At 29.4% G+C, this 121,714-nt stretch overlaps 2 protein-coding genes and 2 long non-coding RNA genes across 4 annotated transcripts; 1 reads left to right on the top strand and 3 right to left on the bottom strand.

Moving 5' to 3' along the window:
* The first annotated feature begins 6,129 nt into the window (after window positions 1-6,129).
* On the top strand, window positions 6,130-11,441 carry LOC147805258 (uncharacterized). The gene is made up of 2 exons (XR_015428616.1): window positions 6,130-6,393; window positions 11,159-11,441. It is a non-coding gene; the product is annotated as an uncharacterized LOC147805258 (long non-coding RNA).
* On the bottom strand, window positions 7,920-11,171 carry LOC147805259 (uncharacterized). Its single transcript, XR_015428615.1, has 2 exons — window positions 10,911-11,171; window positions 7,920-8,501 (listed from the first exon to the last, which is right to left on the bottom strand). It is a non-coding gene; the product is annotated as an uncharacterized LOC147805259 (long non-coding RNA).
* Window positions 11,442-30,449: 19,008 nt separating the features above from the next.
* LOC107457316 (saccharopine dehydrogenase-like oxidoreductase) lies at window positions 30,450-96,681 on the bottom strand. Its single transcript, XM_087149774.1, has 12 exons — window positions 96,446-96,681; window positions 74,800-74,906; window positions 70,765-70,845; window positions 67,386-67,515; window positions 65,989-66,035; window positions 65,760-65,902; window positions 62,381-62,498; window positions 53,816-53,935; window positions 52,177-52,233; window positions 48,939-49,053; window positions 46,835-46,916; window positions 30,450-30,614 (listed from the first exon to the last, which is right to left on the bottom strand). Exons 1-12 carry the CDS (start codon window positions 96,606-96,608, stop codon window positions 30,524-30,526), a joined length of 1,254 nt encoding a protein of 417 aa, XP_087005900.1. The 5' UTR covers window positions 96,609-96,681; the 3' UTR covers window positions 30,450-30,523.
* Window positions 83,568-85,192, bottom strand: LOC147805257 (uncharacterized). Its single transcript, XM_087149360.1, has one exon. The coding sequence runs from the start codon at window positions 85,146-85,148 to the stop codon at window positions 83,568-83,570; it is 1,581 nt and encodes a 526-aa protein (XP_087005486.1). The 5' UTR covers window positions 85,149-85,192.
* Window positions 96,682-121,714: the final 25,033 nt, after the last annotated feature.

The raw sequence follows: 121,714 nt of genomic DNA, 5'->3' as shown, positions 1-121,714 counted from the left end.
CAACGATTTTCGTATTTATACGTGCTTTAAAAATTAGACATTGTAATTTGTATTTGCACAATTGAAAATTATGCATCGTGATTCGTATTTACGTTATCTAAAAATTACTAATTGTATTTTTCCGTTAAATAAAAATTTTATTTTATTTTTTAAAATGCAATATAGAGTTTCATTATCGGGATTTATATTCTATCAATTTAAAATCATGCATGTGATTCATATTCATGCAATTTTAAAATTAATCATCGGGATTTATAATCACATGGTTTACAAGTTTAAAAATCACACTTTTTTTTGTCAAATTTTTGTATATATATATATTTATTCTTTGATTTCCTCTTTTTTACTTTTTGTCTACTCTCATTCCTGCAGGTAAAACCTACTTCTTAAAGGATGCAGAAGAAACTAAAAATGATCTGTATAATTAATAATTCAAACTTAAATTTGCAGGCTTCATAGTAGACAACAAAAAAAATTCTTTAAGAATAATGAATGAATAAAGGGCTAACAACAAAAAAATAGTATGATTCACTATACTTTAAATAAAGGCAAATTTTATCAAAAAAATAATAAAATTTACATAATTTCTTAGATTTGTTTGTTTCCAGTGTACTTTTATCATGGGGCATGACACAACTCGTGTTAGTTTAAGACCGAAATATATTCAATTTTTATGATATTGTTATATTAAAAATCTAACCAATATAAAGTTTGGAGAATAAGTGCCTACTTGTATTACCTTTTTGTATGTTTTGAAGCCAATTTTTTAATCAAATTTATCCTTCAGTTTCTTGGGATTATTTACTTAAACATCTAATATATATAATTCTGTTACGTGGCTCCCAAATTTTGGCTGTATTTCTTTTCCGCCGGTGGCAACGTTTGTTTTGTTTACGTTACTATTTCTTACACGGCGAATCGACCCATGATTGCCGCTAAAAATGTAACATGCCAAATCTAGCTGAGGTGGCTCAACATATAGCGCTTTTAAAAACGGAAACTAAAATAACCAGAGAGCATCAGCTGCGGCAATCTCATACTATTAAGCTAGGCAGAAGTGAGTAGTCTTTGTCGATAGATCTCTATTTTAGTATTTTGTCGAAAAAGAGCTTTTTTTTCTCACGAATTTATATGCTATTAAAAATTTATTTGACGATTTTTGATTTATATCACGAATTATACTATAGCACATTTCTAATAGGTTTAATGTATTACATGTCATTTATTTGAATTCAAATTTATTTTAATGACTTAGTATTTACTAAAAAAAAAGTTTTTATATGGATTTGAATGATTGTTTTGAATTCTTAGAATTTTGTGCATTTGCAATGTACCTAAGTTTGTAGCGAGCGAAGAGAGCTTGGTTTGCGAAGCAAACCATTTAAGATTGCGTAGCAATTTTAGGGGGTTGGCGAGCAGGGGGCGCAGCCCACTAGTGTTTACTATTTTAAAGTTAGTAAATAAGCTTATGCATACTATTTTAAACTTATTAAATATATTTATGTCTACCAATTTAAAAATCACAATTCTCAAAGCAACAAAAGGATCAAAACAGTAGATAAAAATTTAATAGTATAAATACATCAATATAGATAAAAATACAGACCAATGTACATTCATATATTTTTTATAATTTCACAAGGTACATAAAATAAACTATAAGTGTCAATTCTTGTTAAAAGATTACTGTAAATTATCATTATATCATATACTTGTATAGTATGATTTTATAAAATATGTCTAAATAAAAATTCATACATAATCATTAGCACAATAAAATTCAAATGTATTTTTGCATAGAAAAATACACTGGTTATCATAAATTAAGGAAAATTCACAAAAATCGCGATAACTCAAGAAATTACACATGGAATTTTATGAAACTTACCCACAATATACAACACATAGTAAGGTATTAAACAACATAAAAAGAAATTATCAGACATTAATAGTAGTATAGAAATTAGCACATGTATAAAATAAACAAATTGGAAGTATCGGTTTGCAATAGAAAAAGTACCTTTAATATGGAATATGATTGCCTCTAGAAGCAATACAGCACAAACAGCGATGTGTGATGCTTTCAATTATGCGGTCTATCAGTTCAATAGGAAGTGAGAGCCATTGCTCTTGTAAAGCAGTTGCAAGCGTGGCAAGGGTCTGAGGGGGCGGATTGATGGCAGATACACGCCTCCCTAGAGCATCCCAAACGTGCTCGATAGGATTCAAGTCCGGGAATCGAGCTGGCCACTCCATGCGAGTAATTGTTTCCTGTTGAAGATAATCATCAACAATGCGAGCTCTGTGTGGTCTTGCATTATCGTCCTGTAACAGGAAGCAATCACCAATTGCCCCGGCATATGGGCGCACATAAGCATCAAGGATGTTGTCTCGATAAACCTGAGCATTCACGGTTCCCCTTGGAAAGACATGGAGGTATGTGCGCCCTCCTAAGGATATGCCTCCCCAAACACAGACACTGCCTCTTCCGTATGCATCTCTTTCACGGATGTTTGATGGATGATAACGGGTCCCAGGTTCTCTCCATATCAAATAACGTCTACTGTCACTTTCTAGACTAAACCTGGACTCATCCGTAAAGAGAACAGGCCTCCATTGATCTGACGTCCAGTGGACATGTTGTCGGGCCCACTGCAAACGGTCTCTCCTATGGCGTGATGTGAGCGGCACGCAAATGGCTGGTCGTCTCGCATACAGACCACCTTCGTGGAGCCTTCTGCGCACAGTTGACGTTGACACCAACCTTCCGGTGGCTGCAGCAAGAGAGGATCTAAGATGTGTCGGAGTAGCGGTTCTATTCCTGCGTGCACTTAATGTCAAATATCGGTCATCGGCACTGGTCGTAACAGTTGGCCGTCCTTGACTGAACCTCCTAGATGCCGAATCTGTGGTTTGAAATTGCCTCCAAAGTCTATGAACCACAGATGGACTCACATTTAGCCATCTGGCCACTTCTGATTGACTCTGCCCTGCCTCTAGTCTCCCGATGGCTCTCCATCGTAGTTCTTCAGGCAAATGATGCCTAGAGGTCATTATTACGAATTGGCTATCTCAGATTTTCAATGTCGCAATCACAGTAAAATTTGTGTGCTTTCTCTCAAACTTGGACTTTTATGCTCCAGGCAGATGACGTAAGCCGAGTGCAGCGCCACTAATTTGCATATTGCAATTTTACTCAGCTACTCTTAGTGGACAACATATGCAAATTTTGCACGGTTTGGCTTACTTTTGAAAGAGTTATCGCTATTTTTGTGATTTTTCCTTAATTTATGATAACCAGTGTACATAGATTTCATAACACACATGAAACGTTCAACTAGTTACAGAAATTTTTTTTTCAAGTATAAAGATACCTGAGCAAAGATACTTCGAATTGACAGCACATTAATTACAGGTAAAATATAATAATGAAACTAAGTCTCAGAAAAAGACATCATAGTTAAAACGAAATAATAGAAACTCACAATTCATCATGGATACTCAAAACCAGTAAAACCTGCTTAAAATTGTACAAAATGGCAGCTTCGTTATTAATCCAGTTCAATCTATCAAATTATTTATTATTCGTATTTTGTTCATCTAATTTTTTTAATATTGTGGTTTGAATAAGTTAACATATTTATTTATAAACGCGATATGTTGTGGTAATTTCTTTACTATTCTCTTTTCTGAAATAAAAAGATTAATTTACATATTAAAACTTGATATAGATTATATTTTATGCCATTGTCAAGTAAAATTTTAACCTATATAAATAATGGATACTAGAAACTACATTTGGCTGATACCTACACAATAAACTACAGCGCAAAGCAAGTTCATTCAAATTTTAAAGGTTAATTAACTTTTACCTCTTTAAGAAAAGTGTTTCAATTTGCAAAACTAAAATTCAATAGTTTCACACTCTTTTATATAAAATTCTAAAAAAGTATGAACTATTTTTTTAATCAGCTGTATTACTATATCAATTAACTACCAAACAAAACAAAAATGATGGTATTATATTTCGAGCAAGCCAACTAACAAATCTAAAGTGGCTCTGTAACGGGATGCGTAGCCAAATTTTTCAACAAAAAATAAGCAATTTTCAAGCACTCAAAAAATATTTTTAAGCACTTTGAAAAATATAATCAGACAGGGTTGGCAAGTTTTTGACAATTGATGGTTTTATTTACAGTGACGATGGCGTGTCACAAACGATGAAATTAACAAGAAAAATTAAATTTTCTATCGCTAATAGAGAAAGAATAGTTGGTCTCAGTTAACAGCAAAAATTCCGAGAAATTTTTTGATTCTGTTACAGAGGGCGGAAAATGAAGTCTGAAATTGAAAATCTCTTGCAAAATGCAGCAAGGTTGCACATGAGAGTCAAAAATCCTTACCACTGAATCAAGCTCAGTATACGCCAGTGATGACCCGCAAGTATTTCATCAAACATGTAAAACAAATGGTGTTTTCATACGCTAAAAACGACGGTAAGCCGTAATAGATTGGGTTTGAATTAATTGTGAAAACGTTGAATAGGACCATGTCTATTTGCATAATTTGTGGTGAAAATCCATATTGTAAAGAAAAATATCACATTTTGGAAAAGGAAAAATTAAGCACTTTTTAGAAAAACCCATGGAAAAAAACACCTTTAAGGGCTTTCAAAAAACGAAAATCAAAAATAAGCACTTTTTAAAAACGCAACAAACCCGTGTAAAAAAAAAATTAAAAAATAAAACTATTTTGGAGGGAAAAAACTGCAAATGTTACTGTAATTGTGGTGCAAATTAATTTAAAACTAATGTAATTTTTTTAACACATAGTTGCTACTAGAAGAGAGGAAAAAATAAATAGTTGAAATCTAACAATCAAAACAAACATGGAAATATTTAATAAAATAATTGATACTCATAACTATGACAACCCCACTTTATTGGTGGCTTTTATCATCTTATTAGCAATCAGAAAGAAATTATGAATTGTATTAATAAAAATTGCAGGTTGGCCTTTGTTGATGAAAATACTAAATATTTTATTTGTAAAAAAAACATTACTTAAAATAAAGTTATTGCACAAAAATATGATATTTAAAAAAAAAAAAATTTATTTGATTAAAAAAAAGAATTCATTTAACTATTTGAGGCTTTCGAAAACGTTTTCAAAATATTTTAACCACTCTCTTAGCCTCTAAGCTCTGTTCATTATAAACAATAAATTTATAATTCTTTAATTTTAAATTTTGTAAATAGTTCAATACATTTATGCATATATGAAGAAAATATTTACTTTAGGATATTTCAGAAATATATTCCTACTGATGATAAAACAACAAAAAACATAGCGAGAGATATTCATCACTTTTATAATAATGAAATGACATGAGAGTATTGAATTTTATAAACACACACTGGGTAATAAATAAAAAGATTAGAGCATGTTCATCTAAAATATATGAAGATAATAACGCATCATTCAATGAGGGAATTGCTGTTTGTAGTGTTATCCTATAAGAAATTATAACATACATTTAAAATAAATAATAATTTATAACAAAATTTTATAAATAAAGTGTATAAAGGTTTCTTTATTATTTAGCAAACTGATCAAATGATTGTTCTCTACTTTGAATGTCGGGATGCATTCGTAATAAGGTTTTGCTGTGAAAGAAAGCCTAACTGATAACATTTTCTATGAAAATATATTTTTAGCAAAGGAAATCTTTGGAGAATTTTTTATAAAAATGATTATAAGTTAATGAAATTGGCAATTAAACATAAGAGTTTTTATACACAAGCAAAGTGTGAATAAATATGTATTAAAGAGTCGTTTTGCAACGAAGACTTCTGATAATTTTCAAAGTGTTTATAAAAAATGCACAGTGGGAATAGTAAAAGAGCAAGGGCCCATATATGGTAGGCACTACAAAGGGGTACTGAGGGAGTTAATTTAAGCATTTGCTTCTCCCTCAATTAGAAATGGTTTTGTTTTTATGGCTACCGGGGCCGGTACCCCCTGAAGACGTCGGCTTCGGTGGTCATATTTTCTTTTTCTTTATTGCTACTTTTTTCTGAAATTTCTGCTGCTTTTTAGAGAATTTTTTTCAAAGAAGTTTTTTCTATTTTGAATTAGAAATATTTGTGTTTTCTTTTAGTACTGGTTTTTTGTCTCTTTTTCCCTCTCTCCACTACTGTGGTTTTTCTAGTTCTGTTTTCTCACCTTCACTTTTCAATTTTTTGTTGGCAACTTTATGTTTTTATTTTAAACTACTTTTGTTACTTTGCATTCAGGTCTGGCAAGTCTTGGAAATTAGTACCTATTTTTGAAGCGCTTGAGACATGTTGTTTCCAGTTGGCCTATCTTTTAAGCGAATGAAGTATTAATCAGGTAATGCAAATTCATTATCAGGGGTCTGTCCAGACATTTCGTGAAAGGTCCTGTTTTTGTAAGATTGCGAAAAAATTACTCGTAATTTGTGAATATAAAATAAACATTAAGTCACATCTTTCAACCAGGGTCCTGCTTTTGTGCAAGTAGGATCCTGTTATTGCAAAAAACTTTTTCAAGGAGTTTTTAAATTTTAAATAGATACAAGATTATGCTCAACACTGTAAAATTATAATTAAAAAAAATTATTTTAAAAAATAAACAGCAATTGCTGCTACTAAATTAGAGATGCAACATACAAATATTTGGTATTTAGCCTATATTGCTGAAAGCAGAATATTAATTGTGGACGAATAAAAGAAGCGTCTGCTGAAAACGAAGCTTAGTCCGTTTACATCAGTCTTTCTCCCCCCCTCCCTTGGGAAGGGTTTATTCGATTAACAAAATAATAAAGATAAACAAATTTGTGAAGGGTCTGATTAAAAGATATATTATTCTGTGAAGGGTCCGCTAACGGACCCAAATTTCTTCTGAACAGACCCCCGATTATTTTCAGTCGAAAATACACAAGAAACATACAATTTCATTTAAATTAGGACAGCACAATCTGCAGCTCATAGGATTAAATCAGATGATTTAAATAATGTCATCTCTGATTAGAAATAATAAATTGTCAGAACTATAAACTTGACTGAAAGGAAAAATAAGACTAAGATAATTTGCTAGGCAATATTTAAAGAAAAAAAGAAAAGAATTTATTAATAAGAAGTTGTTGGGAAAAAATAATAAAAATACATAAATAATCTGTGTAATAACTGAAGTTAAATCAATGTAGGAACATTTTTTAAAATCAAAAATAATCTGTGTATAATTGAAATTAAATCAATGTATTTTTTAAAACAAAAATGCAATAAATAATCAAAACGCAATATATTAGCATAGATTAAAATTTAATTATAGGAATTGTTCAGACAATTGCATTTAAGTAGGGCTAAAAAAGACCTTTAAAATAAGTCATTGGGTCTAAAGTAAAAAATTTGATTTCCAACACAATGTTAATTGCACATAAGTATGAAGTTTCTATATACAGTCAGACCTCGATATAAGGTCACCCTAAGGGACATTGCAAAAGTGACCTTTTAACCGATTCATTAGCAGTTCGTAACTAAGCACGTAAATAGTACACATGAGGATTTTTTAAAAATGGTAATACAAACGAAACGAAAACAATCAGCCATAAATTAAATATTTAAGTCAATAAATTTTAACAGAATTAGTAAAGAATTAAAGAAAGCTAGATTTTTAAAAAAATTTTATTTAAAATATAGCTGTTTACAAATTTTCTCAAAGTGTGCATACATACATTACATCTTGCCATATTTAAAATAAATAATTTATGCAGGTCTGCCTCGTTTTCATTTTTCGTACAATTTTTTCTAGATTTTGTAACTTCTCAAAATGTTCCTCAGCTTCCTCATGGTTTGTAAAAAAAATTCGTATGACATTTATTCTATTGAAGACTTCTGCTTGGGTTACAGCTACAGTCTCAGGATCACTGTGAAACAATTTCAGAAATTGTAGCTTGTCCGTTGGTTGCAACATTTTCATAGAACTCGAGAGGGGTAATTGCCTTGTATAAAAGTTAAACAGGCTTTTGTTAGAAAAAAGCTCCCCTTGCCTCAGATAAAAATGACCTTATAAGTGATAACAATTTTTAAAACTTGACCATATATCCGATAATCTGTAACAAAGAATTCCCATTCAGTGAGCCCAAACTTTATATGCGGGGTGACCCTATATGCGGATGACCTTATATCGAGGTCTGACTGTATTTTTTATATTTTTTTATACCCTATAAGTTAAAATAAATTTGAAAGAGGAATTTTAAACTCTGAGACAGTCATCATATGTTTGTATAAAAATAAGATGAAGATTACTTACTAAATTTGTATGATAAACTTGGACTATAAAACACTTAATTTTTAACCTCATCATTTGCATTTTTAATAATGAATGCTTGTACAGTCTTTCCTTCATCCGATTCTTTAACAACTCTGTTCTTTTCCAAACAGGTTCTTTGCCTCGATCACCAAAAAGTTTCTCAGGCCCTGTAAACAAACAATATTTTATACAACATATTTCATTTCTAAGCCCATAAAAACTTATTACACTACTTACACTACAATTAATTAAGCATCATTGTCATCAATAATAGTTTGGTGCACCCCTTAAACATATTAGTACCAAATAAAATATAATTTATAATATAAATAAAATAATTGAAATAAATATAATTTATGATTAATTAAACCACATAGAATCTGTAGTGACCACATTTCTTAAGTTTAATAAACATTCATTCTTGGCGGATTTTAGAAAATAGACACTATTACATAATTTCACAGTAAATACGGCAGAATCTAAATAAATATACTTAGCAAAAAATTTTAATAAATAAAGAAAACTATTCTTATCGTAGTGTGGAAGTCATTGCCAGGAGGATGGGTCATTGGGTATATGTTTCAGACAAATAAAAACATTTTTCCTGAATTATAAGATTTAAATTCCTTAAAGATCCAAGATAGAGATTAAAATAAATCTTTCTGAAGGTATTCAGCATATATACATTTTTCATTTTTATACATTACAATACTACTACATACTAATACATTACATACTAATAATTACATTATTGAAATACATTTTTTCTCTTTAGAGAACAATTGTGATTTATTTAACTTCATCTCCCTGAAATACTGGGCCACAGTGATATTCATTATTTTTATTAACCTCAGCATCCTAACCAGAATGGCAGGTTCATCTTCTATAACTTAGATGGTGGTTAGATTCTCCATTAAAAAAACATCGATAAAATGATTTCTGAAGAAATATGACAGCCTAGAGAAAGCACTTATAAAAATGTAACTTAGAACTTTCATTCAGATAATGTATAGATATTTAATTAATGTTTCACTAAATTTCGGTAATAAACAAAAAGAATTATATTTTTTCCGTAACAAGCCTTAAACAAGTGTAATATACAAAATTTAATTTTATACAATTAATGTTCAAAAGAAAAATAATTATGAAAAAACAATGCTTTTATTAATAAAAACCAGCCCGTGCTTATCACTCACCACCTCGCCAAATGCGATAAAATCTTAAATTTGGTAAATAAAGTTGTGTTTTAGTGAAAGTGCTAGAGAATTATTTTTTTCCACTGGAAAGAAAATGTAAAATAATTTGTTTCTAAGATTTGCATTTGGCGAAGACTTTCAAAAATTAGCGATGACTTTACATAGTTGGCTAATAATTAGAAATCCTTAGTGCAGGCAACCCTTATAATAAGGTAAATTATGCATAAAATTACAGCTGCATTTATTATAAAAGTAATTTTAAACATACATTACCACGTGCGTTCTTAAGTTTAATGGCTATTAATAAAATACGTTAATTTAGTCTGAGTTTTTTGTTTGAAATGCAAACAAAAAGGGAAAGGAATTTTACTGCTTTCTCTAAAATTGGCTTCAAAAATCAGTTCAAAGTCATTTCCCCCATAAAATGCGTTAAAAATGTTTTCGGAAATAGGGAAAGTGGATTTCAAAGAAAAGTTAATTAAATAGAAAATTCACTTCGCTGTTTGGAAGTTATTTAACGAAGAAATTTCAAAAATGTTCTTTGTTCCTTGGAAAAATTTGTAAAATAGAGAAATTCGCAAAATAGAAGTTCGTTAAATAGAAGTTCCGACTGTATATAAATTCAATATCTAGGTATATAATGGCCTATGGAGCAAGAATGATAATTCATATTATTAAAAACAATGCTAAGACTAAAATACTTTGAACTAAATTCATTTCATATTATTAAATACTTATTAGAAACTAGTCGTGAAATAAAGGAAAGTTATTTCTATTGAACCCCTTGAGATTTGTAAGATAGATACCAAATAAAGAGAAATTCATTTAAAGTAGAAAAATAATTAAAAATAGTTCTTGGCAGCACAAATATTTTATCACTATTTTTTTAAAAAAATGGACAAGGTATTTAATAGATTTTAAAAGCATATACCTAAATAGACATAAAACTAAATGTGCATGATTGAAATATTTATTTATTTATTGACAATAAAATAGCAAATTATTTTACCTACAAATGCTAATTTATGATTTCAAAAATTACACTCCATTATTAACGGCACTCTGTTTTTTTCCCCCTTTTCCTTTCTATTTGTTCAACAGTATGAAATAAAACTTAAAAAAACATTGCAATTTTAAGAATATAAATATTGGATAAAAATATTTTCAATTCAAATAAACAATTTCATTAAAAATATTTATTTATATTAAAATATTAAAAAAAAGTAAAATCAAGTGGTTTAAATGAGGGCATGCCTGGTTAAATATTAAAAAATGAGGCTTATTTTTCGAAGAAATTAAACTTCCTAACAATTACAGGCCCCATAGAAACCTTGGCATTAGAAGGTCAAAAATTTATATGACTGCAAACAGTATTCTTACTTTCATCACCTAGAGGAGGCAAATAGTAGTCAACATACATTTCCCCAGCCTCTAACGTAAAATCCAAAGCTAATTCACAGACTTCTCCATATGGTGATGCACGAAATTCAGCAAGTTTCTCTGAACTTTCATGTAGCAACTATAAACATAAAAAAGACAATAAAATTTTTTTCAGAAGAACATAGCTTTGAAATGAGAAAATAAATTAATTTTGCAGAGTCTTAATATCATTTAACTCTTATTGGCAGGGATGCAGCAGAGAAATTCCAGCACTTTTTTTTAGTGAGGTGAAAAGTGGTTCTGAAACTTTAATGAACATACTATTGTGGAGAAAATGGAACTAGCAACGCCCCCTAGCGAGGAACTAGAAAAAAACTCAGAGACAGTGAGAGAGTGTGAACGAAAGGTAGAAAGCCTGCCATGTAGAGCTCCTTATTTTCTTCTTCTTCATATGTGTTTTATATGTTATGTTTGTGAATGTGCTGAGCACTAACTATAGTCATGTTGTTTACAATAAAATAGAAAGTTAGCAAGCCGGTTGTTTTAATTCCTCCCCCCCCCCTATGCACGACACTTCACACTACTAATTTTCATTAAATAGTCTTAGCATTTTAAATTAAAAAAAGTTTTAGTATAATTTACACACAATGCTAACAAAGTGAAAGCTAACTTTTCTAATTCGCTAAGTTTGAAAACATTTATATTGGAATATGATAATGATCAGATGATTTGATAATTTACATCAAAAGTTATCTTTAATAATTATAAATACTTTTTCTCAACAGTAAGGTGACTCCAGTTCTGATAAATAAAAAAAATTTCACACTACAACGCATAATATACTAAGAAACTTTATAACTCCTCATAATACAGATGGTTGAAAATTGCTGGAAATAAAAAATTTTCTTTTAAAAAAATTTTTAATGCATCTCTTAAAAGTGTGTAATCTTCTGTGAACTGATAGAATCAAATTCTCAAATCCACTGATATTACTTGTGATAATTGCATAATTTGTTTTTTTTTTTTGTTAGATTACAGCTGATTTTGACGTGATTTAAAATCCCATAACATTTAATAAATATTACGACTAACGAACTTCGAATCATGCATTAAATTTTTGATGTACTTGTTTATGCCAATTTCATCATAAATGCAGAGTTATTATTCATGAATTATTACAACACATTTCTACAAAAGTGATAACTCAAGTTAGATTAAGATTTGAGTTATCACTTTTCGGCTAGCTCTGCTTTTACCGAATTAATCATAAAATATAAGTGATGCTTGTATCTTTTTTTGGTAGACTACTGCTGATTTTCACAGGATTTTTAGAATCCCAAAACATTTAATAAAGATATTACAACTAACGAGCCTCGAATCGTGCATTCAATCGTCAATCGTACTTTATTTATGTCTATTTCATCAGAAATTCCAAGTCATTTTTAGTGAATTATTACAAAACATTTCTACATGGTTTTAAAAGTCCTTATATTTTTAAATCCATATTATTACTACACTCAAAGTTGAATCACATATTTAAATAACACAGGAAAACAATTTTTTTCTATTGCGGGAGATTTTAAAATAGATTTTAAATACTTTCACATTGCTGATTTCAAATCAGGGTTGGGTTTTTGACATGACAAGGGTATAATACAGGTTTAAACCGTCAAAAACTGAAGTTTGCCAAGAAAATATATAAACTTTAAAACTACCAACAGTTGCCATGCTTTATATTGAAATTTAATTATACTATAGGTCAGGGGTGGCGAACCTTTATGCACCAACGTGCCATTCTTTCTAAAAAATTGTTTAATGAAGTCACAGACGTGCCGTCAAATAATTTTGACTTCATGATTATTGGGAAAATAATAATACTAAATACTATTATCTTAAAACTCTTTATTTACACTGAAAAAAATATATATTTTGCAATGTCTCAGTTATACGCGCAATTCAACTTAATAAGTTCACGCCGGTAAAAGTAAAAATACTGTTACGGGAAAAGACAAAATACTGGTAGAAGAACTATTTCAATATTAGATAATATTCGGGAGGAGTTAATCCATTCTCAACAATAACAATTCGCTGTAAGGAAATTTATCACGGCAAAGAAGCAACTCAATATAAAAATTGCATCCGTTAAAAACAATTGGTAGTTATGGATTTTTATTATTCCCGGAAAAAAACTAAAAAATGAAATTTATTGTTACCAGTTTCTACTCCGGTGATCTGCCAAGATGAGAAAATCTAGCGTGACCCACCGGTGGGTCACCCCGGCGTGAACGTGCTAAAGTAGCATCAGTGGGACTTCTGTTGTTGCAGATTAGATGACAAATAACTTATATTAGGTTGTAAGATATTAGTTTAAGCAGGACTGTTGATTTTCTTTTTGCTAGTTATTTATTGTTAGCTTGTTTTTTTATGGTTATTAATTGTTTTTTTAGCATTAATTGCTTTTATTATTAATTATTGTTTATTATTTTGTTTGTTTTTGTGAATTTTAATTTAATTGTTACATATGCTTCATAATGTAATAACATTTGTGTAATAACAATTCATAGTGCAATAACAATTGTGATCGGTGACGTGCCCAAGATATTGTGCAGTGTGCCATAAATGGCGCGCGTGCCATTGGTTCGCCATCCCTGCTATACGTAATCAGCAGGTTTTAAAATATTTTTTAATTAAAATTAAGGTAAAATAACAGATTTAAAATCTGAGAAATTTATATTCAAATGCATGTGCAGAAAAATTTGACACAAAAATTGTTTAAATATTTATATTTTGAAAAAAAAAATTTTTTTTTTTGATATTTAAGAAAATTAAAAGTTTATTACTATGCACTTTTGACATATAAGGAACATATAACTAATATTTATAAGGAACTTACAAGTTATGTTGTATAAATACAAACTTGATACAAGAGTATAAAGATTTTTTTTCAATGTTATACCGAATATCTTTATTATTCAGTATGTTAATTTGAATTTAAAAGTAGTTATATTTATGAATACTAATGATAAATATAATTCATATTGTTTATTATATTTATTTATAATTATTACACTTATCATTTTAAAACAATTTTTATCTCTTAATTTTTTTTCCACTTGTATTAAGAATACAAATAATGTATATCTTGAAAGCAAGAAGTAATTATTCAACAGCTGAATATTTAGATATTCAACAAAACTATATAGTATTCAGCAAAATGAAATTCACAAGTATTTGGATAAACTAAATTTTCAGCATAATAAATGAATGGGCTGAATATACTGTAAATCGACACTAACTACTCTGTGTATTTAACAACCTGTTTAAAAGATTTTTCTTTAAAAGATGTCTAATGTACAAAACTGCTAATGTTTAGTTTGGGACCAAAATATATTAAATTCGTATTGTATTGTTATATTAAAAATCTAACAGATATTAAGTTTTAAGAATAAGTACCTGTTTTTGAGCGTTTCAAAAAGGTCTACTTTTATTAACATTTTGTATACATACCTCTAATAAGATTTAAAGACTGAACTTATTTTTTGACTAATTAACACAGTCTTGTGTTGTTTACCAGAAATTCAGACAGAGCTATCTGACCCTAAAATGCACTTTCCTATGATAATGGCTTGCATATTAAATAATTTTTTTTTCCTAAAAAAACTAAATATGTTTATCTATTTTATGAATTTATTTCTTACAACAAACAAAACAAAAATAGCAGCACTAATCATCTTATACTAATCACTGATATAAATCAGTAACTTCTTCCTAATGTCATCCATTTCTCTATTTTTCATTTCAACATTATTTTCTGTCCCAGCCCTACAAATTAAAAAAAAATAATAATCGTAATTTAACTTAAGATAGCAATTGAAAACATGGGGGGAAGAGACCAGATCATTAAATTTAATTTTTATTTTTAACTAAAATATTTGTCGCATTTTTAAGGAAATAAAAAAAAAATAATTAAAAAAACTATTGGGAACGAGATTAATTGATGGAATTTAGTTCACTGATTTTTTTCTCAAGACTGAAGAGTGGCACCCATGTGCATGTTATGAAGCCAATGGCGTTTGTAGGGTCCAACCTACCTTAATAATAAAGTTTCCATAGGTGTCAACTGATAATGAAAGCAAATAACTCAATAACAAGCTTTTATTGTAAACAAAAATAACAGTAACGAAATCAGTAAATTAAACTATTCCGAATAAATCATTATGTTCCAAAATATGGTTACAATTAACCATAAGCAATAGTTTTCAAAATATGGTTACAACTAACCATAAATTGACTGAAAAAGTAGAAAAACTCGAAACAAGGGTAACTGGAAATATGGGAAATAATGAGAGAGGGGCAGTAGCGTTTAGAGATAATCGAAATAATGAGAGAAGGATTGGTCCCTGTTACAATTGTGGTAGAGTTGGGCACAAGGGCGCCGGCAGAATAATATAAAAGGGGGTGCAACCCTCTAACAAACTAACCCCCCCCCAAAAAAAAATTAAAATATTCTGTTATTACATTTTGTTTTGTTATTACATGTACTTACATCTGTTAAATTTTTTCAAGATACATTTCTTCATTTTTAAAAAGATATTTAAAAAAAAAGTACTAATTTATGTGGTATGAAATATGGAGGAATAGAGAAAATTCTTATGAATCCCTCGAATACATCGATTTAGTTATGGAGGCCACACCGTTTTATCCAACTGTAGCGGAGACAATCAAAATTGGCCTAACTCTTCCAGCTACTACGTGCACTATTGAATGCACTTTTAGTACAATGCGACGTACTAAAACATGGAATCTGTCTACAATGTCTCACGAGAGATTAAGTTATCAAGACGATTGTAATTCTTGTTTGATTTCAAAAAAATTTAATTGTTATGTATCAATAATTACTTAATTATTTGTTTTTGAATAAAAATATTTTTAATAAAAATTTTTAGGCGCTTTAATAGATTAAAAAAAAGCCAGGGGGGTGCAAGTGCACCCCCTTGCACCCCGCTGCCGGCGCCCTTGGTTGGGCATATTGCTAGATACTGCCGTACCAGACAGAGAATGGGTAGAAATGTCCAAAGTCAACCTGTAGATAATACAGTTGAAGACATTTGACAGGAAAACTAAGTTTGGGTCAGCCCAAGTTCGTGCAAATTTATACTAATGAGGGTAAGTGTGACTTTTGAGAATTTTAAAGTTTTATCTCTTATTGATTCAGGAGCAGCTCTTAATTTAATCAGGGCTCGAAAAAACTCAGAAATTTTACCCGTCCCCGGGGACGGCTTGTCCAACAATGTACCCGTCCTCATTTGAAACTAACCCGTCGCTTCTAAATAATAATAAAAAAAAATTTTCTTCTTATTTATTACAAACATTTATATAAATTACACAATGAATTAGTAGCTACTAGGATTACATTATACAGTAATAAAAGAAATACTAGGTAACTAATAGTAAAACCTAATATTTCTTTTATGAAATAATTTAAATGACATAGGTCAAGTTATCTGGAATGTCAATTTATCCGAGGGTACTACGTTTTTTAAATGAATCAAATATGACGTTTGCCAGTACCACAATAAAGCCTATGATTTACAGAGGTTTCTGCACATAAATCTGAAAGGGGTTTTCCATTTAGGTGGATGTTCATAATTGCGTTTAACGCTTACGTAATGTGTTTTTTTTGTAAGTTCATTGCTGAAAAGTCCCTTTCAACTGCTGCAGTACTATCACGAACACTAACGGGAAAACGGCCGTCCGAGCGGGCGTCTGATTCGAGAAATTCGTTGTTCACGGGAAATTTTTGACCGCCGAGGACGGGGGGTTTTTCGAGCCCTGAATTTAATTGAAGAATCCTTCTTACCTTCTAACATTACGCGTCAAAACTGCAATGTGTGTGTTTCATCTGTGGCAGACAGTAAGATTGCTTTACAGCATAAAGTTCAAATTAATATTGAAGTTGGCTCGTACAAATGCAAATGTTATTTTTATGTTTTACCCTCTAGGTTATCAAGAAATTTTACCACGCTTTTGGGAAATAATTTCCTGCATAAGCACAGATGCATCATTGATTATCAAGCTAATAAAATTCAAATAGGTGAAGAAAAGATATCTTGGTAATGTTTTGAAGAGGGAAAATTTTAAATGTAATTGGAGAGGAAATGTTTGGAAAGGAGATATTTATGGTTATTTAGACAAGAAGTATACCCTTACACCTCTTTCAGAATCGATAGTCAATGTAAATCCAAGTGCCACCTATTATTAGCTAACATCAGAAAATCGGTAAAATCTAACGTTATCTTGCACAACTTCTAATATTAGAATGATACAAGAGGTCGCTGTTTGCTCTGCATTATATAATATTAGATTCTATGCAAACTAATATTTAGTTTTATAATGTCATTCAATGCATAATTTACATAACAATGCAAGAAATACTAAATAAATTTTTTTTAGCGAACTCTGCTACCATCCATTTTCCTCCCTCTTACTCCGAAGTATATCTTATGTTCTGCTGATTTTTTTGAATATTTCAAATTTATTTAAGACTAGGGGGCTGAGCCCCCTGTTCGCTGCCGCTCACCAACCCCGATCACTGCTTCGCAATAATTGTCTTTCCTTGGCAGAAAACAATTTTTCTATTAAAGTTAAAATTATTCACTTAACATATATGTACTAAAAAGGAATTCTGTTTACTTACTCTTGTGCCTCTACTTCCCACGTCTAAATATTATTCTCAAACATTACTTTACCCAAATATTAGATCTCTTGGTGAACGGAAGTGATTTTAGAAGTAATCATTTTTTAAAATAACATTTATATTCTTATAGCATTGCATTGTTCAAGCAAATTTGAGTTCACAACCATAATTTAATACTCTCGCAAATAGCAGCAGCACTGGAAAATAAATTTAAATTAGGGATACAAAAATATTCAAAGGAAAACAATACCTTTTCGACTATTGTTAATTTTATGCTGATGACAACCTAAACAATATGGAAATTAATGAGGGAAAACTGGATCCTACCACGTGATTTTCCAGCCAATAAAAATGCGCCGACAACAATGGAAAACTGCGACACCATCATTGAATTTTTATATATAGTAAGAAATAATACCATATCACAACTTTTATTGATATTTTTTTCTTTTCTTCATACAATGGGCTTTCAGACAAATTTTATACAATTAATAATTTTCAAGTCTTTAATTTTAAAATTTACTCTTAATTTTTTAAAAAAAGGAGCTTATTTTATCAAAATCTCAATTGAATTTGTTAGTTTGTAATGTATATATATATATATATATATATATATATATATATATATATATATATATATATATATATATATATATATATATATATATATATATATATATATATATATATATATATATATATATATATATATATATATATATATATATATATATATATATATATATATATATATATATATATATATACCCAGGTAGCAAAAAGATATGATCTAATATTAGAAAGATGCAATTATAATACTACCGTGCTAGAAAACGCAAGACTCTTGAATCCTATCTTCTAATATTACAACTAATATCATATAAAATTAAATAGTCTTCGATCTAACATTCGAACTTTCAAAATTATTATCTATTTCATTATTTTTGGTCCAGCGCCACATTTTTGCGAAATCCCATATTATTAATAAATAAACATTTATTTATGAAAGAAAACGATAAATTAAATATTACTTAAATATCATTTTTAGCCAATGCAAAGAAAACGAAAAATAATATTAGTGGTAGTTTGCGAACGATTGAACTCGAAAAAATTTTTCAACTGTTGATGTTGAGTTGTAACTCCTTCAATGCCTTTTTACAAGACGACCTTGCCATCTTGATTTCGCTAAGCAGCTTTCATTTCAATAATTTGAAACACGATGTGTTTGAGATGTTGTAGAACAATTCAGTGTTTAAGAAACTTGACAGCTAAATTAGAGCATTTAAGAATTAATTTATTGATCATGTATCCAATAAAGTCAGTAAATATATTTTTTGTTGTGATTATTATTGTTCACTCGTAGTTGTTGACTTCTTTGTTGAAACGTATTGTCTAGCTGTAAGTAATAAGCACTGTTTTTCTGCAAAAATGAAAAAGACAAAAGTAATGGTCTGTAAACAAATTAGCCGTGTTAAATAAAACATATATATATATGTATAATCTGCTACTTTTAGCTTAGTTAAAACCATTATATTGTAGAATGTTTAAAGTTTAATACAAACAATATTGCTAGCATATTAAAATTTCATGTTTAAAATATTGTACAACAATGAATTAAAAATTTTTATTTGAATATAGGCTAATTTGTATGTTTTTGATGCATCATTATTTATATTAATTTGTAAATGATTAAAAAATAAACAATAATATGGTCTATTTAAAATGGTGATTATGATGAATGTAGAGCTTTGATTAAATTATATTTTTTGAATAAATTCCTATTAGAAATAATCTAATGCTGTAAAAATTTAGTTAAGCTATAAGAAAAAGAAATATTTAACAAATGTTGGGTATGCATACTGACTTTTAAAGAATGCTATGTCAAAATATTTGGGAGAAAGGGTGAACTATATTTAATATATATTTACAACTTTGAAATATGTGAATTGTTAGAGAATTCTCCTTCTATATGATTTTTTCAACCATGAATTGATGATTTTGAATTCTCATAGTATCTTTTTACATTGATGTTTTTTTAAATTTACATTAATCAAATTTTAAAATAAGCAATGGAGGAAAATAAGCAATTGTTTATTTAACACTTTTCGCCACTTTTTTGTTGGCTTGTCACAAAGAGTTTTGCAGTTTGAATTTTTTTTCATTGGAATGATAAGGAAAAAAATAAATTTTTAGTAAACAAGTTTGCCATGTTAAAATAATTATTAATTAATCAATTACTTTTTAGTTAAAACCATTGCATTTTAGAATGTTTGAAATTTTATTCACAAGTCGAACACTGTTGTTACATTATTTGAATTTCCTGTTTTATATATTGTAAAACGATGAGTTAAATATCTTTATTTTCATTTCATGAATATAGACAGATGTTTTTATATATGATTAATTATCTTAATTTATAAATTATAGCAAATAGTTAAAAAATAAGCAACAATATGGTCTATTCAAAGTGTGTTTACGTTAAATGAAGAACAGTGATTAAAAGGTGTTAAAATTTTTATTTATGAAGTTTTTAAAAAAAATGTGAACATTTCCTATTATCTCTATGAGCTTATACAATGTACGAAAATATTTTAATAGTTAAGTGCCATTGTACTTAATCTTTAAAAAATATTAAAAATTATAGAATTAGATATATTTTTATATCTGTATATATACTTGAATATTCACTTCAGTTGAAAAGGGCTTGAGCGTTTTGAACTATAATTTCTTTTTTTAAAAATAATAAAAATTAAGAAAGAATAAAATTATTATTTGAAAGCGGTTATAAGTGAAATATTCTTGTTCGGTGATACTGAGATTTTATGGTGCAGATATTGTTACGGAAATCTACCCATTAAATTGTAAACATTTTCAAATAAAATGATTTAAGTTTTAAAGAAATATTCAATGCTTAATAGTTTTAATTTTACTTTAACTAATTTAATGTTTTCAATATAAAGTAATGAAGAGGTTTAAATTTAGTGTTTTCAATGTAAAGTTAATTTTTTCCCTTATAATTTTAGCTTCGTCTGCTGGATAAACAAACAAGCTTATCTACCAGGAAGGAGCCATTCAATTTTGAGATTGGGTGCTGCACAATGTAAATGGAAATTAACATTCTGGTAGAAAACTGGGAGCCATATGTTCGATCCTGACAGAAAACAAAACGACTGGAGGTATCGTGATCTGTCCCGCCAACTGCAATCGCCAAATAGATTTTAAACTTGCAATTTTTTAAACAAAAAAATATGTATATGTTTGCCCGGAGTTATACCTTTCGAGTTTGTCCTATTCTGTAATGTTTAGTTTAGTTTAATAAATATTTATTAAATAATTATTACAATAATAATTAGTCTAATAAATAATTATTGTTTAATAAAGTTTTTAAATAAATTTCTATTAGATATAATCTGAGATTAAAAATTTAACTAAACAATAAAAAATAAATATTATGCATATTGACTTTTAAAGAACGTTATGTAAACATATTTCGGGGGAGGGGCAAAATATAATTAATATATATATTACAACTTTGAAATATGTGAATTGTTAAAGAATTCTCTTTCTACATGGTTTTTTCAACCATAAATTAATGATTTTGAATTCTTATAGTATCTTTTTTATATTGATGTACTTATACGATTCTTAAAATAAGCATTTGTTTATTTAATATTTTTCGGCACTCTTTTTGTTGACTTGCCCCATAGCGAGTAATGATTTGCTGGTCTAATAAAAGAAGTTGAAAGGTTTTGCAATTTGATTTTTTTTAAAAAATATATGATAGTTTGTTTGGAAAGGCTTATGAGCTAAATTCTTTTAGTTGATCTCCTTCCCACTGTGTTATTTTTTGTGTGACACTAACGAAATTTTTTTACGCTGGTAACGATGCCGGAATTTAACCATTTAATTTCGTTGTAAAGGATATTACAATTTCTGAAAAACATTTTCAAATTAAATAATTAAAGTTTCGAATAAATATTCAATGTTTAATAGTTTTAAATTTGTTTTTTTTTTTTTTTTCATTGCAAAATCTAATTTCTTTTCTTTTTAAATTTCAGTAGGGGAGTGTCCGGTACCCCCACCCACTGTCAATTTCATATGTATAGAGTATTTTTTATATGGTAATATGATAAACAATAGTTTTGAAAATATGTTGAATACATAGTCATGAAATTAAGAAAAATTGGTTGAATGCTTTGATTAAACTCCATATTAATACTTAAAAAAATAATTTTTTCTATACATACAGCATTAAAGTATGTAGTCTTAAGTTTAATTTGCACAAAGAAAGAAGTTTGTATGTAAGAAATTTTTCGAGTAATTACAAATTTACAAAAAAAATTGGATTTCGTGTAGCCCCGCTCACATGAATGTCGGGTATCACCGCCCAATTTTATTTCGTCGATAAATGTACGGTTGCAAAGATTATTATTTTAATGCTTCAAATTTGAATGTTATTTGCATTTTTAACAACAAATATATGTTTTAATATGATATGAAACATGAATTCATATATTTAAAAATGCAAATTAAATTTTTTTAAATGTAATTGATGTATCCAAATTAAATTTAATATCAAGAAATCATTAATATTATGATAAGCTATTCGCATACTTATTTATTTTCACTTATTTGCGAATGAATTAGTCTACAGAAGCATTTGAATGCAATCAAAGTAAAAAAGTATGACATTTGTTGTTATTAAATGATAGAATTCACTAAAAGTATATAAATGTGTAATAAATAAAATAATTTTGTGATAAAAATGATAAATGAGGTTTATCTATTGTCAATACATTGATCATTTTCATTTACACCTGAAAAAACAGCCAAAAAACAGAATTTTTGTAACTGGGCGGGACTACCCGACACATTTTGAAACGGGCTGAAAAACATGTTTTTTTTAAATTTCTATTTTTTTAAGTTAAACTATTCTTTTTTTGGTTTATTATTTTTGCATTATTTAATGCGATGATAAAACAATGAAACATGCAAAAATATTGATTATTACTCAATATTATACAGAAATATAAGCAATACTCCATAAGTGGGCATGACTACCCGACTCTCCCCTATAGCTTTTCATCTTCAAGGAAATCTACTATTTTTAAAATAAGCAATTGTCGAAAGTAAGCAATTGTTTATTTCACACTTTTTTTGTTGACTTGCCACGTAGTGAGTATTTATTTTCAGGTCTAATAAAAAGGGTTAAAGAGTTTTGCAGTTTGAATTTTTTTTTTTAAACATATGATAGTTTGCTTGAGAGTGTTTATGAGCTAAACCTCTTTTGTTAATCTCCTTCTCACTATGTTACTTTTTTCTTTTCGTGTGGCTCTACCAAGATTTTTTGATGCAAGTATCGATACCACAATTTACTCATTGAATTTCATTGTAAAAGATGTTACAATGTTTTAAAAACATTTTCAAATTAAATAGTTTAAGTTTGAAATAAATATACATTGTTTGATAATTTTAAGTTTGGTTTTTCTATTGTAAATATAATTTCTTTTACAATTTCTGATATAGCTCTTCATCTTCAAGAAAATCTACTATGAAGAAATTAATTTCAAGAGAAACGTCTTCTCTGAGCCAATTCAATATTTGAGAAGAGCAGTTGGATACTACACACACTATGGAATTGCACACTATGATGGACAGCTGGTAGTTCTAAGTTCGATCCTTGCAGTGAATGTATACAGTGTGGATATTCAGCAAGGACCAATATAAATCTGCCATAGCGAAAAGTTCTCATGTGATTTTTCGTACTCACATTATTATATTTATTTCGTATAAGCATGTTGCTGAACATTTCATAAAAGCTTTGAATTACTGCTTGGAAATACAATTTCAAGTAAAAAAAAACTTACAATTGGATGAATAAACTCAAACTGCATCAGATATTTCTAAAGTCATGAAAAAAAAGTTATTTTATTTAATAACAATTATGTACTTTTAATTTGTGTTTTATCAAAAGGTTATCGACGTTAATTTTAAACAATGAAGGTAATGTATTGCATTTACAATTGGATGAAGTTTATTTGATAGTGTGTTTTGTTTTTCAATGAAATTATTAGGCTGTGAAATAGTTATGTTTATCTTACATTTTTTTTTCTTCATTGCTGTAGTGTGTAATTTTTTCTACGACTTAGTTATAAATCTTCAACATTTTAAAATTTTGATTTGTCAGGTATGATATTTGTATTGATAAAATGCAACGTTAACAAATCTTTATGAGTGCTTAAGTGTCATGAAAAAAGTTGAATATATTTAAATTTTGGTTATTTTAATCAGACGGCATGATATCGGAAACAATTTTATTTTAACGCTGATTTTAAAGTTTATCTCAAAATTGTAAGTACTTTTATTATTTTAATTTCAGAAATTTTCTCATGATTATTCATTTGAAAGGTTAGATAAAATGTTTGCTTTTTTATTTTCATCATGTTTAGAATAATATAATTGTCAAATAATTCTAATCGTAAACATTTCTTTGACTTTAAGCTGAATAACAGAAAATTTTTACATGATTATTCATTTGAAATTTGAGACAAAAGGCTTGCTTTTTTTATTTATATCATGTTTAAAATAATTGTCAAATGATTCTAATCGTAAAAATGTCTTCGACTTTAAGCTGAATAACATTTAAATGTAGAAAATTTTCACATGATTATTCATTTAAGATATGAGACAAAAAGTTTGTTTTTTATTTTTATCACGTTTAAAATAATATAATTGTAAAAAATTTCTTTGACTTTAGGCTGAATAACATTTACATTTTAATGATAATTCCCAATCAATGCAGAAAAGAATAATGCTTAAACTTTCATCTGAAAGGTTTGTATATTCTTTGCAAATATTAATTTTTAAAATTTAGCTGAACATTTATTTACATTATTGTAAAAACAGAAAATTTAAATCAACGTAGAGAAGAACCTTGTTTAAATTTTTATATATAAGGTTCTTTGCTGAAGCAACTTTTTTAAATGCATAATATATGTTTTTTTACAGCTAATTCTTCCACACCAGGAACTTGGACTCCAGCATCTGCTTAATTTTTTTAATTTTATTTTCTGAAAAGCTCTGTTTAAAATGTTTTCATGTTACACCTGTTTTTTTTTAAACCTATTTATGTCACAATGCATACTATATAATCAGAGAAAAATGTGGAATGGAATTGTCTTAATCAAAAATCTATTTTGTAATAGTAACTGACTCAAAAGAGTAATTGATTGTAGTCAAATTTTGATCATTAATATTAAAGGCAACTTTTGAAAGATAATGTTAAAAAATTTATTATTTTTTCGTCTCATTCCTGTATGCAATTATATGTTTGTGCAAATTTAATTTAGATAAAACATAATATTTACTGATAGTTTTGAAATTAAAATGTTATTAAATTTTTTGCAAAGATTGTTAGTTTAATAGAACATAACACCTTTAAATAATTATTGAATTGTTGAAAGTTTCTGATGTGCCCATTAAAGTTATTATAAAACAAATATTAGCAAATTTCATGATATTAGTTGCTTTCCTGGTTTCATTCCCTGGAAAAATTTCTACCTTGCGTTTGAGTTTTGTTTTTAGGTGTTTTGCTAAATAAAATTTCAAATACTAAAAGAATAAAGTTAAGTAAGTATTTCTCCGTTTAATTTCAGTGGAAGAAAAAATTTGTAAATCTATTGAAACAAGTAATTTGAATATATTTAAATTATGTTCTCTATTGTGTCAATTATTGCAAAAAATGACAACTTAAAAATGGAACAATGTTATTTTAGAATTATAAGGTGATATAGATATAATAATAATATAGAATGTTAAGTTAAAATTTCCGCTTAGTTCAAATGTAAATATATAACTTTATATTTATATAGTGTGGTTTTTATTATATAATTTCAGAATATAAATAATGAATGATAATTGTGAAATTACAAATGGCTTAAGTTGCACATTTAATATTACGAACTAACAAATTAAATTGAGATTTTGATAAAATAAGCCCAGTTTTTTAAAAGAAAAATTAAGAGTACATTTTAAAATTAAAGACTTAAAAATTATTAATGATATATAATTTGTCAGAAAACCCACTGTATGAATAAAAGAAAAAAATATCAATAAAAGTTGCAATAAAATATTATTTCCTAATTAAGTTTGAAGTATTCAAAAAAATCAGCTGAACATAAGATATACTTTGGAGTAAGGAGGAGAAAAATGGAAGGTAGCAGAATTCGCTAATATAATTTTATTTAGTATTTCTGTATTGCTAAGTAAATAATGCATGGAATGACATAAAACTATTGTTCTATGTTTTACTGCTTCACAACAATACAGAAAATTAAGTAAAATTGTATCGCCGAATTATTATACTACCATACATATCTTCCTCTTGCTTACTCCAAAAAAATAAAAAGCAAAGCAAAATAATATCAGAAAATACAAAATCTATTATTATATAGCATCAAAACTAATGCAAAATAATATTATGGCGAACGCTAGATAATATTAGTTTGCTTAGAAACTAAAATTACATAATGCAGAGCAAACAGCGACCTCTTGTATCTCTATATTATATAGCATGAAAACTAATGCAAAAGAATATTATGGCGAACGCTAGATAATATTAGTTTGCATAGAATCTAAAATTTCATAATGCAGAGCAAACAGCGACCTCTTGTATCTCTCTAATATTAGAAGTTGTGCAAGATAACGTTAGATTTTGCCGATTTTCTGATGTTATCTAATATTTGGTGCTACTTGGGGTTATCCTTAATATAACCTCTTATCTATAATAAAATATATAGTCCAGTTTCAGCCTTTACCCAGATATGTTGATGTATTTCTTGTGACCGCCAAGCTTAAATTATTGGGTAAGTCTTTAAATTACATCAAATGGAGGTTGTTTGGAAAGATATTAAATTGTTATTAATTAATATAATTTTCATGAGTTACTGTCCAGTAGTTTAATAGCTGACTCACCTTGCTCTAATTTAATGAGCTAATAAAGCTGACTGAACTCAATTGAATTTGCTTCAACCTTGTTTTAAATTATCATTCCAATCATTCTCCTGAACAAATAATATATTCTGATAACACTTCAAGTAACACATTTTGATTATTCCGATTGATTCGTTTTTATGTAAATTGAAATTCTTGTATCTCTCCTCATATTCAATTGGTATAAAAACTGCACATAGTGATTTATTAATCAATCCCACCGTGCTATATCATTTTTAAATAGGGCAAATCTTGATATAAGATTCAGCACCACATCAAATGTATTATGAAATAGGAATGATATGGCAACAAGTTACTGCTCTTAATTTAAAACAACTTATTGTGTTTGATTATAATAAATTTATTCATCTATAATTTTTTTGTGAATAGAAAAATATAATTTAAATGTGTAAACAAGTGTTATTTAATCAGAACTTTTTTTTTTATCTGTAATTCATTCCCCCATGCTTTTTAGCAAAATATTTGTAGCCTAACCTAAATTGTTGTAAAGTTTTCATAATTTTTTTTTTTTAATTTTAGGCAATAAAACATTTTAAATAATCAAAACAATATGAATAAAGCTCAAATAAAAGTACAGAAATGGACCTACTATAGTTTCAGTTTTAGAAACAAAATTTTTTTCTCAGTGTCTAAACATCAAATGGCAGTAGTCCTATCCTACTATCATTTGGTGTCTTTTTTTCAATGCGGAAGGGTATTGTTTATAGAATTGCAACTATAGTAGACCGTTTTCTATACTTGTATTTGTGCTTTATTTATGTTGCTTTGCTTTATTCATGCATAGTACAGAATATCAATTGAAAGGAACATTTGTTTATAAAAGTGGCTTAAATTACTACTCTTGATATTTGTGAATCCTGTTCATTCTCTCTGTATTTCAAATGTCAGTGACTCTTCATTTTTAAAATATTGCATACTAAAGTGTTTTATTATTATTTAAGTATATTGGCTGCTTGGATCCAGCACATCGATGAAAAGTTAGGATTTTGATTTCGGATCTCAAATTGCTAAGCATGTTGTTTTCTATAGATTGTATTAAAATCTTGCATTAAAATGTTGAAATATCTCACAATTTAATTACGTTACTAATTATACCAATAAAGATACTTTTCCAAGTTCGAGTGCACTGATATCCTAGAAACTCTGTCAGATTAATTTTTAGAATATTTTGTTAAAAAAAATCCACTTGTATGAACAAAAAAAAGAAAACTGTCACCCACAGGAAAAAGTCCTGAAATTCCAGTTTTTTTTATTTGCTGTCACATCAATAATAACAATAGAAAATGATTATGATAAACCTTCAAATGATTGTACAAATTTTTTTTTAAATTCAATTAATTCGGCTCATGAACAAGGAACCCTTGCTAACTCAATCCCCGCTCCAGTTTCTTGATAGTCATTTTTGTTTTTTGATGATAAACAGATTGTAGCTTCAAAACTAAAATGTATTCAAAAAATACCCCAAAATATTTCACTGCATTAACACAAATTTGCTTCCATAGATTTAACTACCAATTTTCTTTTTGATAAAATTTAAAACTAATATAATTGCTTGCTTAATATTGCTTTAGAATTTAAATAGTTATTTTGTATTCATTATTTTAAAATGCATATGTTTACTGAATACAGTTTTACATTAAATTTGTCATGAAAATTAATATAACTTAATAAAAGGTAACCTATTTATTAACATCACAGTAAATAATTGTATAATGGTAGCTAAATGTCTTGATTATGAAATGTTACATAATAAGGTAAATATCCTGCAGTTACTTTATAATTGATTAAAAAAGAACTTTAATTTCAAACCTTCGATTTTAAAAATAATCAAAATAAAAAAAAATTTATTATTATTTTCCCTTTCTTCTAGTAGCAACTATTTGTTAAATAAATTTCATTAGTTCAAATTAAGTTGTCCCACAATTATTGTCACATAGAATTATTTTCCACAGAAATTTATTTATACAATTATAAATTTCCCTCAAAAATATTGCAAATTCTTTTCACTGTGATGTCTTTTTTTATGAGACTTTTTTTTAATTATTATATTTTATCTGTAATTAATGTGCTGTCAGTTTTATCTTTGCTCGGGTATCTTTAAAATACTTGGAAAAAAATTTCTTTTTTTCTGTGACTAATTGAATGTTTCATATGTGTTATGAAATCTATGTATTTTTCTGTGCAAAAATACATTTGAATTTTATCGCGCTAATGACTGTGTACGAATTTTTATTTACACTTATTTTATTAAAATTACATTATACAAATATAAGCTCCCCGAACAAAAAATTAGTCACCCTTGTGCACAAGCACCGATGAATCGTTAGGTTTCGTCAGATGGTGCAAAGTGGTCAAGTGACGTGCTCAGCATGCACGCTGCTTCAATGTGATTACAGGTAAGTAGCAATCGGTGAGATATTTTTGTTTGAAGCTGGAATTGTGTGTAAATATGGATAAGTGTAAGGGTATGATTGAGTGGTAAAACGGAGCAATTGAGTTAGGCCGTGCCCATGGTCAAACAGTAAATGAAAATACTGGATTTGTTGGTGTTTCGATGCGGACTGTTCAACGCGTCTACAAACAGTGGTGTAATACACGTGGTCACGAAAGACGACGTCAGACGTAAGAGGCCATTGTTCACACAGGCACGTAAAGCTGCGCGACTTCAGTGAGCTAGAAATCAGCGAACGTGGAATGTTGCTGACTGCCGAAATATTATATGGTCTGACGCAAGTCTGTCCTTTTTTAAGGGCGTTTTGCTTATTATAGATTGAGACCCCTCACTGAGGTGGTCACTAACATGTTTATTTGAACATTATGGGTGATTATATGTAGCCTATCAGTTAACATCTTCATGAAAAGTGTGTTGTAGATACCACTATTTTTCAGGATGCCAACAGCAAAGTTCATCGGGCTGGAAGAATATGAGACTGGTCTTATGAACACTCAGACACTCAATTACATCGCGACTGGCCTGCAAAATCACCTGACTTCAACCCAATTGAAAATTTGTGGAACATGTTGGATCAACAGGTAAAACGCCAAAATCATCATTCTCGCAATTTGGTTTATTTACGCGATCAAATCCTCAGCGAGTAGCTTTAACGGGATTCGACGTACCAGTAAAACCTTGTGGACTCACTTTCTAACTGAATCCAGGCGGTTATCGAATCCAGAGGCGGTGTTACACGCTGTTGAATGATGTTTTTCATGATTTCTCTAGGGGTGACTAATTTTTTGTTCGGTGTGCTTATCATATAATGATAATTTACAGTAATTTTTAAGAATTGACACTAATATTTTATTTTATGTACATTGTAAAATCATAAAAAATATATGTATATTATAAATCCGTATTTTTATCTATACTGATATATTTAAACTATTAAATTTTTATCAATTGTTTTACTCCCTTTGTTACTTTGAGAATTGTGATTTATGTGTGTCATATAGCTTTAAAATAATGCGAATATCAGTTTTATTTTTAAACTGGTAATCATAAACATTAAATTAATAAATTTAAAATAAGATTCTGTTGTTGTTCATTTACGTCGCACTAGAGCTAGAGCTGCACAAAATAAGATTAAGCATATTTAATTAATAACTTTAAAATAGTACACATAAACTTATTTATTTACTAACTATAAAATAGTACACATAAACAGATTTCAGTAAATAATCCCGTCAGTAAATAATCCCTCAATCGTGCTAAAGTTTAAAAAAATTTTTTAAAAAAGCAGGGAAAAGTGCCTTAAAAGTATGTACATGTCTTTTCATAAAAAATTTACAAAGTAACTACATACACACAAAATTATGAAACAAAAATAATAAGTTTCTATTTATTGAAAAATCTTTATTCATCAAACGTGAGTACAAAAATAAATTTGTTCTGGGAATATTTGTTTCACACACCAATGAATGTGATGCCTCTTTTCTCAATTCTATTCAAGAGACTTGTATCCAAAAAAGCAGCCCCGGGTGTCAATACACCCCCACTAATAGAGAAGAAAAAAAAATAATCAAGATTAACACCAACACAAAAATAATCTTGCTTTCTGTAGATAAGACTTCGTATAAAACTGGTATGTGTGGCAAACATACAAAACAGTGATGAAATTTTTCTTAGCAATTCTTTTCTATGTATTCTTTACAAAGTAAATGTATTCTTTAGGCAATAAATTTGATTTTTAACCAAGATTTCTTTTTCGAAGAGATGGATAATATTTAATTTATTTGATTTAAAGTTTTTTTTAAAGAAACTCTGATAACTTTAATTTACAATTAGTTACATTTTATAAATATTATTAAATATAAATCATAATAATGATTTCCAACTATATCACAGCATTAAAATATTTTTTTATTATAATGCATGATTCTAATTTTATTGAAAATGAAGTAAAAATTTGCTATTATTAACTGTTGAGAAACAATCCAAAACAAACAAATGGTAAAAGTTATTTCACATACCTTCTTCCTTTTTAAAAAATCCTTCTGAAATGGCTAAATTACTGTGTTGCCTTATACCTTACCTTAAACAGCAGATTAAGAAATACTTCTATATTAAATAACTTATCCATCTATTAAAAATATCACTATAAGTATAACAGCAACCCCTGAATTTATCTGATAACTGCTTTCCTTAATACCATATTAGGATAAAAATCCTGAAGAGAACCTTCATGTTTTCCCACTTAAAAAAGTTCTACTTTATTTTATAATTCTTTATGTTTATATATATATATATATATATATATATATATATATATATATATATATATATATATATATATATATATATATATATATATATATATATATATATATATATATATATATATATATATATATATATATATATATATATATATATATATATATATATATATATATATATGAAAGGGTAGTGATGTTAGGCCACGCAGATAGCAGTTGGAAGGCAAAAAATATTTTATTAACTTCACATAGTATATTTAAGACATTTTCTAGCAAAGGCGGAGCTCAATTCGCACTCAAAAACTGTGTGCTCAAGTTTTTATCTTAGGGAAAGTAGCAAAGGAATTTCCCTCTATTTTGTTATATTTGAGGGGAAAAGGGAAGTCCCAAGGATTAGTATTGGTTTATGAAAGAGATCGCGCGTTTCCCACACAAAGCAAGGGAAATATGTCCTGCTCTTAATTAAATGCATAGTTGAGCCAAAAATAGATTTAAGAACAGGATGTGGCTTTTAAAAGTGTGAGAAAGTATTTCAAATAGAATAATTAATTAGGAATAAAGTAGGAGTTGTTTTATAGCAAAGAAACTAACATAAAAAGATTAATAGAAGCTTTTTATGTTACATCCCCCCTCGCCGAAAACTTTTATCTAACATCAATAAATTTTAAAAATTATCCCTTTGCAAAACTTTCCTTATGATGACACAATTAAAAAAATTAATACTAATATTTGTAATATCAACAAGATATAAAGTAACATGAATTATAAAAAAAAAAACACATTTGCACACTATGTAAAAAAAAATTTCATACAGTGTTAGAGGAAGAAAAAAAATTTGAAGTAGCGCTACTATCGAAATGAAGTGTTAGATCTCCATTTTCAATATTTTTTGTGATTAAGTTTTTTCAGTCCTTCTTGATAATCACAGTAAATAAAGTTATTCCTCATACTAACACAATTGAAATAAACTTTTCACTTAAGACAAGAAAATCGATAAAAATTTCCTAAAAGATGTAAATATTCATATTCAATAACAAGAAAGATACAAAAATATGAAAATGCAAGTGATATGAGATATAAAAATACAAATTGACACTTTTTATCAAAAAAAATTTTCAATATAAAATGTAAAAAAATTTTTGACACGATGGTCTTTAATCTGAAGTTTAAGACTTCAGTGTTATTAGGGAAAATTGTTTTGTTGGATTAGGGGCTGTATTCCCCAAAAGGAGGAAAACAGTCCCTATTCTCAACAATAATGTGCTGGAAGATCCTAGATTCAACAAGGTGCATAAATATTTATTTTTTTGGTTTTCACCAGAGACAAAACTACCATCGCCCCATATCCTACTAGATTTGGGTAAACGTTGAACTTGAAGAAAATTTGAAAAGTCGGATCTTCCAGAAAAAAGGGGACCACATGTTCCATTGAACCATGTGTATTAATGTCATATTTGGTATTTATAATTTTATTTTAACAAAGAAAAATCATTGAATTTAATATAAAATATAGTCAATTCCATTTAAATAATTACATGTTTTTTACTCGTGACATAATTTCAGTTTGTGAGGTGGGTGGTACCTTCGCAATTTTGATATATGAACTATTTCTGTATTTTCTTTATTATGACTATTCTTCTTATTTATTTTATAATTAACATCAGAAATTTTTTCAAGAATTATATATGGACCGGAAAAAGTTGGGGTAAGTTTCCTAGTATTGGGGTATTTAAAATCTTCACTCATTACGGTATCATTTGGGGAAAATTCAATATGAGTGAATCTTGCATCATAATAAATTTTATTTTTTTCCTGATATTGTTTAGTTCTTTCAACTGCAATTTTCCTTGCTTCTTCTATTGGTGGAAAAATTTCTTCAGATAAAGGATGATTAAATGGGAGAGCGCCAAACATTAAAAAAGCTGGTGGGAATTTAGTTACTGAATGTGGAGTTAAATTATATTCTTCGGTTACTTCTTTTAATAATTTAGGCCAAGGAATTTCTTTTAGAAGAATCATTAATTTCACATTTTAAACGTGTTACAATGGTTTGTCCTAAACGTTCAACTTTTCCATTAGTTTCGGGTCTATGGGCTGTAGTTAACAATTGTTTGATTTTGCTATGTTTAAGAAATTTTTTAAAGTGGGAAGAAGTAAACGCGGCATTTCTATCACTCAAAATACTTTTGGGGGTTTGAATTTGAAAAATTTGGTGCAAAAAATTTACATAGGTTTCCGCAGTTATTGATTTAGATGCATAAGACCACATATATCGAGTGTGATGATCAATTACTAAAGTTAAATATTTTTTGGTAGAGTTGTAATAATTAAAACCACCTACACTATCGATTGCAATTATTTCAAAAGGTTTGTCAACTGGGGGCATTTCCTGAAGTAACCCAAATCTTTTCTGTCTAGGTTTTTTATTAATTTGACAAGTATGACAATGTTTGTTAAAATTTGTAATGTCCAAAGTAATATTTTCCCAATAGTAAACAGGAGTAAGTAAATTAACAGTTTTTTGAATTCCCGGATGGCCAAATTTTTTATGAGTAATTTCAAGTAATTTATGCCTTAAAGAAAATGGAACAACAATTTTGGTAAAACCCTTTTTACGTATACACAAAACATTATCTATTTTACTAAAATTTCCAGTTAAATTATCATTTTGTTGGGCTTCGCGAATTTCATCTAATTGCAAAAGATGAGAAAAATGGCTTACATTATTTAAATCAACATTTGTTTTCAAAATACTATTGTTTTCAACATTGTCAGGAATATCTCGGGATAGCATGTCAGCTTCAAAGTTTAAGGTGCCTTTTGTGTATTTTATATCATAATCATACATACTCAATAGTAAAGACCAGCGGAACAATCTACCTTTCAGATTTTTAACATTTTTTAACCAAACTAAAGCCGCATGATCTGTATGTATGGTAAATTTATTTCCAAATAAATAGTGATAAAATTTGTTTAATGCATCAACAATAGCAAGACATTCCAGTGCTGTGATTGCATAATTTTTCTCATAGTCTCTAAGAGAACGAGAATGGAATGCTATTGGATGTAAGACACCTGAAACATCTGGCTGTTTCAAAATTGCTCCAACACCACTTTGACTTGCATCAACAAAAATATGACATTGTAACTTAGGGTTAAATATTTTCAAAATTGGTTTGCAAACTAAAGCATTCTTTAAAATTTCGAATGCCTCTTGACATTTGGGAGTCCAACACCAGGTTGTATTTTTCTTTAAGAGATTATTTAAAGGTGCTCTAATTTTAGCATAATTATTTATAAATTTATTATACACATTTATTGAACCTAAAAATCGTTGAAGAGATTTAACATTAGTTGGAGTTTTCAAGTTTTTAATTGCTTCAATGTTGTTGTTATCAGGAGTTACTACACCATTAGATATTTCATAACCTAAAAATTGAATTTTAGTTTGCAAAAAAGAACATTTAAAAGCTTTTAATTTTAAGTTTTCAAATCTTCATATTTCAAAAATTTCCTTTAGATGATTTAAATGTTCTTCAAAATTATTAGAATAAATTATGATATCATCAAAATAATTAGCTGCAAATGAAACTTTATATTTAGTGAGTATTCTACGTATTGTTCTTTGAAAAATACTAGGGGCGTTCTTCCACCCAAATGGCAATCTTAACCATTCATATAACCCACTATTGGTGACGAAAGCAAGTTTTTCAGTGTCTTCAGGGTTGATTGGAATTTGCCAATAACCACTTACCATATCGAGTCTACTAAAATAAACACTTTTCCCTAATTTATCTATAAGAGTTTCTATAAGAGGTAATGATTCTGCATCCGATTTAGTGATTTGATTTAATTTTCTAAAGCCTATACACAATCTACTTTTTTTATTTTCATCTTTTTTATAAACTAAAGTTACTGGAGCAGAATAGGGAGAAGAGCTTTCTTTAATTATATTATGCTTTAACAATTCCTCAATTTGTTTATCTATTTCCTCTTGTTGTTTTGGGGAAGTTTTGCATGCTCGTAAGGATACTGGTAAGTCTGATGTTAATCTTACCCTTTGAGGTTCAATTCTTATTGTCCCTACATCATATTTATCTTTAGCAAAAATATCTGAAAAATCTTCTAAAATTTCCTGAAGTTGGGAATTTTTTTCATCATCTTGAATTTGCACAATTCCGTCAACATGATTATGACAATGTTGTACACCATTACCACATTCAGTCTCGTGAACACTTGAAAATTCAAGATTATTTTCAGTTTTGCTTTTTAAATTTTTATTTTTAAGTCTACTTTTTGTTTTATTTTTCTTAGAATTCTCTTTGTTTACATTTTTATTTTTGTTTATTTTCACGTCCAAAATTTTATTTTCTTTCACTATTTCATTTTGTTTATTATTATTTGATTTAACATTTTTTCTTTTATTTCTACTTTCCTTTTTATCTTTATTCTCATTATTGGTATTTTTATTGCAATCATTAACCTGGTTTTCAGGAGAAATGTGTAAAGACAAGTTGCTTTCATAATCCGAAAAAGTGATCAGTTTTCTCTGATTTTGCATTACAACTCGTTTATCACAATCAATCACAAATTTAAACCCATTACATTCCTTTAAACCCAATATGGCATAAGGTAGATCAGTATTTAAAATATAAAATTCCACTGACCTAGCTATATTTCCAATTTTTAAATTTAAAGTACAAGTGTGGTTAAGTTGCAAAATACCTTTTGTTTGCAACACAACAAACATTAACAAAGTTTTTTCTTTCTTTTTGGACATTAAGTTTTTCAAAAAGCGTAGCCGGGATGATATTTAAAGTACTACCTGTATCAATGTTTAACAGGATAGTTTTATTTGTCAAAATCGTGTATTTGTCACTTTCATAGTTTTCATTTTTATTTTGTATGTATCCGGATACTATTAATTGTCAATTTTGTGGTTGTTCACTTTCTTGTTTAGGCTGGGTTTGATTCTCAGCCATAAAAGAATTAGGTTTGATTATACAATTTTGGCCCCAATGATAAGCATTGGTTATACCAAGCTTATCACAGTATTTACATGGCTTAGGAGGCAACTCCTGGGAAGCCTGGGCGAAATGACTAGTTTGTTGTTTATTTTTATGAAACTTTTCATTTTGAATTTTAGGTCTAAATTGGGATTGTTGGTTATAACTTTGACTTGGCCGGGAAAAATTTTGATTTTGTCGAGGATTATAATTTGGATTACCCGAGTTGTTAAAGAATGGCCGCCTTGGTATCCAGCCTTGGTATTGTGGCCTATACCCATTAAATTTGGATTCTGGTAATTTTTTAGTTTCAGTTTGGGGTAAGACCGTGGGTACATCATGTATTATTTTTGAAACAATTGTGAGCCATTCAATTGGGGTTTTGGGTTCTTTTAAAACCAAAAGTGTTTTAATTTGGGGAGGCAAACCTATAGATAGAACCTCAATTATATGATCATTACTTAAATTTATTTTTCGACCTAACTCTACCTTTTCAGTAAAATATGAATTTAGGTCTTTAGCTTGCCCAGAAAATTTTAAATTTTGAAAATCGTTGAAGCCAAAGGGAGGTGAAAAATAATGTTCTTGAAAAATTTCAACTAATTCTTGATATGTCTTACAATTAAGGCAGTTATTAATATACAATTTCAAAGCTGAACCTTTAATGAATTTTTGAAAATTTTTAAATTTCCAATCGTCATTTAATTTAGCATGGATAGTTAGTTTTTCGAAATGTTTGAGCCAGGCTGTGAATTGAACACCAATGTCAGGCTCAAAGATTAGTATGTCTGGTTTATCCTGTACATTTTGATCTATACTTAATTTTTGTAAATTATCATTTACTTCATTTACAGAATTTTCTGCATTGATTTTAGCGTTTCCATCCATGTTAAAATTGTAGTTTTTGCCACTCCGTAAGGGCATTCAAATAACCAAAATAAATTTCATTAACTAAATATAACATTTAGAAGGAAAAAAAGTTAAATTTATGAATAGCACATATTTTGCTTTTTTAAACACCATAATAAAAAAAAAATTTAACTTTTACTTCTACAATCAATATAATATACACTGCGATATATAATGCAATATAAAAAGTGATTCCTTAAATAATAATTAAAACTATAATCATACTGAATCATAAGTGGGAAAAAAAATATGTGATAGCACTAAATTTTAATATCATTATTTAATTTAAACAAATAATATTATAAACCATTGAATAATAGCATCAATAAATGGAACTATTATCAAAATATAAATATCAATAGATAAATATAATATTACCGGAATAAATATTTGGAACAATAAACATAAAATTATATGTTCCTATTTCAATATATGAGCGTAAATGATTCAAAAGTATTCACGTTTAAAAACTTAAAGTTTTGAGAGTAAATACCAATCACATCTGTAATTAATCACCAATAAATCACTTCTAATATTTGATGAATCACGCGCACACGCGAGCGGAATCATAGCTACCACTTGAGATCACATTTTTGGTCATCTTCCGTTCAAGGAAACACAGAAGAACACTCGAGAAAATCGCCGGAAAACGAAATCAAATCGATCATATGCTAAACCTTTATCAACCCTCAATGAGACCGACAAGCAGCAAGCAAGTAGGGCAACACAGCAAGCACCTGCTGTAAATGATGGTAACACACGGTAGACGAAAATGAAACAAAACAGCGACAAAATCAAATCACTAACGGCAATTCCGGTACAACGGTAGAGGCAATGTCTGGACCCATTATGAAGGAAAGTCCCGAAATTCTCTTCTTTTAATTTTATGGCATCATATTCTTTTAGTCAGGATATCTGTTTCACGAGCAACGCCGGCATCTCCTAAAACTTCATTCCATTATTTTCTTCTTTCCTTTTATATTTATATATTTTTTACTTATTTGAAAAAAGCATTTTTTTTAATGGAGCCAGTGAAAAAAAAAGTGCCAAACCAACTGCAAAATTTACCCTGCAAGGCTTGAAAGGGTAGCAGTCATGGTGAGTGATGTTAGGCCACGCAGATAGCAGTTGGAAGGCAAAAAATATTTTATTAACTTCACATAGTATATTTAAGACATTTTCTAGCAAAGGCGGAGCTCAAATCGCACTCAAAAACTGTGTGCTCAAGTTTTTATCTTAGGGAAAGTAGCAAAGGAATTTCCCTCTATTTAGTTATATTTGAGGGGAAAAGGGAAGTCCCAAGGATTAGTATTGGTTTATGAAAGAGATCGCGCGTTTCCCACACAAAGCAAGGGAAATATGTCCTGCTCTTAATTAAATGCATAGTTGAGCCAAAAATAGATTTAAGAACAGGATGTGGCTTTTAAAAGTGTGAGAAAGTATTTCAAATAGAATAATTAATTAGGAATAAAGTAGGAGTTGTTTTATAGCAAAGAAACTAACATAAAAAGATTGATAGAAGCTTTTTATGTTACATATATATATATATATATATATATATATATATATATATATATATATATATATATATATATATATATATATATATATATATATATATATATATATATATATATATATATATATATATATATATATATATATATATATATATATATATATATATATATATATATATATATATATAAACATAAAGAAACAAAATGTAGAATAAAACAAAGAAAAGTTATAGACATATGAAGAAAAAAAAAGGGGGGAATAACAAACAACATTTTTTAAAAAAAGAAAAAAAAAGGAAGAAATTTTATTTAAAAAACCGGAAAAAAAGATATAATCTTTTCATCAGCCCCCACGATTATATCCGCAAAACAGAGTGCTTTCTGATATTGTATCAATAAAGCCAAAGCAAAATGTATTAATACAATAGTGTGAGGAGCACTCAAAAAAAATTTTTATAAAAATTACAACAAATAAAGTAGAACACAAAAAGTAAAAATAACATGTAAAAACAGAAAATAAATTAAAAGAAAAAGAAAAAACAGTATAACAATGGACTATAAAGCGAGTAACGAAATCAGATCAACTTACATGGACGGGAATTTTTCAAGAATGATTTTAAAATGTTTTCGCAGAAAACTGCCAGATTACAAAATATGAGAACGAAAGCGCAAATTCAGTGTAACAAGAGGGTTTTAAAGTGTCGTTCTTACTGCACTGCTGAAGTGATTTGTTATTCTGTGCATTGATTTGTTAGTTGCCAAGGATGGGCCCGAAATGGATGTGCGCAAGGTAATATTATACTGGATAATTTAAAAAATTGACCATAAAAAGTTTCAGAAAATAGATGTTTATTTAAGAAAAAATATAAAATAGAAAAGAGAAACATAAATTGCCTGTTTTGCAAATAATTTTAGCCACGGATTTGCACGGATTAGCACATGGAAAAATTATATAAATTATCAAAGAAAAAAATTTTAATAGATAATTTTAACACGGAATTGCCCGAAATGGATTTGCACATGGAAAAATTGTACAGATTAACAAAGGAAATTATTTAGTAAAGGAATTTTTAGTAAATAATTTTAACCACGGATTTGCCCAAAATGGATTTGCACATGGAAAAACTATAAAATTAACAAAAAAAATGTTTAGTAAATATATCCACAAAAATATACGATTTATTCAATGATTTTATATAAAATTTTATTACTTTAGTTGGGTATCCATTGTTATTTATCAAATTTTGAAAGAGTTGTTTCGATTTGTTTTTTAAATAAATAAATATTACTACATATTCTTTTAATTCTGCTCATCTCATTAAAAGTGATATTTAAATAGATGCTCCTAGAAACATTAGAATTCCAAGTAATTAGTTTATTAATATTAAAATCATTTCTTTTATCGTATAAATCAACAAAGCAGATATTTTCTACTTTTATAATACCCAAATCCAAAAAATTGAAATTAATATTATCATCATGATTACGAAGTAAGATTAATTCCTCAGGGTATATATCACTCAATAAAAGAGTAAAATCTTGGAAATTAAAGATAATTAAGTCATCAATATATCTAAAAACAAATTTAATACTAAGAGTATAATTTTTTTCATAATAATGCAAAAATAAGTTAGCTAAGAGAGATGAATAATTAGATCCTTGTGGCATTCCATTAATTTGAAGAAAAATATCCTTTCCATTGTAAAGATAATTACTAAAAAGGCAAAAATTAATCAGAATTTCCCAATAATCAAAATCGCAACAAAGGATATTTTTAAAATCATAGTAATAATTTAAAAGGACATCTTTTAGTTTAGAAAGGGGAATGCTATTGAAAAGTTCCTGGAAATCAAAAGTCGCAATAGAATTAATTTTATTATGTTTAATGAAATCTAAAATCGGTTGATTATTAGTGATAATGCAAGAGAAACCTTCTTTAGTAATTTTGTTAACAATCTTATTTAAGTGGTTATATAAAATGGTGCCAGGTTTAGTTAAATAAGTATTAGACCCACATGTGATAGTTCTAAATTTTACTGGAATTTTATGAAATTTAGGACTGATAATTAAGTAAGGAAATTGTATATTGCTAATTTTAGTTTTTAATCTCTTGTAAAGAGCTAAAAAATTTTTAATGACAATATTACTATTGAAATTACTAAGTTCAAAATTTTTACTATTTTTTTAATTCCATATTTAAAAGTTCAGCATAGAATTTTTTTACAGAATATAGCATAATTATTGTTAGCTTTGTCTATGGGAGTAATTAAAAAAAATTTTTGAAGTTGCTCAATTGATTGTACAATATTAGAAAAATTTGTTGAATTGTTATTCTTATTTAAATTATTCTTATTACTGAAAATAAAGTTTTTAAAGTAATAATAAACTCCCTATTTCCATTCTGTTAGTATACCTAAAGGTAAAGAGAATCTATTTGATATCTTTAAACAAAAACTATTGAGATCATTAAGAAAGTATTTTAGAATTTTATTGATTGATATATGGTAAATGGGTCTAAATTTTGTGCCTTTAACCATTAAATTCCTAAGTTCCAAGTTTTCTATAATATTTAAATTACCAGTAATAATATGTTTATCAACAAAATCAAAATATTTATCCTCCTCACTGTGACATTCATAATCGGATATATTAATACTCCCTAAATGTTTGCTTATATCATTATAGTTAAATATGGTTCTAAAAAGAGATTTGTTATATTTAAAACTTTTAATTATGTTAAAATCTTTTAATGGAAATAAAGCTTTAAAATTTTCAAAAATGTTGTGAAATTTGATCTTATCGAAAATAGGATTTTGAAAGTTAATAACGAAATATAAATTATCTAAACTTTTCTTTTTATTAGGCGAAATTTTGCTCATTTTGGCTTTTATAAGATCGAAACAAAGAATTTTGAAATGTAAATTGCTGAAAGAAAAGTTAATAATAAGATCGTAGAACTTATGTACTTCATAATTCTTAAGGGAGAAGACAAAATCTTTAATTGGTTTAATGCTATATTGTTTATTAAAGTCTTTTTTCGTATTAGAACGAAAATTTATATTTAATTTGTCACTATTAAGAGAGTTTCTATTACTTCTTGAACCCCGTTTACCTCGATTTGTACGCTTATCTTTAATATGAAAAAGTGAATAAGTTGATGAGTTATTGAAGTTAAATCTGCGTATGTTGGAAGGTATCGTTTAGCCCATACGGCAAAATTGTTTTGTATAAAAGCATGTAGTAATTTTCTTTCTGTAGTCTAAAATCTAAGTCCTCTATAATATCTAAAATATTAATTTTGACACTGTTAAATTTATGTACTCTAAAATGTATTTATTCTTGTATTTATTTATTTATTTTATATATATATATATATATATATATATATATATATATATATATATATATATATATATATATATATATATATATATATATATATATATATATATATATATATATATATATATATATATAAATAAATACAAGAAAACACTAAGAAAGTTAAGAAAAACAATAAGTAACATTTATTGCGCTTAAGCTGCAAGTAAACAGCACTCATTAGATAAGTTCAAAATGAAGAATAAAACAAAGAAAAATTATAGACATATGAAAAAAAGGGGGTGGGAAATAATAAGTAAAAAAAAAAAAAATGTGCGCAAAAAATGTGCAAAAAAAGATGTGCACATCCATTTCGGGCCCATCCTTGGTAACTAACAAATCAAAACTCAGAATAACAAATCACTTCAGCAGTGCAGTAAGAACGACACTTTAGAACCCTTTTGTTACACTCAATTTGCGCTTTTGTTTTCATCTTTTGTTTTCATATTTTGTAATCTGGCAATCTTTTTGCGAAAACATTTTTAAATCATTCTTGAAAAATAACTGTCCATGTAAGTTGTTATGATTTTGCTACTCGCTTTATAGTCCCCCTTTTTAATGTTTTTTCTTTTTATTTTATTTTTTCTTTTTATTTTATTTTATTATCTGTTTTTACATGTTATATTTACTTTTTATGATCTATTTTTATGTAGTTATTTTATAAAAAAAAATTTTTTGAGTGCTCCTCACACTATTATATTAATATATTTTGCTTTGGCTTTATTGGTACAATATCAGAAAGCACTCTGTTTTGCGGATATAATCGTGTGGGCTGAAGAAAAGATTATATCTTTTTTTTTTGTCCGGCTTTTTTTCCGGTTTTTTAATTAACAATTCAATTTTTTTTTTTTTTTTTTTTTAACTTATTATTTCCCACCCCCTTTTTTTCATATGTCTATAATTTTTCTTTGTTTTATTCTTCATTTTGAACTTATATATATATATATATATATATATATATATATATATATATATATATATATATATATATATATATATATATATATATATATATATATATATATATATATATATATATATATATTAGTAGGAGCATCTATTTAAATACCACTTTTAATGAGACGAACAGAATTAAAAGAATATGCAGTAATATTTATTTATCCAAAAAAAAAACAAATCGATAAACTCTTTCAAAATTTGATAAAAAACAATGAATACCCAACTAAAGTTATAAAATTTTATGTAAAATCATTGAATTAATCGTATATTTTTGTGGATATATTTACTAAACATTTTTTTTGTTAATTTATATAATTTTCCCATGTGCAAATCCATTTCGGGTAAATCCGTTGCCAAAATTATTTATTAAATTTCTTTGTTAATTTGTATAATTTTTCCATGTGCAAATCCATTTTGGGCAAATCCGTGGTCAAAATTATTTACTAAAAAATTCCTTTACTAAAAAATTTCCTTTGTTAATCTATATAATTTTTCCATGTGCAAATCCATTTCGGGCCAATCCGTGGCTAAAATTATCTACTAAAAAATTTTTTCTTTGATAATTTATATAATTTTTCCATGTGCAAATCCATTTCGGGCAAATATAGGGATAAAATTACTTGCAAAATAGGCAATTTATGTTTCTCTTTTCTATTTTAATTTTTTCTAAAATAAATATTTATGGTCAACTTTTTTAAATTATCCAGTATAATATTTCCTAGCGCACATCCATTTCGGGCCCATCCTTTGTAACTAACAAATCAATGCACAGCATAACAAATCACTTCAGCAATGCAGTAAGAAGGGCACTTCAAAACAAAACCCCTCTAGTTACACTCAATTTGCGCTTTTGTTTTCATACTTTGTAATCTGACAATCCTGTTACGAAAATATTTTTAAATCATTCTTGAAAAATTTCCCGCTCATGTAAGTACATCTGATTTCGCTACTCGCTTTGGAGTTTTTGTTTTATACTGCTTTTTCTTTATATTTTATTTTCTGTTTTTGCGTGTTATTTTTACTTATTGTGTTCTATTTTATTTGTTATAATTTTTGCAAAAAAAATTGTGCTCCTCACACTATTGTATTAATATATTTTGCTTTGGCTATATTGATACAATATCAGAAAGCACTCTTTTTTGCGGACATAATCGTGTGGTCTGACGAAAAGGTTATCTTTTTTTTTCCGGTTTTTTTAAAAAAAAAAAAAAATTTCATCCTTTTTTTTTTCTTTTAATCAGTCGTTTGTTATTTTTTTAATTATTATTCTCCCCCTCCTTTTTCATATGTCTATAATTTTCCTTTGTTTTATCTTCATTTTGAACTTATCTAATGCGTTCTGCAGTTCTGTTTACTTGCAGCTTATGCGCGCGCAATAAATGAAACTTATTGTTTTCCTTAACTTTCTTCATGTTTTCTTGTATTTATTTATTTTGTTAATAAGTTGATGAGTTATTGAAGTTAAATCTGTGTATGTTGGAAGGTATCGTTTAGCCCCTACGGCAAAATTGTTTTGTATAAAAGCATGTAGTAATTCTCTTTCTGTAGTCTAAAATCAAAGTCCTCTATAATATCTAAAATATTAATTTTGACACTGTTAAATTTATGTACTCTAAAATGTATTTATTCTTGTATTTATTTATTTATTATATATATTATATATATATATATATATATATATATATATATATATATATATATATATATATATATATATATATATATATATATATATATATATATATATATATATATATATATATATATATATATATATATATATATATATATATATATATATATATATATACTTACTTTACGACTCAGAATTATATTTTCAATATTAAAATAAAAGATGGTTTAACAAGATTGCGCTTTGCAATTAGGAATTGGTAGGATTTAGAACCATTGTGTTTTTTGCTAAAAAGTTCTTAATCAATAACTACTTTTTACTGATTTATAAATATATGCAGATAAAACTGCACAAAATGTTTACTTAATTTTTAGCAATCGAAAAAATAAAAGTCATTGAAAATGTCAATCATAGACACTAAGTACTATGTAATTTCACTAATTAAAACTTATATAAACACAGCTATACATTTAGTACTATAGAGATCAATATTAACTGTTTTGTAAATTTTTTAAGTCAATCAACCCTGTTTTCAAAATATAAATAATTTTCATGGATCAAGTCTCCTACATATTAGTCAGGCGTTATTCCTAAAGTTTGGAACATACTTATTTTGACAAAAGAAAGAAAAAAAGTACTCATACAAAGAAAATAGCCAAGTCTTTATTGAATGGAGAACCATATAAAGCTGAGTGGTACTAACTGTTAAAACTCATAATACTTACAGGTTACTATTTCAAATTTATTTTTATGCCTTAGCTTGAAAAAACATGCTACCCTAGAATATTATTGCACTTGTACTGTTTATAATATAACTTGAAACTAATTTGACTTTACTGACTATATATGTTATAGTTTTAATATATTTAGAAGCAGTCATTCGTATATCTTACAAAGTGGCACTTTAAAAATAAAGTCATTTAATGCAAAGAGGGCCATGCCTGCAACAGTCAGGTGTCTGCTTGATGGCTGCTGATTTGACCTTTGAGTGGGTTTTTATATCTTTCTGGACAATATATTTAAATAACAGAAGTTAGAAATGTGGGGCAGATGCCATTAATGACCACATCATATTTTCTGAGTTAATAAATCATTGTTATTACTTTCTTTGAGAGAAATGTTTTAACTAATAGAGTATTAAAAATAAGCTCTATTTATGTATAGATTTAATATATAATTCTATTATTCTTATTTTAATACTTAACTTTTTTGATTATTATTATAATTTGGATATATTCTGGGCATTATACTGGGTTTAAAACTTTTAAGTTGGATGGCGTGATTGGGGAAGTTTTCATCAATTGGCTATCTCATTGGTTAGACCCTTTTTCAGAGGAGCAGAAGGCTATGTAATACTGAAAGAATTATAATTTAAATCTCATAATTAAAGAGAGCTTATATCTAGTATGCAATCAGTTAAAACCTTTCCCACAAAAGAAGTAATGATATCGATTTAATCATTTCAGAAAATGTGATGATGTGGTAATTAGTGGAATAGGAACTCATCTGAAACCACATAACTAACATCTATTAATATTTAAATATATTGTCCGGGACGATACAAAAACCCTCTTCAAGGTCAAATCATGCTTCTTCTAAACCTAGCAGAAATCATGTAGACACCATTGTTGAGGGCCTGGTCCCTGTTTTACATTCAATAAAATAGTAACATTATATCTCAGTTTTTGTATTTTTAAAGCACCACTTTGGATTTATGACTACCTTTTAAATTCAAAATATGTTGAAACCTTAACATATAAAGTGAAGAGGACACGCAAGCTCTTACACTTTACCTATGTTGAGATATTAATTTCCTAAAATCAATATACAGTTCACTTTGTTTCAGAATTCGACAAACACAGAAAATTCTAACAATCAAGTTTATACACCTGTCTCACAAATGCAACATAAGCAGAAAGGGTTCTGAATTCTACCCAGGTTTTATTGTTTACACTTAGTTCTCTATCCACAATACTTGAAACAATTAAACAAAAATTTATTTTTGCCCACTTTTTTCAAATAAAATATGAATTAAAAGTGTAAAAAAGTCTCCCCTACATTTTAATGAGATAAACAACTAAAATTATTACTTTGGAGGCAATTTATCCTTTTCTTGAAGCACCACTAAAGCTGAGTTTACAACCAAAATAGCTGTGGTTAAGCAACCAGGATCTGTATAAAAGAAAAGTTCAAATAACTAAGTAACCTTTTATAACGCCATTTTTTAGTACTGTTACAATATTTTTGGGATTGAGACAGATTTATAAAAAGAAAACAATTTAGCAAAGACAAGCCAATAAAATTCTAATATTTTTAATATAATATTACAGCATGGAAATTGAAGCTGATTTGAGTAATCACATCTTAGAGTGCTCAACGATTTTTTTTTTTTTGGTAGATATTCTTACAAATTTTTCAATGTTTTTTTTCTTTTTTAAATCCCAATAATTTTCATTCAACATTGCAATGCAACTTAAAATTTGAATTTGACATTTGACACAACATGCAATCGTCAGATTCTTCTTGATGTGGAGATATCGCGGCTTTTAGAACAATATTTTCGATATTAACGCTGAGTTATTTTATACAATGTTATTACAACATGAAAAATTATAATTGCGCATTGGATTAATCACTTTCACAGATATGCTAGTTTATTCAAGATTTATGTAAAATAAAAGGAATTTTTTCCTTTTATAATGCAAAAATTATTATCAAAACTTTTAATAATATACAAACTTCACTCTCTAAAAATATTTGGATGAAGTAATTTTAACTTTAAATAAAGGGGAAAAAGTTATAATTTTAGAAGAAATTTCAGACCAATAAAATTGCAAAATATTAATTATATTAAGCATCCTCTGTTTTCGCAGGCTGATCTTTAAGTTATCACCCACCCGCTCATTGAGGATTGATTTCCGTGATCTACAGAGAACAGTGTCTTACGATCAATCTACAGTGGGACTGGTAAAATTTTAGATTGCAAATTTTTGAGTCTTTTGACCTAGTTTAGGTACTAATCCGTTTTGGGCCCTGTAAAAAAACTATTATCAAAGAATATTAAGGTACTATTACTACAATACTTATTACCATAATGTTAGTAGTATTTAATACTACAATCGATTTAGCATTACTGGTGCTAATATTAGTAATTTTTAATAGCCCCCAGAAGAAATGGAATCGTATACGAATTTAAGTAGAATGAGGTTGTGTATCTGAATAATAAAATGCTTGTAATGAAACATGGGGCCTGCACTAAGGATTTCAAATTATTAGCCAGTAAACTGGCCAAATATCAAAAGTATCGCCAATTTTTTAAAGTCTTTGCCAAAAGCATATCTTTATTTCTTAAGATTAACTTTTTCCCATATTAAACTATTTTACAGTAGTTTGTTTCAAGCTTATATTATTTGGACCCAATTGAAATTGGTTATGCAGCGCATCTTTCCACAATTACTGTAATAGAATAAAAAATACTGATTTGTTTAGAAAAATTCATTTTTACATAATTTTGAAGTTCAAGTAAAGTAATTTTTTCCCTCTTTCCAGAGTGAATTGTGTTTGCCAAAACACAATTTTATTCACCAAATTTACGATTTTATCGCATTCAGCAAGGTAGCCAATGCTTACTGCGCACTCTGAAATATTGTTTTTTGCGAGCACCAATATAACGTTATGAGATTTTGAGTTACTATATTCATGTAAATATTTCCTAGAAAATAATGTGCTTAGTTCAAATTTAGTTCAGTTAGCTCATTCTTCATTTGTGCCAATAAAAATGGACATGTCAGGGGTGGCAACTGTTTTGGCACTGGAGTCACTTTGTGGAAGACTGCATATTTTAAAATGATTGCATTCAACAGTAAACGTTGCATTATAGAAAAGATATAAATTGTAATATACAGCCTGTTCTAATTTTACTTTCGTTTATCTCCAATGAAGAGAAACAATAGTACTGCACTATAAAGTTCTATGTACTATATAAAAGTTCTGATTCTACTTACTGCTTCTGTAAACTAACTCTGCTTCTATAAGCGAATAACTTCCAGATGCCAAACTCTAGTTTTGTTTAACTACTAAACAAAAATAAGCTAACCAGAAGAATGGGTAAAGAAAGTTGAGATATTTGTTAACATTCTACTGCTTCATGGCTTGTAATTGACTTTCTTCAAAGAATAGAAAATAAGTAATCACCTGGTCCATTAAAAACCGCAGTAACTGTCTTGTTTGGGGGTGAAGTATGTTTGCCAGTTAGCTTTTCCTTCCATCCTTCGGCTTTGATCATCACACTGAATCTTCCACCCATATTCTATGAAGAATTTTAAAGAACAATTTTTTTTATAAGACTAGATAAGTACAAATGAATAACCGGATTGGAAACAAATATTTTTGAACATGTATTACAATAAGTGATAAACAAAATTTAAGTAAAATACAGCAAGAAATTTCTCTCCTTCCTTTAACATCAGTGAAACAGTTCATCCCCAAATCAGCAAAGAATGATTTTTTTTTTTTTTTTTTTAAAAAAAGGTCGAAACAATCTTTTTTTTACAAAATAAACTTTTTACTTAGTGCTATGTAGACTAAAGCAAAAAACAACATGAAAAAAAGCACTAGTAAAAGTACATAGAATTGACATACAATAGTTTCAATTCTATAAACAAGAACCTTCCTCAGTGTCAAATGAAGGTCGAGAAGTTAAAAGACGAACACGTTTAGTGACAAAAAATTTATTTGACCAATGGGGACAAAGGAGCAAGAACAAGTAACGATGGGGAGATGAGAAACAGGTTTGAGTGGATTTTACGGGAGCCCAGGATGCAACAGTTTAAATTAAAATTGACTTCCAAATTTAGGAAAAAGGGGGGGGGGATATTTGAAAGATGACTAACTAAATTCTTAGAATTTTCCAAAATATAATATCTTTCAAAAATCAAGTTTAGAAGGTGAAGTGCAGTGTTGAAGGATTTTATAATATCGTAATCGATGCATTTCTTGAATATTGTAACATCGTAATCGTATGTTTTTCTTAACTAATTCCAATCTTGCAAAATCTGGCAACTATATGAACGTAGCTCGTAAATAAAGCATCTAATATTTTATGCTCATATGTTGATATTTCTAATTTCTACTTAAATGTTAATTTGTGCTTTCTAGGTACTTTAGTCATGTACGATTAATATATTACAGATTTTAGTAGCAAAACAAAACAAAAACCTGCGATTTGATTTCCAACTGTGTAGAGTGAAAGAAGATCGGTTAATGCCCTTATTTTGGATGTATCTGTTCTTTAAGTCAAAGTTTAAGGGTACATTTAGTTTGTAAAAAATAGAAAAGATCACCAGGGGAAAAAATTGATAAATACTCCAGCTATTAACAGCAGCAATAGGGTTTTTAAGGGGAAAAAATTATTTTAAACTAAAATTTATTCAATATCTTAACAATTCGGGAACTGGTTTTCCGATAATAAGGTAAAACAATCAAACTGTAAAAGTTTGATTTGGAGAGTGTGATGGATTGCGAGATTGAATTTCTGTTGGTGGAATCAATAATATTAGAGGGAAAATCACAGTATACAGTGATAGCTTTAATGTAAAGCAGCTCATCATTGAGGAAATAACTAGCTGAACAAATTTTAGAAGCATCAGAAGGGGTAATTAGATGTGCGAGTATGAAGGAAAAGTGAAACCCCTAGTGGATTGCAATTAACAGTAGCATGAAATTTATCAGAATTACGAGAAGAAAGGTAAACACTGTTAATAAGTAAATTGTATGCAAAGATCTATAGAATTCATAATATTGAGAACATTATCAATGTTCTCTATCAATGTGAGTTATCGACAATGTCAACCTTCATCTATCAAAAAGTACCTCAACATTGATCTAATTAGCATACCACAACGCTCTCCCACCTGAATTTTATCATGGATAGAATTCGATGAACGGATACCAATAGTTGCCACATTTGTGAAAGACCGGGAAAGCTGTATTGAGTTCACTGGATTTTGATCTCTTGGTAGTGAAGGCTGTATTAAGTTCACGGCTGTGTGTATGGTTTCTCTTGTGTTGCTACGGTGTCAACCTTCATGTATCAAAAGGTACCTCAAGATTAAATCGAGTTAGTCTGCCTTATATACTTGTGAATTAATGTTTAATAGTTGTAGTGGTAGTGATATTACAGTGGACATATCGTCTATAAAAAAGAAGCTTTAATAAATCAAAGAGTTTCAGTGCATAAACAGGTCATTTAAGAAGAAGCTGAGAGAATTACCTATAGCTAAGCCATCAATCATTCCATAAAATTTACCATTAATTATGAAGGGGAGCTGTTCTAAGCACATGCGAGTAAGATTTACTAATTTGTCAATTTCAACTCGGCTTAAGTGGAATTCTTATTATCTTATTTTAAGGTAATTAAAGGCACTATTCGCTGGAAAGTTAGTGAGTAAAGATTTTACATCAAAGAGACCACTTTGTTATCAGGTTTGAATGTTTAGAGCTCATACGATTTTCTGAAAATAAATGAATTCATAGAAAAAATGGGGACAAAAATGAAAAAGATGCTTAGCTAATTTATAATAGGCAGTGCCAATATTAACAACAATTGATCTAAAAAGAGTGCCATTCTATGAAAGTTAGGAGAAGCATTAAACCTAGAAAAGTGTAAATTAGTAGGTGTATAAGAGAATATTTTAGATGACTAGGAATAATTACTGAAGTTTTAACGGCAAATTTTATTTTATTCAGCTCAATAACACTTGATTCTAGTAAGTAGCAGTAACTTATTAGGACCATCATTTAAATTTTGAGATTCCTTTAGATATTTAACTTTGTCTAGAACTACAATTTGACTCCCTCTATCGGCCTTAGTAATAACAATGTCAGAGTTAGACCTCAAAGCTTTCAATTCGGAAAGAGCAATTTCACTAAGATTTTTAGTGCACTGTCTAGAATTAAATTCAACAGTGTTGACAATCAAATGCCAAACTGAATCTTTTTGAGGAGAGCAGAGAGCACTAAATCCCTCGAACACTACCCACCGTTTCCCAATTTTTGGAAGTCCATTTTAATCTAATCTGTTACAACCTGGGATTTCCGCCAAATCCCCTCACACCAGTTTCTTATCTCCCCAATGTTTTTCCTTGTTCAAACTTACTTTCTCCCTATTGGTAGAACGACTTTACATGAATTTGTCTCTTTACTTTTCTATCTTCATTTGACATTAAAACACCGAGGAAGATTCTTGTCTATAGAACTGAAACAATAGTATGGCAATTTTTTGTACTTTCAAATAGTTTTTATAATTTGATTTTTTTTCTTATCTTAATTGTTTTATTTATTTTTTTAATTAGACATGATTCAACAAAACTTTTCCTACCAGCATGATTAGAACTCTAAGAAGTAATATAGTCAGAAAGCAAACAATACAAACCTGGCTTTGACTTGGAGGATTTCTGCTAAACATGCCATAAGAAAAAAATTCTGGAAACTAAAAATAATTCCAATTATTTTTACATGGAAATGATTCAATGATAACTAAAACATTTAAAATCAATCTTTAACTAAAAGATATGTACAAGGTGGTTCAAATTAATGTGCTAAAAGTGTTAAGATGGGACCAAAATAAGCAAATTCTATAAGAGAATGCGAATGAAGTGTGTTCAAAAAGTCATTAGAGGGTGCTCTTGCTTTCTACAGAGATGATAAAGCAAGACAGAAAATATCTTAGCAGAAATAGCATTTTATTTGAGGTAAAATAATTGATTTCTCTCAGTAAAAATATGGTGTTTTCTGAAAGGACTGGTTGTAGGTACAATTGACCCAGTTACACAGTTTTATATTTGGTAGATAAATTTAACTACCTGATATTAAATATTAGCGATTCATTAATTTTCAGTTATATATATAAAAAAGAATGTACATTTTGAAAGTTCAAAATCAATAAGTTTTGAATCAAAGATTAGGATATCACTAAGATAAAAAAAAATGTTAGAAAAGTATGTGCTTATTTACTAATTAAATAAGTAAATAAAATTTTAGCAGGTATTTATTGATTTTATCAAAAAATATTTTTAAAAATTGAAGAATAAAAATAATTATCAATATTTACAGTGATAATTGTAGCTTTAAAAAAGTTATCTGAAATTTCAGCAGGAAATAAGTATATGTAGGAGACGTATATCTGGTTGGGGAAAAAGAGATCTATTATTTTTTCAGTAGATGGCTGTAATGATCTCGTAAAGTATCGATCAAAAAAATTCAGATGTATGCTCCTTAGATAGATGACATTTTGCACTAAAATTCTTTTGCTGTTTTTTGTTTCGTTCATACAATTCTGAGTTACAGAGTGTTAAAAAGGGAAATCAACAAAGAGAAAAATTCATTACATTTGAATGTTTTTCTTTGATAAGGACAAAAATGCAAGCCAAAAAGCTGAAATTGTGAATGATGTATATGATCCCGATACTGTAACAAACAATTACGAGTGATTTTGGTTTGGTTACCATAATCAATTAAAATACGAAGATGTCATCTGTAAAATCCAAATCTTTCAATTCTTTAAATTTTAAAATTCACATTTATTTTGGACATTTATGTATCACATTTATATTTACATTTAATTGGAAATGGGATGTTCTGAAAGCACAAAATTCAGGAATATCAGAACAACTACAAACCCTAAAACATTGAATGAAAGAGGAAAACATGGAGAAGCAGAAGTAAATTATAAATGGGGGTTTAACTGATAGGGTAAATAAAACAAATTTGAAAAAGATAATCAACTAAAAAAGTTAGAGAAGGATAGGGGTGTGTTTGGGGATAAGGTAAAAATCCAAAATATTGCAAAAAAATAATAATAATACTAATTTTCAAAATATAAGAGAAAAAATGGAAAGCAAAAAAAGCCATTATTAAAATTTTTCTAAATATTAAATGATCCCATTTTTAATCTTTTCTCCCTTCTTTAGGGTTGATTAACTTGTTTCTCTCTCTTATGGATCAAAACTGCTTATCTACGCATTTCTGGGTTTTCCTGTGAATGTGATAATAAAAATAAAGGAATACTCAACCCTTTCCAGCAAGTAACATCCCATAGAGAATTTAGTCATGAACATAAAAATTGCACCCATTAATATTGTGATGAATGCATAGAATAAGGAATTACACTTCATGTAGCACTGAACTTGAACCTAATTGAAGAATAAAATAATAATTATTATTATTTTTGAAAGATGTCAATATAGTTTGTTCATTAATATATTAAGTCTTTTTTCTTCTTTATTTAATCATCTCTCAAATGAATAATACAAATGAAATAATACTCGTTGTCGTGAATAACATTCGTTGGTGAGCTTTTTAATCTAGGCACACTCGAAACCCGTATTTAAGAAAATGTACACAGTATAGTTGCGTCTTTTCAAAGTTCAATTCAAATTTAGCAACTAAATGAGAAATTTTGTACTTACTTTTTACTAGCCATATATATATATATATATATATATATATATATATATATATATATATATATATATATATATATATATATATATATATATATATATATATATATATATATATATATATATATATATATTGTTGTCATTCCCTGGGAAGGATAGCTACGAAGTCTTTTTCTTTTTATACCGCCAGATGGCGTTCTTTTTAAATTTGTATGTGTTTGTTTGCTTTTTGTTAATAAACTTTTACAGTTGGCAGCACGGCTGTGGTTTTGAAAATTATGACGCAGTAAAAAGTTTCACTTAGTTTCGCCGTGATTTACATCGTTTAGATTCCAAAATCAAAATGAACAGGGATCTGCCGAGTATCCCACTGCTGAACAGTGAGAACTTTTACCAGTGGAGTATTAAACTCAAGGCTTTGCTGACACTTAAGAAAATTGCTAATGTGCTAACTGAAGAAGCCCCCGTTGATCCAAAGTTGCGGGAACAATGGACATTAAACAATGATGACGCAGTTGCATACATACAACTGTCGCTTTCTGACGACCAAAGTCTGCAGTTCGCAAACGAAACTGATGCTAAAATTCTATGGGAAAAAATTCAAAGCACATTTACTGGTAAAACAGAAGATCGAAAAATCGATGCAAGTAACGAAATAAAAAATCTTGAAATGAAAGAAAATGAAAATGTGTCAGACTATATTGCAAGATCACGAGGACTTAAAACGAAATGTTCATCACTTGGACTGCAAATTACAGAAAGAGAACTTGTCTATTATACTGTTAGAGGATTAAGAGGAAAATTTGCAAAAATAAGAGAGATCTTGAAAACCCAACGCGAAAAACAAATGGAGGAAATTTTAGAAATACTGCGGGAAGAAGAAAACAGCTTATCAAAATTAAGAAATGAAATTCCTAGACGAACAGAAGCATTCGGAGTAAAATATAAATATGAAAATAGAAGCAGGAAGAAATGTTTCATCTGCCATAAAACGAATCACCTAGCTAAAGACTGCTACTTCCGAAACAAGAACGAGGGAAATCAAAACCAAACATATCAAGAAAAAAGAACATTTTCGAACTATAAATCGGGCATGAACAAAATCAAAAACAATAACGCTCATTGTGCATTTGAAAATCGAGATAAACATTCTAGTGAAAATTTTGCACTTACCGCAGAACAAGAACAACACCAAATAAATTCAAGTGCTACCGGTAAAAACAAAACTGTTTTCATTTTGGATTCTGGTGCTACTTCACACATGGTAAAAGATTTAAACTTTTTTGAAAACTTAAATCATGTTAATGGAATAATACAATTAGCAGGTAAGAAATCAAATTTAATTTCTAAAGGAATTGGCATTGTAAAAGCTACAACAACAGTTGATAATTGCAGTAAAAATCTAACAATATACGATGTAATATATGTACCAGATTTAAGAAACAATTTAATTTCAGTATCTAAATTAATTGATAAAGGTTATAAAATTGAATCTAAAGGTAATGATATTTTGATTTTAACTAATGATAATCGCAGTGTTTTAAAAGCCGTAAAAGTAAACAATCGTTTTGAAATTTTAATGGAACCGTGTAATAACATTTCACCTAAATTTTTTGATTATAACGATGTAAACAATTCTGAGTTAGAATGTAATGAAGTAAGTAATCTGGATACTTATAATCTTTGGCATAAAAGACTATGTCATTTAAATCCACAATACATGGTTAAAATGCAAAATGTTATTGGCATAAATTTTAAAGATTTTGAAAATTATCATTGTGAATCTTGTGATATAAGTAAAGTAACTCATAAAAGTCATCCAACAATTAATATTGCACAAAGTAATTCTATATTAGAGTTAATTCATGCGGACCTAGCAGGCCCAATATATTGTGATTCAAATATTTTTTAGTACTAGTGGATGATTTTTCTGGGATGTACTTTTCTTATTTTTTGAAACATAAAAATGAAGTATTTGAAATGTTTTGTATGTTTAAAGAAAGATATGAAAATTTAATGAATAAGAAAATCAAAAGATTCAGAACAGATAATGGTCTAGAATTTGTCAATAACGAGATTGATAGTTTTCTAGAAAAATACGGGATCATACATGAAAAAACAGTACCGTATAATCCTTCGTCAAATGGATGTGCTGAGCGAGCCATAAGAGTATTAGTAGAAAGGGCTAGGATATTATTATATGAAAGTGAATTACCATTAAAATTTTGGGCTGAAGCAATAAATTTTAGCACACACATTTCTAATCTTACACCGCGTAAAAATAAACAGAATCTTCCGATTGAAATATGGTCAGGAAAAGAACCTAAACTTAACTACTTAAAAGTATTTGGATGCGTCGTTTATTTTCATATACCTAAACAATTCCGTAATAAATTTGATGTTCCGGGAAAACGTGGGATTTTCGTCGGTTATTCTAGAGAAAGGCGCGCTTATAGAATATATGATGTCGATAAAAATATTGTAATTGAAGAGCGATCTGTTAAATTTAACGAATCATTAAGGGGAAGTAAATTTCTGACAAACAAAAATGAATGTAGCATATGGAACATTGAGGATTTGACCCACTTTAATATATCTCTACCACAGATCGAAACTGAAACCCAAAACTCCCCTCGAACTGAATCAAGCAGTGAACATTCTTTTTCTCATAAATCGTCCCAAGAAAGTGCCGATTCGCAAAACGAAAATAATCAAAATACTCCGGCATTAAGACGTTCTGAAAGAATTAAAAATAAAATATCAGCTAACGCGAACTTAGCCTTGAAAGGATCATCTATTCCTCATAATTATGACCAGGCGATAAATAGCAATAAATATTCCGAGTGGAAAACCGCAATGGAAAACGAACTTCTTTCGATAGAGAAACATAAGGTTTTCGAATTAATTGAGAGGCCTAAGAAGGAAAAAATAATAAAAAGTAAATGGGTGTACACAATTAAAAATAACGATAAAAACAAAATTTACAAAGCGCGACTGGTTGCAGCAGGGTTTAATCAAATAAAAAATTTTGATTATTCTGAATCATATTCACCTGTGGTAAATATTGAATCATTCAGGTTATTAATTGCTTTAGCAGCAAAAATGGATTTATTTGTTAAATTTTTTGATATTAAAACTGCATATTTATATGGTGATATTGATGGAACTCTGTATATGGAACTACCTCCAGGTTTTGAAGATAAATATGGTAAAAATAAAGTGTGTAAATTAAATAAAAGTATTTATGGTCTACCTCAATCTGGTAGAAATTGGCATATAAAGTTAAAAAATGAACTTAAAAAGATTGGTCTCACTCAACTTGCATCTGACAATTGCGTATTTACTAAAATTAATGATAATGACTTTTTCGCAATTTGTGTATACGTAGATGATTTGGCAATATTTTCTAATAATTCGAAATTATACAAGGAAATTATTTCAAAACTTAATCAAACATTTGAATTAAAAGAAAAAACTAATGATTCAAAATTTTTAGGCATTGAGATTTCACAAAAAGAAAACGGAATTGGTCTATCTCAAACTCATTACATTGAAACTTTAATGAAAAAATATGGTTTGGAAAATTGCAAGAAAACAAATATTCCCATAACTAAAGGTGAAGATAGATGTTTTAATCCTACTGATGATTTAGTAGATCAAACTGATTATCAGGAAATCGTCGGTGAACTTTTATATTTAGCAAATAGAACCCGACCAGATATTGCTTTTTTTTTTTTTTTTTTTTTTTATTTTTAACAAACAAATATAACTTTATTGAGAACAAAAACACATAAATACAAAGAATATATATTCGTCGTCAAGAGGAAAATCCTGTCCAGGCGACAAAGAAAAGTAATACAATAAATTTAAAATAGAAATTTAAAAAAAAAAAAAAAAAAAAAAAAAAAAAAATACAATCATAAATTATTTTGCTCATCATAAGACGTCATATATTGTTGAACACTGTTTTGTAACTAGTTATTTATCACAATTTAATAAACGTCCTGAAAAAAGGCATTATGTTTTGGCCAAGAGAGTTTTGAAATATTTGAACGGTTCAAAAGATAGAGTCTTGTTTCATAGTAAAGAATTCGGTTTTTTAAGCTGTAGTGCGGATGCAAGTTGGGGCAATGCAGAAGGAGAAAAATCTTTTTCAGGTTGTGTAATTATGATAGGTAATTCTCTTATAGCATGGAAAAGTAGAAAACAAAGATGTGTAGGACTTTCAACATGTGAAGCTGAATTATTTGCTGCAGCTGACACAGCTCGAGAACTTACTTGGATAATAAATATGTTAAATGAATTGAACTGTAAAAAATTTATTGATGCTCCTGTTACTATATGTTTTCTGATAGCCAAGCAGCTATTGACTGGTTGAATAATGGTAAATCTTCTAACAAAACCAGGCATGTAAATCTTAAATTTCATTTTGTGCGAGATATGATAGAAGATAAAATATTGAAAACTGTTTATAAGAATACTAATGATAATATTTCTGATTTTTTAACTAAAGCTGTAACTTTTGAGAAGTTAATTTTTTCTTTGGAAAAAATAAGTTTAATTTGAAATTTATGTTAAGAGAATTAATATTTTTTGTGTGTATATTGTTATATGTGTTAAAAAGTAAAATCCTTCTCGTAGGGGGAGATTGTTGTCATTCCCTGGGAAGGATAGCTACGAAGTCTTTTTCTTTTTATACCGCCAGATGGCGTTCTTTTTAAATTTGTATGTGTTTGTTTGCTTTTTGTTAATAAACTTTTACTTTCTGTCTGAATCTCGATCCACGGACTACATATATATATATATATATATATATATATATATATATATATAATATATATATATATATATATATATATATATATATATATATATATATATATATATATATATATATATATATATATATATATATATAACCTTTTAATATTAGCCGTAATCATTGTGAGGCAAATTTCTGGAATTCGGGGTCAAAGTGGCCAGTTATATCGCTTTGCAATTCGAACACTAACAATTAAGTGATTTTAAAAATTCTATATTAACGCCAATTTAATACCATTACGATAAATTTATAGGATTCATATCAAACTCTTAAAAAGAACTGATGACTTTTATGTAATAATTTTTCAAAAAAGACTAATTTTGAAAAATTTAGAATATTAAAGCAAATGGACGACATCACATTATGAATTTATCCATTATTTCATCTAAACATCATTTTATCTAAAAAGGTAAAAAATTTTTTAAAGGAAAATTTGAAAAATTTAGGCTATGTCCATTTTCTCAAACAAGCCTTTCAAGCTATACTTAGAATAAAAAAAACGCTAACGAACAACCCAATTAGTAGGCTAGATATTTAATAAATCACAACACATTCATTTAAACACAAAAACATGCGTAGAATAGATTTTGAATTTTTAAGTTGCAACCGATTTTACTTGGATTTTTTACAACATTAGAAAGACAATTGTTTTTAAGATACATATCACACAAGTGTAGTCACTCAATATATTTTTTAGATTAATAATTATAAATACAACATACTTGCTTCATTCAATTTAGATTTTTTAACTAAATATTACTTAGTAGGATTTTTAACAAAAAACTAATTTTATCAGTTCACATTTAAATTCATCAGAGTTATTTGAACCCAGGACTTCAATAAAGCATGTCAGCATTTTGTTTATCAGTTGAACAATATTTTATGTTCATTAAACTTCATTAATTTTTTTTATCAAATGAAATTGCACCACCACTTTCTTTCCCCAAACTTATCACTTTGTTCATCTATATTAAGTTGAAGAAATTTAGTTTATCGTCATTTCTTCTGTCAGAGCTTTAATGGAGACTAATTCTCATCAACATTCTACAGTTGCAGCTTCGGAACTTAATGTTGCAACTATAGATTGTTCCCTTGAACACCAACTTACTGGACATCCATAGAGAAATAAACATAGCCTAGAGTACTTCAAACTACTAGTAGAGTATGTTGCAACTATAGATTGTTCCCTTGAACACCAACTTACTGGACATCCATAGAGAAATAAACATAGCCTAGAGTACTTCAAACTACTAGTAGAGTATGTTGCAACTATAGATTGTTCCCTTGAACACCAACTTACTGGACATCCATAGAGAAATAAACATAGCCTAGAGTACTTCAAACTACTAGTAGAGTATGTTGCAACTATAGATTGTTCCCTTGAACACCAACTTACTGGACATCCATAGAGAAATAAACATAGCCTAGAGTACTTCAAACTACTAGTAGAGTATGTTGCAACTATAGATTGTTCCCTTGAACACCAACTTACTGGACATCCATAGAGAAATAAACATAGCCTAGAGTACTTCAAACTACTAGTAGAGTATGTTGCAACTATAGATTGTTCCCTTGAACACCAACTTACTGGACATCCATAGAGAAATAAACATAGCCTAGAGTACTTCAAACTACTAGTAGAGTATGTTGCAACTATAGATTGTTCCCTTGAACACCAACTTACTGGACATCCATAGAGAAATAAACATAGCCTAGAGTACTTCAAACTACTAGTAGAGTATGTTGCAACTATAGATTGTTCCCTTGAACACCAACTTACTGGACATCCATAGAGAAATAAACATAGCCTAGAGTACTTCAAACTACTAGTAGAGTATGTTGCAACTATAGATTGTTCCCTTGAACACCAACTTACTGGACATCCATAGAGAAATAAACATAGCCTAGAGTACTTCAAACTACTAGTAGAGTATGTTGCAACTATAGATTGTTCCCTTGAACACCAACTTACTGGACATCCATAGAGAAATAAACATAGCCTATAGTACTTCAAACTCTATATACAATGGGGTTTATTCTAGGCGAATTTTGAAAAGCAATGCGCTGTTTTGAATTTTAGATTAAAAAAAATTTAGGCACACTTTATCCGGATGGGTGCATACAGAAAGGAAAAACGTTTTATTTACACCAATTTCTTTCATACTTTAGTAGTTTTTGCAGTCATTTTGACATTGTTTTATTTTAATAAGTTGCTAATGAATGATATTAATACGACACAAACTAACTCGTTCTAACTTTAAACTCGTTCATAAATTTAATTTGCGACAACTCTATTGTAATCATTCTCTGATCATTTTTTCGACAGTTATTTATAAATTTTTCAGCAATTTCCACAAGGTTTTTTATTTTTAAATTTTGCATTTCAATAATAATTTATTTTGAGATTTGTATTGAACCATTTCATCGTGAATCCATATCGTTTTCTGGTCAACTATTGATGGATTTTTCAATCATTTCCAAATGGTTTTTTTCATCGTATCGTTTTCTAGTAAGCTAACGATGACCTTTCCTGTCGACGACCTGTCTAACGTCAACAGTATTTTTTTTGTAAACATTTTTTTCAAAATTAGTCGCATTTTAGATATATTTTGGAAGAAATAGTAGTCATGGTAGTCACCCTTTCATTTCAGTGATAAATAATCACATTTAAACTACCAGTGGAGGTTCTTGTTACATCGTTGGTTTAGGTCACTTTTTAAAGCTGGCATTTTTTTTCCGGCGATGGTCTGCATGCACAACCAAATCAAGAGTCAGGTAAATTATTCAAAGACATCAGACCATATCAGGAAGAACACAAGAATCACATTAATAAGGGCATGGAAATAACCACTACCCACGTAACAAGTCAACAAAAAAAACTTGCGACCTAAATTAAATAAACCAGTCACATTTACTCATCGTTCACATTTCAGAGCATATTTATCTTATTTTTGTTGAATTAACTTTTTATAGTTAAAGATTTTTTTCAATATGAAAAATATTATTTAATCCAAGCAACAAAAAGAAAAAGTAAAAAAAATAAAAATGACTTTTAAATAAAAAAAAATTCTATTGGTATCGTTCACCAATTCATTAGATTTGAGAAAAAGTGGCTACTAAGTTATTAAGATTCTACTAGCCACTAACTACTAACTGAAAATTTAATGTCTAAATAAGTATTTGCAGTGGAAGTACTGCAAAATAACTTGAATAAGGTTTGTTTATTGCTAAACAAGGAAAAATAATCCCCAATTAGTTACAAATTTTTAAATGACACCAGAGAGTTGAGAAAGAAAATGTGTGTCTTTACTTAATGGTAACACACATTTAGCAACAAAAAAAATTGAACTTACTGGCTTTTCTTTTTTGAACTGAAAATTATACATCTGAGTTCTTAACACAACAGATCTATCACTGCCGATAAAAGGTAAGCACCACCCATTAACATCATCACTTTTAAAGAGATAAGACCTAAAAACATCTTATTTGTGAATTAAACAAAACTATCTATGTATACATTATAATACATTTCTATCTTAATATATGTATAAGACAAAAGGAGAGCATCCTGAATAACTTTTGATCAAATGATCAGATTTCCACATCTTAGAAATCAATGTTAATAACTTGAGAAGATGACTTTACATATGCTAATTCATTAGGGCAGGTAATATTTTACATTGGGAAATAAGGCACAAACACAAACTTTATCTGAACAAAAATGCCTTTTTTTCAACAATTTTGGTCAATTGACTGTCACACTAAGCAAGGTAGCTACAATCTGAAAAATATAATTCCAATAGTTTAGGCAGGAGAGCAGCCCAACGTTTGGTACCTATTAATGTTAATTTCACCATTTTGTTCTATACCTCAAGAACTTTTTAAATGAATCAAAAGATTTTTGCACAATTGAAAAATTTGTTATTGGAAAATAATTCTATTTAATAATTATTTTTGTTATAATTATTTAATAAAAGCTGAGAAAATTTGGAATGGTATTGTATACAAATTGTTACATCGTTTGTTGGTTGAATAATGTCTAAGTTATTCAATTTTAAACAGCGATACATTAAATGCTTTGACACGAGAACTATTCGACCAATTTCAGTCAAATTTGTATTTAAAACTGCATACTTTAAAATAGTAAAAAAATTTTATACCTTAAAATTCAAACTTTTTTTGTTGATAATTATTAAATAACTTGCAAAAAAACAACAGATAATTATAAAAGATAAATTTTTACATAGAATTATCTTTGGATGAATGAGTTTTATCCTTGTGTATAAAAATGTTTAAATTTCCTTTAAAATTTCTTGAGATATAGTGAAACACGCAGAACAAGAAATTAACAGTAAGGAGCCCAGAGTTCAGAGTCTGATGTGTTCCCTCTAAACTGTTGGGACCATATTTCCTAGATTGTGGTTACCACCATGGATGGCAGTACTTTTACTTTCGTTACTTGCACCGCCGGTACAAGTAAAAAGTACGTACTTTTACTTGTACTTCGTTACTTTCCAAATTTAGTACTTTTACTTGTACTTTCGTTACTCTTTTAGGGAAAAAGTACAAGTATTTGTAACGGAAATGTCGAATGAAATCGTTACTTTTTTCCAAAACTGGGTAAGCTTTCTAAAAAAAAATTTAATGAAAAAAAATTATCATGTTTTTTTAATTTGTAAAATTAATGTGCAATATATATACATTCACAGCTAACTTCGTGCTTAAATACCTTGACCTCCCGTGGAGTGCTTATTCAGCGTGGATAAGCACGTTCTGAGAAATTCTCGCAGCAGACTCGTGGACACCACTTTCGAAATGCAATTTTTTTGCAAAATGAATAAAAATATTAATTAGCAAGTTATTTTCATTCATTTTCGAGTTTTATGCATTTATTTAATACATTGTAAATAAAAAATGTTGGATTTTGTTATTAAGTTTTTTAATTTTCTTTTTGAACTCACTAATAATACATTAATGACTTAACACATTTTTTACTAAATACATTTTTACCTAGTACATTTTTTACTAAAATTATGTTTATGCCCGACCTTATTAAACAACGCCCAGTCAAATCTCTAAAAACTTCAAAACTATTTGTGCTATAGAAAACTATTGTAACTCTTGAAAACTCGAAGGTATTAATTTAGCCGCTGATACTAAAATTCGTTTACAAATTTTAATTATTCCGTTAGGCAGAAATGTTCGGAAAATGATTTTCTCGCATGACTTCAGCATTAGCCATAGCTACAAATAAAACTGTAGACTGTTCTGTTTCAACTTATACTGCACATTCAATTATTTTTTACTAGTTCAAAGATCACAAAGCTATCGGAAACCCCGTATTTGCTTTGTTTATGTTTGTGCTTTTAAAACGCGTTTCTACAGAGTAAAACAATTTTAAATCAATGGTAATTTAAATAAATAAAAAATTAAAATCAATAGATAAAATTTCTTTTTCGTGCAAATCCATAAAAAGTTTAATATTAAAATTATATTTAATTTTAAATTTATATTATACGATTATATTATAAAATTATATTATAATATTCTTCCGAATTTAGAAATAAATTAATGTCCATAACTTTCAAAATTAAAAATAATTAAATAAATAACAACAATTTTGCAAAAGCATTAAAGAACATAAGAATATTATTCAATAAAATTTTAGGTTACTTTGAATTTTCGGTTTCCTAGAAATGTACTTTTAAATCGTTACTTTTTATGTTCAGTACTTGTACTTTTACTTGTACTTTTTACTCGTTACTTTTTAAAATAAGAACTTTTTACTATTTACTCGTTACTTTTTTTTAAAAATACTTGTACTTTTACTCGTTACTTTTTAAAAGTAACGTTGCCATATATGGTTACCACCCCAATTTTCAGGGTCAAGAATCCGAATCCATCAAAAGAAAGACACGTTATTCTGAGAGAAAACAAATTTCAGTAAACAATTTTGTAACTTAATATCGTCTGTACTGATTAAGTAGCACATTTAAGACAAGCTTCTTAAGCCATTAAAACTGCATCTAAGTATGTGAAAATTTAATCATTAAAATTATTCAAGTTGTTGTCACTTTTTTATTTTGCACACTACACAATTTCCTACTGATTTTAATACACATTTTATATGTATTACCTTTGTACATCTTTTATGCACCGAAAGTCTGGGCCTCTTAATGTTGACTGCACTTTTTTGTTTCACACTATCTCTGGAAATATTCAAGAGAGCTAATAATTTTTACTAAAAATTATAAAACTCCCTTATTTTAAAATAATTTTGTACAAAGCTAATTCCTCAGTTGTAAATTAAGTGCAAAAAGTTCTTAATTAGCTTCAATTACTCAAAGAGATTTAACAAAATATGCAAATGGTTAAATGAACATTAGAGGTCTTAACTTTTGACCTCTTCCCTGATAAAAACTATTGTGATCATAATTTCCAGCTCGCAGCTGCCTCCCTCCCTATTGTTTCAGGATAAAAAATTCAAATCTGTTGGGAAAAAAAGGTATGTTCATTCAGATAAAGTACATTATTTAAGTCAGATTTCATAACTTAATGTATCTTCTTTACAAACTGATTAGCTGATTGAAACTGATTAAAGGTCAGACTGTCGAAAGTTCAAGGTCATAATTCAATATTTCGAAATCCAATTATTATACCATAAGCTATAAGAATGTTCTGTTTTTTATTTTGTGCAATGTGCAGCTGAACAAATAAAGATAAATAAGTCACCTTTTTTTCAAGTTATATTCAGGATCTGGCATTTTCTTGGAAAATAATTTTTCTCTCAATAACTTCCTGAGTGGTATTAACTCATTGGCATGATGTAAACCATGGATAGCTGACTGCCAAGTAGCAAAATTTATAGTACTTCCCTGGAGATAAAAAGGAAAGAAAAGTTAAAAACGAAAATTTCCATAGGAGGGTCACAAAATGAGAAAAAAACGGGAAAATACTTAACAGGTTCTCTCTCTTCTGTGAGATAGGCCTCTACTGACAAAATATCACCTACAAGTGAAAAATCATTTTTAAAATAGAAAGAGTACTGCTAAATTATATTAGTTGGCAATATTATTGTGGGGCTAATCTTAAAACTAATGAAAATATTTTGTTTTATAACAGATGAACAGCCAACCCATTTTGAGTTTCGTGACAAACTGTTTTTGATTAATTTAACCTACACTTGTGTGACGTGGATAGGAAAATCACGAAATCTTTCGACAGTTAGCCCAACAGCAGGCGATTCTAACCCACAATCCATCTACCACTCAGGATATTTGAGGTCTGTGGTCGGTGCGAGCAGGGATCAGAATTCCTATCAACTAGCTATCATTGGGATTCTAACCTTATTAAGAGACTTTTTTAGGTCTCCTTATTAAGACGAGAGCCTTATATTATCCTCTTCTCTCCCATTTAATTTGTTTCCCATTTAATTGTTATATGTTTTAAAGTAACCACCCCCTCAAACTGTAAAAGTTTGTATAACATTACTTTTCAATGAATTTTGTGAGTTATGAATTATATACTTATGAATTTTAACTTTTATAATGAATTTTATCCTTTTATCATATTTTTCGGTTATGAAAATCCCCATACTGTTTTGACAAACCTCTAGCAGATTTTAACTAGTTTTCAAATCTGAAAAATTTCAAAGACGCCAAAGATGATAAGAAAGCCCTAGTATTAGCATTGAAGAACACTGAAAAATAAAGAACTGAATAGTTCGTTTTGAAACCATTTTTTGAAGCAGTAAACATTACCAGACTACTTTCAAATCATGACAAATGAAAACCATTAAAAGATGAATATTTGTTCTGCGTCAGTACAATAAAGACAAGTTTTATTGCAAAAGAATGACAAGTAAAGAAGTATTTTAATTTTTAAAATTACTTTTTTTGGCAGGAAGTTTTAAGAGTTTTCAATATGATCTTATTAATGGAGCACTGAACAACTCATAAAAATTTGAGATCAACATACAGAAAATATTTTAGTAGTATTGCAGTGTAAAAAATAATAATCAGGATATTTAAAGAGTTAAAAATCAGGATAAATAAGAACAAAATATTCATTATCAGGAATATTGGGACATTGATTAACTCTGAACAAACGTTAACTTCACGGAGTGTCTCTAAACAAGTCAATTTCAGGCAGTAATTTTAAATCAAGATTTGAGCAAGCCCACAAGCTTTATTTACATGACACATATTTTAATATTTTTTGATAAATTTAAGGAATTCTTTCATAAAAAAAATACCTTATTAGAATGAAATAATAACAAAACAATTCAGAGGATTTAATATCTTATTGGACTGTCATGGGTAGATAAAAGAAAAAAAAAGGAATAAGTAAAGGTATTACCATCAAATTTCTTTCTCACATACTCTATACCAAAATCAGAAGGTATGCTGTCGAAACCACACGATCCAATTATGTAGAGATTTTTCTTTTGAGCTTCCTCAAAATATTTCAATTGCATTGATTCTAAAAACTGCAATGGAAAAAAAAAGTAAATTCCTTCTGTACCAAATTTTATTTCCCCTATAAATTAATAATTTATAAGCGTAACTCCTCACAATTGTTTTTTTATAGTTTTTTTTCGTATACTATTTTGAGAATTAATAATAAAGCTTTGATTTATATTTTTTTTTAAACTTTAGATTTGCTGAACTGTGGAGCCCTAATGCTTCATCACAGCTCTCAAGAAAAAGAAAGATCGACCGTCCTTCAAGAAAGTTGTTCTGACCAAGCTCAAGCAGTTAATTCAGTCAGAAACGCTATTCTGACTCAAACACTTTTTAACAATTAAAATAAACAAATCTCTTTTTCCTTTTCCAAAAAATAAATAAATAATATAAAATCAACATGTTAGTAACACATATGCATATATATATATATATATATATATATATATATATATATATATATATATATATATATATATATATATATATATATATATATATATATATATATTATTGCGCTTAAGCTGCAAGTAAACAGAACTCATTAGATAAGTTCATAACGAAGAATAAAACAAAGAAAAATAATAGACATATGAAAAAGGGGGGGAAATAATAAGTGAAAAATAACAAACAACAGTTTATTAAAAATAATAATAAAGAAAAAAATTAAAAAAATTAAAAAAAAAAATCATGAAATGTTAATTAAAAAACCGGAAAAAAAAGGATATAATCTTTTTTTCAGCCCACACGATTATATCCGCAAAACAGAGTGCTTTCTGATATTGTATCAATAAAGCCAAAGCTAAATAAATTAATACAATAGTGTGAGGAGCACTCAAAAAAATTTTTTAAAAAATAACAACAAATGAAATAGATCACAAAAAGTACAAATAAGTAAAAATAACATGTAAAAACAGATAATAAAATAAAATAAAAAGAAAATAAAAAGAAAATAAAATAAAAAGATAATAAAATAAAATAAAAAGAAAATAAAAATACAATATCAGAAAGCACTCTGTTTTGCGGATATAATCGTGTGGGCTGAAGAAAAGATTATATCCTTTTTTTTCCGGTTTTTTAATTAACGTTTCATGATTTTTTTTTTTTTTAATTTTTTTAATTTTTTTCTTTATTATTATTTTTAATAAACTGTTGTTTGTTATTTTTTACTTATTATTTCCCCCCCTTTTTCACATATCTATTATTTTTCTTTGTTTTATTCTTCGTTATGAACTTATCTAATGAGTTCTGTTTACTTGTATTTATTTATATATATATATATATATATATATATATATATATATATATATATATATATATATATATATATATATATATATATATATATATATATATATATATATATATATATATATAATTTGGGTCCGTTAACGGACCCTTTACAAATTTGTTTATCTACATTATTGTTTTGTTAATCGAATAAACCCTTCCCAGGAAAGGGGGGGGGGGAGTAAGACAGATGTAAACAAACTAAGTTTTGTCTTCGGCAGACGCTTCTTCTTTTATTCGTCCGAAATGAATATTTCGCTGCAGCAGTATAGGCCAAATACCTAATATTTGCATGCTGCATCTCTAATTTAGTAACAGCAATTGCTGTTTATTTTGCAAAATTTAATTTTTTTTAATTATAACTTTATAGTGTTGAGCATAATTTTGTATGTCTTTACAATTTAAAAACTCCTTGAAAAAGTTTTTTGCAATAACAGGATCCTATTTGCACAAATTCACAAAAGCAGGACCCTGGTTGAAAGAATGTGACTAAGCAATGTATTGCCGATTTTCGACAAGGATGTAGAAATTTCTTTTAGATTTTGTAGGATGTAGATTTTTTCGGTGCGCAGATGAGGTTGTCCTTGTCTAATGCAGGGCATTCTCGACCAGCAACACTCCTCCCCAAAAAATCATACAAATTTTCAATGCAAATTTATCACTGACAGCACCACGGAACAGGCAAAGAAGAAGTAGCAGAATACTAATGTAGCATTAGCTAGTCATAGTTCCAGTTGCAAACACATAGAGGGACATATTGCCATTAATTACATTTGCCAACTCATACCATGACACTACATGTAGAATATCAGCAATACCAATCAGATCATTTGCCTTCAACAATCAGATGAGAAACTGGATCTACTCCCATCTGAGAATAATAAGCAAGCCCAGTCCTCTCTGCTCCAACTGCAACAAGACCTACCCCCGTGATATCTGCGACGCATTGCAGCTGTTTGAAATGATTTCCAAAGGCTTGAAACTCTGTGGCTGACGTCAACCTCTTTGGCAACATCTGCAAATGTTTAGTCTTCTTCAATCCTGCCGATAATACGGTCACACGTAAAATCATCTAAATGACGCGAGAAGATACATAAAAAATAGTTTATCGATTGATTGTTTCCTGTTAAACTTTGATTTCGAACAAAGCTCAATAGGAGTCTCTTGTCAGCACTGTCATTTGACAAACCAAGTCGACAATCCAAAATTTGCCTACACAAAACAAGTCTTACTGTATCTTGCACATTCGCTAATTTTCACATTTTCCTACCCCCAATTTTTTATTGCTATTATTCATATTATCATCTGACCTTAGCGATTGTCCAGCAATGTAGTAGATAAACTATATTCACTTAGATAAGCTTAAAAACACACTTATTAATACATTAATCAGAAGAGTGTCCAAATTTAGAAAAGTAGATATCCTGTAATAAATAAGTACTGTCTTGATAAAAAAAAATTGAATTTTTTCGAAAGTTGACAATAGCTTTACCTACGCTCTACCGCGGACTCATTATTTTAATTTTATTTTAAACATACATGCAAGGACCGATCAAGACAAATCCAGGCCCAAGGCCCATCAAATTTTCCGGGCCCCTTACAAAATATTTTGAAATTATTTTTAAATTTTATATTATTAGAAATTATTTGAAATTATTTTATAGCAAAATATATTTTATAGCAAAACAACAAAACAATGTTAAGTCAAAATAAAAATAGTTTGGTGACCACAAACAATTGAAATCATTATCTGAATTATTTTTTTTATTTAATACTTTAACCAAAATAAAGATAGTCCATCTTTCATTAGACTCTTTACTAATTTTTGAGGCCCCTAAAAAATTGTGGGCCCGAGGCCCATGCCTATTGCGCCTAGGCGATAATCAGTCCCTGCATATATGCAAAAAACAGCTAAGCACATTGGAACAAGAGCAACAAAATAATAGTAAAAAAATAAAAATAATGTAAGCATATTAAAGATATACCTGTGGCTCTCCACTAACATCGACATAGTGTGCTCCATTTAGTACACATTGCTTAACTAAAGGTTCTCCATAAAATCGATACTACAAAAAAGTGGATCGCTTAAATATCAAAAATAATATTTGTGCAAACAATCAAATGAATTTGCTTACAAATGTGCCAATAATATATAGAATATTTTTGTTAGCAAATATTTTTATAAAGGGAGACTTTTTATACGTGAAAAGCGTGCTTTGCAATCTAAACTGCACGAAAACTAAATTGTTTCTAGTTGTTCATATATGTATCCAATATTGTTGTCTCGAATCATTAAAATAACATACATGAATAACAAAATAATTGTTTAATAACTGTGCAACATTACTTTTAAAAAAATTCTTCAATTCTAATGCAACAACAATCTACTAAGTTAAAATGAAGTAATTAATTAATTTATTAAATTAAATTAACTAAATAAATTTATCTACTATAACAATCTACTAAGTCAATGAAACATTACTTTTATAATAAATTAATACATGTAAAAAAACATGTTCATGCTTCACAGCATGCCTTTAAACAACTTTTTCAATTGCACATTAATCGAAAAAAATGAATAATCCTATCACACATTTGAATTATGAAAGAGTGTATGCAATTAAGCAATAGCCCATTTTTATATTGTTCGGTGTGCTAACTTCAACCATGGCATCCTTTTTTCAGTCACAAAAGGATATTTCATAAATTAAGCTTTAATAGAGAAAAATACCCTTTCAATATGTTTTGAGAAAGAGAAAAACAAATCAGTGTTAAATAGACAAGGGATGCATTGTTTTAACATATATTTTAAGTGAATGAAATATATGAACACATTTAATGAGTTGAAGGAGTTAAGTAGGGGCGGGTTAGACAGGTGAGGGGGCCACCGCACAAGACCCAAATCTAATATTCAGTAAATTATTTATTTCCTCTTTTTTTAAAGTACTGTTTGCCTTAAAAATATATCTATATATTATTTTTCATCAATTATATATTCTTGGGTTAATTTTTTTATGGTTAAAATTCTCTAAGTAAAAGTTTTACTAAATAAAGAATAGAGTGCAGTGGAAAAACCACTTGTTTGACATTGAAAAGAATGAGTTCAATGTTTTCAAGAGAGGATCTTTTCTGCAGAGATTAACGGTTCAAAAAACCATCCAAAAAATAAGCCAATATTCTCTAAAGTTAAATGCAAGATAAAAACAGGGGCTGGAGTGACCTTACAGAATGACCATGAGCTCATATTTTGTGGCCAATTGAGCCTGTGTGTCTCTTAATACAACGTGAATTGCTGATACAAACCTTCACCCAATGGAAAAAGCACCTTTAAGAGCTTTTAAAAAATGAATATCGAAAATAAGCACTTTTTAAAAACGCTACGCACCATGATGACATATTAAAATATGGAGATATTAAAAACCAAGTCTAAAACTGAAACAAAAGCTGCGAAAACAGCACAAGCACGAAGATAGCGTGAATTTATTCGTAGTTGATTGAAAATGATTTAATTATCTTCTATTTGTTATTTTTATGGAATAAGGATATTTTGATGTTTGTTTACCTTAAAGCCCTATTGTCCGGAAAAATCTAATTTGAGGACTTGCGAAAGTGCCGACGATTACGGGATATGGAAATTTCCACTTTAGTCATTTCTTTCTAAGTAAATGATTTCCGCGATGGTGACCGCGCGATCGTGTTTACGGGCCTGGTATTAATAGAGCCGTTTTTAGGTTTATAGGGGCCCTGGGCCGGTCATTTTCTGGGGGCCCTTTATGAGTAAATTTAGAGAAAAAAATTTCATTTTGTATAATTTTTGAAAATTATTTTATTTTATGAGTAAAAAGCATATAAATTAATTATAAAAGCTTACATTATTTTTTACCGAAAATTTAAGGTAACAATACTTTTCGCTCTTTTCGAGGGGCGAATCTCCTATCACATCATCAAAATTAATTTCCTGTAAGACATCAATGCTCATAATTGACCAATTACTCAATCTTTCTTGAGTCATACTACTTCTTAACTCATTTTTTATTAATTTTAGTCTGGAGAATGAACGTTCGCGACTACAATTAGTTATCACGATGGATAAAAAAATTCGAAGTGAAATGTCAATGTTTGCAAATGTACCTTCGAGATTATTATTTCTCACTATTTTATGCACGTCATTCATGCCTAATTGTCCTAACTTATTCTCCTGGGCAAAATAATGCTTAAATTTTTGTTTATATAAATTTTGAATATATGTACATGTTATTTGCAATTTTAAATGATTTTTCGCAAACTTCTTTTTCAATTTTTCTTTACGTTACATTTTGCTTTGCAGCTCAAAATCTGTAAGACTTAGAAACATCAAATTATGAAGGTGCGTAGAAAATATGCAAGGAGTTAGAAAGAATACAAGAAAATGCAATTTGATTATTAGCTTTTTTTTATAATCGCCGTTGAAAAACTGACTCAATTTTGAGCCAATGTTTAACCACGTAGCCTTGAAATTTTAAAACCAATCCAGAAGGCAAGGGAACTCCTGGATCAGTTCCCAGAGGTATTGAATTGTTATGAAAACTTGGAGGAGTTTGTGACCTCGACAAATTTAACATGCACCAGTCACCATTTTATGCATGGGTATTATTCGGTCGGCTGAATTCGAACTCTCATTCTCACGAACAGGAGTCCATAGCCCTACCAACCAAGCTATCGAGGGCCAAATTACTAGTTTATTTTATAACAGTCATTGAACAGTCCACCCAATTTCGAGTTTACGACTAGTAATGTTCAACTCCGTAGCCTTGTAATTTTGAACTCTATCCAGCATACAAGAGAGCTCCAGGATCAAGTATTGAAAGAAGTTTTTGCCTTCATGGAGGTCACTTTGATGGAACAAACCCGTATTTGCTTTACATAGAGAGGAAGAACACGAGTACCTCCCACGGTTAGCCTGACGGCAAAGGGACTCTAACCCATGATTCGCCTACCACTGAGGATATTTCACGTCAGCGCAGCGGTCAGTAAAAGCCGGGTGTGAAATTCAAATCGACCAGCCATCTCTGGGATTCGAACTTGGTGCCCCTCATTCGGAGGAGAATACTCTATCCCTTGAGTCCATCTTCATTGAGTAATAACTCTGCGGCCGGTACCAATTTTCCTATTTTAATGATTGGTACCAATTTTAATTGATTTGCCTAAATTTAGTGATCTCCAAAATGCAAATAGTGATTCAATCGCAACTTTTGTAGAAAAAAATGGAAATAAACCGTTTTTCCTCTTAATCTGCAATGAATGCAGAAGCAACCACGAGGGTCAGTGAGCAAAATGAACAGGGAGCGGAGCCTTCCAGTGTTTTTAAATAATTGTATAATTATTAGTTTTTTACATGAATGCTTAAAAAATAAGAAAAACATTTTTCAGTATTAAGAATTGATAATGAAAAACTGTCATCAGTTGAAATAGAATCCACGATCTCACAGTTTTGTGTTAGATTTCATAATCATCAGCCCCAAATATAAAATATTACATTAGTATTTCATACCACACTTTTTAAATTAAAATAAAATAACTAAATTCTTTTTCAAAGAAAAATGCTTTCCAAATTACAATTTTTAAGGTTTATAACAAGTACGACAATTTATTAATATAATTATATTTATATATAGCTTTTATAGCTTAAACCTATAATTTCCTTTGAAACACATTCATACATTAGATAATCCTTTAAGTTTATTGGCTTTCAGACTAAGTTTTCCAAATCTGGAAAAGGGTTGGGAGGTCACACACTGGAAGCCCTTCTGGCGATCTTTAAATAACTTAAAAATGAAGCTAAATAACAGAAGGCTACATTTTACGAAGTTCTGACTTTGTTTTTTAAATTTATTGTTATTTAGGCAAAACTTGGAAAGGTATATTTATCTTTTTAGGAGATTTCTATCTCACACATAAAGGAACATAAGGGAATAGCAACATCAAAACACATAAAGGAATAGCAACATCAAGATGAATAGTAAAGGAAAAAGCAATCTTACAGGTCCAACACAGCTAATTATGACAGCAGAACTTCTACACATATGTGCCAACGAAGATTCATCTCCTGTATCAGCCTGTATAATGTCAACTGAATCCAAGTTTTTACCTGTCAATGGACAAAAGAGAGTGTATGACAAACTGTTAAAAGTTTTAATTAATAATAAAGAATTTTTTAAAGTTTTTTTTCTCAATCTTATTTAAATTTTATAGTGATATTATGATTTTGAAACAACTCTGCTCATTCACAGTACTACTACTACTACTGAAATATTTCTGTGGTTTCAGAACTTGGTGCAGAAAATTGAGTCACTTGTCCGATTTTCCAGTGACTGAAAGTTATAAACAGCTCATACATATTTCCCACTAGTCTGCTTACATGTCCAAGGGTCTGCCCGGGGCAAATTTTCTACCGTTTAGAGGTACCTTCACAAATTCAACTTAAGGAAAAACGGTAGCCTCACAAAATACTTTTTCTTAAAATTTTATTTTTGTATCCCGTGAGAAACGATAAATCCATATTTTAGTATTGATTTTTTAATATAATTTTTAGTTTTCACAAATTATGTCTAAATTTTCACAAAATAGGTATCTCCCAGAAAAACCTAGACAGACCCTTGATGCCTTATCTGGAGTTTCTCTAAAAAAAAAAAAAGTTAATAAAGTGAATTTACAGAACAGGAAATGTGACACAAAAAAAAATTACAGTACAAGAAATGTGACAGCTAAACACAAATAAAATACTCAAACCAAAACTTGAAACCAAAAATTAAATAACCAAAACATTCCTTGATATTGATTACTGGTCTGCGAGACAACTAATAGGGTGGATCAAGTTACATTTTAGTGATCTCAGTCCAATGTTAATTTCAAACCTAGAGAGCACATTTGAATTGAAAATAGTTTGGTGCACAAGAAAAGATCTATAAGAGTAACTCAATCATTAGGAAGAAAACAATTGTAGATTATCATAAAATATATTTTAAGTAGTATGTCTAAAATCAATATTTCCATTTTCTGACCTACACCCAAATAATGACCACAACCAGTCAGCGGCACTTGAGAAAGTAAAAATAGGCAAACTCCAGGCTAATCGGGATTTCTTGTATATGATAACATAGCAAAAAAATGTGAAATCCACAGCAATAACTGATAAAAATGCAATCATAAATCTACATGGGATAGCAAGTGAATCATTAATAATTGAGCATGAAATGAGTGATTTGAAGCCTGACAAACAATATATAGTACTAGCTGTACCCGCTCACACGTTGCTGTGATTAATGATCAAATTTATACAATACATCAAAATAAAAATTAATAATAAAATTATCCCTACATATATGTCACTTGAATATAACAAAACATAGATGCATAGTTGATGGTAGAATAAACATGTTTCTTCACTTGTGGTATTAAACAATACATCATGAAATGAAGGATATTTGATGATTGATGGTGAACTTTATCTTAGTAGTACTTGTAAATATACAATATTTTTTGTTTTCCCATCTGGTGCAAGAACAAATAAATTTGATGGTTTTCCAACTCGTGAACGTGCAACGTACAGCTGTCCATGTGTGAAGCATGGATTTATCAAATGCAATCCACATACTTGCAATGATTGTCCCTGTGCTTTGTTAATGATCATTGCAAAGGCTAGTCGTACAGGAAACTGTAGACGTTTGAATTCAAATGGAGTATCTGTTGGTATCATGGGAATGCGTGGTATTAGTTCATGTTCTCCTTGGTGTTTTCCATTTAAAATGGTTGCCTCAATTATGTTATTCATCAATTTTTTTACTGATAGCCTAGTCCCATTGCATAGTCGTGGTGGATTTATATTTCGTAGAAGGATGATTGGGGAACCAATTTTCAAAGATAAAATATGCGGTGGCATTCCTGGTAGATCCAATGAATTTAAAAATTCTATTGGATAATTAACTGATTCATCTTGATTGACAACAGTATCTATGGATTTATATGTTGTTTCTTCATCAGGTATTTCATTTTAAATTTTGCAGTTTATTAAATTCACATCAATGTTTTTGGCTGCCAATATAGCACGCTCACAAACCCATTGATTATTTTTATAATTCTGCGATAAATTTGGAAAAACTTTTGCAATTAATTCATCAGTGGATTTTACAATGTAACAAAAGTTTTCTGGTAATGTAATACAGTGTGTGGATTGGTCCATTTCCATTTTACCATTCCCAATGTCTAGCAATTGTTTTGCAAATCGTTCGGAAGATTGATCTTGTTGTAATTGAATACGCATATTGGTCTTTAAAGATATTTTCTCCACATACCGCCATAATACTGATGATTTGAGACATGCATTCAATTCATCTGCTGGTGTTGAACGGGGTATAATTGGTAGAGTTTGTCTAAAATCACCAGCTAGCAAAATGAGTGCACCACCAAAGAGCTGCTCATTTCCTCTCAAATCTTTTAATGTGCGATTGAGTGCTTCCAATGATTTCTTGTGCGCCATGGTGCATTCATCCCATATTATAAGCTGACATGATCTTAGCACTTTTCCCATACCAGAATCTTTGCTAATATTACATGTTGGAGTTTCGATTACCTGCACATTTAATGGCAATTTCAATGCTGAATGTGCTGTTCGACCACCGTCCAAAAGAGTTGCTGCAATACCAGATGATGCAATAGAAAGTGCAATATTATTTTGTGATCTTATAGTTGCCAGAATAATTGAAATAAGAAAAGTTTTGCCAGTACCTCCAGGTGCATCTAAGAAATATAAGCGACAACTCTTGTTAGATATTGCATTTATAATTGTGTCATATGCTGTTCGTTGTTCTAATACCAGTTTCGGCAGATTAATTCGAACAAATGCTTGTAATTCATTAACATCGAAGTGCGTTTATCGTTGTATATCACGATCGAAAATGCCATTACCAGATCTATTTAGAGCAATCATTCCCAATTCTGTCAGTGATTTGTTGGCTATTGTCAAACATACATTCTCAATTAAAATCAATGCTCCATTGTATATATTTGATGTAAATTGAATGTTGGGATTAGCATTTATTCTACGCATGCGATGTAAAATGTCTTCACTCATATAGTCTTTATATTTTTCCCAAAGATCCTTTGGATTAGCCGAAAAACATGTAGTTAGTATGATGGAAAATAGTGTACGTATCTGTGGAGGTTGAGCTGTATTAGAAGCATCAGCGAGTGAAATATCCCAATGAGCATCGTTTTCTAAGAGACTTAATTTTAGGCAAGCCTCACGAAATGTAGCGCACACATGGCCATTGACTGTTTTTAATTCTTGGAAAGATGTTGGTCCACGAACATTGATTAATAATAATCTCAGGTAAAAGCATTCTGCGTTATTTGGATGTACAGTCGGCAAAAAAAAAAAGATATCACCCTGAATAACTTTCGTTCTAATGATCGGATTTTCACGAACTAAGTGTTAATCTTAATGGTTCCTGGGGGTGACCTCAAATATGCTAATTAATTAGTGCTAACTATTAATTAAGTTACGAAATCAGACACAAAAACGTACTTTCTCTGAATAAACATATATTTTTTCTTACATATTTGGATTCTTAACCTTCAAAATATAGGGGGTAGCCGCAATCTGGGAAATATGGTCCCCATAGTTTGGTCAGGAGAGCGATCCAAAGTTCGTACCCCTTAATGTTAATTTCACTTTTTACGTTTTTAGTCATATTTTAAAAACTAATAAAGCAATTCGAAGAAAACTTCACCCAGTCATAAAACTCATTTACCCAAAGATAATTTCACGAAAAAAATAATTTTTAATAATTGTTAATTATTTTTTATTATTTAATTAAATTAAGGATGAAAAATTTTTGAATTATAAGGTATGAATTTTTTTATACCATATTAATCTACATATTTTTCAATTGAAAAATCTAAAGTTTCAACTGTTTTTATTTATTAGAAGCTGAGAAAAATTAAAATGAATTATTTTTAAAAAAATAATTTGGCGACAATGAAGAAATGATTAAATGGAGCGATTAATATTAAAATGTGATAAACTTGCGAGGAACTTGACTTCGCGCGCTTAGCATAAAATTTCATTCATATTTTTTTCGCTAATAATCGTTTGCTTATCTTTTCATTTTTATTTTTTTAAGCTATAAAATACGATGTTTCTTCTTTAGTCGTCTAAAATTCTATTTGCAATTTAGTAAAGAAATTTGAATAAAACATTTTATTGAATAAAATACATTTTATTCAGAGAATGTGGAGTTTTATAAAAGCATGCTTCTGATAGAATATGATTATACAACAGATTGTGCTTCTTTAATGTGATTATTTTTTTTTCTCAATAACTGATAAAATTTCAATAATATACATACGAATGAATAAATTTGGAATAAAATATTCATCAATTTCTTGAATATATATTTTATAAATATTAATAAAAATACGCAGTCAACATTTTTAAGCATCTCTCACAACATCGCAAATTTCTCAAAATCTTATAGGGTAAACTAACCAGTGAAGGAATACTTAAGCTTAGCTTGTCTTTAAAAAAAAAAATCATAAAAATTTCAAAATTTGTAATTTTTGCTAAATGACGTATTTGTTATTAAATGCATGTCGACATATTTGTTATTAAATGCAAATTATGTAAAAAAAATTTAGATAACTTACATAATATTGTTTTAAGCTTTTGGTGGTTTAAATAATAAGTAGTAAGATAACCAAGTGAAGGAACAGTTCTTAAATTGAATAAACACTAAATTTTCCAGTGAATGAACACTTAATTTTGAGAATGTTTGATGCTCGTTAGGAATCCTTAGGCCACACAGATATCTATCGCCCTGTAGATGCCTGAATTGACTGATGTTAACACAGGCGGGCATTAGGAAAAAAAAAATCTTTTAAGTTTTCGTGCCCCCATTTCAGTATCTTAAGGGCCTTACGAGCTCTGTTTAAAAAGAGAGTATCATATCAGATATATATATCTAATATCGGTGTAACCACACCGTTATTTTTTATTAAATTAGCAGTCAGAGCAGCATGATTAAGGAGTCCATATTGTGCATAATCATTTTTATTTAGCTAAACGATGGTGAAATAGCAGTTTCACCCCTCTCCAGACGGAGAGGGAGAGACAGAGTTACAGTCAGATCTGACGAAGTTTAGTTGGTAAACATTATACACCAAAAAGTCACGCTAAAACATTGCTCCTGCATTTTATAGGATGATTAAAGGTTGTGAAGAGGTTAGTCATATTGCCTTTTTCTGTGTATTCTTACGCCTCATCAATTATTTATTACTCATAGCAAATCGTTTAATCTTTCCATATATGGAAGTGAAAGATCTTAAAATAACTTCTCTTTTGAAGTATAAATCTAATTATTATTCAATGGCATGTTTTTAGCCTTGAAGTCCCAAAATGGAATTTCTACCCTTATCTTTTACTAAAGATATTTTATGAAAAGGAATGAAGTTTTAATGCTTTTATTAATACAAAAGTATTTAATTTTTGTATTACATATATATATATATATATATATATATATATATATATATATATATATATATATATATATATATATATATATATATATATATATATATATATATATATATATATATAACAAAAATAATCATACTAGCAGTATTTGGTGGTAAATGTAGCTTATCGTAATTGAAGAATATGCTGTGCGACATTTTATGGTGAATTTGCGAACGAAAGTTTCAGAATGTATCGAAACATGTGTATGCTATTTGCTAATCATCTTTATCCAAAGAAAACCATGTAACGTAAATATCTAGCAAAATGAAGCAATTTTTTAAACAATGAATCATACAATATGCAACATATTATTTCAATATCTTATTCTTAAACATAACATATTTCAATGTTTTTAAAATGCCACTAAACATTCAGCAATTCATTGAGTTATAGAAAAAAGAAATCGTAAATTACAGAAAACCTTGTGCCTAGAAGACTCGATTAAAGCTGTAAAAATCATTATCCCTGAAATTTTGTATATAGCTATTATAAGTTATGTTAATTTGATTTTAGTATGAAATCCTCGAATAAACATAGCAAAAATAGCATAATCTAAATAATATCAGATAAAAAGTTCATGTATTTAAATTCTGAAAACTTATAAATCGATTCAAATTTTCTTTTCAAAAGAGATTAAAATAATTTTTTATTTTATTTATTTATTTATTTATTTTGCTTTTTGGACATAAATGAACTTAAAAATTGTCTATTGCCTAGAAACTTCGAGGTGTTTTCTATTAACTATTAATTAAACCTCTCAGAGCAATCACAAAACATTATTTCAATTTTTTTACAGTCAGAAATTGGTTGCCTAGCAACCTAGTAAAATTAAGCGTTTCTCTTTTGAATCAGTCAAGGGTTATCTTAAAATATTTATTTGCGCAGGCGACTTTTTTTGGCGGTTTTCTGGACTATCGCCAAATATATAAACCTTTATTGCAACCCAATTTACGACCCAATTGTTTTAAAATTTTGTCTACCCCCCCTAATTCAAGTGTCTAGATTCCAAATATGTAAAAAAAAATATATGTTTATTCAGAGAAAGTACGTTTTTGTGTCTGATTTCGTAACTTAATTAATAGTTAGCACTAATTAATTAGCATATTTGAGGTCACCCCCAGGAACCATTAAGATTGACACTTAGTTCGTGAAAATCGGATCATTAGAACGAAAGTTATTCAGGGTGATATCTTTTTTTTTTTGCGGACTGTACAGTGTACAGACGACCCAATGCATCTGTGGAATATAAATTTAGATATTCTTGTACTGCTCTACCTTGTTTACGACGCTGAAATTTTCTTGTTGATGTATTCCACGTAAAATAAGTTGGTACTTGAGAGTACAGTAGTGTCTTTGCAAAGGTATCATTTCTACATAATGTGAAAAATTCAGTTAATGTTGTTGGCGGTGGTGACATTGCTCTTGCACGTACATTTTCTGATGTAAAATACACACGCTGTCCATTTTCAAGATGTACTGCTAAATGAACAACCGTTGGATATCGCTCATGAATGGAAAATGATAAAATACGCCATACAGCCTCATTGCTACTTATGTAGCGTCCCAGTTGATATTGGGTGACTTCATCGTTAGAAGCAGTTGTAGTTTCCAGTGCATACACTGCCATATCGCTTCCTTTGTTCACATATTTGCAAATATATTTTATAGCTTTCACTGAATTGCAGTACTCAACATTTATGTGCGCGTTATACGTTTTTAGTAGTAATGGAGAATATGGTACTACCCAACGATTATCAACATCAATAGTATTGTTGAGTACTTTTAGTTTAATGGATTTTCCACCATCTTCGGTAGATCGTCGTCGATAGAGTGGATATCCATCATTGCCTGTAATAGTTTCAGCAAGTAAGTCTCTAGGATACCGCTTTGTGCACTTTCCATCTGACATGCATGGTGAATTATTATTTAGTGAACCACATGGATCGTGAATCATATTTTTTGAGACAATTTCGTGCAAATCTTTATCTATTTCAATGTCTGGTATTTCTGCAGAGATGATTTCATCAATTCTGTTAGGTGTTATCTTTTCCATCATCCATGTTAAAATATGCGCATGTGGTAAACCTCTTTCTTGCCATTCAATGGAATACATCCAACAGCGCGTCTCTCCAAATACATGGTGTTTGACAATAAAATCCATTAAGGATTTTAACTTTTGTTTAAATACACGTGCAGAAATATCATGACGATCTGATGGCGATTGTCCAGTTAATAGAAGCTCCTTTATTTCATCCCATGCTGGGTTGCATGTAAATGTGATGAAAAATTCTGGACGACCATATGCACGAACATACGTCATTGCATCTTGTGCATATTCATGCATGTGTCTTGGGCTGCCTGTATGTGTCGATGGTAAAATGACTATTTTTCCAATTTCACTGAGATTGCCATCATTTACAACTGCATCACGTAAATGGATGTACTCTTCAGAACGCAATTTGACTTGATTTAGTTGTATGTAGAGGAGTCTTTCACTTTCTATTTTTGCATACATGTCAACAATGTATTGATGAAATAATTGTCTGCATTTCAATACATGATTATCAGCATTCTCACGAATCATCATTCGATGTGCATAATAATGCATAGCACTGGCCTTTTTGTTAATGTCCTTGTCCACATTAGTTGTAGGATTTCTCATATTAATATTAAAATGATATCCATCCTCTCCTTGCCAAAATAGAATGGGATATTGTAATGCATCATATGAACGATGCGTTTCTGATACTTTCTGGACTTCACCATTTCTACGATGAAGAATTATGTCGCGAGAAGTAAATTTTTCACCAACTATGACAATTGCCACTTCATCAATCGTTGGTAAGTTGAATTTTCTTTGATGTTGACCAACAGGTGTTTTATCTGCTTTTATTATTACTTTGTAATCGTCAGATGGCATTTGTTCAATTGCGGTTTTAAATAATTTAATTAATTCATTATGTTGTTCAAACAAATTTTGTAATTCAGCGACAATCTCTCGTTTAGTACTCATATTCAGTTGACACCGTCTGTTGATTTGTTCGTCAGTATTTCCCATAAAATATATCTGAAGATATTTGTGTAAGAAACAACTTTTAAAAGAAAAACAAAACAATACTTTTATTAAAATTTACGCACACCGTTATTCTAAAAACTCAAAATCTATTTCGTACACAAGAACTGCTGTTGCCAAAACATGGAATACTAAATATGTAATAAGAATATAATTAATGTTCACGTGCACACTTTTACACTCAGTGTAAAAGTGTGCACGTGAACTAACTTGGACCTGCCTTGATTTCTAACCATTATTATCTCGGGTGAGTCAATGATGTCGTTTCCGATGAGAACATCCGGGCCTTCAAATGTATCATCAGTTACTACATAAAACAGAACTTCCTTCAGCTTTACCCTGTCTATAGTCACATTAAGTATGATAATTCCTAGTGACTCCCTTACACCTCCAATACCTCGAATTCGTGTAACTATATTTTTATGAATATTTTTATTAAGCGTCTGTGCAAAACTATATTTTAACATAGATATATCAGCAGCGGTATCCATAAGAGCACTAGTATTTACTTCTTCTATGATAATATTCTTCGTTGTACTATTACTGGAACTGGGTAAAAACGAAACTGCATTGACTAATGGGAAAGACGCTCTCTTTAGACATTCCTTTGTACCATGTCCTTCTGTTTTGCAGGCAGTACAAAACTTTGGACGTTTTGGCTTTACACAATCACGGGCAAAATGGCCGGTATCATAACAATTGTAGCAAACAGTTTGATTATTAGTTGTACTTCGACTTGGTTCTGTTTGTTTGCCCTTGGCGATATTTTCTTCTTTCAAAAACTTATTGTTACTATATTTATTATTATACTGAATATGATTCTTAAAAACATCTTTGAGTTCAATAAATTCATCTACCTTTTCAGCTAATGTATAGGGTGAAATTATATGGGTCCACTGATCCAAGTAACGTTCTCGTATATCTGGCGGCACCCGAGCTTTCATTCGATCTGTGATGATCAGGTCTTTTAAACTCTCAAAACTACTTATTTTAAGTCCTGCAGTCCACCCATTAAAATACGTTTCAAGCTCGTGGTAATATTCTTTCCATGACTTTCCATCAGTATTCTCATGAGAATAAAAAAGTTGTCTAAATTTTTCAGGACTTAGTCTGTAGCACTTAAGCAGAAGAGATTTAACATAGTCATAATTTTCTGACTGTTCTTCTGGTTCTCTCATTATCATTTGGACAATTTCACTTGGTAACTGGTTAATTAAACATGCCATCCACAATGTACTTGGCATTTGTACTCTTTTCATTACTCTCTCGAAATGTACTAAATAAAGGCTGATATCCTCATTACTCGTAGAAAACTTTCTCAGTTGTGACTGCCAATCAACTTTTGGCGACGATGTTATTACTTCAGTTTCGACTACTTCTGAAGTTTTAGCAGCAATATCTAACTTCTTGAGTTCCAATTCATGTTCCCGATCGGCTTTTTCTTTCTCTTCTTGACGAAGGCGCTCGGCCTTTTCTTTCTCTTCTTGACGGAGGCGCTCGGCTTTTTCTTTCTCTTCTTGGCGAAGGCGCTCGGCTTTTTCTTTCTCTTCTTGACGAAGGCGCTCGGCGTCTTCAACTAAATTTTCTACCATTCCTCGAACCATTTCTTCATCGTAATTCTCGCTATTCAATATTAACTTTCTCAAGTCAGGGATTTTCAAAGTGGTAGACGAAGCATCTTCAGATAACTCATTAGCTATGTAACGTAACTGATCTTTACGAAGTCGCGATAAAAATGCCATTTCAAACTCAAAACTCAAAATTAATTACAGTTGCCTGTTTACCCCACTTCTGATAATGTAAGAAACAACTTTTAAAAGAAAAACAAAACAATACTTTTATTAAAATTTACGCACACCGTTATTCTAAAAACTCAAAATCTATTTCGTACACAAGAACTGCTGTTGCCAAAACATGGAATACTAAATATGTAATAAGAATATAATTAATGTTCACGTGCACACTTTTACATTTGTGATCAGCATTTGGCAAGGGTAGTAGTGATCCAGCATGGTGATAAATTTGCCCTTGCACTTTAAATGTTGGCATAAAATTTGCGCTAACGATATTCGTTGCTCCGAACGATGTCATTTGGAATCATGAATTGTACTTGCGTATATTTTTCAAAAAATTTTTTGATTGACTTGTTTCACCTGATACTAAAGTTAGTAATGGTTCAGGTGGTGAACGCAAGTTTGGTAACTCTACTTTTCCACCTGCACAGCACATACCTGGTGTTTCATTTTTAAATTTTAGAGCACCACAATACGTACACTTTTTATCCATTTTTCCAATAATTACACTTGGATGAAGACTGTAATTGTAAAGGGGATTGTAATTGAAACCACACAAATTCAAATCAGTATGTATCGTTCGTCTTGTCTGTGTCCCGCGAATTCGATTCCTTTGCTTCCTTGCTTGCCTCTGTTCACTCGTTTCTAATGATCGATCTAGAGCAGTGTGATCTCGATCTCTTTCTTGCCTAGCTTGTCTCTGCTCACTTGTTTCTAATGATCGAGCAAGAGCAGTGTGATCTCGCTCTCTTTCTTGCCTAGCTTGTCTCTGCTCACTTGTTTCTGAAGCTCGTTCTTCTCTTTTCCTTTTTGCTTGATTTGTAGATCGACCAATGGCACTTCGCTTTGGTGGCATAATTGAGGGGTTAAATAAAACGTATTTCCAGAAAATATTAATAATTTTCACGTATTAATAGTTTATTCTCGTATTAATAACTGCATAAGTTTTTTGATATCTTAAAAAACAACCTACAAACGTATTACATCCTGTAAGAAATAATAGAAGTTGCCATCTTCAGTCATTGTAAAGTAGGAATAATACTGAATTTGATATCACGTGAATAATAGACTCATCATCTATTTTTGCTCCAAAGAGCTAACATAAGCACAATACTAACATAACTTTAACTTGCGGACTTTTTTGCTCCAATGTTGCTTGATAGGTCAGCTCTGATAGTATAGGAGCCTGACAAATAATAACAATAATACAAATAATCCAGCCAATATTACATTACGTCATATTACATTACCAATTAAATGTTATTTTGATATTTTTTGAATAAAATTTGCTTTTGCCTTGATATTTATTAAACAGTTTTCACAATTCGCGATCGCAACGAACTATAGGGGGCGTTGTTGTATGAGACGCTTACCTGCGATTTCCATATGAACCGTCATTCAGTTACTCTGGAGACGTCGTTAATGTAGCGTGTAGCATTGCAACGTTCCTTCTTTAATGTGGCTTATTAAATTTAAAAAAGAAAAATGCTTGATCTTCTTTCTTGTACAACCGAAAACAAAATGGTATCTCTTTTTATTAGAGAAGGAATATCCAAAACACATCGGAAAAATATTTGTACATTAACAGAAAAAAATATGTATATTCTTATAAGAGTTAAAACCTAATGCCCGAGAAATAGTATTACTAAATTTAATGATATAACATGAAAGGCCCATTTAAACTTTACATTCTATAGTTTTAAGAATCATATTAGTTCAAAAATTAAAATGAACAAAAAGTATACATAAGCCTCATAATTTTATGAAATTTAATTTTGTAAACAACGTTTTTTGACAACAATTTTTATCAAAAAATTTCAAGTTTCAATAAAAATCATTATTTAGAAACTAAGAAACGTAAAATAAAGAATGCTGACGAAACAAAAACAAAAAAAAAAACAATTCTTTTTTGTCGCCATTTTTAGTGCTACGAATATTCGTCTTTGGGATTTGCCAAAAACAAAACAAGATGCAATTTTATTTTTTCAGGAGGGAAATATTTTACCGAAAAAACGAAAATGTACCAATTCCCACAACATAAAACTTTATCTTGGCAAACGTACGTTTTGGAAATGTTATTTCATTTGGAATCTTATTCATCAGAGTTCATATGGCGATATGATTGTTTTGAATCTATGCTAAACTCTATATCGGCTCATTTTCCACCGAAATCCAACTAACTATTTTGATTTTAAATAAAGTGTTTTATTTTATGAACTGTCGCAAAAATTTTAAGTGTAGATTGGCGGCACTTAAAAACCGCCAAATCTGTAGCGGCGGTGGCGTTAATACGTCGTAAGTACCGAATTTTTATTCCATACTTTTCTGAATCATATTATTTCAAACATTGGAATATACAAGAAGTATACATAAACACATAATGTTATACCATTTAATTTTTCAAAAGTATTTTGAGAACAATTTTTATCAAAAAATTATAAACTAAAAAACGGAAAATAAAGAATTCTTAGGATAAAAAAAACGATTTTAAGAATTATTAACATTGAAATAAAAACTTTCATATTGTTTCTTTTTTTATTATTCTTATAGTTCTTAATCAGACGTAAAAAACCATTCTGTAGAGAACCATCATCAAATGAAAAAAAAATATTTACAAGCAAATTTTTTATTGTAAAAATCATTGCACTTACCTGATTTATGATTCCCGGAGAATTCCAAAATGATAAGTTCCTTGTTTGAAAACTTTATTCTCAAATAATAGATACATAGTTTATACCTTCATTACTTTTAGATAACATACTACACAGCAAAATTTTATAATTGATATGAATTTGAATATGTAGCTAAAAACAGAATAGCTGAATTCTAGTTGAACTTATTCTTACAAAATTTAAAAAAAACTTACCAAGAAAACGATTAAAATTAATTAAGAATCAGCACAAATGGCACTATTTCAAGTAACTTGGATAATTTTTTATTGTTGTTTTCCGAATTATATGGATACAGAAATATATACTATTCTATAACGAAGAAGAATATGCTATAACTATTACAATTCTGTATGTTCTGAATTCATATTTATTCACTGGAATGACGAAAGCAATGTTGACTTCACTTTAATTCGTAATGAATTGAAGACAGAAGAAATGCATTTTACCTTAATACACACATCTGTAACAGTATCCGAAATCGGAAGTCATCAGTTGCAAGTTTGTTGATAATAGAAATTAAATATTATTGAGGAATTTTTCTTCAAATGTTTGGCGTGTTCTGTTCCTGAAAGATTTACTAATATTCTGGAGATTTTTTTCAAGTTCTTCGGCCTTTTCTTTCGGGAAATTTTGTTTCTTATTTGCTGCTAAAAAATGGCGTCTGATTCAGTCAATGACTTTGATGGAACTAAATGAAAACGTGATAAATTAATGTCCGATATTTACAGGCTCCCGCTAGACGGCGTACTCGAGCGTTGCGATCGCGAATACTAAATCAAAATAATTAAGAAATCTTACTTGCTTGTGCTCACCTAATATAAAGAAACTTGCTCGAATTATAATTAAATATTACAGTATATGTAATTTACTTTTCAAAAAGAATAGAGCTATAAGATAGAAAATATCACTCTTGTTATCTTCAAGATATTTGAAAACTGTATCGTTTATAGCAAAATTTAAAACAATGGCTAACTTTTAATCAATCTGAAAATTCCATTTCGATTTTCGCTGATATCGCTGAAACGGCTTGTCGCAGAATGTTCTAATGTCGGCAGAAACCTTCCTCGTGCTTTGAACTATCTGTATGCCAAGTTTCATAGCTTTCTCTCGGATGGTTTAGGAGTCTATAGAGGACAACAGACACACATTCACTTTTATATATATAGACTAGCGGACCCGACACACGATGTCCTGTACACACGTCATTAATTGGAAAATTTCAAATTTTTTTGAATAAGCTGTAACAATCTGGATCGTTTTGATGCAAATTTTAATTAAAAAGTTATCATATTAACGTCACTTTATATATCTTATCACAATTCGACCAATCGATAGCGTGTGAGTATGTGTATACTATCAGTGAAGTTAAATGTAGAGGTTGTTTTAAATCAAAACTTAAACTTATTTTAATTAAAGGTAAAAAAAAAAGAAAACTTAGACTATTTTATAACAGATATATTTTTTCAATTAAAAAAAACTTAAGTTATCGTAATGCCATTAGATGTACAATATTTTTGATTAATCCTTCAGGAGCAAACACAAACAAATTCGAGGGTTTTCCAACTCTGTAGCACGCAACATATAATTGACCGTGAGAAAAGCACGGGTTTTCTAAATCTAAGCCACAAATTGTCATTGTTTGACCTTGTGACTTATTAATAGTCATAGCAAAAGCTAAGCGGATTGGAAATTGCAAACGTTTGAATGGTATAGGCGAATCTGAAGGAATCATTGGGATCCGCGGTAGAAGTACAACTTAACCTTGAAATTTTCCACTTAAAATAGTGGCTTCCAAAATGTTACCCATGATTTTTTTTATGACCAGTCGCGTGCCATTACACAATTTCGGAGCATTCAAATTTCTAAGCAAAATTATAGGTGAACCAATCTTCAATCGCAAATTATGGGGTGGCATTCCAGGTAAATCCAGTGAATTTGAAAACTCGGCAGGATAGTTGACAACTTCATCAGGATCAACAACAGTGTCAATCGATTTGAATGTAATTTCACTACCAGTCAATGATTGTTGTACTTTAAAATTGATTGCGTCAACATCTAAATTTTTTGCGGCTAAAATAGCTCGCTCACGTAGCCATGCATGATTAGTATAATTATGTGGCAAATCTGGAAAGATACTTTTTATTAACTCCTCTTTGGTAGGCACCATGTTGCAAAAATTCTGTGGGAGTCGAATATATTGTGTATCTTCATACAATTGAATTTTACCATTGCCAATGTCTAACAGTTGTTCGGAGAATCTTGACGCTAATGGATCATTTTGAAGTTGAACACGCATATTAAGAGTAAGGCATAATTTACTGATACTTCGCCACAGATAAGATTCTTTCAAACATGCGTTTATTTCGTCCGCATATGTCGCACGTGGAATGACGGGTAATATTTGTCTGAAATCACCTGACAGCAGCAGTAGAGCACCACCAAAAAGCCGAGTATTATCTTTGATATCTTTTAGGGACCTGTCGAGAGCTTCAAGCGAATGCTTGTGGGCCATTGTACATTCATCCCAGATAATAATTTTACATTTTCTCAAAACTTCAGCCATGCCTGAATGCTTCTTTATGTTACACATTGCTTCGGGATTGGTATGAATATTTAAAGGTAATTTAAGTGCTGAATGCGCTGTCCGTCCACCATCAAGTAAGGTTGCTACAATGCCTGATGAAGCAATTGCCAATGCAATATGATTTTGAGATCGAATGCGTGCAAGTATCAGTGAGATGAGGAATGTCTTACCAGTGCCACCTGGTGCGTCCAGAAAAAAAAATCCACCTTGTTGTGCTGCAATTGACACGTTAATTTGATCATATATATTTCGTTGCTCAACAGTACGCAATCGTTCATTGTTAGCAACAAAAGTAGCCAGAGAAGTCATATCGAACTGGTGTTCACGTTGAACGTCGCTGTTGATGATATCTGCTGCTTGGCGGATTGGCGCTGGCATGCCAAAATTTATGAGCGGCATGTTCGAAATAAGAATACAAATATCCTCAATCATTATTAATGCCTCGTTATATATTTCTGCGGAGAATTCCATACTGAGATTTTGATTAGTAATTCTAATCCGATGCAAAATATCCTCACTCATTGAGTCTTTATATTTATTCCACAGAGCAGATGCTTCAGACGGAAAACACGTTGTCAATATTATTGAAAATAATTGACGAATTTGCTGTGGAGATGAGCTCAGTGCTGCATCTGCAAGTGTGAGGCCCCAATGGTTATCATCCTCCAATAAATGTAATTCACGACACGCATCAAAGAAAGTGCCGTATAAAGTACCGTTGACTTTTCGCAAGTATTGGGAGGATGTCGGTCCAGGAACGTTAACCAATAACAAACGCAGAAAAAAGCATTCGCGTTGCTTAGGATGAACTGTATATAATCGTCCTAAAGTATTTGTCATAACTATGTCGGCAAATCCTGAGACTGGAGTGCCTCGTTTCCGTGGTTCTCAACTTTTTGATTGTTTATTCCATGTAAAAAATTTAGGAACATCAGTATACATTAATGTCTTTGCAAATTCACCAACAATATCTTGTCGATTACAAAGGTTGAAAAATTCAGTAAGAGTTGTTTTCGGTGCTGTTAAAGCTAGTTGTAGTGCATTCTGTTCTGTGAAATAAACACGCTGTCCATTTTCAAGATGCACAGCCAAATGTACAACAGCAGGATCCCTTTCATGTATAGGAAATGTAAAAATTCGCCAAATAGCTTCATTACTACTTATGTATCGTTCCATTTGATAATATGTTATTTCGTCATTCTTATTTACATTTTGAACAGCAAATATAGCTTTATCACTGCCCTTATGAACGTACTTACAAATGTACTTGATAGACTTCACCGAACTGCATAACTCAACGTTTATGTGTGCTTTATCGGTTTTGCACAGCAATGGTGAGTATGGAACCACCCAGCGATTATCGATGTCAACTCTTACACCGTTTGATAGACGCAATTCATATGATTGACCGCCATTGTCTACATCTCTACGACGGTAAGATGGATAACCATCGATATTGGTGATAGTGTCAGTTTGACATGGTTTAGGAAAACGTTTCGTACATTTTCCATTATCCATACATGGTGACGTCATGTTGAGAGAACCACATGGACCATGGATCATATTAGTAGTCACAATGTCAAACAATTCTTGATCAACATTCGGATTTGGAATTTCCATCTGAAATAATTTTGTCAATTTCTTCTGGGCGTACTTTGTCCACCAACCAAATCAAAATATGCGTATGAGGTAAACCTCGTTTTTGCCATTCAACAGAATAAAGCCAACATTGTGTTTCACCAAATACCGAGTGATGTGTAATCAATTTCATCAGGGATTTCAATTTTTGTTTGAACACACGTGCAATGATATCATGGCGATGCATCGATGTTTGACCTGATAACAGCAAATTTTTAATTTCATCCCAGTTTGGATTACACGTAAATGTGATAAAAAGATCTGGTCGGCCGTATGCGCGTACGTAAGTCATGGCGTCTTGAATATATTCTTGCATATGACGCGGACTACCAACGTATGATGATGGAAGAATATATGCGGTACCGATGTTGTTGATATCATTCGTTGCATCTACATTACCGATTATGGCGTCACACAAATGAATGTACTCTTCAGAATGAAGTTTCGCTTGATTAAATTTCATATAACGCAATCTCTCACTTTCGATTTTTACATACATATCAACAATGTACTGATGAAATAGCTGTCTGCATCGGAGAATGTTATTATCTTCATTTTCACGAATCATCAACCGGTATGCGTAGAAGTTCATCGCACTAACTTTCTTGATTAGTTCTTCACCTGTAAATAAAACTATTTATAAGATAAACAGAAGTAATTGGTTAAAAAAAATTATAAAATAATCTATAAGTTGTGCCTGTTGTTGGATTCCTTTGTTTAATATTTAAATGATATCCATCTTCTCCTTCCCAAAATATCAACGGATATTGCAGTGCGTCGTAAGAACGATGATTGTCTTGAATTATTTGTATTGTATTATCTCTGCGTTGTATGCGAATATCTCGACGTTCACATGGGTTACCAGCCATAACAACTGCAACTTCATTAACAGTTGGAACATTATATGTGCCTGCGTGCTCTCCATAGAGCACTTTGCCTGCTTTAATAACAATGGCGTAGTTGTCGTTTTGCAGTCTGCTGGAAAGAGTCTTGAACAATCGTATCAATTGGTTATGATTTTGCAAGAACGTTTCCAAATTGTCGACAATTTCTCGTTCCTCCATCTGCTCTATATGGTTGTATACGCATCGTGTATGAGTTTGTTGCTCCTCATCGCCCATAAAGTAAATTTGTAAGAATTTTGGATCGACATTAGGCATTGGAAGCAATGAACCAATTTGGTGGTACACTTGACCTTGAATCTTAAATGTAGATTCAAAATTACGACCATCCTCATTATGAACAATTTTTGTTGCTCCAAATGATGTCATTTGAAAGCAAGAATTGAATTTACGAATTTTCCGCAAAAACAATTTCGATTGAGATGCGGTTCCAGCTAATAATGTTTTCAAAGGTTCCGGTGGTGGATTTAACGGTGGAAGTGAAATTTTTCCAGATGCGCAACATAAACCAGGTGATTCACCTTTGTACTTTAAAGCATGACAATATTGACACTCGTTGTCCATGCTACCGATTAAGATTAGTGCATGTGACGAATAGTCTATTTCAGGGTCATATTCAAATGCAAGACGATTAAGTGATGCTCGTATCCAATGCTCGATTATCTTGCATTCGCCGTTGGTCACGTTCTCTGCTTTCGTTGGTCGCTCGTTGGCGTGTCTCTCGTTGTCTTAATGCATTTGCACGAAGACGTTGATTGCGTTGCTCTGAATTTTCATTTTCACGTGAAGATGCAACTTGATTTCTTAAATTCACATTATCCGTCAAGTGTTCTTCAACTGTTCTATTCAATCGATGATCATGGACCAATTGAGCGTTTCGAGTACGTCGACCAATATTTCTTGCTCTTCCACGAAGACGTGGCATTTCTTTGTAAAACAAATTACTGTAAAATAGTACATAAAAAATATGAGTAATTTATTGAAAATGATATTTTAATTAAGTAACAGGACTGAAAAGATTTATTGTACCAAATTTTAGATAAAAAATTTTTAATTTTATTTTTTTGCTTTTTTTTATTTACTGTTTCAAATAAGAAATTTTAAATAAAAACAATTGAAAAAGTTTTATATGAAATCAATTAGCTTCACAAATAAATTTATAGGTTACAGTGGTTGTTAACGAACGCACGTATCAATTCAATCTAAAATTATAAGAAATACTCACTTCAATTCCGCTCTGAATCTACAAAATGTGTAGTTTTTTTCATTTTTAAAATGCACACTTCAAAATTCTACAAACACAATAATAACACGAAATTACAAATTCTATTCAACGACTCTTTTTCCTGCTCCATATTAAATTATATGTCTATCAAAACAAACTAAAAAATATTTATAGGAAAACAAACGTTTTATGACTTTTATTATTTTTATGCTAGTGAGAACCAAATCAATATGGAAATGAATGAGGGAAAACTGGATCCTACCACGTGATTTCCCGGCCAATAAAAATGTAGCGTTAAACATTTAAAGCTTTCTTGTTGGAAGTCGCATAAGAAGTAGAATTTTGTCCCACTCAATTAATTAAAAAAACAAAATTAATTAAAAAAACATTGTGAATCTAATTGTGAATCTAAACCATTCTCGAATCCTTCTGAAGGTACACAGAAAATTTCATTTAAATCAGTCCAGCCGTTTAGGAGGAGTTCAGTGACATACACACGAACAGACGAAATATATATATAAAGATTTAGACATCTAGGTTATAAAAACCACGTAAAAATCCGTTCTAATAACTATCGAAAAAGCGTTCTATAAGATCAAAAAACCACGCGGATTCACGGTGGAATCGTCGCAAATCGAGAAATAATTACTAGGCAACGTGATTCGGAATTTGCAGTATGTAATAATGTTATATTAAAATATCGAGATTCTAAAAAAACATGTATTATCTTTAATAATAGGTGCTAAAAATTATGATTGGATTTATTGCATTGATCGAAATTGATGTTAATTATCGTACTATTTATAATTTTTTATTGAATAAAGATAATTTGATATTTACCTTATAAACCTATTATCTGCAAAAATCTATTTGGTTAACATTGGGAGGTTTTCCTTCCCATGTAACATAAATACAGGTTAATTCCATCAAAAAGTTCTCCATGAAGGAAAATCTCTTCCAATATTTGATACAGAAGATCCCTTGTCTTTTGGATTAGGTTCAAAATTACAAGACTATAGAGTTGAACATTAGTTTAGTAGTCATAAATGTGAAAAATAGTCTGCTGTTTAATACTGATTATAAAAAAATAAAATTGCTCTTAATATTAACGCTAAGTTCTCCCTGGGAATAAAAAAGGGCAGAGCGCTCCCTCTCAGAAAAGGGCCTATTACGTTATAACTGAATTTGATCTTCAACAATGTTTAAATTACCCACTTATGCTATTTTATGTCCACATTTCTAAAAACAAATTTTCACTCACTATTAAAGTAAGAGAAAAATTTGAAGTTTATAAAATAATTAAAGACATATATTAAAAGACAATCCCTGTGCATAAATGTTTTTCAAAAAAAAAAATATAAACTAAAATAATTGATTAATTAATAAACAACTCAAAGCCTTTTTCTATAATTTAAAATGAAAATTATGAAAAAAATGAGCATATGTCGGTGCATTTTCAAACAAAAAGGTATTTAGAAATTAATTTCAAAATTTATAATCATTAAAAATAATTAACTCCCTTTCAAAAAAAAATGTCCCGGAGGTTGCTCTGCCTCAGAGCACAATACGGAAATCTCCTAAAAAAAAGAAATAGGTAGGCTTATAAAAATTTTATGAATTGAGAATAATCAAAACAAAGTAAATATTAGTAATAGTAATCAAAATTAAACCTATAAACACAGTTCATTTTACGGAATATGAATAAAAAAGGCAATCTTTTTAAGGGTGGGCGGCTTATTTTTACAAAAAGGACATTGTGGATGCATTTTTAGAGATCAAATAGCAGGCCCTCTTCTAAAAACACTTAGGGAGAACACTGATTTAAGTTTTAAGAATTAAACAAAAAAAAAAGAGTATTTTTCGAACGAATTTTGTCAAAATTAGGTAGCGACGAAAGGGTTAAAACTAGTTTTAAGAGTCGATGAGTTGCTTGCAGAAAGTTTTTTAATTGAGATTTTCATGTTCGCAGAAATTTTTTAACTTTATCTAAGACTGGCCATAATATAGAAACTTGAACCCTTGCCTTTACCTTATTCCTGCTCCTATACCAGTAAATTTTCAGTGCTGAGGGGGAGTGCTTTCTTAAAGTAATAAAGAAAGTGATGGCAGAGATAATAAAACAAGTCTTCTGGCCGCCGAATACGAATATTTACACTGATAGTGGGGAAAAATGATAAGTAATAATAATGTTTCAATTTAGAGTTTTCAAAAAAATACTATCTTACCTATTTCCGTCTCGATTTCTTTTAAAACGTTCCTCAATTTCTCGACATTCCTTCCTGCAATACACCACTTTATTTCAGAATGATAAGTGGCAAGTTCACGGACGACAAACACCCCTGTATAGCCACTTGCACCAAAAACAGTAACTTCATACTTTCGTTCCATTGAAAAATAAAACTAAACTGTCTTTACCGAGAGAGCAGGGAGAGACTAATGTGATCCACGAGTAAGAAGGGTGATAATAAGTTTCGATTTTGGTGAACTTCCTCATTAGCTTGTTTCCGACAACCTAATTTTGTTCTGGAAACTCTTTATGCATAGAAATACAGATAAGTGAAAACATTTATTTGTATTAAACTCGTCGCAAATATCAACTTTAACCAGTTTGACACGTAAATAAACACAGCTATAAAATTTTCCTTAATATAAAATAATTCTTCTCTCATTTTAGATTAAAGTTTTCAGCATTCATTATAATTATTCTCCTAAATTTTATATTTATCCATTATTGCAGTATGCATGTGATTGCAATTTGGTGATTTTTACATTCGAAGAAATCGTGGCTCGTTTTCAGACTTGAATTAATAGTTAATTCTAGGTATAATGCTAATTTTTAAATATTGAAATTTAGATCATTTTTTATATTTGTGTTTTATTGATTATTAATTGATTATTGATTATTTATTGATTCACGCTGAAAAATATTGGTATAAAGTCAACTGGAACTGATTCGATTGCAAAACAGTTTGCATGAGTTTCTCTGCTATTGCATTCAGAGAAATAAAATAATAATTATGATGCATTTTAAAGTAAACGTACTTCGTGTATAAATAAATAAATTGTGTTCTTGAATTTATTCAAATTTGTAGACTTCAGAGGATATGTGTTTTTCTCAATGTATTGGTGTTTAATTCTTTCTTTATTTTAGTTAATTACAAGTTAATAAATTTTTTTTCAAAAATGGTTTCTGAAACATAACTACATTCTTCACATATTAAAATTTAATAGTTTTCTACCAAAGGCTAGTAAGCATAAATAGGTGTTTGTCAGAGTTATATCATTAGTTTAAATTTAAGATCCATTAATTAATTTGTACAAAAGTATTCCTTCTATTTCAGTAATTAATCATAACTGTAAAAGTGATGAACATATTTGTTACAAAGAAGTTTAATTAGATTTATCAAAATCATAATAGGAAAAATTGGAATCATTATCAAAAATAATGGCTTAAGCCTCTTCATTAAGATTAAGGATTTCCTGGGCTCTGATAATTACATCACAACTGGTTCTGAGCCACATCATCTTTCCTTCAAAAAGAGAGAAAAATTATGCACCCTTGAGCTATAGCAGTTTTACTCCATCTCTTTGAATAATTCTAAGAAAACAAAATCATTTCAAACTTTTAGTCAAACATTTCCTATGAGGCAATGATGTATTTATTAACCTTGTCATTTTTCAAAGGATTCAGCGTCTTATCAAATGACACTTTTTGAGAATAATATGGTATTTTCATAACTGTTGTCGCATTATCTGATTTTATAAAAATTTGCAACAACTGAGAAAAAGACAGTGTTTTTCTTAACTGATGTGGGCTTGCAACAGTTACTCATTTTTGTCAGAAGAAGTTTAGCCTCTCTAAACCTAGCGCTGTTTATGCTTGTTCTGAAAAAAGGCACAAAACGTCAATATAAAGAAAAGCCACAGTTTTGTAGAATGAAAAGCGTTTGTGGTCTAATTTTTTAATAGTTCAAAACTTACTCCACTGTTGCAATATCTGAGCTTATAAAAATTTTCAAAAACTGAAAAAAGGGCAGAGTTTTTGGTAATTTTCATCTAGGTAGTAAAATGTTGCCGAATTGGCCCTTTTATTTAAAAAAAATTAATAACTTTTAAAATATTTAGGTTACTTGTCTGCTCTGAAGCTCATGTAATTTTTTACGGTAAGAGGATGTATATAAATTCAAATCATTGTATTGATTCAAGTGTAAGGCACTTAAACTATGGCTTTTTTATTTTCTTTGGAAGCAGAGCTTCGAAAACCATGGAATAATTTGCTTTCAGTTCTATATTTCATACGAAATTTTTTCATCATTTGGAACTTCATGGTTTATTCTAGATTTATTTGATCTCTCTTTTCACAAAAGTTTAAATTTTGAAATACCAATATAGACGAAACAGAATTCGCTGCAAAATGTTCCCCCTCAGCATAACGTCTTCTTAAAGCTGTTTTTCAAACACTATTATTTTATATTAAATAAGAATTTTTAGTGAAACATATGCTACCATATTATATAGTCCAAACCTAATCCGACGCCTGCGGTTTCGAACAAATGTGAACAAGCAATCAATTATGAATTAACGACCCCTTTTATTATCTGCTATAGCGAGCACAATCTCGTTTTTAGCCACATACATAATCTTGCTCATCTAGGTCATTCATTAACATCTAAAACGATATTAAAAAAGATTGGTTTAGCCCAATATGCATAAATGTGCTGTCCAATCTTGTCAAAATTATTAACGTGCTAAAATTCATAGACACGCTAAATCACAAATTGTTACTTTTGCAACTGCTAGATTTGCACACATGTATTTAGACTTTATAGGAAATCCCTTTATGGTTAACATTCATGGCCATTATTGATCGGTTCATCATTCATTAATGGGTGAATACCTCACTTTAGTTGCCCCGTTACTATTACTGCTGATCAAGAGCAAAATTTTGAGTCCAAATTATTCTTAGAACTGAGAAATATTCTTGGAACACTTGGAACTTGGTAGTAATAGCTATCATTCAATTTCCAACGGAGTCATAGAAGTATTCCATCGCATTTGAAAAGTGCTATTATGGCACCTAATACAACTAAATGGTCAGAAATATTCCCATTGCGCTGCTTGCTATACGTTAAGCCTAATAACAATGCTTCGTCTGCTTAATTGGTGTATGGCACTATCCTCAGACTGCCAACAGACATTTTGATCTGTCTGTGTTAACCAGGGTTGCCAGATGGTTTCTTGACTAGGCCAAAAAAAAGCCAGTCGGTTTCATTTGGTTTAAACCGCTTAAATAAACCCAGTCTCTTTCATAAAAAAAATCCTGCCTTTTTTTGGAAAAGTTTTTTCATTTTATGCATGAAGAATATTAATTTCATTAAGAAAACTGAAAATACTTAATTTAAAGAGAAAAAAATTGGGTAATTTTAAAGATATGGTACATTAAGGGGCATAAAACAAGTAAACAACACTTAATAAACTGGAAAATTCTATATGTGGAGAAAATTTTTTCAATAGAAGCTGGACAACTATGCAATTTGATTGATAAATAATCTTCCGGCAATGTCTGCTTTTTATGTTTTTTTTTTCATTAAACTGCACCACTTTTTTGCTAGAAATTGTTCAATTATATCTTTTGAAAATAACAGTGCTGGATAAGTTTCTGGATCCTTTATCTTTAGTTTCAACAATCCAGGTAAAATGTCAGGATAGTTCTCTTTAATCCACATTTCTGTTTTTTCTTCATGTTCATATGTGAGACGTTCATCGAAGTATTTCGGGTTGGTTATGTGAGCAAAGAAATGGAATGGTTCTATGTATTTATTGAACTGCTTCTTAAAAATTTCCAGCATAGTTACTTAAAGCTGGTTCTTCTTGTACATTTATTCATTCCTCTACGGCAGTGGAAAGAATTGCAGTATCATTTAGTAAAAAATAATGCTTTTTGCCATTAGTTCTGATTTTGCAAATAAACTGCTTCTGCGTAAATAGTAATTTTGCCTAAAGTGTTTCTAATCTCGTGGTCAAATTTTCCACTTTTATTTCATTGTATTTGTGAAAATTTGAAATAAATGTTTTGAGGTATTCTTCGTAAAAACTCCACCTAGTGATGGAACTTTGGAGCATTAGTCCCCCTTTTTCCGAGAGCATTATGTTAGTTTTTAAAATATTTTTGTATTTCTAAAATGTGCTTCATTAAAGTATTTGGCCTTACTTCTTTTGCACACAGATTTTATAAATACGCTGCACATCCATATAGATTAAGATAATTTTAATTTGATCTTAGAATTCTGCTCATTGCATTCATTTTATTCTAATTGTCAGGAATTAGAGCAAAGATATATCCGCCATATTTTTCTTTGATTTCTTCTATTGCTCTTTTTGCAAGAGCAGCACGATAATCTGAATTTTTTTTTTTTTTTTTTGGCACTACACTCAACTGATTTGAAAGGGGGACTTTTATTTCCAGTATATATACTGTATGCAAAAATTGGATCCTTCGGGGGTGAATGTATTCCGGGTTCTTTGTATCATCCCTCCAGGTCTAGAAACTTGGAGCAGATATTTTCAGGGAATTCCGTCTATTTCACGGACATTGATTCGCAAACTTTCGCGAATAAAAACTGTTTTTCAAGTTCAATTCGTTTTTACAAGTTTTTGAAATCAATATCACGATTTGTATTCACACTAATTTAAAATCCAATGTCGCTATTCGTATTCACTAGATCTAAAAATCAGGCATCGGCTTATTTACGCGGTTCAAAAATCCAATATTGCTATTTATATTTTCGCATTCTTAAAATCCAATATCACGATTCTTGTTAAAATTAAGTTTTTTCTTAAATTAGTTACTACCCAAGTAGAGCCTAATATTAGCTAACATCAGAAAATCGGTAAAATCTAGGTTATCTTGCACAACTTCTAATATTAGAAAGATACAAGAGGTCGCTGTTTGCTCTGCATTATATAATATTAGATTCCTGCAAACGAATATTGTCTAGCGTTCGCCGTAATGTTATTTTGCATTAGTTTCAACGCTTTATAATATTAGATTTTGTATTTTTTTGACATTATCTTGCTTGGCTCTTTATTTTCGGAGTAAGCAAGAGGAGGATTTGGATGGTAGATCTAATGATCAGATCCTCACGTTCTAGGACTCAATCTTAATGGTTCTTAGGAGTAACCTCAAGAATGCTGAATAATTAGTGAGGACGACAATTGCACTAATAAAGTTACAAAGTCAGAGTCTACTTATACTACAATAGTCTCTGAATAAACATACCTTTTTTTCAACGGATTTCTGACCCTCAAATGATAGAGATGCAATCTGGGAAATACTGCCCGAATAGTTTGGTCAGGAGACCGATCCATAGTTGGGACCCATTAATGTTAATTTTACTTTTTGCGTATTTCGCCATGTCTCGAGAATTTTTGATTTCTTTTGGTTATTTCGTCATATATCAAGAACGTTTTAAGCGAATTGAAAACTTTTTGCACACAATTATAAAACTCATTTATCCAAATGCCAAATATAACTTTTAGTAACTATTTATTATTTTATTCAACAATTGAAAATTTGTACGGTGTACAATTTTTTCAATAATTTTTAAGAATGTAATTTTATTAGCAAAATATAAAATTTGGGCGAAATTGGTCAAATAATTTCTGAGAAATCGAATTTAAGAAATACGACTTTTTCAAAATTCGCTTTCTCAGAAACTATTCTATGTGAAAACTATGGAAAACTCCGAAATTATGTGAACATTTTTTCAAATTCTGAAATTTGTACGGTGTACAATTTTTTCAATAATTTTTAAGAATGTAATTTTATTAGCAAAATATAAAATTTGGGCGAAATTGGTCAAATAATTTCTGAGAAATCGAATTTAAGAAATACGACTTTTTCAAAATTCGCTTTCTCAGAAACTATTCTATGTGAAAACTATGGAAAACTCCGAAATTATGTGAACATTTTTTCAAATTCTGAAATTTGTACGGTGTACAATTTTTTCAATAATTTTTAAGAATGTAATTTTATTAGCAAAATATAAAATTTGGGCGAAATTGGTCAAATAATTTCTGAGAAATCGAATTTAAGAAATACGACTTTTTCAAAATTCGTTCTCTCAGAAACTATTCTATGTGAAAACTATGGAAAACTCCGAAATTATGTGAAAATTTTTTCAAATTCGCTTAAAAAGTTCTCGAGTTTTCGCGAAATACCAAAAAAGTAAAATTAACATTAAGGCGTTTAAACTTTGGATCTAAGTTTGGGTCCAATTATTCGGGCAATATTTCCCAGATTGCGGCTACCCCCTATATTTTATGAGTCAGAAATCTGAATCGTTTGGGGAAAAAGTAAGTTTATTTACAGAAAGTACAGTTTTGTGTTTAATTTTGTAAGATATAAGAGAACGCAACGCTCGAATACGCCATCTGGGGAGAAGACCGGTTCCACGCCTTTGACCCTTCCCTCTCCTCCTCTTTTCAGTTGTATAGACATGTGCAACGATCCTTTTCCTTTTCTTAATATTTTGCTTTTTTCAATTAATAATAATAATATTTATAATTTCCATGGTGGTTTCTTTTAGAACTATGTTTAATGTAGTTTTCAGTTCCATATAGTTTTCCAACTTAAAAGATTTCAATCTATATGAAAATCAAGACAGAAACTAAAGTACTTTCTTCTCCCATGACTCTCCACACGCTAATGGTGAAAGCCTGCGAAGTGTTGCCATATGTAGAGAGTTCTGCTCTACGCCACCTGTAACCCATTTGGATGGCCAATCGTCAGCACTTGTTAATTAGTATATTTGAGGTCTCCCCCTTGAATCTTTAAGATTGAGTCCTAATAAAATGTGAAGATCGATCCAATCATTAGAACAAAAGCTATTATGGGTGGCCCATTTTTTATCACACTGTACATAAACCTTTACAAACTTGTACTAGTGTATATTTACGACTTTAACTCCTCCATACACTGGACCAGGGGTGCAGAACGCAGTCTTTTTTATTCGAAATTATGCAGTTACATAACTTCTTCAGTATATTTTAAAAAAGAAGGATTGTTTATAATTAAAAAATTTTGATTATTATGCATTTTTTTAACAAAGAAAAAAATATTAATTTGATTTTACAAAATTCTAAAATAAATTTGCATGTGTTAAAAATTATAGATATCAAAATGTATAGAAGTAGTAATAATTGTTAAAACTTAATTTAAGGTCCTACTCACAAATTTAAGGAATTAAAACTAATAAATAAGCAAATTTACTTATGAAGTTGCTTGTGTTAATAAATCAGAATTTTTGTTTTTTAGACGTAGTAAGTTGATATGGCATTGAAATTTAAAAAAATATATTAAAATAAGTTTCAAAAATGTATATTTTAATATTTAAATGAGGACTTATTTTTTTCCATCTTTCTCTTACCTTATTTGTCCAAATACGGCATTTTTAAATAAGCTACAATATTAAAAATAGTCCGGAAGTTGTATAATTTGTTTTAGTTAAAAAAAAGAAATTACAAAAACCTGCTCAAGTTGTTTATATCAAGCAACTAAGTCATTGCCGAAAAAAGAGATTAATGTTAAAACCGGATTTACGAACCGCTCTTACATTTTCTGTTTGAAAACATCTACGACTTAATCAGTCAGTCTTTTCCCCTCACATCCTTTCTTAAAACAATGAGAGTCAACCAGGCTCTCACACACATGGATAGCGAACCGTTTTTTCAATATATATATTTTTTATTAAGTTTAAATAAATATTATTAAAATTGTTTAATTGGACTATCTTTAGTCATCCCCTACTCTATTTGAAATGACTCTTTTACTAAATCACTTATGTAGAGAATTTGCCAGCGAGGGCCTTCTCTTTAAACAAAAACTGATATATTAATTTCATTCTGAATTTCTTAACTGAGTATATGATTTCCAGTTTTAGATGCAATCATAAATATGTTTTAATTCTGACGAAGAGCATGCCAAAAGTGCGTATTCAATGGCCTGCTTCTAATTCTCAATCCATGCCGACGGATGGCCCACTGAGTGGTCTAAGAATGGAAGCCTCATAAACAAGCCTCCACGAGGTTGGCTCCATCCAGATTCCCAGGTTGCCTATGGAGGAGTGAAATATCTCTTTCATTCCGGTAGGATCTGAGATTTTGAGTTCCCCTGTTACGGCAGTTTTCAGAAGGAAGGTTTTTCACTTGAACTCGACCACGGTCCCACCCAGTGAGATAAGTAAAAGGGGTGTAAATGATTCTCCTTTCTCTTCATTGAAACTCAGTCAAGTGGGGAAAAAATGCATGCAGCAACAAATTGTTGGATAAGTTTAAAACACCCCATTTACCAAAACGTTAGTTCAGCACTTTTTTGGCGACGAATAACTAGAATTGTAAAAGTTTCCTTCCTTCTTTTTTTGTTTTCTTTTTACATCTTTTCTATTGTTTTTTTTTTTTTTACTCGATTTTTTTCACAAAATCATGAAATGTAAAAAGTTTAGATAAAAATTGCTCTTCAATAAATTTTTTATTACATTGCATTATTTCAAATAATTCCTGAATAATTAATTTAGCTTTAAATAATATGTATACCATACCTCACAAATTTCTCTGTTTTACCACTTCCGATATCGAATCTCGAGACTTCTTTACTCACATTTTATTTAACTTAAAATAATTTGAATAATCTATTATTTTTTATTAAATGGAGATTTTTATTAAATAGTTTTTTAATAGTATATTGCATTAAATTTTTCAGAATCTTAAAGATTAAATTATAAAATTTTGCTCAATCTTAAAGTTTAAAGATTAATATTTTGCAGAATCTGAACGATTTAGCTATCTTAATTTTATAAATGAGAATACCCATGGCTCGAAATGATCAGTTGAACAGTCCCTAAAAAATACTAGATTTTATTTTTTAACCGTTTGACGAAGATGAGACACCGGTGTTCCTTTTATATATACTTTTTCTTGCACTCAAATTACCATCTATAACTTATTTCAGTATTTTTTAATTGTAAAAAACAGTATGATAGTTTCTAAAAAACTCTGTTAGATTATCAGAATTATATTTATACTAAAATATGAAATATGAATATAATAATTTGAAAAAAAAATTTATTTTCATACATGTAAAAAAGTTATCCGAAATTGATTTTCAAAATTAAAGAAATTGTAAAAATTGAAAATTAAAGAAAATTGTTTCTTTTAGATCAAAATAACTGTGTGTGAAAATAAAGGCAGACTTTAAAAAATATATATATATAATGTTTGGAAGATTTTATCTAACTCAGAAAAAGATACGGGTGTTTCATGCTCTATTTCATAACCATAAATTATTAAAATGCTAAATATAATATTTTTCACTTATTTTCAACCAAATTGTCTTAGTGTAAACAAATTTTATACTATTTGAGTAATACTTTTTGATCCCCATAATTAGATTCAGAGAGAGTAATAGAAAGGCATAATAGTTAAAGGTATAAGTTTCAATATTTCTCTTTACTGATCTATGAAGGCCATATATTCCAAATTATCTTTTCCTTTCTGACAACAATATTTTGAAAAATATTTATTTTCATTCTGAGGAATCACCTGTGTATTGAATTTTTCATCGAAATGAATAGTTATATGAAATAATATGCATATTCTAAGTGGACCTCTTAAGACAAAAATATTATTTCTTTTCATTAAATAGAATCATCACTCAAAATTATTAAATTTTGAGTGATAATATTTAGAGCAGCATTTTATTGCAGAGCACATCTTATATTGTTCAATAAATTAGTAATAAAACTGAATGATATCAAGACCTGCGTTTTCATCTTTAAGAACTAAGCCTTTACATAACGTGCTCGCTATCTTGTAGGCAAGAACATTCGGATAGTGTCATCGGCTTCATTAACTTTAAATTAAATTATAACAAAAACTATACCCGCATCTGGTGGCCACAAGTTATCACATTTTATTTGTGTGTATTATTATAGATATATGGTTAGTTTATGATTGAAGAATCAGAAAGATGGATTAGTCTGTTTAGTATCTTTTTTTTTTTCAATGAAAAGAAATCTGTGAAAAAATAGAATACTATCATCTTAGCTAATTTGTATATAATTATCAGGCATACTTTACTTTTAACGGTATAAGTGTAATATTAAGCAATTTGTTGACATTAATATTTGATAATGGAGAATTTCAAAGTTGTTAGAATTCCTTAAATTCATTTTTTAATAAAAATAAAAGAATTTTCTTCTGTAGTTTGAAAGTATATTATTTAGTCTAAGTTTTAAAATACAAGTCTAGTTACAGATTCTTTTTTTTCTCCCAATAACCACTTTTGACGTCGAATCGGAATTTGTTTGCGTAAACGTTCAACAATAAATTAAAGAATGTGGTTAGTTCTTCATGGTTAAATGCAGCTCAACTGTTATTTTTCTAAGAAAATGTTTCTTGCTGGTTGCAATCCTTTTCAGCAAAAATGGCCAAAGTAAAATAAATTTTAGCTTTTACTATCTTATGTCAAGAAGTGTTTTGCATAGTATATTATTATATTCTCATTACGCAGCAGTTATTCGTCTTACACGCCTCAACTCAGTACCCTTTCCAACCTCAATCATTCACAAGACACATCGGGAATTCTTTCCCTTTTGTATAGCGATTGACACCACTATATTCTTCGATCAAGGTGTGCTGGCCTCCTTCTCCGAAAAAAAATAAATAAATAAAACGGAAACTGTATGTGAATCCTTCTTGCTCGTATATTTTTAGAAACATTTCGCCCTAGATAATTTAAAAAAAAAATAATTGCTGTCGTAATTTTACAAATGTTATTAATTTATCTATTTAATTATCTTTTTCTTATTTATTTCTTACGTTAGAATGCTTTAATAAGTCACAGGTGCTAAGCATTGTTTATTGTTGCAAAAACAAAAGTTTATACAAAACAGAACTTAAGTAATTCAGTTGTTTTTAAATTTTCTCTATAGAAAAAAAGTATAAACGATAAAGAAATTAATGCAATTAAAGATACTATCTGATTAATTTTAATATTTTGGAAGGCTTTTTCTAAATTTTAAAAGTATTTTTTATTACACTCAGTTTTTTAAAAAATTAAATAAATGAATAAAGTAAACAGCACATTGGAGCGGGAAGCGGGAAGGTGATAATGTCCATTCCGTTATATTAACATTTTAAATAAAACCTGTTGATACTTGAGTTTTTTTAAAAGTAAAATGTTTCATTTATGCTCTTTTTTTCAATATTAACGTGAATAATTTTAATAAATAGAAATAGTAGTATGTTGCATGGTTAATAGCATTAAAATAACTTAAATCTTGAAAGAAAATAATAATAATAAATAAACACACTGAATAATTTTTTTTAAAATTTAATTAATGAGGTAAAAACATTTCTAATTTCCTAAAACAAAATAGGAAGAGATACATGCAATGTCAGAAAAATCAGTGCAAGATTAAATTTGCTACAACCGCAAAGAAACATCAAGTTAAGCCATATTTTCTATTCAACTCTAGCCAAAGTATTGTGCGATTCAAAATTTGATTGACGCAAAATGAAATTCATTTATACGTTGCAAAAAAAAAATTACAATTTTTTTATAGAAATATATCACTTTTTAGTCTTAGACTTACTTTGAATAATTATTGCTAAATTATTTGAAACGTGTACCATTGTTTTTTTTCGCAATAAAATTTAAAGCATAATATTTACTTCACTGATAATTTGAATATAAATTATTATATTATACTCGATATGATTGTTTTAATGCAGACATGTTTGTATATAATAATATTTTTTTATTTTATATTTTGCTATATTGGAGACAATAGTTACAGACAGAAATCATACGTTTTGGGGCGGAAAAAAATAAGGCACAAATCGTTAGTCTAGAAAACTTCTAGAAGTTTTTATTTTATACTTTGGTTGATTCCAGGCGAAAATCGTTTAATATTTGAACGCGTAATTAGTGATTCTAATCAATGACATAGCAAGGTTTTTGATTTTCATTCACAGATAGGTAGCGTCTTAGGTACAAATTGTGGATTTTTATTAGATAGCTCAGTTCTTGTAAGTATTGCGGCAAAACTTTTCGTGAATATTGTATACAAATTCAAGAAAATTCAGTTGGGAGCAAAAAATAATACACTAAACTCAGCAACCACCAAAAAATAAAATGATTGGTAGAACAAACTGGAAGATATTTGGGGAAATGATAAAACGTCTATTGGTGATGAAGGAAAATGCCCAAATATCATTTTAATTACTCACAAAAGGTAGATAAGGACAGAATAAGATAGATAGAGGAAGCTACGAATAAGAAAGGGATGAAAAGGTTTCTTTCCTTGTTTTTCAGGAATACGAACTTATAGAATGCATGGTGTCATAAAATTATCCCCGCTCGTTCTTCCAGGCTAACAGTAAATACTTTTATACGTCGTCTAGAACAATCAAACTTTCAAAATATTTTTGAAATGGAAACGATTTCTTAGAAATTTTATCCATTCCTCATGTAAGAAGAAAAATTATTGCACATTCTCCTAAATTAGAACACATAGAAAAACGGCAGACCACATTCATTCATAACGAAAATTACTAGACTTAATCCCCCTCGTTTCCTCCCTCGTGAAACAGTTGATTTTTATTTATTTTTTAATTTAAGCATACATAGACAAAGAGGTTATTCAAAAGAAAATAAAAGGAAAATTATGACTGACTAGAACTAAAGTCTTTTTCAAATTGTATTCAAATGATTAATTTATTGACAAAATTTGAAATTTATTAAAATTGCTAAAATCGAAACAGAACAAAAAACTTAGGTAACTGTTTCCAATTGCGTTATTAGAAAAAAAAAAGAAAATTTAAAAAGGAGAAAAAAAAGCTGAAAAGACAGCAAAACAACTATTGTTTTCTTTTTAAGAATTTTCTTTAAGGAAAAAAAAAAGATTTGATTACATAAAATATGATAGAGTTTTCTTATGTCTACCAATATTAATCATCAGATCTTGAATAAATTGTTTTGAATTAATTTCAATTGAATGGTACCATTGAAATAAATTTATTTTATGAATATGCTTACATTTATTAAATGGTTGATTTTGTGAAGTGATTTAAAATTTAAATATAACTATACAATGTAATTTCTTATATCATTAAAATCTTTAAAGTTTTAAATTATAATTTCTGCGCAATTAGATTTTTTTGAACAAGTATTTTAAATTCCTTAAAAGTTCTGTTTTCAAAATCTTTATTAAATATTCTAAATATTGTTAAATCTGTTTTAAGATTGGCTGCCAGCAAAGAAAAAAAAATGCCCACAATATTTAAAATCTTTTAATTTTTAAGTATTAGTTTTTAGACATTAAATTTCATTATTTCTAATAAAAATCACATTTCTTATTTTGAAAAAAAAAAAAAATTTAAGAAGAGAGAAAAATAACTAAGTAGAGGAAGTTTATTTCTTATAATTTTCTGTTTCTACTTTGCATTAGTAACAATATATGTCTCTGCTTAATTCTTTACTTACTTAACTATATTTTTGTTTTTGTGTGGATAAAATTTTTTTCTATTTTTTTTCTTAAATCTATGGGAAACACCATAAACTAGGGTACGTAGTCGATCAGAGAAGGTATATATGAAATTGAAAATGCATGAAAAATTTGCACTTAATAAATTGAAGTATATATTATTTTCCCCTAATTAAAACAATTAAAATTTAATTAACTCATGTTATTGTTTAAAGAGAGAGAGACCAACAGTTGAATTATTAGACATTATTTACTAAAAGAAACTAATTAAATACAATAGAAAAAGTGTAATAGAAAAAAGGCTAGATATCTTTAATTTTATCACCATAGAAAAACCTACAGTACTTAGTTAATATTATATTTATAAATCTGATGAAAATTGCACGACCTTTTGGTGTGACAATGTTTGAATATGAATTTCTCTAACTTTTTTTTCTCCAATATCAGTTTTTTCTATATCTTTTTCTTAAGGTGTTCCGTGTTTTTTCCTTATTTTTTACGATGATCGCTAATCTCTCTCTCTCCCAGAAAAAAAAATATAGTATAATTTTTTCTTGAATTTAAAAAAAACCCAACAGAAAATGAAGTGGTTGAATTTTGTGTATTTTTCTTTGGTGACGTTTACCGTGTGCAATACCTTACAATGCCTTTCCGCAGCTATTGTAATTCCACAAGTAACAATGAAGAAGGAATAGACAAGTATTGAAAGAATTTCTGCCTCTGGTAACTGTGGGTTAGTAGGATAGTTTAGATGCCCTGTGGTGAAGAGGAGTCAAAAAGCTTTGTGAAATTTTTCTATGTAAAGCAAATAGTGGACAACCGTATTGTGCAAATCATTACTCAGAATACTTACAAACATTAGTCTTTCCCTTGCCGCGAAAAAAAAAAGAAAGAAAGAAATATTCCTAAGGGAGTACTACCACAGTAATATAAATTTGAAATAGAACACTGAATGATTTTTATGAAGAAAAAAAATGATTACGCATAATTAAGAAAAAGAAGAAAAAAAGAAAATATTATTTAAAGTTAGTAAAATATTAACACTAATCATTAGCATTTTGAATAACATTAAAACGGTTTGATATCAATGAGGTTGAGAATCAATGAGAAATTAAAGTAGTATTTTGATCGGTAAAAACTTGATTTTTGTATGACAAATGAAAGGCTTTCAAACATTTTCGAAAATTTGTTAGGTCGTCTATTTCTAAACATTTTCTGAACAAAAATAAACGAAAAAGATATTGAAAAAAGTAGAAATACTGAAAATTCCTTAGAATAAATTCGTATCTTTTCTTACATTGAAATAAATTTGTAGACATTAATGTATTGTATTTTTAATATTTTTATGCACCATAAAATATTAAAAGATAATGTCTAAGTTTCTTTATTCGTGATCAATATCGAGTAACATAACGACGCATATCATAGTGAAAAATATAAGTTTTAATGTTGTTATACATTTTTAAATTTAAAAAAGTAACTAAAACAAGAAATCAGTCCTTTTTCAATTTCAATCCTTTTTTTTCCTTTATCGATTTATGCGGCGTATTATTATTTAACAATAAAGCATTGATCTTTATCATTCGAAAGTTTTATGTAAGTGTTCCTGAGGTTTCCTTGTGTACCTGCTCAAAAGCACATTAATTCGTATATGTACGTATAAAACACTACATTTCCTCTGTGTACTAGATATATTGTTTTGAAAAAAAATTCCGCGAAAAACTATGTAATTAAAATTTGATTCCACTTTTTAATAAGAAAAATTAAGTATAAGGTAATTGCTCAAGCATCATAACCTCCAAAGACTTGAGAATAAGAATTGTATTAGGTAATTAAGTTGAAATATCAAACAAATTTCTGTATGCGCTAATAACAAACGCTTTTTTTTTCTATTACAAAAGTGTTTTTTTTTCCTTCTTTCTTTTATTTATTCATTTTTTTTAACCACTGATGTATTTTAACATGTGTAAAAGAAATGTTAATCAATGTTTGACATAATTAATTAAACAACTTTCTTATTCCTATGAATAGCGAATATTTAATGTGGTTAGAGTGAAGTACAGTTTCGTCAGTTTAGGCTATTTTGTCAGTAAACTCGACATGGAAATCCAATATGGCAACAGTTTATTTTACGTTTCAGTTAAAAGAAAAAATTTTAAATTCATATATACTTATATTTAGCACGATTTTAACAAGTCAAATTGCCACAAATGAACATAGCCGTTGATTAAATGGTTCTTTTTTTTTTTTGCTTCAAAAATGAAATTTCATAATGTGATATGAAAAAAATTATAATTTCGTTTTGAAGTTTATAGTGTTGATGCAAAGAAAAATTATTAAACCGAAGAAATTAATATATGTTCCATAATTATTCGAAATTTGCTTAACTGTTGCACTATGACAAACTCTTGTGGCTAAGAGAAAAGAATTATTAAAGTATAGGAGTTCCCGCGAAGAATAAAAAAACGCTATGTTTTAGTTTTGATTGTAATTTGACACAATTATAAATTCTTATTGATTAAATAATTGTAAATACTTTAACATCAATTCTGAAAAACATTTATTTATTTTTTATAAAAAAGGGCTGTGAAGCATTTCGTTATAGCACAGTATACGTCCATTTGTTGATTTAAAACAGTGTCTTTTTTGTGAAGTTTGCATTAGAAGATAAAATTTGGTGTTTGGCACTTTCTCTAAGAGCCATGACTGCAATTTTTAAAGTTAAGAATAGCAACCTTAGGAGAAAACTTTTCAACAATGCATAGGGAGGGAACTAATTGATGTTAACTGACAATCCTAGTTTCTCCCCTCCCCCAATGCACCCCAACAACCGCGAAGCTACCTTCCCCACCTTATATACCTGGAGAGTCACGAAAGAACACCTATCCGGAGTTTGCATGTAGATGTTTTTTCGTGACGCTTCGGAAATAAGGGGATATGCTGTGCGCGTAAGTATTTTAACTGCAGTGGAACTCGCTTAAAAAGTTTTCCCACGTAAGAAATTATTTTTAAAAAAAAACCACACACCATAATGTTAAATTTACCCTTATAAGAAGTTTTTTTCCCGTTTAATAAGTTTTCACGCGCTTCCAATTTTCTTCATTTTTTTGTAACTTTATATTTAAAATGTCTAATCCAGTTTTAACTTTCCCTGACAAAAACATGCACATGAACTATGCAAAATTAACTAAGACCACAGGCCTTCCTTGCTTCTCCATTACCCAAAAGAAGGTGATTCATCGGGAACAGGTGTGAGTAAAGGAATGTGAATCTTTAGATGAACAATGAAACTGATAAGAATGTGAGGAATCGCTTGGACATTGTGTCCACTGTCAATGAAAATCGGAAAGCCTGATGACGCATTCACTGCATTGCTGTTCCTACCCCTTCAGTGACTGATGCGAAAGATGCATCAAAGCATTCAGCAGTATTTCGTAGGAAATTTTCTTAGTGTGAAGGTTCATTTCAATTTCTGTCTTAAATATCGTAGAAAAAAAATTCGATTTTTGTTGAAAATGTCCTACAAAGGCGTTAAACGTAAATCCCTATCTATTGAGGACAAAGTAAAAATTTTGAAAGCTATTGACAGCTATTCTCAATTAACAAGGGTTCAAAAAACGAAAATTTTAAACCATCCCGATACTAAGTTAAATGGCATTATTGCAAAAAAAGACATCTTAAACTGTTCTTGTTCCGATGCATCCCAGAAAATAAAAATTGTGGAAAGAGGAAAATGCGAAGATGTTGAAGAAAAACTGATGGTATGGTTTAAAAAAGCAAGATCCTCAAACATTCCCGTCCATCCGAACAACACTGACATAGAGAAAGAAAAAAAAACAGCAACGAACATTTGACAATTTTAGTTGGGGCCAATATGAATGGTACAGAAAAATTATAGTTTTTAGTTATGAGTTAAGCAAAAACTTTGTGTATTTTAAACCCTCAACCTATTAAGAAGTTTTCCCGTTTAATAAGTCATTTCTTTTCACTCCCTTGAAAAACTTCTTAAGCGGGGTTCCACTGTATATTACTACCAACTATTTCAATAAATGCACCACTATGTAATCCTTTAAATGTCTAAGCTGCTGGTTTTGAGTGTTTTCTTACATTTTTGACATTAATTATAATTTGAATAAATAATCCATACCGATTAAGATTTTAAAGAAATCATTTTATATTTACGTAATGATCGATTAAGAAAATTACATTTAGTTAAGAAATGCTAAACATTCCACGCATGGTCACGCAGCATAATATATCAAGTACACAAGTCATGAGCTGCTCAGAGAGAATACTTGTATCTCTTACGTCACGGAGATGAAAGTTGAATTTATTTGCGAAGAATGGGAACTAGGCTTGACGTTGCTTGATTAGCACTAATCCCTCTCCAGCAAATAGTACAAGTATTTCAGAACACAGCTACCAGATCGTGTTCTTTTCTGGAGGATCTTCTGATTGAATGATAGGTGTTGGAGTTGTCACAGTTAGTGATATTGTGCAATGACTTTGAGAGAATCGTGGTGGCTCAGAGGATAGAGCGTTCACCTTTTAATAAGGCAAACTGGGTTAGAATTCCAAAAATGGCTGGTAGATACGAATTCACTCTGCTCGTACCGACCTCAGTGCTGATGTAAAATATCCTCAGTGGTTGACTGATTATTGGTTAGAATCCCTTTGCTGTCGGACTGACAGTGGGAGGCTTTCGTTGTTTTCGTAACGCAAACGCAGGTTAGTTACATCAAAACATCCTCCACGAAGAGGAATTTCTCCCAATACTTCATCCAAGAGTTCTCTTGTCTTCAGGATTGGGTTTAAAATTACGTGGCTGCGGGGTTGAATACTAGTAGTCATAAACCCAAAATTAGGTTGGCTATTCAATGACGATCATAAAGTAGAATAAATGTATTTGAGAGAGTCGTGGTGGCTCAGGGGATAGAGCGTTCGCCTTCCAAAGAGGTGAATTGGCTTCGATTCCCAGCGACGGCTAGTCGTTACGAATTCCCCACCCGTCTCGCACCGGCCACAGTGCTGATGTAAACTATTCACGTTTACACGAGTTATTAGATCAGTCCTGTAATTTAATAGCTTCACCTTGTACCATAAAAAGTTGTTTTTGGAATTATAACAGCAAAGTGTACAGAAGTGAATTACATCAAGTGGAGGTTGCTTGGAAGTATATTAAATGGTTATGTAATTCACATTTACGGGAGTTATTAGATCAGTCCTGTAATTTAATAACTTCACCTTGTTCTATAAAAACGTTGTTTTCGGAAATATTACAGCTGAGTGTATAGCAGCCCCCTCTTCTGTGCGCCTGCGCATTGTCCGAACTCCACTCAGATAGACGGGGGATCCGGATATGAGCAGACCATAAGTAAACGCTCTAGTTATGTTATGATGATTTAGTTGTATTGTACGTATTTTTATCTTGATTTCTTCTTAATAAATATTTTTATCTCATAATCGCCATCATTTCTTCCTATTCGAATCAAAAGAACCCTACAGTTTGGTGTCAGATACGGGATTGTTATCATGGCGTTTTTAGGAAAAGGCTTAAAAATAGACTTGCAATTCATGGCTACGGAAATGAGGGTTGAAAATGTTAGTAACTTAAAAGTTTTTGAGTTGAGAGAGGCTATTTTGAAAAAAGAAAATTTTGATGAAGATTTTTGTAAAGAACTCTTAAACACTAATATAGGCGAACGTAAAAGGGAAGATAGAACAAGAACGAATTAGACGAGAAGAGCAAAATAGAGAAGAAAAAATAAGAGAAGAGGAAAGAAAAGAAAGAATGATTAGTGAAGCTCATCAGAACGAATTAGAAATTAAAAAATTAGAACTGTCTAAAGAAATTCTCAATCAGGAAAACGAAACGGAAAACAGAGTTGAAGTAAGTCATAAAATTCAACCAACTCAAATAACGTCTAAATTTGATGAAAAACACGATGAAATGGGATTATATTTAATAAATTTTGAAAGAAGAGCAGAGATGGCTCAAGTACCTAAAAAGGATCGGGTAGCGTGCCTTTTAGCTGTTTTACCGGCAGAACTGTCAAATATGCTAACAAGAGAAGAACCTAAGGATGCTTATAATTGTGAATTTGTTATAAGTCTAATCCTAAAACGAAATAAGTTAAATTGTGAAATGCTTAAACAGTGTTTTTACAGACATCACAAGTCGAATGATAAATCTTGGAGAATTATGCTTAAGAACTCATTAGTTATTTTACCGAATGGATCACAGAATTGAAAATAGAGACATTCCAACAACTCAAAGATTTAATTGTGACGGAGCAACTGAAAATTAGAGTGCCTGCTGAAACAAGATGTCATTATTTAGAAGATAGGCTTAAGTTTACGACGCCATACGAACTAGCTGAAAAACTAGATGATTACGAAAGTATTAAAGAAAGTTTTAAAAGAACGAACATTTCTTTGGCCGAAAATAGAAAAGAAAAGACATCCTTTTGGAAGAAGAATACGAATTCTGACGGAAATAAATATAACACGCCGATCAAGGCCAAACCGCAGTGGAATATGAAAAAGATAAACAAAATATCGTCTGCAGTTTCCCCTCTTCGCATTTGTTTGTTTTGTAAAGATGAACACGAATATGAAAATTGTTCTTTGACGCCAGTCGAAAAGAAACAAAAATTAAAAGAGCTCAACAGATGTTCAGTTTGTTATGAATTAAATTTTCGTTGGAGTTGTAATCTATGCAACTCTCTATGTAATATTTGCAACTCTCCCTTTCATGGAACACTTTTACATGTTAATTTTAAACTTAAGAAAGAAAAGGAAACTCCGAATAACATTTTAACCGCTCGTGTCTAATTTCTAAATGGGGAAGAAAACGATAAAGGAAATAATTATGTTGACGCACTGCCTATTATAAAATTAAAAATAGATTTGTTATTATCCGTAAGTGCTCTAAAAGAATTAAATTGTAATATTCAGAGGGTAAATTTAATAGAAGGCGGAACCAAAAATAAAAAATTGGAATGTAACAAAATGGCGAATTGTCGTGTGACAAAACGATAGACGATGATATCGATCTAAGCATGTTATACGATAATCAAGATGATAATTGGGTATACTATAGCCTACGTCACAGGTCGTGTTATTCCTACTAAATTTAACTATACTAAACTGCAATGTTTCTTGACAATGGAGAAATATGCTGAGGGCAAACGAAGAAAATAGTTCCCGGCGCGATGTCTGTATTTCGAGGTAAATTACGCATTTCACAATAGAAATATGATAAGTTATCTTAACCCACACATATATAGCGTTAATTTGCTATAATTTTCTTAAAATTTTATATATTTTCAAATTTATGAGCGGCGCATCGCGGAATGGTATCTTTATTTAGTTATATTTCTTCTATATAACGACTGAACTTATTTCTCCTTCTTCCTCCGCCAGCCGTGACGTCATTGTCAAGAAACTTTGCATTCTAGTATAGTAAACAGCATTTTCTGCGAACCTGATTTCTAGCAACAAGTAAACATTAAATGAAGTGTGTTGTTATCATATATGGCAGTACTTTTACTTTCGTTACTTGTACCGCCGGTACAAGTAAAAAGTACGTACTTTTACTTGTACTTCGTTACTTTTTAAATTTAGTACTTTTACTTGTACTTTCGTTACTTTTTTAGGGAAAATGTATAAGTATTTGTAACGGAAATGTCGAATGAAATCGTTGCTTTTTTCTAAAACTCGGTAAGCTTTCTAAAAAAAAAGAAAAAAAAATGCTTATGTTTTTTTAATTTATAAAATTAATGTGACATATATATGCATTCGCAGCTAACTTCGAAACTTCGTGTTTAAATACCTTTATCTTTTAAAATTGTCATGCCTGAAGGGAAAAAGACGGCTCTTTTGAAGAAGAGCTTCATAGTAACATTATTAAAACAACAGTTTGTAAACCTTAAACAAAGCTCTTTTAGATGGCGTGCGCGAAAGGTTTCGCGATGTGAAATCGCAGGAAGATTTATTATATGCTGCAGGTCTGGTACCTTGAATCAAATTTAATTGGTTGGAAGAAAAAGCTAGGGAGGAGGCTACAAAAAAACTGGAAAGAATTGTCCAAGCTGAACACCCTGCTATAACTATAACGTAACAGAAAAAAAACCAGGGATTTTAAATTTTCTAAAGTTGAAAACATCATGCCAATCACCAGCGACAGAAGAATTTATGGCATACATGAGCTCAAATGTCGAAACCGAAAGCATATCAATTTCGAATCGATATCCAATCGTAACAAAATTATATGTGAAATATAATACTGGAGTACCTTCTAGCGCTCCCGTGGAGCGCTTATTCAGCGTTGCTAAGCACGTTCTGAGAAATTCTCGCAGCAGACTCAGTGACACCACTTTCGAAATGCAATTATTTTGCAAAATGAATAAAAATATTAATTAGCAAGTTATTTTCATTCATTTTCGCGTTTTATGCATTTATTTAATACATTTTAAATAAAAAATTTCGGATTTTGTTATTACGTTTTTCAATTTTCTGTTTGAACTCACTAATAATACATTTTTTACTAAATACACTTTTACCTAGTACATTTTTTATTAAAATTATGTTCATGCCCGACCTTGTTAAATAACGCCCAGTCAAATCTCTAAGAACTTCAGAACTATTTGTGCTATTGAAAACTATTATAATTACTATTTTAACTCTTGAAAACTCAAAGGTATTAATTTAGCCGCTGATACTAAAATTCGTTTACAAATTTTAATTAATCTGTTAGGCAGAAATGTTCGGAAAATGATTTTCTCGCATGACTTTAACATTAGCCATTGTTACAAATAAAACTGTAGACTGTTCTGTTTCAACTTATACTGCACATTCAATTATTTTTTACTAGCTCAAAGATCACAAAGCTTGTGTTAGCTTTGTTTATGTTTGTGCTTTCAAAACGCGTTTCTATAAAGTAATACAATTTTAAATCAATGGTAATTTAAACAAATAAAAAAAAATTAAAATCAATAGATAAAATTTCTTTTTCGTGAAAATCCATAAAAAATTTGATATTAAAATTATATTTGATTTTAAAATTATATTATACGATTATATTATAAAATTATATTATAATATTCTTCCGAATTTAGAAATAAATTAATGTCCATAACTTATAAAATTAAAAATAATTAAATAAATAGCAACAATTTTACAAAAACATTAAAGAACATAAGAATATTATTCAATAAAATTTTAGGTTACTTTGAATTTTCGATTTCTTAGAAATGCACTTTTAAATCGTTACTTTTTTTGTTTAGAACTTGTACTTTTTACTCGTTACTTTTTAAAATAAGAACTTTTTACTCGTTACTTTTTTTAAAAATACTTGTACTTTTACTCGTTACTTTTTAAAAGTAACGTTGCCATATATGGTTGTTATAAGTCGTTACTCGGCAGGTTGGAATTGTATTTATCTAGTTCCTTTTGAAATAATTTATTTTGTTGTTTTATCTAAGTTTATGAATTTAGTAAACATATTTAAAACTCAGCTTATTAATTAAACTAAAAGATAAATGCTATTCCTAGTAAAATTTTCGAAGTGGAAGTCGTTGTGTTTTTTTCATATTATACCCAATTGGGAAATCCAGAATATGATTAAAGATACAGTTGAAGGAACTGTAAACAGTTGTGCAAGCATGACTACGGAAGCTGAAGTATACGATATGGCTAACCGGAACGAAATATCGAACTCTGAAAAATTTCGTGATGAACAGAGAATGGACAGCAGTTTGAATTCTTGTTGGCAAGATGCTGAAAAGGGAATTAATAGATTCCGAGTAATTGATAATTACTTGTATGCAGGGCCGGATTTAAGCTTGGCGGGCCCTAAGCTACTGAAAATGATGGGGCTCTTATAAGTTCAATTCTATTTCTATACACCTAAAGTAAACTGTCATTATTTTTTATTGTTGAGTATTAAAATTAAATTATTAAAAAAAATTTATTATTTGATTGTTAAATGTGATTCTGATGAGAAGCTTTCTTTTATTGCACATAATTTTTGAACGAGGAAAAAAAAGTTTCTGCAGAAGCATATTTTAAGATCATCATAAGCACATTTAAAGTAAAGAGTACAAATTTGGCATGCTGGAAGGGCCATTATATATTTAAAAGAGTTTTTTTTTAATTCTGAATACATGTTATTTGTAATTTTAGATTATTTTTTGCGAATTTTTTTCTCAATACTTTCTTTTTTCACGCTACATTTTGCTTCGCTGCTCAAAATCTATAAGACTTAGAAACATGAAATTATGGAGAAGTGCAGAAAATATGCAAGGAGTTAGAAAGAATACAAGAGTTTAACGAAGGAGATCTTGTTGTTGTTTTAGTTCCAGATAGTGATAACAAAGTTTATGCCAGATGGAAAGATCCTGCAACTATAATTAAAAGAAAATCTGTGTAAAGCTACTTAGCAGGGGCCCCCATCAGGGGGGAAGGTGGGCGAACGATGCGCCCACTTAAAACTTGGGGGGGGGGGAATTTTTACACTAAATAAAACGAATAGTTAAGGGGAGGGATTTAGAATTTGCCCAAGAATGCGCCCAAGAGCTGGGGGGATGGGGGCTACTGTCAGGGGCCCCCATCAGGGGGGAAGGTGGGCGCATGATGCGCCCACTTAAAGCTTGGGGGGAATTTTTACACTGAATAAAACGAAAAGTTGGGGGGGGGGGAATTTAGACGCGAGAATTTTTTTTTTTAGTGCATAAATAAAAGAAGCAACGTAGCACTATTTCGAACAAGCTAATATGGAAGGGGGAAGTTAGCAAATGTTTTTTTTTTGGGGGGGGGGTGGATGAATGCGCCCAAGAGCTTGGGGGGATGGGTGTCACTGCGGTACTTTCTTTTCTCGAAATAAAGGTGTAGCGTGAGGGGGAAGCCCACTTTTTGTTTTTTTTTGAAAACTGCTCCTTTATTTTAGTTATATATATAGTATATATATACATTTATAAATAAATATGCATTCATATAAAAAATTAATATGCATATATACAAATAAATTAAAATAAAGAAACAGTTTTCTATGAAAAAAAAGCATGCCCCCCCCTCCCTCATGCTACGCATATGGAAACACGTGAACGACCGTCATCTTGTTTACAATAAGTTTGAACTTTATTTTTATAAAAGAAAATACTAAGTTTACGTTTTTATTAATAACATTAAGTGCTTTTTAGTTCAATTAACTCGAGATTTGTTTTTTAAATCTATTTCCTTTTTTAGAAAAAATTTCACCAATTTAGAATAATATGTAACAAGAATTTATTTTAAAAATAATAATTACTTCTTCTTTAATGTTTAATTACAAAAATTTTTTGTCAGAACAGTGTTGCATGAGTTAGAATAAATGTTTTGTTTTAAACGTATTTTGCTAATCAATAATTGGCAACTTTAAAAGAAATGATAAAAAACTTTTTTTTGATACTCTTTTAAAAGATTGTTCTTCTCCTAAATTAAAACTCTTCGTTTTTATATTTGCATAGTTTCCAGTTCAAACAAAGGCATCAGGTTTGTTTCTTTCGTAATTCAGACAGCTCCTACATCATGAAGCCCATTCTAATATTAGAAGATAGGATTCAAGAGTATTGCGTTTTCTAGCACGGCAGTATTATATTTCATCTTTCTAATATTAGATCATATCGTTTTGCTTCCAATTAAATTATCTCCTCAATTATTGCTTAAAAATTTAGGTATAAGACTTTAAAAAAAAAGAATTTTTTTTTTTAAATACTATATATAGATATATGGGTAAAAATTGATTTATATGAAGCAGATAAAATTATTTTTTTAGTCTTTTTTGAGCAGTAAAATGATTAAAAGAAAGAAAAAAGAGCAATTAAAAATGTTATGTTATTTTATTCATTAGTAGGAGCTAGGGATAGAAAAAGATAAATCACATTTGAATTCTGAAAATTGGAATTCTTT

Source organism: Parasteatoda tepidariorum, chromosome 8 (assembly GCF_982258835.1).
Source record: "Parasteatoda tepidariorum strain Cologne lab strain chromosome 8, Ptep-v5.0, whole genome shotgun sequence".
Lineage (NCBI taxonomy): Eukaryota > Metazoa > Arthropoda > Arachnida > Araneae > Theridiidae > Parasteatoda > Parasteatoda tepidariorum.
This window is presented reverse-complemented; position numbering and strand designations above follow the sequence as displayed.

Excerpts from the sequence above, each read along its gene's own strand:
- LOC147805257 (XM_087149360.1), bottom strand. The coding sequence starts at position 85,148 with ATGGCATTTTTATCGCGACTTCGTAAAGATCAGTTACGTTACATAGCT.
- LOC107457316 (XM_087149774.1), bottom strand. The coding sequence starts at position 96,608 with ATGGAACGAAAGTATGAAGTTACTGTTTTTGGTGCAAGTGGCTATACA. Across the intron at positions 53,936-62,380 it reads AGTTCAAAAAAGAAAAGCCA|GTTCAAGTTCAGTGCTACAT; the intron begins GTAAGTTCAATT and ends TTCTTCAATTAG. Across the intron at positions 52,234-53,815 it reads GATGTTACTTGCTGGAAAGG|TTTCCAGAATTTTTTTCTTA; the intron begins GTTGAGTATTCC and ends AATTATTTTTAG.